At 40.3% G+C, this 144,179-nt stretch overlaps 6 protein-coding genes and 1 long non-coding RNA gene across 7 annotated transcripts in view; 4 read left to right on the top strand and 3 right to left on the bottom strand.

Annotated features, from left to right (window-relative positions):
* LOC143281328 (Fanconi anemia group M protein-like) overlaps nucleotides 1-34,629 on the bottom strand; it is a 39,225-nt gene extending 4,596 nt beyond the window's left edge. The window contains exons 1-23 of the mRNA XM_076586516.1: nucleotides 34,506-34,629; nucleotides 31,287-32,038; nucleotides 30,382-30,554; nucleotides 29,278-29,355; nucleotides 28,739-28,897; nucleotides 27,779-27,910; nucleotides 25,015-25,232; nucleotides 24,013-24,110; nucleotides 22,776-22,942; nucleotides 20,596-20,802; nucleotides 19,277-19,517; nucleotides 17,642-17,778; nucleotides 17,088-17,232; nucleotides 13,036-15,702; nucleotides 11,711-11,800; nucleotides 10,731-10,789; nucleotides 9,884-10,025; nucleotides 7,589-7,771; nucleotides 6,326-7,188; nucleotides 4,927-5,104; nucleotides 3,453-3,585; nucleotides 2,660-2,739; nucleotides 1,333-1,430 (exon numbers count right to left, since the gene is read on the bottom strand). Of these exons, the coding sequence (XP_076442631.1) occupies nucleotides 1,333-1,430; nucleotides 2,660-2,739; nucleotides 3,453-3,585; nucleotides 4,927-5,104; nucleotides 6,326-7,188; nucleotides 7,589-7,771; nucleotides 9,884-10,025; nucleotides 10,731-10,789; nucleotides 11,711-11,800; nucleotides 13,036-15,702; nucleotides 17,088-17,232; nucleotides 17,642-17,778; nucleotides 19,277-19,517; nucleotides 20,596-20,802; nucleotides 22,776-22,942; nucleotides 24,013-24,110; nucleotides 25,015-25,232; nucleotides 27,779-27,910; nucleotides 28,739-28,897; nucleotides 29,278-29,355; nucleotides 30,382-30,554; nucleotides 31,287-31,980 (6,942 nt within the window). The 5' untranslated portion in view covers nucleotides 31,981-32,038; nucleotides 34,506-34,629. The remainder of the gene's footprint in view (nucleotides 1-1,332; nucleotides 1,431-2,659; nucleotides 2,740-3,452; nucleotides 3,586-4,926; nucleotides 5,105-6,325; nucleotides 7,189-7,588; nucleotides 7,772-9,883; nucleotides 10,026-10,730; nucleotides 10,790-11,710; nucleotides 11,801-13,035; nucleotides 15,703-17,087; nucleotides 17,233-17,641; nucleotides 17,779-19,276; nucleotides 19,518-20,595; nucleotides 20,803-22,775; nucleotides 22,943-24,012; nucleotides 24,111-25,014; nucleotides 25,233-27,778; nucleotides 27,911-28,738; nucleotides 28,898-29,277; nucleotides 29,356-30,381; nucleotides 30,555-31,286; nucleotides 32,039-34,505) is intronic.
* Nucleotides 34,630-34,763: 134 nt separating this feature from the next.
* On the top strand, nucleotides 34,764-40,970 carry LOC143281757 (uncharacterized). Its single transcript, XM_076587035.1, has 2 exons — nucleotides 34,764-37,129; nucleotides 39,862-40,970. Exons 1-2 carry the CDS (start codon nucleotides 34,894-34,896, stop codon nucleotides 40,734-40,736), a joined length of 3,111 nt encoding a protein of 1,036 aa, XP_076443150.1. The 5' UTR covers nucleotides 34,764-34,893; the 3' UTR covers nucleotides 40,737-40,970.
* Nucleotides 40,971-44,653: 3,683 nt separating this feature from the next.
* LOC143281327 (glia maturation factor gamma-like) lies at nucleotides 44,654-56,532 on the bottom strand. The gene is made up of 6 exons (XM_076586515.1): nucleotides 56,455-56,532; nucleotides 55,741-55,834; nucleotides 53,933-53,982; nucleotides 51,372-51,504; nucleotides 50,369-50,442; nucleotides 44,654-47,460 (listed from the first exon to the last, which is right to left on the bottom strand). Exons 1-6 carry the CDS (start codon nucleotides 56,455-56,457, stop codon nucleotides 47,395-47,397), a joined length of 420 nt encoding a protein of 139 aa, XP_076442630.1. The 5' UTR covers nucleotides 56,458-56,532; the 3' UTR covers nucleotides 44,654-47,394.
* A 3,982-nt stretch (nucleotides 56,533-60,514) lies between these two features.
* On the top strand, nucleotides 60,515-63,354 carry LOC143281755 (uncharacterized). The gene is made up of 2 exons (XR_013055163.1): nucleotides 60,515-60,873; nucleotides 62,471-63,354. It is a non-coding gene; the product is annotated as an uncharacterized LOC143281755 (long non-coding RNA).
* A 4,963-nt stretch (nucleotides 63,355-68,317) lies between these two features.
* On the bottom strand, nucleotides 68,318-83,409 carry LOC143281754 (cartilage acidic protein 1-like). Its single transcript, XM_076587034.1, has 11 exons — nucleotides 83,354-83,409; nucleotides 81,445-81,699; nucleotides 80,203-80,309; nucleotides 79,732-79,850; nucleotides 78,856-79,012; nucleotides 77,292-77,405; nucleotides 76,754-76,909; nucleotides 75,970-76,103; nucleotides 73,807-74,050; nucleotides 72,747-73,241; nucleotides 68,318-69,857 (listed from the first exon to the last, which is right to left on the bottom strand). Exons 2-11 carry the CDS (start codon nucleotides 81,666-81,668, stop codon nucleotides 69,283-69,285), a joined length of 2,325 nt encoding a protein of 774 aa, XP_076443149.1. The 5' UTR covers nucleotides 81,669-81,699; nucleotides 83,354-83,409; the 3' UTR covers nucleotides 68,318-69,282.
* Nucleotides 83,410-88,031: 4,622 nt separating this feature from the next.
* Nucleotides 88,032-96,589, top strand: LOC143281325 (protein kintoun-like). The gene is made up of 3 exons (XM_076586514.1): nucleotides 88,032-89,749; nucleotides 91,197-91,376; nucleotides 92,206-96,589. The coding sequence occupies exons 1-3, from the start codon at nucleotides 88,055-88,057 to the stop codon at nucleotides 93,232-93,234; spliced, it is 2,904 nt and encodes a 967-aa protein (XP_076442629.1). The 5' UTR covers nucleotides 88,032-88,054; the 3' UTR covers nucleotides 93,235-96,589.
* Nucleotides 96,590-101,910: 5,321 nt separating this feature from the next.
* On the top strand, nucleotides 101,911-141,360 carry LOC143281324 (bromodomain adjacent to zinc finger domain protein 1A-like). Its single transcript, XM_076586513.1, is given in 25 exon segments — nucleotides 101,911-102,230; nucleotides 102,451-102,726; nucleotides 105,975-106,085; nucleotides 107,000-107,089; nucleotides 107,959-108,046; nucleotides 108,629-108,854; nucleotides 109,761-109,921; nucleotides 111,304-111,399; nucleotides 111,900-112,038; nucleotides 113,218-113,379; nucleotides 116,572-116,667; nucleotides 119,859-120,083; nucleotides 120,615-120,780; nucleotides 122,154-122,231; nucleotides 124,170-125,307; nucleotides 126,363-126,466; nucleotides 128,325-128,437; nucleotides 129,370-129,428; nucleotides 129,430-129,615; nucleotides 131,146-131,306; nucleotides 131,775-132,108; nucleotides 133,491-133,623; nucleotides 133,626-133,781; nucleotides 135,425-135,570; nucleotides 137,219-141,360. Coding segments are annotated over 25 exon segments (4,827 nt in total). The 5' UTR covers nucleotides 101,911-102,117; the 3' UTR covers nucleotides 137,489-141,360.
* The last annotated feature ends 2,819 nt before the right edge of the window (nucleotides 141,361-144,179 follow it).

The following is a 144,179-nucleotide window of genomic DNA, read 5'->3' as shown; positions in this document are numbered from 1 at the left end:
AACTTCCATGAAAATACATAAAATATACAGTGAGAACAATAGAGTGCCCATATAACCAATGAATATGAAGGTATCTATTGAAGTAATGCAGCCACACTAGGAAAATTGAAAAAAAAAAAAAAAAAAAAAGTATGAATGTATGAAAACAAATAAAATCTTAACCCTTACATAGGCCATGTGATTTACAGTAAATGTAGACTTGAGAACTACACCAGATTCTCTAAAACCAAAATATAAATGGGTGTCTTCATTGTGAAACATGATCAGAATCAACTTGCTGATGTTTCTTGTTATGGTTGGTGTATGCCGAGTGTTTCTTTATTTCAACACACCATCAAACTCTGCATGCTGGGTATTTCTTTATTTCCACGCCCTATCAATTTCTGACATGGGTTATAAAAGACATTTAACCTAGCATATCTATATATACATAGAAAGGGGGTTCAGGCACCAGCATAATTATATCAACACACTTGTTGTGCCTGGGGGGAAAAACTCCACCTTTAAACCCATCAGACAAAGCTGGAATCAAACCCAGACTCTCAGGCTGAAAGTTCAACATTGCAACTACTTGGCTGTCATGCAAGCTGGGATAACCTATGCTGATTATTCGTTCATTTACTCTTTTTACAGAGAGCGAGACTGCAGATACAAACACTAAACGCAATCAAGAATGAATCGGGAGGGACAGTGCAGGGATTCCATGTTTTGACATTCTTGTCTGGGGACAAAGCCACAAATTCACAGGATCTTGGTGACCAGATCAATGATCAACCCCTGTCAAATGGTGACAACAAAGTTTTGAGCATCTATCAACTCAGTGTTAAGCAATGGTATTCATGATGATGGCCTGTCACAAAGTCAACAAAATAACTTCCAACAGACATCCTTCAAGGGAAAGGACAAAAAATGACTATATTTATTCAAGGAACAATGATTGTATTTATTCTAGGAACAATGACTATATTCATCCAAGCAATAATGACTACATCTATTAAAAAAACAAAAAAACAACAAAAACTAAATAATTCAAGCAGCAAAGACCATGTTCACACAACCTAGTTACTTTTTATCTGGGTGAATGCTACAAATATGCTCATTAGAAAAACATAACAAAATAAGGTTCAAAATAAGCAAGACACTTTCTGCATTAATTTCTACTAAAGACAAAAAGAAACATTTCTGATCTCAAACCTGCAATCACTTCGCTATCAAGCTCCTAATGCAACTTGAAAAGAGTATGCTTTTCCCTAAAATCATATCTAATCTTATATAATCAGCTTCAGTAAACAAAAATTCAAAACAAATCTGTCGGAAAGCTTTTTCACTGACCTGCTCTTGCCCCGGAGACAAGCTGACAGGCACTCTAATGGCCATACCCTTGCGACATTCTATGGTGGTTAACTGAGCCAACAGGTTGGCCGTTTCATCTGCAAATGAAACCTACATGTAAACCTTGATCTTGTGCAGTCTTCACATGTACAAATGCCAGTGGCATGTGCATACACTGAATGAATACACACACACACACACACACACACGCACACACACACACACACACACACACACGCACACACACACACACACACACACACACACACACACACACACACACCATTTATAGACATCACTACAAAATCACATGGTCAGGTTGTGAAATTTCTTGGCAAGAAAGAAATGTGATGTCTGTTCAAGACAATGCCTGCATGATAAGGTCAGTGCGAGTTACAGAAATGTACCTGACTGGCTTCTTCACAGTGGGTTGCGACTAGTTCTAATGACAGTGAGAAATAAATAGCTGCCTTAAGTTTGTTCTTTTTATTTGACAACAGAATCCCTACAAGTTTTGTGACAATATATACAATTTGTACACTTCTATTTCTTGCTGTTTTTTATTTCTTTATCTTTCTTTGTTCATTCAAATTTGTAACAACACTCAGGAGGACAAGCACTCTAGAAATCACTACTTTCATCATTATCATATCTGGCTGTCCATGAACATTTTACATCTAGCAAAATATTCAAACACAAAACAAACGAGTCTTAAATAAATAAATAATACATCTACTTGTACATGAGCTTAAAATAAATAAATGATGTTACATCCAGCTGTAGAGGAACATTCCACATACTGCAACAAATAAGTACATGAATAGAAAAATAGATGACGGGCGCAATAGCCGAGTGCTTAAAGCGTTGGACTGTCAATCTGAGGGTCCCGGGTTCGAATCACGGTGACGGCACCTGGTGGGTAAAGGGTGGAGATTTTTACAATCTCCCAGGTCAACATATGTGCAGACCTGCCAGTGCCTGAACTCCCTTCATGTGTATACGCAAGCATAAGATCAAATACACACGTTAAAGATCCTGTAATCCATGTCCGCATTCGGTGGGTTATGGAAAAAAGAACATACCCAGCATGCACACCCCCGAAAGCGGAGTATGGCTGCCTACATGGCGGGGTAAAAACGGTCATACACGTAAAAAGCCCACTCGCGTACATACGAGTGAATGTGGGAATTGAAGCCCACGAACGCAGAAGAAGAAGAAGAAAAATAGATTTTAAATAAACAAGTAAACAAACAAAAAGAACCATACAGCTGCTGTTAACCTATGATGGCATGAGACAAGGACAATGATTCTGTAAAATGCTACTTACTCTGGTTATCTGTGAAAAACAGGCGAACAGTGGTCTGACACAGCTGCGTTGTTAAAGTGTCCACATATTTGGTATGATGCCTGCAACAAAACATTCCGCAATAGCGAGTCAGCTCATCTAAAACAGTGTCATTCACAAGCACTATAACTCAATATCTACATCATCATTATCTCTCAGTCTTATCATGTTTTATTTATCTTTCTTTTTTTTTTCTTTTTTTTTAGACTGTCCATGAGGAAGTTAATTAACTCAGTACGGCCAGTCCTCTCTTCTCCTCTACACAGACCCCTCGGATGTCCAGTGGGTGTCTGAATGACCCAACCTTTAGCTTCCGTCGTCAGAATTGTGGTATTCTTTGTCAACATTCACGTCTTCAGTATAAGAGCCTTCTGCTTGCAATATTTTGATGATGGTAATTGGGGTGAAACGCTGTTAACGTCGTCTCTTTCGCCGTTTGTATGGAAAGAGTTAAGCTAAATCCTTTTTGACAGGAAATGAATGGATGTTAACATCAGATTGAAAGGAGGAGTTTGTATTATACTCCATGTTTGGTGTTACATATACTTACCATGTCAAACTGATGCAAACTAGGCCTATCGGTTTGCTCTGCTTGGCCAAATTTCACGCGGCTAACAGTGAAAAGACGAGCAGTCTTGCCCCGGTCCGCTCTCAGCCAATCAAACGCCTCTAAAAGCTATAAGCGCTGAATCATTCCTTTGGCCAGATTGAATATACTGTTGACTGAGGTCCTACACATTTCAAAAGGAGAAAAGGAAGCAAGCAGGAGCCTTACTGAAGTCTCTTGTTCTTCTCTTCCCCTGGCTTGACCCGATCTTTCTCCACAATGACGACACACCGGTCATACAGCGACTGCATCTGCTGCAGCCTTTCGGACAGCTTGCTGCGATTGCTGCCATTGCAGAAATCTGCAGAATCAAAAACAACACAGTGAACAAAATATGTGGGCATGTAACAACAAACAATAACAAGCTCCATGGCGATGGCTGTCATGACCCAAGTCTATAAAAAGGAACTTTTTTCACTAAATTCACATATAGTCAGGCACTGCCGAGCCATGCAGAAGGGAGGTAATATACTGCATAAGGCCACTATCCACACTTACTTTCAATTTGTCCACATGAGCGTAGTATAGTATGGTCAGACCCCTGCCAAATTTTGCACCAGTGGGTTATGGTAAGTATTGTAATTAAAGCAAATGTTATTTAACTATGGTGATGCTTATCACTTCTGGGCATAAAATAAACTGGACTGTTTGTGTTTCCCTGAAGCAACACATTCAGCATAATTTCCTGCCTATATGGCACTTCTTTTTTTTTCTTTTTTTTTTAGCTCAAATTTGACCCAAGTGTTTTATTAGCTCTGTGTGCCATATCTGTGTCTGAAAACTAATAATGACTTCCAATTGGTGGCACCTCTCACAATAAACTCAACATTTGACAACATACTTGATCACAATAAATGTACATGATCACATTGAAACAGCAACACTTACATGCTTCAGTCTTCTCACTGTTCAGTTCAAACTGTTGATGTTCACTATAACACCAAATTGTGAAACCAAGTCGCATGATAATAACATGCCAAATCCAAAGTGAAAATGACTGATTTGCATTCAGGGCAAGAAAAAAGAGCAGCATCTGAGTTGGAGACACATTTGTGTGCACAATTAGATCAATCAGAAAAGAGATTTGATCGCCTTAAAATCTTTTCAAACATGCAAAGCAAGATGGCAGCTGGGACTGGAAGCAGGGCTAGCAGACCGTTCTCTGATTTTACAAGTTAGTGCACAAGGGGCTGGACAACAGTGCAAATTCAACTGAAGGCTTCAAAATGGCAGGTATCGTGTCAACTGACAAACCAGATTCCAGAGTAACAGAGCTGAGTTAATAAGCAAACGAAAACAACTCAGATTCCCATCCAGTTTCCAAAGTTGACGTCCCTTTCTCTCTAAACAACATCTGGGCTCGACTGAGCCATTCTGCACCAGTCAGTAGAGAGGACTACAGTTTTTTCAGAATTGTCAGCAGATGCGTGCAACTTCAAAATATTTTGTTCCTTGAAATCCAGGGCGTTGCCTCAAAAGCCAGAAATTATGGTAAAAATATTCATTGTGTTGGAAAGTTTCTTCTTCTCTATGTATGTGTATGTGTATGTGTGTGTGTGAGTGTGAGCATGTGCATGTGTGTGTGTGTGTGTGTGTGTGTGTGTGTGTGAGTATGTATGTGAGAAAGCAGACCAATACTAACTGGACCAGCTGACTCGTTCCACAGCCAGTCGGTTGCTGAGGATGTAGTCGCAGGCAGCCAACTGACGTGTGCAGACACAGGACTGGTGTTTCAGCCGTAGTGCGGACACGATGTCTTGAGCGCCACTGATTTCTCTGGAGTCGACTAGAACCACTGTTTCCCCACGTTCCCTGACAGCCTGTTACAGGTGTAAAAGCTGCTTGATAAATACTTCAGATGCTATAAAAGACTACTTTTTGAAGCTGACAGACACACTAAATAGTAATAAGAATATTAAATATGATAATGTATTTACATAGCACTAAATCTTGTGCAGATATAAATCAAAACATTTCCACAACCACAAGTATTCATAACTCTAAAACAAAATGACAGAAGACAAAACTTATAAATACATGTAGTCAGAAGGCTACAGAAGCTACGGATGGAAAATGGGAGGGTAGGGAGGAGCTATTTTTGGAAACAGATATGGCCAGACTTGAAACAGCTGAGAGCACAGATCTGATGAAGCGACGGAGGGAGATTGTTCCAAACAGAGGGTCAAAAGACAGAGGAGTGGCAGCCATTTGTGGAGTGCTGTGAAAGATGACAGTTAAAAGTGACTCACTATAGCAGAATGTTGTGAAAGATGATATTTAAAAGTGTTGTGAAAGATAGCAGTGATGACAGTTACAAGTGTTGTGAAGGATGACAGTTTAATGTGACTCATGATTGTGGAGCGTTGTGAAAGAAGATAGTTAAATGTGACTCACGACTGTGGAGTGTTGTGAAAGATGGCAGTTAAATGTGACTCACGACTGGAGTGTTGTGAAAGATGACAGTTGAAAATGTGACTCACGGCTGTGGAGTGTTATGAAAGATGGCAGTTAAATGTGACTCACGACTGTGGAGTGTTGTGAAAGATGGCAGTTGAAAATGTGACTCACGACTGTGGAGTGTTATGAAAGATGACAGTTAAATGTGACTCACGGCTGTGGAGTGTTATGAAAGATGACAGTTAAATGTGACTCACGACTGTGGAGTGTTGTGAAAGATGGCAGTTAAATGTGACTCACGACTGTGGAGTGTTATGAAAGATGGCAGTTAAATGTGACTCATGACTGTGGAGTGTTGTGAAAGATGGCAGTTAAATGTGACTCACGACTGTGGAGTGTTGTGAAAGATGGCAGTTAAATGTGACTCACGACTGTGGAGTGTTGTGAAAGATGGCAGTTAAATGTGACTCACGACTGTGGAGTGTTATGAAAGATGGCAGTTGAATGTGGCTCACGACTGTGGAGTGTTATGAAAGATGGCAGTTAAATGTGACTCATGACTGTGGAGTGTTGTGAAAGATGGCAGTTAAATGTGACTCACGACTGTGGAGTGTTATGAAAGATGACAGTTAAATATGACTCACAATACTGGTGTACGTGCTGGCGCTGCTACCGTCTTCTGAACAAGGAGGCTGAGGGACTGCAACATCTTTCTGTCTGTCAGCGTCTCCTCCAGCCCCACTCCCACTCCCGGGTGTTCCAATCCTGAGGCTGTGTGCCAGAGTGTCCTCGGAAACACACCCCGACCTTCCACTCCTGCCAGTGGATTTGCTGGAGACGTCACAGCTGACTGATGCTGATGACATGCTCGGTTTTGATACACTTGCGCTGGTTAGGTTTTCAGCCGCTACTGTCTTCACTAAATCAGAATGAGAGGGCTTTTTAAATGACTGAGCACCTGCTTTTTGATCAGCACAAGCATTTGAACTCGATGACATGTTTGATTTTGACAGGCTTTTTCTTTGCCACTGTCTTGATTTCGAACTATCACTGACTTCATCGTCTTTTATTTTTGAACCTGTTGAAAAATCATATATGTTGGCACCCTCAGATGTTCCTGCTCTGTCTGATGCACTCACACTGAATCCCTGACTGGATTTTTCAGTTTCTTGCACACACTTTGATGGGCACGCACGATCAATATCACCATCTTGCTTGTGTTTATCAATGTTCAATGAACTGGATGAGTCATCAGCCACAGAAACTTCCTGCACTTCATCACTGCTGGAGAGGAAAGCTTTCGCACTTCTCGCCTTCGTGCGAGGTGGCACGATCTGACTTGGAGGTAGTCTGTCAAAGTCCTCATCTTCGTTCGACGAAGAATCCACCAACTGATGGACTCTCTTTCTGCCTTCCAGTTGTTTTACCGCTGGTCTCCTCTTCCTCTTGGATCCAGCGACCCGCTCCTCAAGACTTACTTCCTCCTCACTGTTGTAGTAGCTGCTCTCTGAAACAATTGTAATGAAACAATCATAACGAGTATTTATACTGCTCTGAATCGTGTGCAGAGACAAGTCAAAGCACTAATACACCAGCTATTCACAAGCATGCAGAGCTATAAAATTGAAGACTCTCTTTCTCTTTGCTCTCTATCAATGTGTGAACAAGGAAAAGAGCTCGGAAGTATTTGTGTACATTAGTGCATGCATGTGTGCCAGTGTGCATGTGTGAATGTGCGTGTGTGCGTGGAAGCATGTGTGTCTGTCAGCGTCTCCTTGTTTTTTTGTGAGGGTATGGTGCAAAGAAACTTTCAGCTTATCCATTCTACCCTCAATAAAACATCTGTCATTGTCCTTGTCATTTGTCATAGTCTCTCTCTCTCTCTCTCTCTCTCTCTCTCTCTCTACCTTCATCACTGCCAACACAGAAGCTGTCTTCCTGATACTGTGACTCCTCTTCCAGGTGTGAGGGAAGCTGGGAGTACACGTCACTGACAGGTGCTGGGTTGAACTGCAGGCGATACCTCCCCTTCTGGTGGGCACCATGGTGCACAGGGCTCCGCACAGACTTCATGTACACAGCTTGCATGTCTGCCTCACACACAAACACACAGCCGGCAATCCATGAGTTATGACTGACTCCCATTACATACATGTCTAGCCCATCACATACATGATGCCTAGCCCAGAATCTTACCATCAGGGACAGAGGACCTAAAAATCTGGAACAATTGAAATTTTCGAGAATAATCACCAAAGCACTGTTTTCTTCTTTTCTGATTCTGATTCTCAAGGCCTGACTAAGTGTGTGTTGGGTTTCGCTGCTGGTCAGGCATCTGCTTAGCAGATGTGGTGTAACGTATATGGATTTGTCCAAAAGCAGTAATGCCTTCATGAGTAACTGAACTGACCTGAACTGAACTGTGACAGTGTGTGCAGTCCAGTTGTGCATAATTTGATTAAACATGGTGATGACAATCACCACGGCCACCATTACTGAAGGAGAATTTCCATAGCAAAGTGTGCAAATACTTAAGTTTCCAAATTTGTTTATCCTTGCTCAAAACATGGCCACCGTTCTTTGCATTCCTTCCTGAAGGTCTGGAGGTATCAACTTTGTTGTTGGGTGGTTTTTTTTGTGTGGAAAGGATCACTCACCATCTCCTTCATATGACAACTGGACATTTTTTCAGCTGAGTGTGCTGTCTCTTAATTTCGGCTCTTAAACAGCCGGTAACAGACTTATGCCCATGCACTTTTTGAGTTACAGTTTCCCATCCATCATCAGGTTTGTCAACCTTTAAAAAAAAAAAAAAAAAAGATACCCAGTTTTTTTCTCTTAACATGCAATCCTCAGCCACAACATCCAGAACGATAATTAAGTTTAATGTCTTGACATAACAAATATGGCTATTCCAGAACAGTAGGCATGAATATGTGACTGACCCTCAATCTAAAACAAAAATAAAGACACATGTTTTTTCACTGAAGATGTCTTACTGTACAAAATGTCATTACCTGTAACATATTTTTTTTAGTGCATAAATCTAAAATTCAGTACGGTATAACTCACTATCTGGTTATCAACTCTTGATTTAATATCAGCCAATGTCAAAGAAGTGTAGCAGCAACTGTACACTACTTTTTTTCTGTACTGTACAGGACCATGTGTTTTTTTCCACTTGACCTGAACCCCTCTGCACCATACATGAAGGCTCAGACTGAAAATTTCAGAATAAATACAGAGCCATCTGATTAGAATGAAATTCAGGTGAGAACAAATTTATTCATTGTACAGAATCAGTCTGTTTTCCTGCAAATGAAAACAACCAAATATCAAACCTTGCATATTCCATTAAAAAAGCTTTGATATCAAATTCTGTCTGTTTCACCACTCTGTCAGCCCTGAGATAATGTATGACTACACCTGTATAAGCTACATGATATATGATTCAATGGGTACCACAGTTTCGCCTATGGTTTGTTCTCCAATCCTGGTCCCCTCCTTTGCTGCCAATTGTGTCAGCAGGCTTGTTTCACCAACACACTCAATTCAATCAGCCCATGCACCCACATATGTTTCACCTACACACTCACATTCAATCAGCCTATGCACCCACATATGTTTCACCTACACACTCACATTCAATCAGCCTATGCACCCACATTGGTTTCACCAAAAGCTGAAGCCATTTCCTGATTGAAACTTTTTTTTTTCCAACTTCAACTCCTAAAACAGAATCAGGCCATGCATTCTGCACATATACAACACATCTTTATTCACCTGACTGGAATCTAATCATTGTTTGTACAACTGAATACACTACCAATATATACGCATTGGTGAGAACACAAATAAAACTGAAGCTGAATCTGCATTCAGTCTTGCAGCTGGTAAACACAAATAGCACCAAAAACAGTCATCCACAGACAAAATGAATGCCTGAAAAGGATTATAGATGCCTTTGTAAACAGGCAAAAGAATGATGGAAATGCTGGATGCACGACCATATGCAATGCACATCTAGAATGTACATTTCAGTAGGTGTTAATGCCATCAATAAATCCAATCAAAATGTATTAATGTTTACAGTACTGTAATCTGGAACACAAGGCTGTAGACAAAACAAGCGTAGGTGAAAGGAGTGAATGCGGAACGTGCGTGGCGATGTGTGGGGTACCACATTAAACACCGTGTCTCACCAATCTGTGAAGCCTGTGTCATCTGTGTGCAGTTGTCGATGAAACTGCCTTCCAACATCTCCGTGTTCTCTTCCTCTTCATCTGAAGAAACAGCCACATCATCCGACAGCTCTGCTTCCATGTCAAGAAACCCATGGCGACCCTGCAAAAAAACCATGCATCACAAATGGTAGGATCATGAACACTTTCTCTCACCTTTACGCTTCACTCTGTCAGAATAACACACGGCAAGGCACCTAACACAAAACAAATATCACCTTGCATTAGTTTTAAAAATTTACCATTCAATTCTGCATTACTCAAACAGTTAAGATATTCAAAAAGGGCTGTCTGTTGGCATCATGACCTTTGCACTATGTTTAACCCCTTGACTGCTGCTAACGAATATGCTAATCAATCAAGGGCTGTCACCTCACTGAGACAGGACTGAGCTTACAGCTCTTGATGTCAGTTATCTTTATTTACTTCGAGTTCTTCCCCTTGGAATGGCATTCTTTTGAAAAAAAACAAAAAACAAAAAAAACCACAAAAAGTTATAACCGTTCTTCAACCATGCACCAAACTGATCTCATTTCACCATGGATCAGCAGTCAAGGGATCAATGTCAGGGCCAAACAATGGCAAAACCTTACTTAAATCTTTTTATCAACTTAAGTTTTGAGAAACCTTATTCACAATATGCTCAATATGAACTGACGCATAAAAAAAAACACATTAAAAAAAAAACACAACAAAACTGATATCGCTTAAAATAAAATCAACATTCTGATCTTGGATGAACTCTTAAGCAGAAAACAATTTCAAAAGAAAACAGGATTTTGTATAACAATGATTTTGAAATACTTACCTTCCTTTCTTTGCACTTCTGTTTTTTCTTTGGGGGAAGTTTGCACTCTGTCTGAACATCTGAAAAACAGAAAATATAAATGCTGAAATTTGAAACTCATATAAAAAAATTTTTTTTTAAACCCTGCCTGTCAGCGTATACATACTACTTCTGTTTTGGGCCCTCAATCAATCTGTTGATCATGCTGTCACCTTACTGAAGGGTGTGCCGTCCAGGTTTGGGAGGATGTGAAGAGGCCTGTTGCTCTCATTCAGCTTGGGGAAGGCACTTTATCCCTGATTTTTCTCACTCCATCAAGGTGTGTATGGGAACCCGACTTTGACTGAAGGAAAGGATTCGCCCCCGCCTTCCATTGCTAAGCTTTAGACACAGCAGATATGAATTCATTGCCCTCAGCGGCTGATGGCCCAAAAAAGGCCTTGGGACCTGTTATCTACAGGGCAAATACCAACTCGGTAAACATGTATGACTCTGTCAATACCTGGTTACTTTGCAATGTCCATCAAGCAAACAGAAACAATGTTGCACCCCTGTCTGTTTATCTACAGATCTATCTAATCTGTGTGTGTGTGTGTGTGTGTGTGTGTGTGTGTGTGTGTGTGTGTGTATGTCTCTCTTTATATATATATATATAGATATATCTCATATCTCTTTGTCCTTGAGAGCTGATGTCAGTACAGAAGCAAAACACACTTGTGTGCCTGCCAACCACCTCTTTTTTTGTCATTTCTATAAACAGACTTTTAATAACATACAAGAAGCAGACATGCATACTTCATTTTAATTCCTAATAAAGGGACAAAAGAGGATGAATGTATAAATGACCATTGTGAGGGCTGCCATCAGCAAGAAATGTGAGACACCAGTATGGCTCCACAATATAAACTTATAATGATAGGATTGGGCAAAAGATACCCAAGACAAGCTACCCCAATATTGTTTCATTTCACACAATGAAAAACCAAACTTCTGGAGCGTACCACTTTCATCCTTGCCATCCGTGCTGTCTGGGGACTGGAACCTGGTGACTTTGGGCTTCTTTCGGACGATGAGACTCTCCTCAAAATCATCTGGATAGAAAAAAGGACAAGCAGACATATAAAACAAAATATCAGAGATATTAGTTTAAAAGTGAAATTTATACAAGCCACTGAGGCAATCTTGTTTGTGTTACAAACTGACAACTGAGAGAACACAGGTTAAAGCCCCATCAGGTGGGTTTTTTTTCTGTTTTCTGGGTTGTTGTTTTTTTAACCCGTGACTGGCTCCTACCCAGACTTATAAAAGATACAAGAATACTAAACTTATTCTAAAAGAGAAATTCTTCACATTTTTCCTGATAATCATCTTGTCACTTTTTGCCATAAAGCTGAGTGTGCTATGGGCTCAAATGGGGAGGCTGGGACCACAGTCGAGGGTCATCCACTTCACAGATGTGTCTTTAGGAGTGTTGCTCTTGTTTCCTGACAGCAGGATCCCGAAGATGCTCTTGTATGGCCAGCTGAAGGAAGGCCACTGCAAACTTGAAAGACCCTGCAAGCGCTTCAAGGACACCTTGAAGACAAACCTTAAAGCCTGTGACATAGACATCGCTTCCTGGGAAACTGATGTCCTTGACCGCTCTCGCTGGAGGATGCTGTGCTCTAGTGGCATAAAGACGTTTGAAAACAAGAGACCACTGGCCATTAAGGAGAAGCGTGAGCGAAGGAAGCAGGGCTCAACTTCTGGAGATGTTTTCCCTTTCAACACCTGTGGGAAGTGCTGCGCATCCAGAATCAGTCTCTTCTCCCATATAAGGACACACACCGACAGATAAGCATGCCTGCCTACTCATCTGTCGGTCCAACGATTTGTCCAAATACTAAGTGGACCCAGTCAGCTACAGCATCATCATCCCCGTCATTCATCACCATCAAAATGCATAAAAAACAAAATATAAAAATTTAAAAAGAAAGTGAAATTTTGAAGAAAAATATGCAAAGTAAAACTGTTGTGAAATGCATATCAAAGTTTTTAAAAAAGTGGTTTTTTTTAATATATACCATCAAAACTACCACATACTATCAAAAATAAGAGTAGCTTTTTTTTTTCTTACCTTGGGGGTATGGGAGGCGGTGGTAGGAAAGCATCATTTTTATGTTGTAAATTCTAAGATACAGCTCTAATTAAAAAGATCACACACACACACACACACACACACACACACACACACACACACACACACACACATACACACCACACCCTAAACAGTAACAAGCAAATCAAGAGTTACAATATCCTAAGATCCTTTCCTTCTCCATCTTACCATCTTCAAGTTCCAAAGGAAATGCTGGCGGTAACATTGTAGAAGCTGAGGCAATCCTGCTACGCTCTGAGTTCCAGTTCTGTGGCTGTTTAACATTCACTGGTGTGCTGCAGAAAACTGCAGCCCCCCTCTTGTCTGCGGACACAGGGCTCCTCTCTAAATGCGACACTTCTGTGAACGGGGTTTTCGGATCTGGTTCAATGTCAAAGTCGTTGTCGTCGCTGAAGAAACCCAATTCAGGGGGGATATCTTGAAGGGCAAGAAAGCTGATGTCATTCTTCGGATGGGAGGTTCCTATGGATGACAGTTTCAACTCAGTGTGGGCCTTTGGCAAACTGTCGGTAGAACCACACGGAGGGTGATCTTTTCCATCAAAAACAGGTGACCTGTCCACGGTCTTTTGTAATGTTTTGTTGTTGGCACCACCATCTGACGAATCTGAGTCATCGTAGCTCTTGGATGATTTGATAGATGGTTCAACTTCAGTTTTTGCTCTCTTTGGAGCTGCCTGATATTTGGAACCCAGTGAAAGCTTTCTTTTTGTTAATTTTGGTAACTGCACTTCAGGAAAATCATCTGAGACTTCAAACTGCTCGTCTTTAAACTGCTCGTTGACAATGTGAGCAGTGGACGATGTTGCTGACAGCACTTTGCCTATTTCTGATTGTGACAGCACTTTTCTTGTTCCTAAATCCTTCGGGATTTGTTTGGGTTGAAAACTTGAACTGAAACTAGGTGAACCTTGTTCAGTATCTTGTTCAGCCATGTCAAGTAGAATGCCGTCATCGTCATCATCAAAGTCATCAACATTTGGACTGTTTCCTCTCCGTAGAGCACTGGGATCCTCGTCCCCCTTCGTTGCTGTGATTGCTGCTACGCTGCTGGTGCCCATCACAGACTTCATGGCAGCCTGAGACACTGATGGTCCTTCTGCCTCTGGTGAGGGCGGGATGATGTCCTCATCAAAGTCAAACCCCAAATCAAAATTGGCAGAGTCCTCATCTTCTAAACTGTACGAAAATTCTTGTTCATCTTTGCCAGATACTTCCTTTTCTTTTCCTTTCATCACACCTGCTGATGCTTTTTCAGCCTCTTCATGAGGAACGTTTCCAACAGTGTGTAAGTTTGTTTTGTGAGAGTCAGTAAGCTGGGAATCAACAGAGTGGTTGTGTACAAACGAAAGTGCCTGGCTGAAAGTAAACATGCTGGTATTTTTGCTGACATTTGCTGTTCCTGATATGGGGGTGACTGCAGCTGGCGTTGACACACTGGATGTCACAGCCACAGGGGGCTGCAGACTGTGTGCCATCACTCTGGAACCATGTTCCTGACAAACTTCTGGGCTGACATTTCTCTCTTTTGAAGTATTTGTTAATTTCTGTGGTTGCTTGGGAGTTTCTTCAAAGTCTTCATCATCGTCATCAAAAAAGTTCTTGTGAAAGAATGAATCCGAGACAGATGCATCATAGAAGGATTTGTGTCCAGCTGCTGGCGTTTTCTTCACATCAGTACAGGACTGGTTGTGTTGCTTGCCTGGAGTATCACAGTCTGGAGAAGTGTGGGGTGAACTGTTAGGGCAATCTGTTGACAGACCTGGCCTGGCTGGTTGATCATCTCTGGTAATTGATGCCCTCCCATCAGGTCTAGACAGTTTTTTAATTGTGTTCTGCTCACTCTCAGAAATGTGCTTTTCACATTGTGGCACAGCGTTGCTGAAATCAGTTTGTACCTGAACTGGTTTCTCCAGTGCCTGAATATTTTCAGAACCTAATGTACCTGTTTCAACTCTGCTGTTCTCCATTTCACGCTGAAGGTCTTCCAGATCAAACACAACTGATGTCTCTGCTTCTGTTTCATTTTTTCTGTCATGTTCTATCATGTCTTCATTATCAGAGTTTCTGTTAGGTCCTATGCCTTCATTGTCAGAATCACACAGACTTTCACCACCAAACAGCGTGTCGGGTATGACCGGTGGCCCTGCCCAGAAACACAGTGCCTGGTCATCAACCCCTTCCTCATCCTTCATGATGGTCTGCACGTCCACCAATGCCCAGTCTTCAGGTCTGATGTCACTCAGCAGTCTGCCAATCTCCTCCACAGGGGGTGGCGTTGGAAGTCGCCTTTTACTGGGTTTATGAACGAACTTTGGCACTTCAGAGTCTAAACCTTTGTCTCCTGCATCAATGTGTGCATTATCCTCCTCAAGATCTGAAGGCAAAACTTCATTCACTACTTCACTGGCTTCGGTTTCCATTCTCAGTCCCAAGTCCTCCTGGGGAAGAGAGACAGAACCACTCTCCATCTCTTCTTTGTCCTTGTCACCTGGTCTTGTTTCACCTTTTTCACTGACCACTGAAGCAGTATTCAAGTCAATGTCAGGCAAGAAATCTGAATCATCAGACTGTTCCAACAAGTCCATGTCTTGAATGACACGTTTCCGTTTCCTCTTGGAGGAAACTTCAGTCTTTTTCAGCAGGCCACCTTTCTTCAACTGCACCTCCGGCTTTTCTCCCTGCTCCAGGCGTGAATGTTGGTTTCTGGTGGAAGATAGCAAGAACTGGGTGATGTCGCTGGATGCTGGATTCTTTGAGTCGGGCAGGACGTCCTCCATGTGAAGGTAGAGGTTCATTTCCTGTCCATAGTTGTCCTCATCTCGTGGAAGTGCCTCTAACAACAACAACAAAGACAAAACTGCGTACAGTGAGGATATCTTTTTATGCACAAATAATCATTCTGTTCTTATAACAAAACGATTATTCTATGCTTAAAACAGGTTTTATTTAAGTTTATTCGTTCTAAACAAATCAGCATAACAAACAACGTCTTTAATGCAGCTTAACAGAAGCAAAATGACAGACTGAATAAGTTCAACATTTTCTTTTTGAAAACATTATAGCATGTGTGGCTTGAACATGTTTTATCTTTCTCCCACATTATTTTATGATTGAGATTTTTGGCTTTCTTAAACTTTTGCGATCAAACTACAAGCTGCTCCTGTAAATTAGTCTTTCAATACAATTACAGCATCAAGCGTCTCAAAACACACATGTACGTGTATACACGCGTGTACACACATGCACACACAAGTACACACAAAAACTTATATGGAACAAAACAGATGTGGATCTGTAGAATACAGATAAGCATGGAGTGCCTTAATTATGTCGAGAGTGCTTTCAAAGGAATGTTTTTTTATTTGTTTTAAAGGTTGTGAGTTAGAGATTTTGACAGACTGAAAAAGGCAGTGAATTCCAGTTTGTACAGCTGATGAACTAAAAGCTCTGCTGTCTGTCCGGGGTTGTGAGTGACCCTTTGGTCAACACTTAAAGTTAAAGGACATAGAAAGCTCTAAATCAATCATTTTGCATCTAAACACATCCACAACAATGAAGTAAAAACACTATGAGAAATGATTTAAGTAAATAGTACACAGATGAAACCATTTCTTTATCATTATTTAAATGGGAAAGATGTGTGAAACGTACAAACTTAAAAAATCTTGTCACAAAAGTGATCTATAAGAATAAAGTCAGAGGCATAAAACAGTCTAAAGCCATGGAAACACTTCTTAACAATACCCAACACACACACACACACACACACACACACACACACAAACACAATACACACCACATATGAACACAGCACACACAAATACTAATACACAAAGACAACACACACACACACATGCCCAACACACACACACACAAATAATACCACACCACACTAATCCAAAACACACACACACCCAACACACACACACACACACACAACACACACACAAACTCACATACACACACGCACACACACACACATATCATACCACATCATCACACCACACCCCAACCATATCACACCACACAACACACACATACAAAATACACCCCACCCAAAACTTACAAACACCCAAAACACACACACACAGATCACACCACACCACACCCCACTCCACCCCAATCATACTACACCACACACACACACACCACAACCATACCACTCCGCACCAAACCCCATCCCAACATATATATATAAACATATGCACAAAAACTTACGCTGTAGATCAGTGAACTCCAGCAATGATACGAGATGATGACTGCGCTTGCTGTGACCAAAAAGCGATGTCTCCTGAAGGCCGTTTTGCCATGGCAACCAGTCGGCAAGGCTGAGTTTGTCATGATCCTCTTCATCAGCATCACCCTGAAAATTATTGTACAGGATTCATACTTTATGTGTGAACTGATTTTATTTCTCTGCCTACCACATGTGCGCGCACACACACACACACAACACACATTACTTTCTCTGCCTACACACACACACACACACACACACACACACACATACACAAACACCCTACTCCCCCCACCCCCACCCCTCTCCACACACACTCACAAATATTTTCTTTCTCTAAGAAAACACACATATGCACACACAATTTGTTTCCTTTGCTTAAGAACACACACACAGACACACACACACAGACACACACACACACACAAACACACACACGCACCCTTCCACCCACACACAAACATTTTCTTCCTCTGTCTGAGAACAACACACACACACATACATATACATACAAAAGCGAGTGTAAGCATCAAACCTGTTCTGCATCATTTAAGGCCAGCATTGTTGGTCGAGGCAGACGGCGGGCAGTCACAGCACATCCTGCAGACTTCAGCTCCACAAATTCCTCCAGTGAAATTCCTCCATCTTTTGTGCCGCCCTTCTTCGTTTGGGCTGAAAACAAATCTGAATTGTGTTCACATGTTAATACCTCTGTCGCTGAAAGGCACAACACAACAGTGTAGTTAAAGTATCAAACTTGCAATCAGTCTGAGGGATCATGGGTTTGAATCTTGGTCAAGGTGCCTGATCGGTTAAAGGTGGAGATTCTTCCTATCTCCCAGATCAACAGACTTGCAGACCAACTAGTGTGTGTACTTGAATGCAGAAGACCAAATGCGCACATTAAAGATCCCATAATCCATGTCAGCATATGGTGGTTTATGGAAACAAGAACATACTTTTTAAGGGGGGGGTGATAAAGAAAGCCTTGTGGTGACCACTTACAAAAAAAAAAAAGAAAAAAAAGAGAGAGAAAGCCAACAACAACAAAATATAAACCCCCAAAAGCAACCAAAACAAGTGGAAATATTTGGGCAACCGTAACATACATGAATAAAAAAAAAAATGATGCCCCAAAACTTAACACTGTAAAATAATTGCTTCATATAAAGCCAAAGACAATAAAATGAATAAATAAATGACATAAAATAAACATTGTGATCATCCGTGCCCAACAAGTACAAAGTACACATTCAAGATTTTTTTTAAAGAAATCGATTTTAACTCACTCAGTACGGCCTGTCCTCTCTTCTCCTCTACACAGACCCCTCGGATGTCCCGTGGGTGTCTGAATGACCCAACCTTAAGCTTCCGTCGTCAGAATTGTGGTATTCTTTGTCAACATTCACGTCTTCAGTATAAGAGCCTTCCGCTTGCAATATTTTGATGATGGTAATTGGGGTGAAACGCTGTTAACGTCGTCTCTTTCGCCGTTCGTATGGACAGAGTTAAGATGTTGGGATTGAATCTTGGTCAAGGCACCTGATGGGTTAAGGGTGGACATTTTTCCTATCACCTTGGTCAACAAATGTGCAGACCTGCCATGACAGATATGAACAAAAAAAAGAGATGCCCCCAAAACCTAACACTGTGAAAGAACCCCTTCATATAAAGCCAACAACATAAAATGAAGGGAAAAAATCAAATTTTGTGATTGTCTGTGCCCTGCAAGTACAAAGAAGATCCTAAAAAAAATGTATGATAGTTGTGTCGGACTGTAACCATCAGAACAGCAGAGGAGCCAACTGCTGTCCCAACTATCTGGACTAGAATTTGATTGTAGTGGAGAGTGTCTTCCCAAGTTACTCTCAGCCAAGAGGGTTTTAGGACAGTCAGCAATAGGATGGTTCCCAAAGGCCAACCAGCCCCTAAGGCTGCAGAGCCAGTGCAATCTTGCATCCCAGATTCAGAGTCATAGTCCTTCACAAAAGACTAAGCTGTAAATGAATTCCCATTGCAGCAGAGAAACCACTGATCATACAGCTCTCACTTTGCTGTTGGCCTAACTTTAAGCTTATGTCAGTCTGTGATTTTAGCTGAGCATCCTAAAAAATAATGATAATGATTTTTTTTTTTTTTTTAACACCACCAGTCCACTATTCAAACTCACCAGCCTTTCCCTTGGCGGCAGGACCAAGGGATCTGCCTCGACCTCTACCTTTAGGACGACCTCCCCCCTCAGGCTGGCCAGCTGGCTGCGGTGCCTGCACGGTGATGTGCATCCGGTGACATGCAGGGGTCACCTCTGCAGGAATCATGCGAGGGTTGTTGGCGTAGAACACGAGGGTTCTGGCTCCGTTCAGGATGGCTCGATGGATGCTGCGTTTGGTGTACTGGCTGTGGTTGTAGATCTGTCGACAGAGTGGTATCCTTGGGTTGTAGCAGGTATATTGATTTGTCATCATCATAAAAAAAAAGAAAGAAAAGAGAACAAGATCAATAAATTTATAAATAAATTCTCACAGAAGTCAAAATACAAAAACTGGCCGTAGTTTCGTTTTTTCCGCATAGGCGGATAGTAGTTTGCACAGGCAGGAATGTCAGACCCCTGCCGGAGTCTGCACTAGTTGGGTCACGGTTAAGTATGTGTAATTAAACTATCTTTTTTTTCTAATCCTTTGAGTGCAGAACCTCAATTAAATGAGATCAGTGTGGTATGAGTTTGAACTGCAGTTACTGTTTTCTAAACATATCAATGGTGTCAAAGATTTTGCTGAACAAAAGTAATACATTTGGAGGAAGAAGTCCAAATAAAGAATTGTGATAGGCATCCTGATCTGTAAGCTCTGTCTTACCCCACTGAGTTGACAGCACTTCACTGACGAGCATCATCAGCAGTCAAAGGGTTATAAAGTTGAAATACAAACTGCATGGTAGTACACAGCAGTTTAAAATTCAGCCATTAAAAAAAGCCAACATTAAAGTATTGTCATCTTCTGAAAAAGTAAAAACAATAGATATGTTTCAAACCTTTCATCTTGAAATGTTGAAACAGATAAAATTCAATATCAACATACTGAAAATCTAGATCCAAATAAAGAAAACTAATAAAAGTAAAATCTGAGTAACCACTGATAGCCACCACAACCCCTCTCATCCATAGCTGCTCTTCCTTCCCCTCCCATCAAGAGAATGACAATGTGCCCTTGGCATTTGTGAATCTGTGCCTGTGTCCGTTTTGAATTTGACCTTGGGGAGAAATTTGGCTGAGGGGAGACAGAGCCATACCTGCCCCTCGTTGCCCTCCATCATGAGCAAGACCGTGTGCACCTGGCGTTTATGAATCTGTGCCTATGTGTCCATTCTAAATTTCACCTTGGGGAGAAATTTGTTGAGGGGCGACATACCCAACCAGCAAAATATGTGCCTGTATGTCCATTTTCAATCTGACTGAGGGGAGAAATGTGATGAGGGTAGAGAGACCCATACCTGCTCTTCCTTGCCCTCCGTCATGAGCATGACGATGCGCCCTTGGCGTTTGCGCCCTGTTCTGCCCATCCTCTGCACCAGGCGGACTGGACTCTTGTGGGCGTCGTAGCAGACAATCAGGTCCACGTCCCCAATGTCTAGACCCTCCTCCCCCACACAGGTGGACACCAAGGTGTTGTAGCCCCCTGTGCGAAAGGCTTGCATCACCTGGACATAGTATGATAATCAGTTGTGACCAGCTGTGACCATCGGAACAGCAGACAAGGCAGCTGCTGTCCTGACTATCTGGGCTAGAAGTTGATTTTAGTGGAGCATGTCTTTCTCAGATTACATCCCCACTCTCTCAGCCAAGAGGGATTAGGACAGTCAGCGTTGGGTTGGTACCAAAAAGCCAACTAGCCCCAAAGGCTGCAGCACTAAAGGCCAATGCAATCTCACCTCCTAGTTTGAGAGTCACAGTCCTTCACAAAAGACTAAGCTGTAAATGATATAAGCCAAACGTTGATCCCAGTGAACTGAACATGGTCACTCGTTCAATGCATGCTTTCTAGCATTATCATTTAAAGTGAATGTGTCAACTGGCTTTATTTCATCATTTCCATAATCCATGATATTGGTGTAAAGTCCTTTGAGCTCTGTTTGAGAAAAAAGCACTGAATAAGTTTTCATCATTATACAAGCATACAAGAACACACAAACACAAACAGAAAAGAATTATCACACAGAGTGAGAGGCTGTCATTTAACAGACACTTCTTCTTCTTCCTTTATACAACCAGCATCATTATATTGATGATTCTGTTATAGTTTGGGGAGGTTGCTGAGGATTGCGCTGTTGTGAGGATTGAAAAAAAAAAAAAAAATTGGGGGGGAGGCGACCTGGCCAGCCAGTGCAAGTTCAGCATGCACTGACATGATGCCAAGCCTCTGCATCAGCTGTTGAGCTGGGGGGGGGGGGGGAGGTGGGGGAGATGGTGATTTTGGGGTGTATGGGTGGTTAGGAGGGTGACAGGGGGCAGTGTTGGGCGAGAGGAGGGGGGGAATGGGGGGGGGTGGGGGGATTCACTTTCAGAGATGAGAGGCCAGTCCGGACTTGAAGCAGTCCAGTGACTCGGCTGTCACAACTTGCTGAGGCAGCTTGTTCCATTCTGGTATGGTCCTCGGGAAGAATGCCATCTGCCTGTACAGTGTTGTGCAGGAGGGAATGTCATAGCTCAGACTGTTGTTCGTCCTACAGCTCAGCCTGCTCTTAGGTGGCTTGGGCAGGTACTTGGAGCTGATGGAGATGATACCATGGTGGAATTTGTAGAACATCTCCAAGCGGGCTTTCTTGCGGCGCTGTTGTAGGGGAGGCCAATTGAGTGAATTGAGGATGGAGTCCACGCATGATGTTTGGCGGTGGCAATTTGAGACCCATCTTGCTGCTCTTCGTTGGATCTTCTCGAGGGCCTCAACCTCGTTTGCAGTGTAGGGATCCCAGATGGTGGCTGCGTACTCAAGAAGTGGGTGAACGAGGGCTTTGTACGCAGTTTCCTTTGTCTTCTTGTCGCCAATCTTGAGGTTGCACCGGACGAAGCCTAGGGTCTTGCTGGCTTTCTTGGTGATGGAGTCAATGTGGGATTCCCACTGCATATTGTCCTGAATGTTGACACCCAGGTACTTAGTGGTGCTGACATTTTCAATCTTCTGTCCATGCAGCTCATACGCAGGGGCGGTCTTGTCCCTTTTCCAGGAAACTCTCAGCGTTGAGCACTTCTGTGGATGGAACTCCATGGACCACTTCTCCTCCCAGGTGGTAAGGGAGTGTAGATCTTCTTCATTTATTCATTTATCTATTTACACTGAGTTTCTTCTCTTTTTTTCCTTGCTATTGTTATTAATTGCTTTCTAATGTCTGTTAAATGTGCTTCTGTTCTTTATACAGTGTAATACTAAAACAGAAATATCATTCAATACAATTTCATTGTTTTTCTACACCTTTGCAAACAAAACAAAATCATATCCGTTGGGGATGTGCCAAAAATCACTAATGGACAAAGTCATGAAAAGTTCAGTAAAATAGTACCAAAACTGACTGGGTTATGAACATTTTAATGAGAGGGGTAAGTAATTTTTCAACCCATAGGGTACACCGAAAGTTTTTAAAAAAAAAAAAGATCAAAAAAAGAAGTGCCTCCCCACCTTCAGCTGTTCTTTCTGGGTGAAGCCCTTGGTGCTCTTGCCCACAGAGGACTGGCCGATGAAGGACATGACCTTGACCAGGGGGTCGTGCTGCTGCAGCATGGCAGTGATCTCCTGCACGCTGTCCCGGTACTGGGAGAAGATCATCACCCGGGTCGCCTGACCCGCTGCAACATTCAGTTACACACCCCGCGGTACTACTGTGTTGTCAGATATCTGTGTGTGTGTGTGTGTGTGTGTGTCTGTGTGTGTGTGTGTGTGTGTGTGTCTGTGTCTGTGTGTGTGTGTGTGTGTGTGTGTGTGTGTGTGTGTCTGTGTGTGTTTGTTCTGTTGTTTACTCGGAGAAGATCATCACCCAGGTCGCCTGACCCACTGCAACATTCAGTTTCACACACCATCGTACTACTGTGTTGTTAGATCTGTGTGTGTGTGTGTGTGTGTGTGTGTGTGTGTGTGTGTGTGTTTGTGTGACTGCGTGTGAGTATGTGTGTGTGTGACCATGTGTGTGTGTGTGTGTGTATGTGTGTGTGACTGCACGTGTATGCGTGTGACTGTGTGTGTGTGTGTGTGACTCTGTGTGTGTGTGTGTGTGTGTGTGTGTGTGTGTGTGTGTGTGTGTGTGCCCATCCCAGTGTTTACACTATCACTACCAGATCGAAAACAGCACAGATATGTGCATCACAGACTGGGGAAAAGAGAGAATGTTTACAATACCACTACCTAATCACCAGACTAAAAACAGAACAGATTAGAATGGGGCATCTTTTCACTGTCAGCCGTGAGAAATTTGGCCAAGCAGGGCAAACAGATAGGCCTCGTTTGCATCAGTTTGACAAGGTTCAGTATATGACACCAAAATGAACACCACAGACTACTATTATAATGTCACTACCTAATCAGCAGAGCATGAGTAAGTTCCTCACAGACTGCAAAAAAGAGAGGAAAAAAAGTGTCAAGGCTTGCTAGAAAAAACGAGAACAGGAATGGACTGGGAAGGCAGGAAAAGCTAGACAATAGTGAAGGAAGAAAAAACAAGAACAAAAAAGAAATAAAAAAAAGCAAGAGAAGAGAGGAAATCTAAGCACAGAAACTTGAGATAATGTCATGGACTGTTTTGTTTTTCTTTTCTTTTCTTTTTTCCGACTTTTTTTTTCCACATAGGACAGAGTATTGTGTTTAACACTGTTGAAGGCTTGGATTCTGTTGATACTGAAAGACCCCCCAGAGGGATACTGACCGGCTTGGAATCTGTGGAAATGCTCCAGCACCACTTCCTCCAGTTTGACCAGTTTGGGGTGACCCACCAGGAAGGCCGGCCTGTCCTGTGGCTGACCACTGTGGGAATAAAACACAACAAATTAACACCCGATGGTCCAACACACAACATACACATGACATCCATCATTACTGTTCTTTTACAGGCTCTTCTTGAACTGCTTTCAACCATCAGATATATGGATGATAAAGAAACAACTATTCAATAACAAAAATTCAATCAACAAAGAAACAAAAACAAACCTTGGCTGAAATTCCACATTCAGAAAGGAACAACCATACTAAAAGAAAAATAACAAGAGAGGCAAGGCCTTCAAGACTCACTTGTGATACACTTAAAAAAAATAATCCAAGCTTTTTATGTATTGAGTATAATTTCAAAATGTAATGTTTAAGATGAGAAAGATCAGTTTAAAGCAAATTAAGTCCCCTAGCATTAATTACAGAGTAATTTCCCTTTTTTACTATCTGCACCAAAACGTTTGCAAAATAAATAAAACTTCCATGCTTAGCAAAAGAAGTTCCTGTTTGAACAAAAAATGATGATAATGACTGCTCTTGTTGTTGGGTCAGAATATCAGATCAAAGTGCCAAGTTTAGAGAATACAAAAAATATAAATATAACAGTAAATGCAGTTTGCATATAATTAGGCTTCATTTTTTTTTTTTTGTGCCCATCCCAGAGGTGCAATATTGTTTTAAACAAGATGACTGAAAAGAACTGAATTTTTCCTATTTTTATGCCTAATTTGGTGTCAACTGACAAAGTATTTGCAGAGAAAATGTCAATGTTAAAGTTTACCATGGACACACAGACACACACACACACAGACACACACACACAGACAACCGAACACCGGGTTAAAACATAGACTCACTTTGTTTACACAAGTGAGTCAAAAATCATGAACAGCCATACTGCACTGACAATAAAAGTTCAATCATCACATAAGCGAAAACAAACCTTGGCTGAAATTTTGCATTCAGAATCTCCTTGACCTCGTTGAAGTCCGCGTTCTTCATCAGCTCGGTGCGCGTGCGTCCGTATGACTTGGTTCCGTTGACGATGCCTTCAAGAAAGTTGTGAAGCGAACGCAGGCCATGCAGCTGCAGCAACTCAAAGCCATGGTAGAGGCTCATCGCCAGTGCAAAGTCACCTTCCACGATCCCATACTGGCTTCTCTGTTTGGGGCAACGGAATGGTCAGAAAAACCACAAATTCAAAATTACCCCAAAAATTATGGCCAGGTATATAAACTGATGAAAAAAAAATTATATACTACAGTTACAGATCATATCTGTTTATGGGACTGTACTTATGAAAGTAGCATGAAAACAACACTATTACTAATAATAGTAATAATAATTATTATTTTAAAAAAAAGGGGGGGGAAGTGGGTGGATAAAGGTCCCAAAGCTTCAGAACAGTGAATTCATATCCGCTGTGTCTAGGGCTTGGCATAGGAAGGCAGGGCCCATTCCTCTCCTTCTGCCATTTTAACCATCCCCAAATGAAGTCAGGTACCCGTTCACACCGGGGTGGAGTGACGAAAATCAAAGTCAAAGTGCCTTTCCCAAGGACACAGCAACATGCCAAATCAGAGTCTCCAACCCTGATCACTATCGAACACTGGATCAGAAGTCCAGCATCTGACCAGTTCTGCCATGGTGCCTCTGTATTCTAATAATAATAATAATAATAATAATGATAATAATATAATTGAGATATTGACATAAAAACCTCCCAGAAAGGGAGCTAGTGGCATTTTTGATGAAATGTATGCACACACACACAGACACACACACACACACACACACATATACCCTAAGATGAGCATAAAAGGAAGAGCAAAGAAAATATATGCATGTACAAATAATGAATATCTAAGTACAACCTCTTCAAAATGCCACTGAGAATAAAATTTTGCCAAAGCATATGATATACCCAAAACACTCATCAGTAGTAAAGTTAAATTTTTGTCAAGACAGATTTTATACTGAAAGTCGAACTCCAATAGCAAAACTACGATAGACTGCCTAATACTCCAAAGAGAAACAAGAGAGGCAAGGCCTTCAAGACTCACTTGTGATACACTTTTTTTTTTTAAATCCAAGCTTTTTATGTATTGAGTATAATTTCAAAATGCAATGTTTAAGATGAGAAAGATCAGTTTTAAGCAAATTAAGTCCCCTAGCATTAATTACAGAGTAATTTCCCTTTTTCACTATCTGCACCAAAACGTTTGCAAAATAAATAAAACTTCCATGTTTAGCAAAAGAAGTTCCTGTTTGAACAAGAAATGATAATAATGACTGCTCTTGTTGTTGTGTCAGAATATCAGATCAAAGTGTCAAGTTTAGAGAATACAAAAAATATAAATATAACAGTAAATGCAGTTTGCATATAATTAGGCTTCATTTTTTATTTTTTTGTGCCCATCCCAGAGGTGCAATATTGTTTTAAACAAGATGACAGGAAAGAACTGAATTTTTCCTATTTTTATGCCTCATTTGGTGTCAACTGACAAAGTATTTGCAGAGAAAATGTCAATGTTAAAGTTTACCACGGACACACAGACACACACACAGACAACCGAACACCGGGTTAAAACATAGACTCACTTTGTTTACACAAGTGAGTCAAAAAGCTACATTTGCAGATTTTTTTAGTTGTTTGACATACAGTGCTAACCAAACAACAACAAAGACTGCAACTGGGAATCACATGTCCAGATTTTTTCAAATAACAGTCACATCCACAAAGACAGAAAATGAGAAAACTTTTTTCTGTAATTTATCAACCGCTGATACTATCATAAAGCTCATAATGAATCACTAAAAAAAAAAATGGATAAAAGACCAGTTTTGTATTCTGGATTTCTCATGTAATGCCATTTTGCCCTTCAGTTTCAGTTTCAGTAGCTCAAGGAGGCGTCACTGCGTTCAGACAAATCCATATACACTACACCACATCTGCCAAGCAGATGCCTGACCAGCAGCGTAACCCAACGCACTTTGTCAGGCCTTGAGAAAAAAAAAAAAAAATTTGCCCTTCAGTTTTCTAATACACACAATATACCTCAAGGCTAAAAATTCACAATTTTTAGTCTTCATGAGGACAAGTAGATAACCCCGCTCCCCCCCCAATATGTTCTGCTTACCCTCTCTAAGTAAAGAAACAGTTAAAGAAAGTAACTACAGGTAGCACAATTGGATAAGAAAAATCAGGGAGGGAAAAAGGGTAGGAATGAAGTGTGAATGGGGTGCACTGAAGCTGGCTGCTCAGTCAGCCTGGATGGTTGCCCAAAGAAGAACAAGTGGAGAAAGCAATTACACTTGTCCGCAAAAAAAAGGTTTGCTTGTGCCCAACAATCAGACACGTGCATATTTTGAGCCCTGTACACACACAAAGTACTAATGACATTATATATATATATATATATATATATATATATTCTTTTTTAATGTATTCATACAGGCAGGGATTCAAATGACTGCATTTCACATCTAACAACAGTAAATATCTTTAAAAAAAATTAAATGCTGATGTATTTGTAAAGACAGGGATTCAGGTGACTTCTGCATTTTGTATCTAACGACAGTATATAAAAAAATATAAAAAATTAATGCTGATGTATTCATACAGGCGGGGATTCAAGTGATTTCTGCATTTTAACCCCCCCCACCCCTCCCCCGCCCCCCTCCAAAATATAATGTTGTATTCATACAGGCAGGGTCTCAGGTGGGTTCTGTCTGAAGGCATCCCTGGCCTTGAGGATGAGGAACTTGGACAGACTGGTGGTGTCCCGGTTGTACAGCACACGCTGCTGGGTCAGTCGTTTCACCACCACCTGCAGCACCTGAAACAGTTGTCACAGTGCAATTAGTACATTTAAAAGAACTCACAGCAAGTAACAATGCAGACAGACAGACAGACAGACAAAAGGAATGACAGACAGACTGACTGTAGTCTAACACTGATCAACAGAATGACAGTCTTGGTTATTTTGATTGATAAATCAATAAACAGAATCATATCGATCTGTACACAGGTAGATAGACAGATAAACACTAAAACAAACAGTTCTATACATAAATACCTACAAACGCAGATACCCGTACACATAAACACATACAGATAAACAGACAGATAGAGATCATGGATTAACAGAAGATCAGAAATCAACTTAACATTTGTCTGACAACACATTTCAGTTAGGTTAAAGTTATAAGGTGAAAGCTCCCAGTCCCTTTTACCGCCCTCAGGGCAGTGAATACATACCCCCATGTCTAGGGCTCAGCTGTGTCGAGGAAAGCTGGGCCCAACTCTCTCCTTCTGCTGTTTTAACCTTCCCCATCTGAAGTCTGGTACCCATTCATATCTGGGCTGATGGAGGAAAATCAGAGTAAAGCACCTTTCCCCAAGGATACAACACCATGCTGAAACTGGGCCTTGAACCCTGATCACTGGTGAACACTGGATCAGTTTCAGTTTCAGTAGCTCAAGGAGGCATCACTGCGTTCGGACAAATCCATATACGCTACACCACATCTGCCAAGCAGATGCCTGACCAGCAGCGTAACCCAACGCACTTAGTCAGGCCTTGAGATCAGAAATCTTACACCTACCCAACTCTCCCATGATGCCTCACTATGTTTCACTTAACTACCATATGTAACATGCCAACCTGTGTGTATTTAAGCTTGATGCGGTTCAGCTCCTCTCCCAGGGGAACGACAATCTTCTCCACGGTGCGTTCGTGAGTGTATGGCTTAATGTCTGGTGAGTCCTCTGACCTCAGTTCTATGTGAGATATCAGGAGGTTGCTGACCACTTTCTGGATTGCCTGGCAGCAGAGATATATCAATCAGAAACACAGATCAAGACAACTAATCTTGCAGGACAAAAGCAAATGTGTTTTTATTTCTTCATCAACAATCCTTTTGCATAATTTACAAACATGAACCTGCACGCACAGTAACACGCACACAATTACACACACATACACACAACGTACAGACCTTCATCTTCCCCTCCTACACACACACACACACACAGACACACACACACACACACACACACACATGTATATATAAGAGTGCCAAATTGCTGCTCTACTTTCACCCACTTCTCAAAACAAAGCGTCCACTGTTAAAAACAATAAACCCATGCAGTCTGTGTACATGCACACACACACAAAAAAGAAATTACTCAGGAGAACTGCACCTTGATATCACTGCCAGGTGTGGCACTCAGGGCAAGGACTCTGAACTGCTGGGTGTATTTCACCAGCTCACGCACCACCTGTCCACATATGCCTGATTATCACTACATATTTCAGGATCATCACCTGGATTTTATCAGATGGACATTAGCTTACAGGAGCCATCAGCAAAGTGTAAGTTGTATGATCAATGCTTTTTCCACTGCAATGGGAATTCATTTATAGCTTAGCCTTTTGTGAAGGACTATGACAGACTCAAACTAGGAGGCAAGGTTGCGCTGGCTCTTAGTGCTGCAGCCTCTGGGGCTAGTTGACTTTTAGGAACCAGCCCATTGTTTACTGACCTATAGCCCTCTTGGCCAAGAGAGTGGGGATGTAACTTGGACAAGAAACTATCCACTGAATAATCAAATTCTAGTACAGATAGTCAGGACAGCAGCTGCCTTCTCTGCTTTTCTCATGATCACAGTCAGACATGACTGACTATCACATGATATCAGGACTCTTAGTTTACATATGTTGAATATTATCATGTCACACTTACCTTTATAAAAATTTTACACTTTTTCTTAAATTTACAATACTAAAGACTTGGAGACTCTTTTCATGTGCTGAATATTACTGATATTATGATGTGTGTTTTTCTTTTTACATTGTCTTCATTTACGGAACTGGTAAAGCATAAAATCATGACTACCAAAACATCACTATATGCAGAATTGCTTTGCAAATTCAAAAATTTGCATATGACAGCACCTACACACACACACACACACACACACACACACGCACGCACGCACGCACACAGACACACACATACACACATATGTGCTAGCACACACACAAAATAAAGTATGCAGACACAGTCACGGACAGTGTGACATGCTTAAAGCTCTAAAAGTAAAGCACATTATCTTATAATTGCACTGAAACATTCTCGAACCACTTTAAACAAAGCACAGTTGAAAAAAAAAATTGAAAAAAAAACAAAAAAACCTAAAGAAACATACAATCATTCAACTGGAGAAAGTACCAAATGTTTTGATTCTATGTGATGTATATATATTCATATGACGATAAATATTCATGCATTATCACTATCTCACCTGGCAGTAGGCATGGTTACCCAGAGCTTTATGTGCCTCATCCACAACAACACACTTGATGGCCTCAGCAATGCATGTCCCACGACTCAGATCATTTGTCATCACTTGAGGCGTGAGGAAAAACACTCGCCGATCTCGCCACGCCTTCTGACGCTCGGTTGGGTTCATACTGCCTGTTAGAACAAACAATTCATGCAATCAACATCATTCATTTACCTTATTTTCATCTCTGAAGCATAAAAGAGAGGAGATGGAGACAAAATAGACAAAACACACTAGATTCAGGGTAAAAATCTGTTATTTACTCAGCCAGTGAGATTGAGCAATTTGTACACACTGAGCATACACACAAAGAAAAACACTGACTGCATTTGCAGTCAGCTAACTGTCCTGAAAGTCTCCTTAATAACTTCAAAATCCTTCAGAAATCAATTTTCTTAAAATAAGAAATCAAAGAATAGATGTTCTCGGTTTCCACAGGACTGTAACATCTAAAACAAAATTAAATGCATCACATAAGAGGATGAAATTCATAAGATTAATCATATATTGTCCTATATAGTGCGTGCATAACTTTGTTAAAGTTTTCTCTTCTCTAACACATATGTGGCTACACATACATGCACCCATGCATGTTCATACATAAATACACACACTTTCAACTAAAAATACAAACAAATGCAATGTATATAATTTTAGTCATATGAAATTTTATCAGACTAATCAAAGATAACTATTCTGTGATCACAAACTAAAGACAAATAGATATTTACTTTTCAAATTAAAATATATTAATATTATCTATCTATCTATCTATCTGTGTGTGTGTGTGTGTGTGTGTGTGTGTGTGTGTGTGTGTGTGTCTGTCTGTCTGCCTGTGTGTGTGTCTGTGTGCCACAGTTTACCTGTCATTTCTGCAGTATCCTGGCGAGGGATGCCCATGATGTTGTAGCAGGCTTCAATCTGCTGTGCGACAAGAGGCTTAGTGGGAGCCATGAACACCACCTTGGCTTCTGGGTACCACCGATAAAAATTGTACATGAGGACGGACGCAATGAAAGTTTTTCCCAGACCAGTGGGCAGTGTCACTAGGGTGTTTTTTACCAAAGCCTGGCGCACAATATTGAACTGATATTCTCGCACTGGGTAGTTTGTGGGATAAATCCACAGCTGTCCAGCAGACGGATCATAACCCACCAGCTCTCCCACAGGTGTGTCAGTAGCATTCCATTGTGACAAGCAATGGTGTCTGTCAATGCCATGCTCTGCATCTTGGTCTTCAATGCCAAAAGAAACATTACCATCATTAGGCTCAAACTCCTGATGGGCTTGCGGGCAGGCTTGTGGGTCTGTCTCTGAACCACCAGCCTTACTGCTCTGGTTGTACTGAGCAAGGCTCTCCTCTAATGCAAGAGCCAGTTCCTGGTCATCTTCATCACTGTCTAAAAGAGTGATGGCATCGTGGGGGTCTTCCCAACTGCAAGATTCTTTGGGTGTTTTCTTTTGCTGTTTTGCTTCAGTACTGCTGCTCTCAGCTTGCTGGCTCTGGGATTTACTGCCCCAGCTCTGGAATAAAGTGGCTTGTCTGGGCTTGTTCATTGTCTGTCACTTGGTCATACTTGTAGTTGTAAGGGTCTCATTATGGTATCCTTTTCAACTGAAAAGAAGAAAAAAAATCATATATCATCCAGTGCTGGGTTTGACGATGTATGTGTGTTTGTGAAAGTGTCTGTATCAATATACACAGTACACTTACACACACACACACACACACACACACACACACACACATATATATATATATATATATATATATATATACATGAAGCCCATATTTCAGCCCTGTTACTGCAAGTATTTTGTACACTGTCTACTGAATGTGCTGAGCCAGTTGTAGATCACCTAATTCAAATATAAAACACAAACACATGCATGCCCCATAGCAAAATGTCTTTATATGAATACACAAACATCTCCAAAGTTGCTGTAGAGCAAAAGTTCCTTCTTTCTCTTCACTTTTAGTGGGCAATATCAATCACTTAATTAAAAAATAATAACAATAAAGTGCTGTGGGTGTTGTTCCCAAAGGAAAAGAAACAAAGAAAACTAAGTTTACTGAATACCTTGGAGTGACAGTCAGCAAAGATCTTAGCTGGAAGAAACATATCAAGAACACCTGCTCCAAGGTGAACAAAACCTTAGGCTTCCTGAGCAGGAATATAAAAGTCAGCTCCCAGACCATTAGCAAACTGGCATACAAGTCCTTTGTCCGCCAAGTACTTGAATTTTCAGCATTAAATCTGGGATCCATATCAGCAACAGGACACTGACCATCTGGAATCAGTACAATGGCATGCAGCAAGATTCTCACTGAGGCGCTTCAGAAACCGTCAAGCGTCTCCAACATGATTTACCACATCAAGTGGCCCACTCTCCAACAGGAACATCAAATGGCAAGACTGGCCATGCTGTGCAAACTGCAGCATGACAAGGTAAACATGCCCCCCCTGAAGCAGAAGCTTATCCCACCACCGCTGCAACAACGATGAGCCCACCCAGAACAGCTGCCCCAGATCTTCTGTAGGACACAGTGCAGACAGGCAGGATTCCTCCCAAGAACAATTCGGGACTGGAACACCCTGCACCCGACAGCTGTGGAGGCCAGTACCACTGGCACTTTTGTATGGAAGGTGTTGCAGTGGTTACTAAATGATAACAACTTTCTCTCTTTTTTTTTCCTGTGAACCACCACCAAAGAAAGAATGAGGTAATTAAATGAGGATTCGGGTAATATTTTAAATTCTTAATGTTGGGAGCAGTAAATAACGGTATGTCCCCGGGGAGGGTTTCGCTTGCTGGAGTGGTCCAGCCTAGGTTTTTAGTTCTTCTTCTTCAGTGTTCTTCTTCAGTGTTGAGGGCCCGCAATCAAACTTGATTATTCTGGCACCAATAACTGGGGGGTTCGTAGCAGATAAATCTGGGTAGTGGACTAATTCATTTCAGTTCCACTTCAAGTCCGTGAAGTCATGATGATGATGATGAGGATGGTATGGGATATGGGGGTGGGGTTGGGGGGGTAGGGGGGGGGGGGGGCAGGAGGAGGGATAGTGGATGAAACAGTGAGGGGGTGGGATTGGGGGGGGGGGGGGGAGGGGGATTGGTCTAATCTGATGTTTTGGAGACCCTTGACACGAATGTGTCAAGTGTTGTGGCCTCCACTGTTCCTTGTTGGAGATTGTTCCAGTCTTTGATGGTTCTAGGTAGAAAAGCTGCGGCTCTGTACTGGGTCCTTGATGTGATCAACTGGAATTGTCTGTCATGGCCACGACGACTACGGCCAGGTAGGGGGACAAGTTTTTCTTTCAGGCTGGGACAGTGGGCAAGGCCTTGGTGCACTTTGAACAGCATGCAGAGTCTTGCAACTTGCCGCCTTTTCTCCAATGAGGGCCATCCCAGTGTGTCCAGCATGCTGTTTACACTTGGTGTTCCTGTAACTGTTTAGGACGAAGCGTGCAGCTCGCCTTTGGACAGCTTCTATTTTTGTTACATTCTTATCTGTATGAGGGTCCCAGACGGATGATGCGTACTCCAGATGGAGACGGACTAGCGCTTTGTAGGCTCGTTCCTTGATTTCTGTGGAGTTGATTTTCAGGTTCCGTCACAAGAATTTGAGGGTTCTGTTTGCTTTGAAGCACAGGTTGTTGATGTGTTCGTCCCAGTTTATGTCCTTGGTTATAGTGACTCCCAGGTATTTTGCTGACACAACGGTCTCAAGAGTGTGTCCATGCAGGATATAGTCCTGGTGAAGTGGGGACCTACTCCTTGTGACCCGCAGGGTCTGACACTTTGCAGGATGAAACTCCATGTCCCAGCTCCTCTCCCAGTTGGCTAGGTGCTGGAGATCTTGGAGCTGTTCTTGGTCTTCGTTGGTGGCAATCATCCTGGACACTGCTGTGTCATCAGCGAACATCCGTGCCCTTGCAAGAAGCTTCTTCTGGTGCCTTTTCCTGTAGATCACCCATTCAGTGATAGAATGATCAAAATGTGATTGTGGTCACGGAAGGAAGGAAGGGAGGAAGAAGGGGGGAAAAGACGAAAGTGAAGAATTAAATCAGGCAACCTACTGGTGTTTTCAGGTCTCCGGCTTGGCCAGTTCTCAAATCATAGATATTACCACCAGAAATTAAAAATTAGCTGTTCCCTTAGAGTACAGTGATAATCATTTTGCACCTTGTGTTTCAAACAGCCGTTCTTGTTTTCGAACTCGTCCTTTCGTACTAGTTTTGATTTTGGTCATTGAGGACTTAAGTGAACTCCCATGCGAAAGAACGGTCAGTGGAGATAAATCCCAGCCTCGCAATCAAGTCGGTGTTTGGGGTTGTTAGACATGGACGACAAGTTCGATCAAGAACTCGGTCTCACCAATCATCACAATATTTAAAGATCAAAATGGATTTTTGCTTCTGTAAGGTATTTGGACAGTGACATTAGCGAATAGCATTTCGTATCAACATGCCTGACATGGAAGAATCATTGTTTTCTTTAGAATTAGTGGTGGAAAAACTGTATATTCCTCATGTTGTTTGTCGGTTTCCCGCTGTTACCTTCCGTTTGCTGGACTTCCCGACCATTGTGATTAATCATGTTGAAGACGATTTAGGCAAAGCCATTCGCCGACAGATTTCTTTTGATCCAGACTACCAGTTGCCGGAACAGTTTTGTGAAATAAAAGACAAACATGGGAACTTCATGATAAAGAAAGGAAAGTCGTGCCTTTTCAAGATGGTGGCACAAACATTGAAAAACCATCTGTCGAATACACCCCTGTACGTGATGGTTATTGATATGTTCCCAGAAGTGCCAAAACTTGTAGGCAACAGCACAGTTCCTCTCAATGTCCTGATAGATGCAATATGTGCAGATCTGGTGCGAATAGGACCAACCGTACCTTCAGTACATGGTGACAAAGGGCTGTTCAAAATCTACAATCTGATGGGGAAGGAAATTGGTTATTTTGTGTTAGGTTTTCGCCTTCTGTGCTTGGGTCCAAGCCTTATACCGCACCTTCCTGAAGCAGCTTTGGTCAAGAGACAGAGCAAAAAGCAGCGTGTACAACAGCAAAAGCAGAACAAACAACTGGTAGAAATGGTACAGCTGAGCCAAGGTGAGGGTGGTGAAGATGAGGAAGAAGATCTAATTGAAACAAGGACCTGGGGTTCCATGACAGATGCTATTAAACATGATGTCATGATGCAGACTGTGGAGATGGACCACAAAGGAGTCCATGTTGACATACAGACTCCTTCTGCACCGACCATGCCTTCTGCTGCTGTCCAGCCCACAGTTCAACATCAGGTGCTGCATGAGGTGCAAAGGCATACTCAGCACTCCGGAACTCAAACAGACAAAAAGGGGATAAAGATGGCTTTCAATGCAAAGCAAAAGGTGTTTGAAGATTTGGTAGCCTTGGAAGACCAAGAACATGATGATGAAATTATTGTTACAAACATGGTGTGCCCACCACCACTTTTCTTTAACAGTGAAGCCAAACCACACATTGAAGTTGAAGATGATTCTTACTCTTTGGACACAGACATGTCTGTGTCTGATGACATTACCATTGATAGCATCTCTGATGAGGAAGATGATAAAGACAGATCTTTCAGCAAGACAAAAACCATGAGTAAAGAGCCAGTCTTGATTGATAAAGGACAAATCATTGCACCCCCAGCTCCAAATAGTTACCAAAATGTTCCACTTAATGTAAAATTTGCAAACCAAAACCAGCAGAAGTCTCATCATTCAAGATCAGCAGCACCCCAGCCTTCAGTTCCTCAGTCCAGAGGAGGTGGATTTCCTCTCTTGGCGGCACTAATGAATGAACTGTTGTGCATTCAGAATCCCAGCCTTTTCCAGGGTGTGCAGATGCACCCTGCAACAGTACAGCAAGCATTTCAAAGTCATGGGCAGTCTTCTGAACAAAGAGCAACTGAAAAAGAAAGGGTTGCCAGTCGAAGTAACGATGCTGAAGGGTCACCAGATCAGAAGAGACTGGAGGAAGTCAATGTGAATGTTGAATCAAGTGAAAAAGAATATGCTGAAGAGAAGGATATATTTTCCTGTGGCCGCAAAAGCCATCGCAAGTGCGCTCATCCACACACAGGTGTACCAAAAGACAAAAGCTGGCTACGGGTCATCCCAGAATACGGAACAGGTCAGAAGAAGAGCAAGCTCATGTTTGGTCTGACCAACACCCAACGTCTCAGGTTGCAGAAAAGCAATCCAGCATGGCTGAAGAGTATGGAAAGAGCGCAGGCAGTGAACAAAAATGGCAGACAAACCCAGATGAGCAAGAACGATTCAGGAGATGAAATGAATGTCTCACATTACTCAGACACTCTCACAGAAGTTAGGCGACAAGCTCAGAAAGAACTGGAAAAGACAGCTGCCAATGACTCTATTGCTAGTGCAACCATTTCTCAAAAATCATCAGCTTCATCCCCACCCCGAAAGATGAAATCCAGGACAAGGAGTAAATCTCCAAAGAAAACCCCTCCAAGAGGTGGGAGGAAGCCCATACAAGCCATGTCTCCCAAATCTCAGGTTCGAAAGACTCCTACCAGTGGGAGAATCCGACGACGGAGTGACGATTCAAGTGAGCCCACTAGTGCCAGGCCTTGTTCTGTGGATCCCAGTGTCAAGAATATCATATCCCCAGATCCTGGCTTGGTTCCTCCTCTGGCTACAGGTAAATTTCATATCACTGCAGCCTAGTGTGTCAGGCAGAGAACGTGAAACGTAAGATGTTAGTATCAGAAATTAATATTGAACCAGGTTGCTTTATTGTGCTTGCTTTGAAATCAGAATGTTACATTAATATGCTACATGCTCTTATACATCAGTATTATTATTATTTGCTGAAAAAAATTATATTTTGGGTATTCTGATATAATTTGCAGGCTCGGTTGCAAAAAAAGTCAAGCAAATGTAAACTTAAACAGTTATATGTGCACGGTATTAGCAGTCTCTAAATCAAGCAGTTGATAAAATTATTGGTTTACAATAATTACAAGATGTAAAAAGTCTTAAAGTTAAATCAAATACTTTTATCATTTTAGGCATGTGCTAATGTATCAAAATCTTTGGTATTTGTTTTTTCACTTGTAATTAGTATATTTCACTATAGGTATGTATATAAAATAGATAGAATTTTATATATAACTTTGTGTTACTGTCTTTTGAACATCTTAAATTGTGCTTTAAAGTTAAATGGTAAGGGTGTGTGAGACATGTCAGGAGAGTGCACATACTGTGTGTTTATGATTAATGTATACCACATTATGTTTGTAAAATTTGTGCCACGTAATGATAATGTTTATAAAGTTTGTGCGTTTGAATGAGCATGTCTATTGCATTTCGTCATATTTCAATTGTACTGTACTGTATTTTATATTATTTTTTTGTCACAACTGACTGTGAAATTTGGGATACTGTCCCTGGTTTCAGCACCACCTGTTTTATTGTATTTTATTTTTTCTATCTGCAAGTGTATAGTATAATAGATCTATTTAACATATAATAATAATGTGCAAACTGTGTACATGGGTGAGAATGAGTTCATTGAATTTGATTTTAAAATTCAAGCACTTTCTTGTAAAACAATGAATGCTGCACACAGTATTTTATGTCATTGATACTCTGCGCAGTGGGGTGCCAAAGTCATGTATTTTTTTTACAAGTACAGTATCATGGAATTTACTAAAAAAAATTGCAAGAGCAACACAAAGCAGCAATAGAAAGATTGCTTTTAACTGAAAGTAAAAGTAAACAAATTGATTGTTGGAATCCAAGGTCCACAAGCCTGGTGATCTCCAAAGGTTGTCCCTAAGTGGAGTGATGGCCTTGAGGTAAAGCGTCCGCCTAGGAAGCGAGAGAATCTGAGCGCGCTGGTTCGAATCACGGCTCAGCCGCCGATATTTTCTCCCCCTCCACTAGACCTTGAGTGGTGGTCTGGACACTAGTCATTGAGATGAGACAATAAACCGAGGTCCTGTGTGCAGTATGCACTTAGTGCACGTAAAAGAACCCACAGCAACAAAAGAGTTATTCTTGGCAAAATTCTGTAGAAAAATCCACTTCATTAGGAAAAACAAATAAAACTGCGCGCAGGAAAAAATGCCAAAAAAAGAGGGTGGCACTGTAGTGTAGCGACATGCTCTCCTTGGTAAAAGAAATACAAATACAAAATATAAATAAAGTATGGAATAGTAATTGTTTGCTTTGGTCGGAATCAAATACTTTATGTCCTTTTGGTGGAACCTTGAAATATGATAGATATAGTTGCACCATTTTATGTTAATGTTTTTTTCCTTTCAGACCTTGGTTTAGTTCCCAATCAAACTGTTTATTTTCAGTTTCACTTTCACATCTAGTGAAGTGAGAATTTGTTGAACATATGGCGCTATTATTTTTGGCAGAATTTGGGGGAGCATTATTATTATTCTGACAAATCAGCATATAAAAACATTTTGTTTTGATGTTGAATAAAGGTGTCGATCAAAGTAGCTTCTTTTCACGTATGTAATGGATCATTTTTTAGAAGAACATTCAAATGTAATTCAAATTACACCTGTGAACGTTGTTATGTTATCGAAGATGAAAACCATTGATGATTTTATAAACAATTGCGTCCTTTACAATAACCTGCGGCAAAAACATCTGAACTCTGAAGGTCAATCGTATGTTCATTTGATGAAGAATGGTTCTGTTTACAGTATTCGTAAACTATGCATTTATATATTTAATGCCCTGAAGATACGACAGGAATTCTGTGACAACAATGATGAAAGTTAGAATTAATTTACTATGCACGAGAAGCACTTTTGTTCTACAGGTTAAGTTAGTACTATTTTACATTTTGTTGTGGATGAGTGATCACCATATTGTGTACTTTTGACCTCTTTCTAGGGGCCGGAGGCCTGGAGATTAAAGTTTTGTTCTTGTTCTTGTTATATGGTTTTGAAATCATGAATCTGTTCATCTGGATATGAAATGATGAATGGTGATGATCTTTGTGAGATAGCTGTCCACACATCATTAGCATGCACACACACACACACACACACACACAGACACAGACACACACAGACACACACACACACACACACACACAGACACACACACACACACACACACACACAACACACAACACACACACACACACACACACACACACACACACACACACTTGTCTTTCTATTTGTGTGTGTGTATGCATGTGTGTGTGTGTGTCTTTCTCTCTCATACACCTTAGATACTCTTTCTCTCTCCCCCCGCACCCCCCCCCACACACACACACATATCTTGCAATAGTGCATAAAAATATTCTGGAAGCTCTATGATCATGCACCTTTTTAGGATTTTAAGAGCGTGTTAGAAATGACAATGACGGGTGACTTACAAAGTTTCTATTTTTTATAGGTGGCACTGACGATGCTCCAATGAGTGCCAGAAGCATGGACCAGCCCAGTTCTGCTCGCAGTCGATCCATTGAAGTGCGCATGCCAAGTGTCCAGACCAGCCAGGACGAGGGAAGTGAAGCCACCATCACTGACTCTGAAGAAGAGGATCTGCCCCTGCCAGACGAGAGCTTCAGTCAGAAGGGACACCAGAAACGTCCTTCAAACTTCCCCAGCTACCTCAAGCAAAGTGAATCCTTGCCACTGGATTCCATCGAAGGGCGCCCAAACCAGTCTCTGAACACAACCACAGGACTCGATGAAAACTCTCCCTTAGAATCGACACGCAACTACCACCCGGATGTGGGAAGCTCCAAAAACATGCAGTCAACAGACGACTTCGACACCAAGCAGACATTCCATTCCACCAGTGAACCAGAACTGCAGGGCCTGGTCAGTGACGAAGAACAGGAGCCACTGGACACCGGGGAGAAGAAAGGCCCGGCGATGAAGTTCCCCATCCTCAATCCCATGTTGTCCCAGAACTCTCCGGTACCGTCCACGCGGCGGTCCGTGGCCAAGCTGGACATGAGCATCAGTCAGGTGCCAGTCACGCCTCGAGGGGAATCCTCCACACCACGCTCATCCAGGTCTGGCAGCCCCAAACGCCCCACCCCTCGTCCCCGCCGCCCACTTCGTGACCTCAGGGAATCCGTCCACACAGAGTCCATCAGCTCCTACGTTCCTTCGGATCCTGAAAACATGGGAGCATCATTAAGCAGTGGTGATGGCAACTACTCTGATGACTTTATGGATAACTCCTCCAGGGCCAGCCCTAATAAACCAGAGAGACCTCGCCTCATTCCGTCCACCAAGCTGGGCTACACCATCCATTGATTGATCTCCCTCCATCTCCAACAAACAAAGAACCATTCATTAAAAGTACATGTCCTGTAACAGTGTACAGTGCAGTCTCTACTAATGCACAGGGCATGATTAGTAGATTGAACTTGTATGAAGCTGGAAATGTCTCAATTTCCAACATTAATTCTCATTTGTGTTCAGTCTGTGTTCTGTTTTTACACTTGATTCATAGAAATGGGTGATATATATATATATATATATATATATATATATATATATATATATATATGTATGTATGTATGTATGTATGTATGTATATATAATTATAACATATATATGTGTTATATATGATATAAATATATGTATATATATATATATCTATATCAAAAGAAGAGTTAAAAAGAATTATTCAAGAAATGAGTCTTTTTTTTAAAAATAAAAAACAGCAACAAAAAAAACAACAACAAAAACAAATGGCTGATGTCTGCTGTTTCAAGTTATGGGTATTAGAGAGATACAGATCTTTTAAAGTCCTTTTACTTTTTTTTGAGATGCCCCTTGAACATGACTTCTGTTCAGTGGAAGGTTTAAAAAATTAAAAAAAAAAAAAAAAAAAGTCCACTATCTCTGGTTGACTGAGGTTTTTTTGTTTGTTTTTTTTTTATTTTTTTTAAAAACTGCATGCAGGAAAAATACAAAATAATGGGTGGCGCTGTAGCATAGCGATGCGCTCTCCCTGGGGAGAGCAGCCCGAATTTCACATAGAGAAATCTGTTGTGATAAAAAGAAATACAAATAACAAATATATATTGGTGGGGGGTGCTTTTCACATTTTCTTTTTCTTCTTAGATGAATTAAGTTTCAAGAAGGCATCAAAGCATGTGAACTGATCTATATATGCTACACCACATCTTAAAAAACAACATGGAATGGTGTCAGAACCATGTTTCTGACCTATAATGTATGCATCAGGTCTGTTAAACAGAGCTGTCAGGTCAGTTAACTGAGAACTGGAAACAAAAATTGTGATCTAAAATGTTCTCTTTTTTCCCTTTCTTTTCTGATTTTTTTCATATTTCTTCATGAATATTAAAGTTAGTACCATTAGTAATTTCCCCCAGCTTAGTAGATGCTGTGCTATGATTGTGTGTCTGAATGCACATCCACTATTCTTAAACTAACAAGGAAATAAGGAAATCAGTTGTTGTTGAATCATCACTAACCTATTAATAAAATCGCCATAATTTTGGAGAACAGCACAAGTTGGATTCATTCTCCATACTTTTTTTTTTTTTTTTTAATTACATGTTTCTTTCATGTGTGTGCACGTGTGTGAGTGCAAATATTGTGTCAGGGATGAGGGGAGGTGGTGGTGTTCTTGTGTAGTTTGTGTTGGACTGACATGTTATTCTGAAGTAGTTTGGAATGTTTAAAAGTGTTCTACAAGTATTCTCTTAAAAATAAAATATTCTACTGCCATTGTGGGTCATATATTGCATTGCCTCCTTCCTGTGTTGTTTTGTACTGCAAATCATTGATAGTTTCAGTTTGTTCCAGTAAATCACTTAATAATACTGTCAGTTTAAAATATTCTTTACTTTTCAGTGGATGAGAAAGGTTGTGCATTGCGTACAATTGTACAGTTTTACTGCTTGGCAAGATGACATGGGCAAAAAGAGAGGTTAAAGTTGAGACCTGTTTCTGTACATGTGTTTGCATGTGGGAATCATTTATTGTTGAGGGAAATCTTATGTTGTCATGATAAAATCATTAATTTGGAAAAGTGTGTGAACAGCATACTTACAGAAACCAAAGGCTAAATGGGACACACACACACACACACACACACACACACATATACATATATATGTATTATTATATATATGTTATTATATATATTGTGTAAAGAGCAGCTAAGAGAAAATGTTCAAGAATGCTAAATGAAATATATAATATGTAATATATAATTATAGATGCAAACTGACTTGCAAAGTGATTTGCCATTGAATTATTTATTGATAATTAATATTTTTGAGTGGGTGCAGTTTCATCAAGTGCTCACTGCGTTTGGACAAATCCATATACACTACACCACAACTGTTTTGCAGATGTCCGACCAGCAGCCTAACCCAATTCGCTCTGTCAGGCCTTGAGTGCATGCCTGTATGTACTTATCAGAGCGGATTTCTTCTGCAGAATTTTGCTGGAGGACACTTGATATGTTGTCATGAGTTCTTTTTCAGTGTGCCAAGTGCATGCTGCACATGGGACCTCTGTTGATAATCTGATCAGTATGACTAGACACTCAGTTCCATTTTCCAGTAAAACTTGAGGGAAAAGGCGAGAGCGGGCATCATCAACCCAGACCCTAACAGATGCTGTATTTGTAGATTAAGTGTCTTTACCAATCTGTCACCTTCCTCCTTGCTATAGAGGTAGAAGAAGTACTTTGTTTATTGTTATTTATAAGTGGACAGTGGATAGTACCATTATAATGTTTTGAAAGTATTCAGCAAGTATTTTTTTGTTGTTTTTTTTTCTTTCTTTTTTTTTAAGTCAAGCATTTCCCAGGTTAATAGTGATGTTGTTTTGGGGTTTTTGTTGTTGTTTTTTGTTTTTGTTTTTTTTAAATGAGTGACTTTTACATAATGTGACACTAATACTTTTATCTCCAGTTGAACATAAAGGCTAATGTTAGAATAATATACATATCCCTTCAGCTCTTGAGGCTACTTACAAGCGTATTTTTTTAATGCAATAAATGATTACGTGTGTCTCATATCATTGATCTTATTTACTAAAAACAGAACTGAGTTTGTGTCATCAGAAATCACTTGTCTCTTGGATTAGGAAAAAAAAGAAGAAGAAAGATCTGATTCCAAATTCATGTGTATTATTGTTGTTGTTGTTGTATTTTTCACAATCCACTGGCTTCCTATTGCTTAGAGAACTGATTACAAAATTTCTAGCATTTGTTTCTATTCTTATTTTCTGGCATGCTCCTTCTGCACTTGTGGCTTCCTATTGCTCAGAGAACTGATTACGGAACTGCTTGCATTTGTTTCTGTTCTTTTTTCTCTGACATGTTCCCTCTGTACTCGTCTTACTCTTGTTCAGTTATATATTCCACCCTGTTCATTGTGATAATCGGTTTACCCACATGTACTCAGTATCTTACATTGTAAAAGGAAATTACCAGGGCAGCGTGCCTTTTCATGTCTTGTTCCCGTCACCTGAAATAAACATCCCTACAAATTTCACCATGCTTTAAAGAAAGTGTTAGTTCAAATGTGGCCTCAAAACACATCTGTACAAATCAGCCTTCATGAATAGATGGGGGGGGGTGTTGTGTGTATGTGATTACTTTTACTTCATCATTTCATTGACATTTCTTTAATTTTTTGTCTTCCTTTTTAAGTCTTTGATTTCACTGCCCTTTCTTAATTTTTGTAACCGTTTTTTTCTCCATTGTTAGTGCTCTGGCCCCTGAGCTAAGGAGGTAGAGTGCATAAAAAATAACCATTACTTTTATTATTAATATTATTATTTCATTATTATGAATAAACACAGTCCAGTCTGATCTAAAGAAATCCATTGTATACTGTTGGCACAACTTGTTTCACGTCAAGGATTGCTGAGAAGAGATAATTACACCTCTCACAATTTGGCGTTATCTAAACCATTTGGACTTTCAAACGTCCAGCAGTAAATGAAAGGATTTCTTCTTCTCATTGGTGTATTGTCTGTACACTACAATGACATTAAGAGGGTTTGTCACAAAGGGCCTTCTCAATGATCCTCGGATCTGAGAAACCTGACATCATCATCTTCATCAGACATATATACATTCATTCATTTGGCAGACACGTACACACTTATACAGTGGGTGGGTAGGTGAGAAGTCAGATCTGGGGAAGGGGAGGAAGGGAATGTAGAAGGAAGACGACATGCTCTTGTGTACCAATTTATTGAAGGTTTTTTTTGACAGGTTGTACAAGCCAGTGCCAAGAACAGCATAAGAAAAAAAAATCGATACGCTCCCCTACCCACACCAATAATGCAAATTAAAATCCTACACATTTTAAAATTTTTATCTTCACTCTGTACGTCTGGATATTTGCACTGAACATGACTGTCTTCCCAAACATGCACTGGGACTGAGTACTACTCAATGTTTCAGAAACTCAGTGAGCAAGTAAAATTTAATGGTTGAGCACCATCTCTAAAAAAAAGATCTCATCAACATAAAAATGTTTCATAGAATGAAAATTCCTGTTGAGATTAATGGATGGTGGTATGACACAAGATAAGTTTACTTTAGATTTCTACAAGATTATCAGGCAACAATTTTACTTGGTATTGAGCAAGATCTTTTTTTTAAGAAAAAAGAAAGGAGAAATGACTGAACAAGAATATGACATGTATAATTGTCACAAGCTGTAAAAAAAAATTTTTTTAAAAAGGTCATAATCATATACTTTTCGTTTTTCTTTTTTTTTTTTTTTTTTTTTTAAAGTGGTGCAGACTGAGTGACCGTGCATCAAATACCTTTCAATAATGCACTGAGGACTCATGAGGAAAAAATGGAAATGTTGGCAAAGTAATATTCAATACGATGGAAAGGACTAAAATAATGCAAAAATTAAGTCATGTACAAAAGTTATACTGGAACATATAACATGACCAAATACAAATAAATAGAATCAGAATTCAGATACACGAATAACACACACACACACTCTCTCTCTCTCTCTCTCGCACACTCCCACTTCAAGAATGAACCATTTTCAAAATCAAACTACTTGATTGACTCAACAACAACAAAAATCTAATTCTGTCTACAAATGGTTCTAAGTAGTCTAACACCAAAGCATGACAACTAGGTCATGGAACTCTCTCTCTTACACACACACACACACACACACACAGATTTGAGACATGAAAGATACTTTTTTCTTCCTTGGTGAATGGCTAGCTCATCAATCAGATGTGTGAACTTTTCACAATCACTGCTGATAATAACTGGGTCTGTATTTTCTTGGTTGTAATAATAAATACTTCACTTCAACCAGAACAGTTCTTCAATTTAACTTGAAACAATTTTAAAGGAAATTTTCTTCCTAAAATTACGTGTAAGTAACATACTTCCTGTGACCCACTAGTACAGACTCCGGCAGGGGTCTGATTCCTGTCCTGTGCAAACTACTACCTGCCTATGCGGAGAAAACGAAAGTAGCTACGCCCGATAACTTTCCGAAGTAGGTTAACTGATATTATATTTGTGGACCTTTTCAAATGAGAACTGAAAAGACCAAAGCAGAATTAGGAAGGTGTACATGTAGCACACACACACACACACACATATATTTATGCATGTCAAAATACATCTATTATGTATGTGTAAGAAAATAAACATCAAAGTAGTAGGATTATATGCAGTTTTCTTTTTCTTTTTTTAAAGATGCGTTACATCTTGAGCCAACTCACTTGTAGCTGAGCTGACTGAACAATCCTCTTCAACTCTGAACTTTTATACTTTTAAACTGAATCGCATGCTAAGAACCTGTGAAACCAAAAATGTGACCCCCACCCACACCAAAAAAGTTATAGCGATAAAATAATCCTCTGTAATACTTGACATCATTCAGGAAAACAAGAAGCCCTCCAATGCCACTGAAGTTTTGGGTCCACAATATTTCTTTATCATTGGAAAAAAAAAATCCATATGCATTTCAGGGAGACACAAACATGAGCCACTTTTTTGTTTTTTTATCAGGCGACAACATGTGTTCACTTTAAAACAATTCTCGTCAGATGTTCCACAAACATCAACATTAAACGAAGATATCTCCAACTGAACGACTGAAAAAGAAAAAAAATGTTAAGATATCACTGAAAACACAGAGTATTGCTGCATTTCATTCACTGAAACTTTGATGTACTCTCCACTTGCATCTCTCTCCTGCACCTGTAGCCTGTAACTCCCATGTTTAAATATGTCTGACCATTTTTTGCTCGCTATTCAGGCAGCCATGCTGTGTTTTCTGGGGACTGATGCATCCTGCATGATATCTGCGTTTCCATAATCTAGAGCATGTTGATGAAAACGCTGATGCAGATTACAGTATTTTTAACGTGTGTGTGTTTGACCTTCTGCAAATATGTATATACATGAAAGGGATTAAGGCACCAGCAAGTTTGCACACTTACTGAGCTTTGAAACTGGAGAAACCCCCATCTGAACTAAACGGATGCGGCTAAGACATTAGCTACAAGTTGTATTAGTAGCATCAGTCACCTGATGAATACAAGCAGCCATTTATGTCCTCCATTCTTATCACTTACTCGACACTAGAATCATCCATCCTCATTTCAAAAGCTCATCAGTGGTTTCAGCAATTGCTGTTATTTCCTTATGCTCTGCATTACATACAAAGTTTTAAGATATCTCCAGTACCCACCTGAGTAAAGACTTTCAAGAGGATATGGTCAATAATTGAGTAAGGTTTCCTTCACACTAACAGTACAGTGACAGAAAGCTGAATGCAAGATAAACAAAGAACTTTACTACTTAGATCCTCAGGCCAAACATAACAGCTGACACATCAGTACAATTTGATTGAAACAAAAGAAAAAAAGAGTAATACAGTGTCACTGCCATCTGTTATCATCATCAGCACCATGGGCAGAACTATGACACCAGCTTTTCTTTTATAAAGTCCTCTGTGAGCTCGTCCACACTGCGAACCTCATACACCTGTTAACAAAAAGCAATCAACATATTAATAAACAGTACAGAAGGCAGGCAGATGCACACACACACACATGCATCCTCCCCCTCCACACACACAGAGGTAAAATGGACTGACAAAACTGATCCCAAAAGATTATTCAGAGTTAACGTGTGCAAGTGAATGACTGGCATGAAAGTGGTTTGATTTTTGTATTTGTATTTGTATTTCTTTTTATCACATCAGATTTCTCTGTGTGAAATTCGGGCTGCTTTCCCCAGGGAGAGCGCGTCGCTACACTACAGCGCCACCCATTTTTTTGTATTTTTCCTGCGTGTAGTTTTATTTGTTTTTCCTATCGAAGTGGATTTTTCTACAGAATTTTGCCAGGAACAACCCTTTTGTTGCCGTGGGTTCTTTTACGTGCGCTAAATGCATGCTGCACACGGGACCTCAGTTTATCGTCTCATCCAAATGACTAGCATCCAGACCACCACTCGAGGTCTAGTGGAGGGGGAGAAAATATCGGCGGCTGAACCGTGATTCGAACCAGCGCACTCAGATTCTCTCGCTTCCAAGGCGGACGCGTTACCTCTAGGCCATCACTCCACTATTTGTCTCCGCACAATGATTCAAAGCTTTTTTTTTTTTCTATCCCTTCAGAAAGGAATGACAGTCAACCTGAATTAACCCCTAGGCTACCTATATGACACGGTTACTTGTCAGCACAAGCATGTATGCTTCCCTGCCACACTGACGAGATAACTCATCATCAAAATATTCTTATTCTCCCTGGTTTGCACTGAGTTCGTTGACAAAAATACTGGTAGCTTTAGCTTGGGGAATCTTTCTAGATTCTATTCATAGCTGGAAACCTCATCTACATCATGAGGCAGTCCTTTATTTAAACGTTTTGGTTAGGTTACTGCCACAGTGTTTGCCTGGCTCCTCTCCTTGCTCACTCAAGATGTCGGACACCGTGCTCAAGACATGCGATCATGGTACACTAAATCAACCAAGATTGCTTTCTTTAGCTGATGCTCAGAACAAATTGAAAGCATAAATTTGAAGGAGAAGACACTGATGAACATTTATCGGACGATTTGATAGAAAATGAAGGGAGCAATAAAGAAACTGGCCAAGATACGACTATCAGTGAGTGATGCTGGCTGTACATCTGTATTAGACGACAAAAAGTGACCGAATTTTTAGCAAGACAAAGTGTGAGCAATTTTCTTGGCACTCAGCCAATGCAGTGATGATAACTGGATAAAGTGACCGTGTGAGAGGGGTGAAGAGGAAGGGGGTGGAGACCAAGGAAGCGTGGCCCCACATCCATGTTATCACTTGGAGAAGTCACAATACATTGTGTATCTGTCTCTTTTTTTTTATTGTGGTTGTTCTAGTATAATTTGTGTGTACAGGTATTATCCATTTTGTCCAGAAAATATTATATTTTAGTGCAAATTACCTGAATGATGTTTGTTATGAACAAGTTGAAAATATGACAAAAAACAAAACACTAATTTCAAAACAACAGCATGTCATTGATGATATACAAAATTGGAAAACATCATGTGTTTTGTATTCTTTGTTCATTTACCTTTCAGAAAATATATACTTTTATGAGTCTTTCTCCAATAGCAAAGAGCACAGAATTTTTTTTTTTAAATATATACCCGTTTTTTGTGGAAAAAACCCTGGCAAATATATTTCACTTAAATCTTATTTCCTTGGCAGCGAAAGGGTTAACAACTAACATTACTGGCATAACTCTCACAAGAAATGGAAGACTCCTATGGAAACGTTAACAGTGCACATGTACTTCCATGTATGTGTATATCTACAGCATTCACAAATTACTGACAACTGGCATGTATTTCAATGTTACGATTCTGATCCTCACAACATGCTTTGGAACTCTTCTCTGATTATTGTTTGTTTGTTGTTGTTGTTTTGGGGGCTTGTTTTGTTTGTTCTTTTCCAGTTCTGAAGTTACATTCAATATCATCACCAGCATTTTTAATGAAAAACTCCATCACCCCAGCTGTCAAACTTTCTTTCGTAAGTTTTTACTGTTTCCCCCCCCTCTTTTAACCCTTTCAATGCTGAAACTTTGAGAAATGAGATCACTGTGGCATGAGTTTGATGTGTTGTACTACTTTCTCTGTACTTATCAATGACGTAACTGGTCTTGCTGAACCAAAGTTTGTGCCATCCCAGAGGAAAATGTCCATATAAAGAAAGGTAACTGATATCCTTTCTTCTTCTTCTTCTGTGTTCGTGGGCTTCAACTCCCACGTTCACTCGTATATACGTGAATGGGCTTTTACGTTTATGACCGTTTTTACCCCGCCATGTAGGCAGCCATACTCCGCTTTCGGGGGTGTGCATGCTGGATATGTTCTTGTTTCCATAACCCACCGAACGCTGACATGGATTACAGGATCTTTAACGTGCGTATTTGATCTTATGCTTGCGTATACACACGAAGGGAGTTCAGGCACTGGCAGGTCTGCACATATGTTGACCTGGGAGATCGTATAAATCTCTACCCTTTACCCACCAGGTGCCGTCACCGTGATTCGAACCCGGGACCCTCAGATCGAAAGTCCAACGCTTTAACCATTCGGCTATGGCACCCGTCACTGATATCCTGACCTGTGAGCTTTGCCTTAGCTCAGTGAGGTCTTAGCTCTTTACTGACAACATATTTGTCAGTAGCAGTCAATGGATTAATGACAGACACTATCATCTTAGCTGTCATACAGTCTTTGATCATTTTTTTAGTGCTTTTTTTTCTTTTTCTTTTTTTGTATTGTGTTCTATTTACATGACATCACCATTACTTTGTATCAACATCACCATGAATAGGTAACAGAAACCATGAAATGTTCTAAGCATCAAACAAAGCAAGATACAGACAGACCAGACCTTAGTGATTTTTGCTGCCTCTGCCACGGCCAGTTTGGTTCCTGCATACATCATGGTCAGATCAGGCTGGCAACCTATTGGGGAAAACAAGAACAACAATCAAAAAGACAATTATTTTGCTGTTTTCATTGTTGAGTAACAATGCACATGTTTAATTTTAAGCCCTTCCACTGTAAGTGATATCAACAGTGTGTGTGTGCGTGTATGTGTGTGTGTGTAGGTGTATGGAGAGAGAGTTTTACTTTGCAATTTTAACAGTACAGAACATGGCAATATTTTTTTTGTTTCTGATGGAATCACAATTTCCTAAACACTGCAGGAATGTCCATGTTCCTGATAACTGCGCCATCTTTATAAAATGCAGTTACAATTCACATACAATACATGCAAAATCAGGCTATGTCAAAATTTGTGGATATTGTTTTCTTCACCATGACAAAAATCAGATTACTAGGTAACAAAAAAAATTTCTCCCTAAAATGTTTCTGACCATCGTTCTGTTGTAACAGTGGCTTTTAGACACAAGAGCTGTTTGAAATTAAACACATGAACGCAGCTTTTTTCCAGTGACTTTGGTGCTCATCATACCTATCAGTTATAGAGCCTTCAAACTCTGTGTGTGTGTGTGTAATTAAATAATGAATTATGGGTAGCCTTTGAATCTGTTTTGTGCTTTTGTGCATTAAATCTTTTATTCTTCTTCCTTTCGTAAGTTACTGCATGTGTTTGTGTGTGTGTGTGTGTGTGTGTGTGTGTGTGTGTGTGTGTGTGTGTGTTTAATATTTCATTGTAAAGTGCTCTGAGCTCCCTTTAAGGAAAGAAAGCACTCAAAAAGTATCCATTATTATCATTATATGTGTATGTAAATGTGTATTCCTGTAAAAGGCAATGTCAGAACCGCATCTGACAAGAAAAGAACATTGTTCGCAAGGAGTTAAGATTAAGATTTTTTTGTTCCGACTTCATATTACTGCAATCAAAAAAATGCTTTACAAAAACTAACCTTGCGGGCTAACAAAAATGAAGAAAAGTGGGTACATTGTACGCCCATCCTTTGTCTTGTGCACGTAACTCAGCAGCACATAGCGTGGTTGGTGTTCTGGGAGTTCATTCTGCAGCTCGTCTACGTCCAAATCCTGAAGCAGGCTTTAGAAAATTATGAAATGCACAACACACACACACAGAGCTGATCTGTCCTGATGTCTTTTTTAAAATATTTGCCTAATTTTCTTTTTCCCCTTTCTTTTTCACGAATGATTATTTATTAAAGGACATATAAACTGATCTGTCTTGATGTCTTTTTCTTATATTTGCCTAATGTTCTTCTCCCTCTCTTCCATCTATTCATTCATTTATCTGTTAATTTATAATTCATCTATTTATTCTTTTTTTCCCGTTTATTTCTTTTCTTATTTCCCGGCCCTCAGAGCACTTGATTTTTCTTGTCAAGAAATAACTGAGAATAATGTGCTCTGTGACTTGCTTGCAACTGAGTCTCCCCCCCCCTCCCCCCCAAAAAAAAAGAACAAAAAAAAAACTGCATGGTTCATCATATCATAATTCATGAAAACCCCTGAGACATGACACAAAACATAGAAAATACAGTAAATTAAGCTGCACTACATGCTTCAAGTTCAACCCCCACCCCCCGCAAAAAAAAAAAAAAAAAAAAATCATTTGCACCCCTCACTGCGACATTTTCCAGTTGAAAAGCTCACAAATGGAAAAGCATCACTGGGTCTGCTGCTAAGGAAACAATTACTACACTTGAAACCAGAAGGTTGTTTAACTTATATCCTGATTACCATTAAAAGTATGCACTGACACACAAACGACACACGCGAGCGCGCGCACACACGCACACACACAAACACACTCACACACACACACACTCACACACACACACATTGTTATGAACACAGATGAAAAAACACAAACAGCACATACACAAACACAAAGAGAAGGAAAACCAGAGAAACAGAAGCAAACCAAGAGACTACATGTAACTGTCATTAAACATTTGCATTTTAAACCAATAGAAGCATACAACTTGAAGTTTTGTCTGAAAAACAAAATCCTGATTAAGATAGATTAGTCTTTAAAGCTCACACCTGGTATCATCATGCCAAACATTATGATCCTTATCTGGGGTTAGTTCGCATCACCTATTATGAACGCACAGGCTAAGCTTTACAAGAAAAAACTTCATGCAGGTAACATGACATGCCTGACAATGGATGATAGCACCAAACAGACTACAAATAAAGCAGTCCAAAAATAAAAAGATGAATAAAAATAAAGTCCAATTATCTTTATGTGCCACAACCAGCACATGATGATTTGGTAAAACACACACACACACAATTTGACAACAATAACAATAATAATATCATCATCATTATTATTCTTAAATAATAATACATACATAACTCCCACATAATTTCCAAGAGCTCAAAGTGTCTATATAAAAATGTATCCCAAAACTGAAGAGTGGAAGAAAACAAAAGCAAGAGCTAGAATCAGTTCTGCCCTATAAAGTGGTGGTCAATGGTAAAACGCCCAAATGTCTGCGAGTGCCTGTGAGTTCCAAGACCAGGATTTTCACTCCCCTGTCCACAAGACCTTGAGAGGTGGTTTGGGTGTTAGCCTTTCAGATGAGATGATATACTGTGCTCCTGTGTGCAGCAACGCTCTGACACACGTAGAATAACCCACAGCAACTTGAGGTCTGTCACTGGCCAATTTCTGCTGAAAAATCCACCTTGACAGTAAAACGCAGTACACTTACAGACAGACAGAGAGAGAAAATGGTGTTGAATAATGGCAATGAACTGTCCCCAGTGACAGCAGCCCAAATTCCACACAGACTAATCTGCAGTGGTTGAAATATAATAAAATGCAATACATATGGTATAAAAGAAAAGGCTTTAAACAGAGAGCAGGAAGTAAGATGGTACACTCGAACTCTCCAAATTTCCCTTTGATCTGAATGCACCTTTCGCAACCATCCCAATTCCCAAGACAGGTTTAAGACTTTAAGTATGAACTGTTCCCATCCAGAAGCAAACCATTCAGGATTTTGTGTGATGTTTTTGTCTTTAAAATTATGTTCTATTTTACTTTTAGCCAAGGCCTGGACACTTGGTTTAGAGCCTGAGTCCATGTACATGTGATTTCAATAATATTGCCCACTTGCGCCTGAAAAGTGGCCCCCACCCCCATTCCCCCCAGTCTATCTGATCTAAATCCAAAGAGCTGTGCATACTTAGGTGCAAAAGAAGATAATTTAGACGTGAGTATATATAGTTATTTTGTGCAAGGCCGAGTTAACTGTTAGTTCAAAGTATAATCCTAGTGGAATGAAAACATGACAGAATTCTGTATTCATTTCTGTGAATTTACCAAAAAGTATGTCCACCACTAACAGCATGTAGATATACAAAAAATCAATACGTGAAAAGAGACTTTGATTCTGAATATTATACATCCCACCCTACTTGCCCTTTTTTCATTTGAAATTTTCTACTTCAACAAAGTATCTTACGGCTACTGCCCTGATCTTACCTCATAATCCTCCTCCTCCTCAACAGATTGAGTCTCTTTATTGATTTTCACTGAAACAAACATACTGGTACATGACAAGAATGAGATACATAAAAACTTAATTTTCACACTGGCAAGCACACAAATGATGTGAACACTGAACTGTTTGCTGATATTTGGGTTTCCGCACACATGCGGGCGGGCAGGCGTGTTTACACACACACACACACACACACACACAAAGACACACACACACACACACTTGAAGTAAATACTTTATAGGTATTAGAACAATGTCATTTATGATTTAACAACAAACAAACAAGGTAGGGTGACCAGTATCTCTATCAGGGTAAACCAGTCAGAATCATCCGTATCAGATTTTTTTTATGAAATCACTGTCTACATCATCTTGTTCTACAACAAAACAGGGCTATTTCACACACAGCCTATGCTAAAACTCTGTATCTCCATCGTGTTAGGTGTCAAGCTGTCAAAAGCCACAACATTCACAATTTAGTTAGCTGTTGCCTCATATTATTCTGTTCCTGCTACCTGGACTACAGGGATTCATGAACTCAACTGCAGCACTGCAAGCCAGGATCATCTTCAAGATGTTAATTGCACCAAAGCCTTGTTCAGTCACTACTGCCATCGAAAGACAGACATGCAATTTTTTACAGGATTTCCCACATTGTTTTTAAATGTTTAAAAAAAACAACAAACTTTCCTTTCGTTCTTATTTCTTCAATTATTTGTTTTTCAGTAAAGATGCACACACACACACACACACACAGAGACTCACACACAAAAGCCAAAAAACATAACAATAATGATAGAAGAGTTTTTAAAATGAATGCGGCACTGACTCACTTTTGCACCACAAAACCAATGAAGTAATACAGCTACATGCTGCAGCTATGCCAAGTTTATTTCCTGTGGCGCTTTCAGTTGCTGAGAAAATGTAAGTGTTAGATTTATCACTATGAAAAATGGATATCACATATAGACTGATTAGCAGAAAGGGAAAAAAATCAGTGTTGTTAACAATGTCATAAAGTCATTTTGCAACTTTTTATTCTAAACAGTTGTCTTCTGTAAGGGATCGGCTTTCTCAGAAAAGTTTGAATTTCTGTCATTTGTAGATACCTGAATGGTCACAGCTAAATTAGTAAATAAAATAACCATAAAATAAAGGACTGTGTTTTGACATATCAAAGCCCACTCGCCTTTCTGTGCCTGTCATTCTGTGACCTGAAACATGTCTTCAAAATTGGCATGCTTCTAAAGTTCAACTGCACTAGAAAACTCACAATAACATCATATCATATCATATCATATCATATCAAGGCGTGCAGGCCTGAAAAGGCCTTTTGCCCGCTTGAAGTGGGGAAGAAAAAGAGAGTCCCCACATATCTCTGATGCATTTTTCAACATTGAGTGCGCAATGCTTGAAAAATCAATAAATATGTAAATGAGTTTTGTATTTAAAATTTTTTAAATGAATATCAAGATAATTTTTAAATGTATTCACTGTTCCTGCGGAAACAACGTCTTGTGACAAATTGTTCCAAACATTTGCTACTCTGTTAGTAAAGAAATGTGCAGAAGAAATCAGCAAGCTTCAAACCGATTCAGCACTGCTGCTTTATTTGATAAGCAATAACCTATCAAATTCTTTATATCATCTTTTTCATTCTCATGATCAGGTTAGTTTTATATGGCATCAAATATAACTAAATGAGTATGAAGGGTACACATATTACACTAACAGGATATCCTAAACTTAACTAGTATTTCAAAACAAGGAACAATTACACTGTACTTACAAATAATAGCTGCATTGTTCTGCTCCTTTCTGAACTTGAATTTTTTCATCTTTTCTTTTAACTCTTCAGAAATACTACAGATCTGAAGAGATGCCTGGAACAAAATAATATCAGCAGATTGACAGTAGGAAAGAAACAAGTTATTCAAATCATTCAGTGAAATCTAAACTATTATTATCATAGAATTGATCCACATATATAACTCCAGTTCCTCCTACCCTAATATCTTGTTGCTGCCCCCCCTCTTCTTTCCACACATATATATGACCTTTCACCCTCCACCACATCTGCTGTTTAATAAATAAAATTAATATATAAAAAAGGAGGGGGGAAGCAGATGACTGACATTCGCATAAAACCAACGCGCTGATCATGCCTGTTTACCTAACTGCACTGGAAGAGTAGGATAACATAAGCACTTTCTTATTCTAATACGTTTACTTCTGTGAAACAAAGGTTGATTCATGTTAGTTCTAAAGGATGGTGATGACGATCAAACTTCAAAGGGACCAGAGGAGCTGCGGTTGGCCCAATTTACTTGGAAAATAATTATCGTCTGCTCTATCAAAGTTAAATTCCTTTCACATATACACTAAATCGATGCCCGTTTTTGTTTGTTTTGTTTTTTGCAAACGTAGTATGCAATATACAAAGTATCCGCACACTGTCTTCTGTGTAGACAGCCAAAGGGCTGATATGTCACATTATGTTTACCATGTTTCCAGCAGTCTTGATCCTCCCCCTTAGATGCGGAAATGAAACACATCCGAATCCGACACTTCCTACTTTTGTCACAACTGCGCAGTGATCCATTCGTTTCATCATTTCCGGTAAACCGATATCGAAACTATACATTGAATGCGAGTGTATCTGTGAACAACATATTTAGTGAACTTGAATAATGTGCACGCACGCGCCTGTCTGTTTCTCTGTGTGTGTATGTTTCTTGTTCATTTTTTTCTCGGTAGTACACTGTTGTTTTTCATTTCTTTTTTTAATTGCAAAACACAACCATAATTTATAGGTATAACTGTAAATCATGTGCACGCACCACACAGGACAACATGTTATCAAAACAAAACAAGATTTTTCAAATAGGAAACAGGAAGACAAAGGAAACTGTCGTGCATACAAAGCCCTTGTTCGACCTATCCATGAGTACACATACAGTCTCTGTGTGGAACCCCTATATAATATATATATCTTTCACTTTCACTGCGTTGACGGCCACAATCATCAATTTGATTTTTACGCCGTTTTTGTTGGGTTGCGATGGAAGAAAAACAAGCTACAGAAAGCGACAGACCTATTAGTGAGGAAGAAACCCTAGTCCTACTCTAAGTGGGTTCTCCGGCAGGCTACTGTCACTTCACTTTTCGCCCTTCCGAGCTAGCCGGTCCCTTGCTGAGGTGTCCAAGGCGTCTGCTGCTATAGCTGTTTCAGGCAGGTTGTTCCAGTCACGTATCGTTCTGGGGAAGAAGGAATATTGCCTGTATTGGGTTTTACACCGGATCTGGTTGAGCTGGCGAGAATGTTTCCTTCTTTGTCTGAGTGGGACTAGCACGATGCAGGTTTTGTCGACGATCGCCTCTTCGTCCATTACTTTCCGTAGCATGGCAAGCCTAGCTACCTTCCGTCTGTGCTGCAGAGTCGGCCATTGTAGTCTGTCGATCATCGCGGTGACACTAGATGTGTTGTGGTACCGGTTGACCACAAACCGTACTGCTCGTCTCTGGACAGCTTCGATCTTCTTGATGTTGTCTTGGGTATGCGGGTCCCATACGGTGCACGCGTACTCCAAGATTGGTCTGACGAAAGTCTTATATGCTGTTTCTTTGAGGCGCACTGCTGGGATCTTCAGGTTTCTTCTGAGGAAGCCGAGGGTTTTATTGGCTTTTGCACAAATGGTGTTGATGTGCAGGTCCCAGCTGAGATCACTTGTGATGGTAATGCCTAGGTATTTTGAGGTAGAAACAGTTTCTAGGATATGGTTGTGGAGGGTATTGTCGGATTTTGCAGGACAGGATGATTTTGTAACTGGGAGAATAGTACATTTTCCAGGATGGAAAGCCATGTCCCAGCTGTGCTCCCATGCTTCTGGCTTCTTGAGGTCTTCCTGAAGTAAGTTTTGGTCAGTTTTGGAGGCCTTTAAGCGGTAGACAGCTGTGTCATCAGCAAACATACGTGTCAGTGAGGAGAGTTCTTCTGGCAAGTCATTGATGTACGCCCAAAATAGTGCTGGCCCTAAAACAGAGCCTTGTGGGACCCCAGACTTCACACTGACCCGGCTGGAAGCTGTGCCCTCCACTACCACCGATTGTTGCCGGTCTTTCAAGAAAGCTCCTATCCATTTGTTGATCTTTCCTTGGACGCCGTAATGTTTCAGTTTGTGGATGAGGAGGCTGTGGTTTACTTTATCGAAGGCCTTCGCAAAGTCCATAATGATGACGTCCGCCTGATTTCCTTTCTCTACAGTACCAAACAGTTCTTCTGTAAAAAAGAGTAATTGTGTCTCGCAGGACCGAAACTTGCTTCTGGTACCATGTAACCCAGTACTACCTGCCGCATGTGAAGTCTCCCAACGACAAACCAGGTGGAGGAGGAAACCTTTCCCAACGGTTGTGAAGGCGGAAGAGGATGACCAAAGGGCAGGGGGAGCTCTTATCCTTGGCTGGAAGTCCTCCTAGGAGACAGAGCTCCAAAGAAGAAAACTGCAGCTGCCGTGGCCATCCTACACATGGCAGTATCTGCACCTGTGGGACGGTGAGCATCGGTAGGCGAGAGAGTGGGGAAGGGACCGCACAACTCCTCCTCACTAAAAAAAAAGTTACTTGTGCTGGTCAGGCACTTTTTCCCTTGCAGCACCTGTGGGAAGTGCTGCACATCCAGAATCGGCCTCTTCTCCCATATGAGAACACACAACGACAGATAAGCCTGCTGCCTACTCATCCGTCGGTCCAACAGGAGACTCCATTATTCATCATTCACACACTGTCTCCCTTGCTACCTTAAACCCACCCACCCATGCACCTATGGCTGTCTCCTCTTTAGTTTCCCAGTCTTAGTCCAATTGTACCATGTGTTTTAATTCTTTCTCCATCTCCCTTTCTCTGTATTAGTCGCCATCTCTTTCCCAGCCCATCTCCCTAAAGTCCTTGTTTCCCAAATGTCTCTTTTTGTCAGTTTCCTTCCCATCTCTTCGAGCCTCATAAGAGTGTGTCTCTCTTCCCTGTCTTGTCAGTATCTACTGTTTCTATCTCCCATTCTTTTTTTTTCCATCTCCCTTTCTCTGTCCCCCTTCTCTCTGTTTACTCTTGTCTCTCCCATGTGTCTGAGTCCATCTCGCTTTCTCAGTATTTCCCTGTCTCTCGCCCCATCTGTGTCCCTTTCTTTCTCTTCCATATCAGTCTCCAGTCTGTATGTTCCTTTCCAAATCAGTCTCCATGTTCTGTGTCTCTCATTCTCTTTCTACTCGTATGTCAGTGAAAGGGAACAAACCAAGGTAGGGTGATCATGGTATTCTTTTTTGGTAGATTCCCCAATGTGCACTTCAGATGGACCATCTATGCATTGATTCTCCCTCACGCACACTGCATACATGCACGCACACACACACAACACATATGCATTTTAAGTTTCTTCTTGCAAGTTTTGATTATCCTTTCACACCTGAAGTATGGAGAACAACAACAACAACAACAAAAACCAGCAAAAAACAGTTACATACCCAGAATAAACATTTCCAAATAAAAACAGCGTCACATATCAGTAGGGAAAATACAATCGTCTTTTAAATACAGCATCTTGTAAATATCCACAAATTCAATAAGCTCGGTTACAGCAAAAATGGCCTTTTATCCTCCTTTGAGCAAATTACAACAATTACAACAACAACAGTTTCAGTATCAGTTTCAGTAGCTCAAGGAGGCGTCACTGCGTTCGGACAAATCCATATACGCTACACCACATCTGCCAAGCAGATGCCTGACCAGCAGCATAACCCAACGCGCTTAGTCAGGCCTTGAGAGAAAAAAACCCCAAAAAAACAACAACAACCAAAAAACAAAACAATAAAACCCGTTGATATGTAGCATTTAATGTGTAGGATTGTTATGTTTTATTACCTCGCCATGTTGGCAGTCTTAACCCATTTCAGGGGTGTGCATGCTGGGTGTGTTCTTGTTTCCATAACCCACCAAAAACTGACATGGATAAAAGTTAACGTGTAGGATCATTATGTTTTATTACCTCACCATGTTGGCAGTCATAATCTGTTTCAGGGGTGTGCATGCTGGATGTGTTCTTGTTTCCATAACCCACCAAACACTGACATGGATTACAGGGTCTCAAACGTGTGTATTAGATCTCCTGCATGGGTATACACTTGAGGGGATTCAGGCACCAGCAGGTCTGCACATATATTGTCCTGGGAAGTCGGAAAAATCTACACCCTTCACCCACCAGGTGTAATTGGGGACTGAACTCATTAAACTTGAGAGAAAGAGATGGAGAGACAACAGACCTTGAGAAATGACCCAAAGTGTTTTTTGAATTCACACACACACACACACACACACACACACACACACAAAACAGATACATATTGCCTTTCTTGTGATTTTAATCTTTTACACAAACAGACAATAAAGTAATAAATTCAACCACTTCCTTTCGTACAAAACAATTAATATTTTCCAGGACACACTCAATCCGTCTTAATACCCCAACAATGCCATCAAAGCACCTTTAGGGTGAAAATATACTGGTCCGCGCGTCAGTCTGTGCGCCGCGAAAAAGTCGTGCCCTCCTCTTTATTTCCTATCGTTGATTTCACCAAAACGACTAGTCGCTCGGACGAAACAAGAAGTGCGTGCAAGCTACAATTCTTTCGCACGTGCGGACGACTTTTTCGAGGCCAGCCTTGCTATCGCAGTGTTCCGTCCAGGGGTGAAGGCCGACCCACAGCTCGTCAGCATCCAGTCTGTTCATTTCCTGCCGAGATGGAAGACGAAAGACTGATTGTTGCAGTTCGCTCCAGAGAGTTTTTGTACAACAAAGCCGACAAAAACCACAGCAATCGAGAGCTCATTCAGCAAGCATGGGAAAGTATCGCTATGGAAATGGGAAACGAAGGTAAGTTTCATAATCTCTCTCCCTCTCTCTCTTGTCTGTCTGTCTCTCTTTGTGTATGCACGCACACACACACACACTACACAACACACACACACTACACAACACACACGCACCCACGCGCGCATACAAAATATGCACAGAGTGTTTTGCCGATCAGCTATTTTATTTGTTATTTTGCACGAAAGTGAAATCTGGCCTCTTGTGCTTGTATGTGACTGCCTGAGCGTATGTCGAGTGTGTGTAGGCATGAGTGAGCAAGCATATGCATGGTGTGTGTGTGTGTGTGTGTAATCAGTGTCTGTGTGTGTATGTGTGTAGACTTATACGTGTGTAAATTTGCAGGTGCGTGTGTTTGTGTGTGCATTGGTATGAGTGAATATGTGTTTATTTGTGAGGGATGTGAGCGCATGCCTGATTGTTGTCATTGTTTTAATGTTGCACTGCCACAGAGCAATTTTTCGTTTTGATTCAGCATCAACTATTAAAAACAAATGTCGGTAAACAACACATTCTCTCCCTGCTTTCTGACTAGCATTACAGTTACAGTCATGGTTGTCTCTGCTTGATCTGATTCCGACTCGTGTCTCTTACATCATCAGTTGAGCAAGTCATTTTGCCAGGAGAGACTTCCTGCTGGAGACACGAAGTACGACTTGAACGCATCGCGCACTGAGATAGCATCTTTGGCTGGCCTGGCATTGGCTGCTGGGAAATCTTCCCACTCTCCCTCGTTGTCAGTCAGCGGTAGGCCTTGGCACTGCGAACCCTTTTCTTGAATGTAATTGTGTAGAACGCAGACTGCTTTGACAATGTCTGTTGCAAATTCTGGGTCCACTTCCATGGGCTTTCTTAAGACACGCCACATGCTGGAAGCAATACCAAATGCACATTCAACTTGTCTCCTTGCTCTTGAGAGTCTGTAATTGAAGATGCGTCGATCATTGTTTAGTTGCCGTCTTGGAAATGGTCGCATCACATTTGGCATCAGTGCAAAAGCTTCATCACCAACAAACACATGCGGGAGTTCAATGTCAGTGTTTGTAAAAAGAGGTGTCTGTGAAAATGCCACTGTCACTACAACTTCCGTGACTGCCCACGTCTACCACCAGAAATTTTCCATCTGCGTCTACAACTGCCATAAGGACAATGGAGAAGTGGTGTTTGTAGTTGTAGTACAGGGAGCCGGAGTGCGCTGGAGCTTTGACCTGCACATGCTTTCCATCTATGGCTCCAACGCACAGAGGAAAATTCCATTTTTGAAAGAAATCCTCTGCTGATTTCCTCCATGTTCTCTCATCTGGAACTGGCATGTGCAGGGGCTGTAGTTTGTTCCACAGAACTTGCACTGCTTCCCTGATGATATTGCGGACTGTAGTAAAGCCAAGGCGGAATTGAAAAGCCAAGGATCTGAATGAATCTCCAGTTGCCAGGAATCTGAAATCATAAATAAAGAAATGGTGACAATGTAGAAATGAACAGATAACGAAAGATTTACACAGAAGTTAAGAGTGACATGATTTACAAGTAACAATTCTGCTGATATAATTTTAATGACATTCGTGCTTTTACTGAATCCCCCCCTTGTTCTTGTTTTCAGCAACAGCTGTGGCCTGCAAAACAAGATGGACAAGTCTCCGTGACTACTTCTTGAGGAAACACAAAGAGATGAAGCAAACCACATCTGGACAGGCTGCCACCAAAAAGACAAAAATGGCATTTGTATGACTTCATGCAATTTCTGATACCTACATGTTCTACTGGAGCTAGCAGCAGTAACTTGCCAGATGAAGAGAGCAACGCTTCTCAATCTGACGATGAGGCCGAACATTCACAAGAAACTCGTGCCAGTCCTATTTCTCTTCAGTCTGAGGAGAGTGCATTGTCAGCTGTCAGCAACACCCAGCGACGTCGGAAAAGAAAAGCTACGACCCCTAAAGCCTCTGACATTGATTTGGAATTCCTGACACCACAGGAGCCGCAGGAAGTTGATGAGAACGACCATTTTTTTCAAGAGCCTGCTTCCTTCTTTGAAGACTCTTGATAGACTGCAAACAATGCATTTCCGTGCGGATGTCCAGCGGCTGCTGCTAAGTTACCTGGAAGAAGGTTCTAGCAGGACAACAACTAACAGGCCATCTCCAGCAAACCTTCCACATGCAAGCTCGTCTGGCCGTTCCAGCTTGCAGCTTGGACAAGTCTCATCCGATCCATACCGGTCTCATGGAACTCCACAGAGAGGCGCTTCTAATATCCAGCATCTCTTTCCCAATCATATCTTGGAGATGACACATATTTCACTCATGGATCTCAATATTGATCATTTGTGTGTGACAGACAGACGGACACACACACACACACACACACACACATACACACACCAACACACACACACACACACATGCACACACACACACACACACACACAGAATGAGAGACAGACACACACGCACGCACACAACAAAATACACACACACACACACACACACACAATCTTACTTCTGTATTTCTCAATTGAGGTTTTGTTCCATACGTCTCATTTATTTTGGTTCTATACGGATTTTTTTCCAATACAACTTTCTTGTTTACATTTAGCATCTTGTTTATCTGTATTGATGTGAGTGTGTGTGTGTGTGCGTGTCTATCTGTGTGTGAGAGAGAGAGAGAGAGAGAGATATTGCTCTCAATCAATTAAACAAAGAAACAAAAAAAAAAAAAACAAACAAAAAAAAAAATTGCATAACTCACCTCAATACCAACAGCAAGCGTTATCAGCTGAAATTGGTTGCCTGAAATTTGTGTACTTCTTCTCCAAATCTGCAGCACACAAGTCTAGCAAAGCTTTGTACTTATCAGGCGTCATTCGCACATAATTCACAAATTTCTCTTCATGTTCGAGCAAGTCAGGTTTCAAGTGGTAGTATGCTCCATGTTCTTTTCTTAATCTGTTTATAGGATGCACTCCAATCTCCGACAACGCGGTCTATTCTGTCTTCTTCTCCTCCACCACCACAAAATAAGTTTCTGCCGCCTGCTCAGCGCCATTTTGCAAAGTCGTGCGGAGTCGCGCGGGCTGATGTGATCACCCTTCCGACCTAGCGGCACTTTTTTTTTGCGGCGCACAGCTAGACGCACGGACCAGTATATTTCTAGCCTTATGAACACTAGAACATGTGGATATATACATGTATTTGTTGCTTTTCAATAGGAAAAAAATAGTCTCTTTATGGAAAAATCATTGCATACTGCTCTGTCATGGAGTGGTATACCTAAACTGTGATCAAGGAAATCTCCATCCTTTCCTTACTAGCCCCACAAAAGAAATGAATTGTGAGGCTTTAAAGGGTGGGTATTGAGATGGGCATAATGCCTTTTGCAGCACTGAAGATGCTCTGCTTGAGAACAGGCATCTTGAATGCCATTCACACTTCATGCCAAATCTCTCATTTCCACATTCAATTTACATTGAAGACTTCAGTGCTGGTAGACTTGATGAGTCTCTCATTGTGGAGATTGTATTGTGTCTCATTGTCTCTTCAATCTATGCCAGTTACACTTCAACCAAGTTAACTACTGAAAAAATGTTGATTACTGGACATGCTAGCTTTAAGTATTCACAGAAGACACTGTTGATAACTGTGTTGTATGGTATTGTGTTGTATTGTATTGTGTTAAATTGTATTGTACTGTATTGTATTATATTGTATTATTACTTACAACATATTTCTATGCGTGAAATTCAGGCATTCTTTTTAAACCTCCAAGCATATTCATATTATTTGTATTTCTATTTGTATTTTGTTCTTTTTTTATCACAAAAAAAAAAAAAAAAAAAAAATGGGGCTGCTCTCCCCAGGGAGAGTGTGTCGCTACACTGAGAGTGCCACCCATTTTTTTTGTATTTTTTCCAACATGCAGTTTTATTAGTTTTATCATATCGAAGTAGATTTCTCTACAGAATTTTGCCAGGGACAACCCTTTTCTTTCTTTTATGTGCACCAAGTGCATGCTGCACACGGGGCCTCAGTTTATCGTCTCATCCGAATGACTAGCATCCAGACCACCACTCAAGGTCTAGTGGAGGGGGAGAAAATATCAGTGGCTGAGCCGTGATTCGAACCAGTGCACTCAGATTCTCTCGCTTCCTAGACAGACGCATTACATCTAGGCCATCACTCCACTTGGATTCCTTTCAAAATGGATTTGTGTCCAGAAATTATCCAGGGATCCTCCTGTTGCTATGGGAGGTTTTCTCCATGCACTGAGAGCATGTTGTATTCGGGACACCTCAGTTCACCTTCTCATCTACATGGTGAGTGCCATGACCACCACTGAAGATCAAGTGTAGGAGCCAGTAAAAATCCTCAGTTCATATCTTGGACTTGTCTCGTTCGTCATTTATCAGATGGAGTATCTTGGACTTAAACCCATGGATGCGTGAAGTCACATCATCTTGTGGGCACTTCTCTTTTCTGCAAGCAACCATCGTGAGATCTTCTCCACTGGGCGGCATTATGGTAACTGACTTCCTTACCATCCTCTGGATGACTTCAGGGTGAAAGCTGGTGTGCAACGGAGGAACCTAGCGTGGCTGAAGATCGTGAATCGGTATTACATTCCCCCTGAACACCCTGTCCCTACATCCTCTCTTTGACCTCCTGCTTCCTTTATTTCACCAAGAAAGGTCTTTCCTTCCATCCACACAAGCTGGATGGTGTTTTTTTCAGGATATCAACATGTCACAGGTAACTCCCAAGTGTACTTCCACAGCAACATTCTCCAAACCCCCACTGCTCTATCTTAAAATAGGGTATTTGCTGTGTCAGACCTGTGCCAGTGTGTGCAGGGAAGGTAAAGTTGTCTTTCCTGAGGGTAACTGATATAAACTTCCTTTTTTTTTAATTACTGAAAGCTACCCCCCAAAAGGGTAAGGTAATTTTCCAATGTACCAAAATATACTACCCTAGGAGAACATAGTACAGTTTTTTAACCCTTTCGCTGCCAGGAAAATAAAATTTAATTGAAATCTATTTGTCAGGGTTTTTTCACAAAAAACGGGTATAAATTTTCAAAAAATTATGTGCTCTTTGTTATTGGAGAAAGACCCATAAAAGTATATATTTTCTGAAAGGTAAATGAATAAAGAATACAAAACACATGCTGTTTTCCCATTTTATATATTTTTAGTGACATGTTGTTTTGAAATCAGTGTTTTGTTTTTTGTCACATTTTCAACTTGTTCATTACAAACATTAGTCAGGTAATTTGCACAAAAACATCATATTTTCTGGACAAATGGATATCTGCAAACACAAAATCATACTAGAACAACCACAATATATATATATATATATTTTTTAAGAGATAGATACACAATACATTGTGACTTCTCCAAGTGATAAGATGGATGTGAGGCCACGCCCCCTCAGTCTGCACCCCCTTCCTCCTTACACCTCTCACACGGTCACTTGATTCAGTTCTCATCAGACCGCGTTGGCTGCGTGCCAAGAATATCGCTCTGCTGCTAATTCTGTCGACTGCTAACATCTGTACAGCCGGCATCACTCACTGACAGTCGCACCTTGGCCACTCTCTTGATTGCTCCCTTTATTTTCTATCAGATCGTCCTATAAATGTTCATCACTATCTTCTCCTTCGAATTTATGCTTCAATTCTTTCTGAGCATCAGCTAAAGAAAGAAATCTTGGTTGATTTAGTTCGTCACAATCGCATGTCTTGAGCACAGCGTCAGTCCGACATTTTGTTGAGCGAGCGAGGAGAGAAGTCAGGCAAACACTTGGACAGTGACCCAACCAAAACGTTCAAATAAAGGACTGCTTCATGACGTAGATGGGTTTTCTAGCTATGAATAGAATCTAGAGAGATTCCCCAGGCTAAAGCTACCACTATTTTTGTCAACGAAGTGAATGCAAACCAGGGAAAAGTCAGAATATTTCGATGACGAGTTATCTCGTCATTGTGGCAGCGAAGCATACATGCTTGCCATGACGAGTTATCTCGTCATGCAGGCAGCCTAGGGGTTAAGTCCCTCTGCCCCCAACACACATCCTCAGCCAGAGCTGGATTCCACCCAAACCAGTAGTGGTAAATAATATAATTATTCTCCAGATCTGTCACCTGCACATTAACACACACAAACATATCTGTGCACCCCATATACAAATCATGAAGACATCAACATACCACTTACATAATGACGCAGCCAGTAAGACAAGTTCCCATCTTGTAAGCTTTGACTACCAGATAAACAATACTGAAAAGGAATGCGAAGTCTAATGTTGTGGTCATAATCACAGCACATTCAGGTCATGCAGTCTGATTTGAATTGATGAGAGTGTTTGTTCTTGTCCCACAATGATCCTGTCATGGTTGTACACATAGCTAAACGATGCAATGCTGATTTTGATTTAAACTTAGGAGGCTGACAGGGAGACAAAAATATCTATTCAGTATATCAAAAAGAAATCTTGTAGTACTAGTATGTTCATTAACAAAATTTCACAACTCCAAGATCCTTTCTTGACACAAGCCTCTCAGGTGATACTGATACAACATGAGAGCCTTAGATCTTCTCATTGAAACCAAGAAGATATCATTGAAACAGAAACAGAGAAATTCATCATTTTGTGTTTTCATTTATGTGACATAGGGAACCTGTAGAAGACAATATGGTCTAGACACATGAAACTGTGCATTGTCCTGTGTTGAAACCTATATGTTCCTGTTTGTCCATCATGGTGAGAAGGCCAAGAGTATTCACGTATTAAAAAGGAAATTACAGGACAGGAATCAGACCCCTGCCGGAGTCTGCACTAGTGGGTTACGGTTAAGTATGTGTAGTTAAAAGATACTTTCTACTGAAAGCTGAAGATAACAAAATTCAAGGTCTCGAAGAGCTGCCATTTCTTCATTTGTAATAATGCCACAGACCAGGAATAAAATTCTGGATCACTCTTGAGGTGTCAGGTATTAATACCTGAGTAAATATGGATCTTTCTTCCATTGAAAATATCCCAAGCACGTGTAGGAGCTTGGAGTTAAAACTGAGATTCCAACCGACCTCAAAAAGAATGCATGTCCAAGGTTACAAATGATTAACCCCTCCCTGGTCTTTTAGAATCCATCTGTGGGATATGTCATATGCTCTAAATGGTGAATACATCAATTTGATGCACGTCATGTTTGCAGCAGATGAGTTGTCATCTCAGCAGTAGTCCCAGGAAAGATGTCACAGCAACAGCCAAGGTAGCCATCATGCCTACACACGTAAAACAAAGTAAGGTTGAGAAGAAATAGACAATCACAAATATGTAAGTAATTCAAACGTACTAGAAACAATGGGAGAGGAAGAAACACACACTGTGATTCCACAAGCACATACAATTTATATCTGCATGCATAAACACCCAACACCTGTGAATGGATTAGAATACATTTCTTTATTTGATCAAAAGAAAAAGAAAACAATTATATGTAAGTAATGAAGCAAAGAAAGACATGATCCAGTCTGACTGGTTTCCGATCATTTCATTTTCCACTTGATGTATATCAAAATTGTGTTAGTGTCCAGTGAATCTCCAACGGTGAAGTGAGGCTTAAGAATCAAATAGATGCATCTTGTCACCATGTTGTAACGTGTGTGCATCCATGCGCGTGTGTGCCCAGGCAAGTCAAAGTCAGAATTCTATTTTGATAGTGTGTGTGTGTGTGTGTGTGTGTGTGTGTGCGTGCGTGTGTGCGTGTGTGTGTGTGCGTGTGTGTGAAAGTCAACGTCAGTCAAAGTTGAAATCGTAGTGTGTGTGTGTGTGTGTGTGTGTATGTGTGTGTGTGTGTATGTGCGTGCGCGGGGGGCGGGGGGGGGGGGTTAAGGTTAAGATGTGCGTGTGTGTGTGTGTGCGTTCACCGATTTCTAACCAAATGAGAAAGAACACCACAATAATTCATTTACAAATCAACACACCTGACAAGGACCATTTTGTACACAATACAAAAAAGGTAGCGGTGTCAGCAGTAATAACAATAATGATGGTAATGATGATTAACACGATGGCAATGAAGAGGACTGCATGGTGACACCAATCAGTGGAGTGTAGATTCAAACGGAGTAAAAAGCTTCAACAAAGCAGGTTACATGAACTTGCATGTTATTCCCCTCTCTTGTATGACACCCTGATGATCACACCAATGGAGGGAAAAACCCTTTTCTTATTTTGTTTCAACTTTGTATCTATCCTTCTTTTACATTGTTTCCACTTAATCTCCAACCTTCTTTTACTTTGTCTCCACTTTGTCTAGACCCTTCTCTGATTTGTATCCACTTTGTCTCTACCCTTTTCATAATTTGTCTCCACTTTGTCTCTACTTTCTCTTAAGTGGTCTTTACCACAGAAATCAAGCAGGACAGCGAACACATCGACACCGGCGTACGCCAGCCTTGACAACTTTCCGATAGCGAGCGCCATCACGGCAAGCGAACAAGACACTCCGATAACGATCCTGTCTTGGTTGACAGCAGTTGCCTCCCCTTGAGCAGGTGCCCTGGCATTGGCCCATTCTGATTGGCCGAGCACTGTAACACCCTCTGCTCTCATCACGGATGAAGTTCCGAACACTTGCAGTTATGCATGCAAGTTCACTGCTGCTGTTTGTGGCAGATGTCGAACTTCTGATAGATGGTCTGCCTTGGCTGTGGCCTGAAGCATCCTGTCTGCCTGTAGGGTCCCGGCTGGGTTGTCTGCTGCCTGAGGTGGGGCTGGTTCGCCTGTTGTGCAAGCCTCCATTGGCTCTTCTGTTGTTCAAGTCTGAGCTGAGTTGTCTGTGAGGCGCACTTGCACTGCCTCCTCTGTAGGGTCTTCTGACATTGGTTCTCCTACGGGTTGTTCTTCTTGCACTGGTTCTTCTATATGGAATTCCTGCACTTGCTCCTCTGTTTGATGTGCGTAGGCCAGTTCTTCTGTTGCCTGAGTCTGTAAACGATTGTAACCCATGTTTAAGGGTACAATTGACATGACTGTCGTGGAGGATCTACAATGTGAGAGAAGCATGCTGATCTATGCAGAAGCCATTCAACAGGTAAGATGAAGCGCAGAAGTGTAAGCAGGGCAACTCAGTGGAGTACACAGTTGAAAGCAGTGGGACACAGCATAAAAGTATTATAAATACATATCAGTGGTTTCCTTTTCCTTGAAAACTTAATCCAGGCTTCAGTTTATAGCTTCTTTGAAGCACACATGTCCAAGAAATATCATCTCAGTGTGTGAGACAAATGAATGGTTTTATACACATGTTGTCAGTATTAGCTGATGCAGTCTTCCATAGTTCAGTTAATCATTCCGGAGCATTGTGTTCGCACAACTGAATTAGCAGAATATCATTTCCTTTCCTTTCCTTGACTTCATATTTTTAATCCAGCTAGTGCAAACCTTACATCAAGTGTTTTACTTCCTCACTGATCAGAAGTTTAAAGATGAAGTGAAACACATGCGCGTGCGCACACACACACACACTCTCTCTCTCTCTCTCCCTCACACACACACATACACACACTCACCAGCAAACTAAGCTTTACAAGTATTTTGTCAAGTTCTATGAATATAGTTTATTCAGTCATCGAAAAACAAAAAGTTAAAAAATGAACTAAAATTTTCAAAAGAGAAAAAATGAACATGGAAACTGTGGGGACTATTAGAAGTGCTGCTTTCCTATCATTTAAACAGGAAAAAGAACAGTCACAGTTCAAAGCATAAAACAGGAGTCTAATTCGACTTGCACAATACAATTCCACAATGCACATAAGAATGTATTCAGATAAACAAAAAGCCAGGGAAGCTTGTACCATTCACATGCACTTGGACTCAAACGTGTACACACACACCCCCTCTGTATCCTTCATTTGCCAATGACAGTCTCCTCATAACTCCCTCTGTGAGTCTCTCTCTCTCTCTCTCTGTCTCTCTGTCTGTCTTTCTCTCTCTCTCTTCCAAAAACCAACATCACAGTAGACCACAAAGATTTTAGACAAGTATACACAGCTGTTAAAACATAAGTCACCTAACACAATATAATTCAATTCATACAAGATACACAAAGATGTGCATGCATGCACACATGCACACACACTACATAAACACACTCACACACATACAAACGCCACAAGAGATTAACAAAAGTCATGCACAGGCGAGTTCCCTACTATGTATCTGTATTCACGGAAAAATGTCAGTCCTTACTGCAATAAAGTTTGTCTGGATAGAAGTAGCCAAAAACACAAAACAAAATAAAGAAGAAAGAAGAAGACTCAAGTTGCTTTGTAATCAGACATCACTATTAGTTACCATTCTGGTATTTAAAATGGTTTTGGTTCTGAAACAAAAGTAAAAAATGTTTCAATCTGTGGTTATCTGATATAGTCATTGTGGCACCAGATATCAAGAAAATAGGTTACGAAAATAAAACAAAAGATGACATACAATTTTTTGTCAAAAATGAAAAAACAAACAACAGAAGGTAACATACAATTTTTTTCAACAGATAAGAGAAAACCAACCCACAAAAAACAACTGACAATTATACTTGTGAGTATCGAAGTTCAAACCCACAGTCTTCAGGGTGATACCTTCCTCATGTTATTTATCATGGATTCTGTCTGTGTTAAGTAATCTGATCAAAATGCTCCCCATTTGAATTTAAATTAGTGTATTACAGAGCAATGATGCTACAAGAAATCTACTGTGTGAAGGAAATGGGAATGAAGCATACATAAATACAACTGAAATAGACAGCTGAAAAGCCACTACAGCAGATAATAATATAGATGATGATAATAATATAATATGCAATTATATAGCTCACTCTGCAGCACTAAGTGCATTTAAAACTACATGTAGCATAAATAGTGCAAGAATATATATAAAAACAATATGAAAGATACAAACTCACTAAAAATACAAGTAGTTAGACAAATTTTTGTTATATGACGAAACATATTGCATTCATAAAAGTTGTTAGAAAAAGATCAGAGTGATTATTAAAATACTGTTAATCACAAAAATGAAATAATTATAAACACACAGAGAGAACGTGATAAAAAAAAATCCAGCGATCAGAAGATCCATAAAATAACAAATGACAAGAAATGCATATATAAACTTCATCCAGATCAGAATGTATGAGAAAAATTGGTATCTATCCACTGTTGAATTTTTGTACATTTTCATTTCAAAATACAGTCAATCCTTGCACAACTTAAAATGTTGGAGTTCAATGAAAATCAAAAGCAACAACAACAAAACAACAACAACAACCTTAGACTTAGGACTCTAAGACAACCTAAAGTCCTTTCACAAAAATGCACAGAAATTAGGCCTGAATGTGAATGTGTCCATATCACATAAGAAGCATCTCAGGTAAGATATACTATCACAACTGGCTTGTCAGCTGACATTTGACCAGCAAAACTGTGGTCAGTGGGAGTGGGAGGGGCATGGATGGCCATAGCTATTCTGTAGAAAGAGGTGTTATCTTTGTTCGAACTGATAGTAATGTATGCATTATTTACTGCCATTTCAACATGAGTGTACTTTGTATGCTGTCCATAGTGTTGAACAATAATTCTGAACACAGCTGCCTTATATGAACACAAAAAGACACAACTTTGGTCTATTACATTAACTTACTTTCGTTCATACACACACACACACACACACAGAGCAAAAAGTAGCAGGGAAAAAACCCACAAGTACCCGACTGTAGTTTAAAGCAACTGCCTCAGTATCACAATACAACAACTCAAACTAGACACTGCTCATATCATAACTCATTATGAGATAAAACTGAGCCAGTAAGATTGTTTGTACCTTGCCGAGAAGAGCTGGCCCCCCCGGTTCTGGAGACACCTTGGTACGACTCTCCCACCTGGTACCCTCGTCTCTCCAGGGTTCCATCTCCGCCGCCTCCTCTGGAGGGTGCTGGGCTTGGGGGAGGAATCCTGTGCAGTTTGTTCAGGTCCTGTGAGGACAGCTGTCCATCATAAACAGAACCATCCGGCCACTGGATCCTGAGCTGCACAGCACTCTGGGATCCCAGACCAAAGTGTGCCACGGGCTCCATCTGGCAGAGGTAGCCTGATCCCCCGTCCACCACACGTGTCAGGCGAGTGTTGTCACCGAGGGTGACTGTGACCTTGGCGCCCCGAGCTGGAGCGTTGAAACGGGTGAGGGGCATGATTCGGAGCCAGTTATTGTTGTGGCCGGATGTCACGTGGTAGAGACTGAGGTCCTGGGCGCTGGATTCTCCGTGAGACAGCAGGAGTTCCAGTTGTCCATCTCCGTCCATGTCTGCCACAGCTCCTCCTGTGATATAACAGTTCTGTTTAGCACTCCCAACTCAGAAATGAGCCAAAAAAAACTGTTTACATAACATCATAAGCCTTGTCTGCTTTGATGATTACAATGATCCAAAAGCAGATTACACACATTCCCTTGAGTGGCCACACACATACACACATATTAACACATGCATGGCTTAACATGCATCTGTTCCTCAACCAACCAACCCAACCCCCTCCCCAAACTCCCTTGTCCCAACCACCCTTTTTATTTGGAAACCAACACTTTCTGAGAAATACTCTAAATGTTAATCAATTGTTTGTTTTTTTTGTTTTGTTTTTTGACATTTTCTTGCAAAATTAAGTTTATTATGTGAAGGAACACATGTTCCCATGTCATTTTCTGCCCAAACCTAAAAACATGAACAATCTGTTTCTGTTTGATTTTTCATTTTCACTCCCATGTAATGACTTACCAAAACTAAAGATCAAACCAGACCCTGCAAGAACTTCCAAACAGGAGAGAGGGTGATGGATATGATTTGGAAAAGAATCTCAATTCATACCTCCTGACATAAACATGCTCTCACCTGTGCCATAGCCATTAGGCTCCAAGGCATCACCGATGTCAAGCTTTGTGATGCTGACACCACCAGAACTGCTGGGAGCCACCCGGAACACGCGGTTCTCCCAAGTTTCTGGAGGGCTGCTGCCCCAACCACGGCTGTACACAATGTTGTTGTAGAACACTTCCAGAACCCCATCGTTGTCAAAGTCAGCGGCTATCACTGTCCGGATAGGAGATCTTGCTGCCATCTCAGGACTGGATGCATTCTGATGACAGTGTAAAGACAAGTCTTTTTTAGTCAATTGATCAGAAAGACACTTGCTGACAGAAAAAAAAGGGTGGCGCTGCACTGTGGAAACTTGCTATCTCCAGGAAAACCTTTCACACAAAGAAATCTGCTTAAACAAAAAAATGCAATACAATTATCTCCTGAAGATAAACTGACCTCCTGCACGGTCTGTTCCAGATATTCTCATCAGCTGTTGACACCGACCAGTCTTAGACTTTTAATCAAACCAAGGAGGAATGGTGCAAGGTGCAATTAAAACAAAAATTTTGAAATGGAATCAAACTTGAATCTAACAGAAGAGGGTGAAACACATCATATAAATCATATCATGTTGTGCTGAATTGTATCGTAAAAAAAAAAAATCTGTCAAAACAGCTTTCTCTGTGTGAAATTCAGGCTGCTCTCCATCTGCAAATGTACTTGTTTTACTATCAAAGTGGATTTTTCTACAGGATTTTGCCAGGAACGTTCCTTTGTTGCTATAGGTTCTTTAATATGCACAAAATGCATACTGCACATGGAATTACATGGTTTATTACTTCATCTGGAAGACTAGCACCCAGACCACAATTAGTCTGGTGGATACGGAAGCAAAGTCATGGTTCATGTAGGAATCGTACCACTATACACTTTTTTCCAAGTTGGGAGCATTACCACTAACCCTTCCCTAGTTAGGAGCATTACCACTAAGCCTTTGTTCCCAAAGATCCTCAGCTTCTGTCTAGGTCCCCTACAAAGGAGGTACAATTTTGTTCTCCACAAAAATCTTGCTTCTTCATGTTTGTTTTAAAATAATTTTTATCTTAATTGATTTTCATCTTGATTTTTTTCATTGCCCCCACACGTAAGACCCCTATGGCTTTGATGTCTAAGGAAAACTTCCTTGCAAACAGTGTCTCATTTCTGTCTTAATTTCTGTGATAACAAGGCTAAAAAGCAACAAAAACATTCTTTTTCTTTGTTCACATTTGTGTTTTTGACTTCTCAAAATCAGAATTCAGTTTCCAAAAATCCAATTACTTTCTTACTTTTCCAATTTAGCAAACATTTTGTTCATAAAAATATGATTCCGTACTTGTCCTGAAAGAAAAGGAATACAGTGCCCACTTTTTCAATTTAATATTCATTTTATTTCTAAAATTAAGTTTAGGTACTTGTCCTGAAAGTAAAAAATAAGTGCCCTCTTATCAATTTAATAACAGCTTTGTTTTGAAAATAATATTTGTGTACTTGTCCTGAAAGTAGAAAATAAATAAATAATAGAGCCCACTTTTCCTCTTTAAATAACTACTTTTTCTTTCCAAAATTATGTTTATGTACTTGTCCTGAAATTAAAAATAATTAAGTGCCAAACCAGTATAACAACAGGCAAGGGAGAGATGTACTGAGCATCTCAAAGCTTACATAGAAGGTATTCACTCTAAAAGGGAGGTGTGTTTGTCATTTAAAAACTTACCTGGAAGGTGATATACAAAGGAAAAGGTGTATTGAGTATCTCAAAGCTTACCTGGAAGGTGCTAAACAAACAAAAAGGTGCATTGAGCAGCTCAAAGCTTACTCGAAAAGTGAAGTACAAAGGAAATGGTGTATCAAGCATCTCAAAGCTTACCTGGAAGGTGCAAAACAAAGGAAAAGGTGTATTTGGCATCTCAAACCCCCGAAAGCGGAGCATGACTGCCTACAAGGCAGGGTAAAAACAGTCATACACGTAAAAGCCCACTCGTGTACATATGAGTGAATGTGGGAGTTGCAGCCCACGAACAAAGAAGAAGAAGAGAGCATCTCAAAGCTTACCAGGAAGGTGATAAACGAAGGAAAAGGTGTATCGAGCATCTCAAAGCTTACCTGGAAGGTGATATATGAAGGAAAAGGTGTATCGAATACCCCAAAGCTTACCTGGAAGGTACCATCCTCCTGTTGCAGCATCAGCCGATGAGGGTCCATCCAGTTGCCGTACACAATGTCAATACGACCGTCGTTGTTGAAGTCCCCTAGCGCCACCCCACGACCAGGGGATGGGTCACTCAAGCCTATAAACAAAATGAACAAAGAAATAGATAATAAAAAAAAGAAACAAAAACAAGAAAGAATAAAGAAAAGAAGAAAAGGAGGAAGAAAATGAGTGAACAAAGAAATACGCGTAAAAATGAAAAAAAGAAAAGTGAAAAAAAAAAGGAAAAGAGAAGTAGAAAGGAAGGAAGAAATCACAAAAAAGGGAAGAAAGGAAAGAAGGAAGAAAATCAGAAAGGATGGGAGGAAAGAAGGAAGGTAGGAGCCAATCCCAAAAGATTCAGATGGAAAAGTGAAAAGAAAGAAAGGCAGAAAACGTAAAGAAAGAAAAAAGAGAATGGATAACCTCCCAAGAATATTTTTTCATGGCACATGTATTTTTTGTAACATGTTCAAGTGTAAATTATGGCATTCTTTGTGAATGAAATCATCATTTAAGAATTGTGACTATCACTGTTGTTCAAGTCCTCTCCTGCTTATTACACACCCAGTGGTTGTCATGTATATGCACATGCATATCACCACACACACATATCAACATACACAGACAACCATCCATACACTTACAAAATCATCACACACACACACACACCCATCAACATACACAAACACTCAGACACAGACACACACACATATCATCATCATCATCATCACACACGAATACACATACCTAATTCTTGAGCCATGTTGGTGAAACGCCCATTGCCATCATTAACAAAGAGTGCATTCCTGGGGTCATTGCCTCGGTAGCCACCTTCATTGTCAAAGAAGATGTCAGAGTGTCCATCATTGCCCATGATAGGCCCCACAGTAATGCCACGCCCACCTGAACACAACCAATCAATCACAATTCGATCAGCCACACCCACCTCACAAAGCCGCATAATTACAGATCAGTAAGTGCAGCACATGTATAACTGTGTTAGAGCTTGACCAAGAAAATGTCCTTCTCTCTCATCTAAAATACATATATATATCTCTAAAATACATATATATATATCTATATATCTATCTATCTACAGATATATAGGCATACAGATATATTTCTATATCTATATATCTAAATTCATATCCAGACAGATAGATCTAGATAGACAGACAGACAGATAGACATAGATAAGACAGTGACAGAATTCAAAATGCATTTTTTATCAAATATAAACAAAAAAAGCACAAATTAACTAAACACCTATGTAGGAAGCACCCACCTGTGGACATGGCAATACCAGCTTCCTGTGCCACATTGCGAAGAACGATTCGGCCACTGGCCACATCGGATGCTGCCTCGTCCATCTCGATCAGGCCAAAACTGCCCTGACCATCTGATTAACACACAGACATCTTCAGTTTCAGTTTCAAGGTGTCACAGTGTGTACTGATTGGTCCATTTAAGCTACATCACATCTGCTTTGGGCAAGATTTTTTTTTTTTTTTTAAAGAGAAAAGGAGCATGTCTGACATTCACATGAACCAAACACATTGGTCAAGCTTACCTTAGGTTTTTGTAAAACATTAACATGAAATGAAATAAACATAATCAAAAAACATTAACAAATAAGTAAATATATTGAAACACAATACAGTGATTGATGTGTAGAAGGCAAATGATTGAAGTAAAACTAGAACAAAAATGAGCCACTCGGTGAACCTGCATGCAAGTCATCTCCTTATACCGCTACCATGGACTCTAAACTTCAAAGTTCATTTCAGGTAGGTGTGTTTAATGGCAATAATGTGCTTCCCAAACCACTGTGACAGGAGCACAGCTTGATCAAGGTAAGGAAGTTAACCATATATTTTAACACTCTATATGTGTGTAATGAAGTTAAGTGTATATTTCAATACTCTGTCAGAAAAAGACCATTATTGAAACCATACTCTTCAGAAACCCAAATGCTGTTAAGTTCTGTAGTCTATCCATGTCCAAAATTTGGGCAAAATAGTACAAGTTAGCAAAAATTTCTAAAAAATTATTGTCCAAAATCATTCAATTATTACTTCTCTTTTTGGTTGGATTCTTCTATAAATGTTTTCTTCTTCTTCTTCATTCATGGGCTGCAACTCTCACGTTCACTTGTATGTACATGAGTGGGCTTTTACATGTATGACCGTTTTTAACCCACCATGTAGGCAGCCATACTCCATTTTCTGGCGCGTGCATGCTGGGTATGTTCTTGTTTCCATAACCCACCGAACGCTGACATGGATTTCAGGATCTTTAACGTGCATAATTGGTCTTATGCTTGCATATACACATGAAGGGGGTTTAGGCACTGGCAGGTCTGCACATATGTTGACCTGGGAGATCGGAAAAATCTCCACCCTTTACCCACCAGGTGCCATGACCAAGATTTGAACCCAAGACCCTCAGTTTAATGCTAAACCCACTCGGCTATTGCGCCTGATTATGTTGATTTAAATTAAGCTGCTTCAAGCAGCCACTTCCCTGTTCTGATTTGAGTTTAACTGTGCATTAAAAAAAAAAAAAAAATTCATTGTGTACAGCAAAATCTTGCCACTTGTATTGTCACCATGTTTTACTTGTCACTGCCATTTTCTTCCATTCATTTCATTTTTTCCATGTACCCCGATATGGGGTCTTTCTGGATTAATACCTGAATATTTTAAATGTCCCAAACTTTCTCTACATATATCAGCACATGCATCCGTGCATGCGTATTAGCATATGCAAGTGTGAGTCCATGTATGCATGCAGTAGACAAACATATGACTAGCGATAACAGCTAACAGCTACAACAGACTGTTACTCACACTCGGCGTAAGTGGCCAGGATGATGCTATATTTGCCAGTCCCTTTCCGATCCACAGCAGCAACTGAGCGTCCAGCGAACATGGACAGGGCCCCATTGTTGCCAGCATCATCGAACAAGTTCTCATACCTCTCCCTGCCATCTGCACCTCGCCGCCACTGGCAACATGAATAATGATAATAATGACAACAATAATGATCATTATAAAGCGATTTCAAACCTTACAATGACACATAAGTCAGACACAAAGCACACAAGAACACACGCATGCATTCGCATGCACACAAACAGGTGAGGATTTAGTTGTTGTGTTTTTCCTTTTAAGATCAGTTTCTTTTTGTTTTTCTTTTTCCAACTTGTCTTGTGGTATTTATAAAAGTTATTTTAGATAGATCAGGTATAGGCCTTGACAACCCAATAGAGAAACCATACACAGTGTATATATTCATAAATTTAGTGTTGTGCACAATCAACTTCATCACATTTCGCACAATTGTAACAATAACCCTGAAGCACATCAAAATTCAATGTACATACTTCTTTGTATAAATCACAAGTGGTTTCCTTTTTTTTGTATGATTCATGTAACTGATATAAGCATTAGGTCACTTGTGGGCTTTTCCAGTGCAAGATGAACAGTCTATTTTAAGGTTTTCCCCTGATATTTCTTGTATCTAAAATAAGGTGGATTCATCTACCATACCTTTTATATATATACTTTTTTAAACAACAATCAAGATAAAATTGACCAAAATAAAGAACACTACATGGGAATAATACTTTAAAAAAATATTCATAATATTCATTTTATATACTTGATTTATCTATAAGGGCCTAAAATACTCATATACTGACACCTGTAAGTCAAGTGTCTTACCTTGAACAACTTGTCCTTGTACCTCTTTGGTCCACTGTACCTGTCGTTAGTGTTCAGAAAGTAGATCTCCTCTCGGCCATCCCCATCTATATCACAGGCACACACTCCAATGGCTTGGCCTGCCCACACACATACACTACTTGAATCTAATAAATATAAACATGCAGAAAAGCCCACACACATACACATACACTACCTGAATCTGATTATATATGAACAGGCAGACAACCATATCTGCATGTATGCATACATGCTTTTATGTTCTTTCCAACAGGTACTTTCAACAAACACATATGCATATAAAGATATAAGTATCTCACAAGTTATAACATCATATATTGAATGTTTAATGATATTATAGGGTGCTTTGCTAATATTAAAAAAAAATAAAATAAAGCAACTAAATAAGAAACAGATTAATATTTCAAATCTCAAATGAGGACTGACTGCACATCTTTAATCTGAGCATACCTTGAGAATCTCTGAGGGCTTGGAACCTGTCATCCTCTTCTGTTGCCAGGTTGTAGTAATAACCTGTTGTTTTGTCCAACTTCAACACCAGGTTCGGGCCTGAGAACCTGTGAGTCAGAAAAAAAATGTAAAAGATGAAATTATATCACTTAGGTGAAGTGAGGAAAATCAGGCTTCAATTTCCTTTCATAGAAAAACAACACCATGTGGAAACAGGACCCGGAACCCTGGTCACTGGAGAGTACAGGATTGCAAGTCCAATTACTAGCTGATCCTGTAACAATGCCTCCATCAATTAGGAATATAGATCACAAAATATGCCCTTCACACATTGCAGAATTAAGGCTGAGGTCAAGCAGAAGCAATAATGCAAACTTATAGAAAGAAAAATGCATGAGTGTACGCTGGACATGTTGACAAAGATCTCCCAAAAACATAAATGCAATCATAGGTCATAATATAGGCAGGGGTAAAGCAGCGTACATATGAACCAAACAGTTTACAGCAAAATGAGAATGATTTCAAGGAAATGGGAGAAAAATGAAGAAAAAGAATAAAAACAAGGAGAGAAACAATCCCATGAAAGAGTTGACAAAGAAAAACAAAACAAAACAATAGCAGTAGTGCAACATTGGATACAGTAGCAGTATAAAGGCAAAACAGCAGTAGCTTCTTTGCTTGTTTGTTGTGAAAAAGCAATTCTCCAAAACCTGTAACCTCCACTCACATACACAACTCCAGTCTCCTCCCCTCACATACATGATAACCCAAGAGCAGAGCTATCATTAAAGCAGAGGCCAAGACAGATGAAATTAAGGGAAGAAATAGCCAAAGGTAACATACATGACTCTAGCAAGGATAACATCAATGGCTGCTACCATTACAATGACTAATTCAAGACTTGAGATTTAAATAATCACAAAAGTAATTATATAATCGAAAAATGAGACTAAAGAATGTACTATTCATTTTTCTGCCTATTCATTCCATAATGGAACACATATGAGTGAATATTCTTTGCTCATGTTATTACAATACAGCAACATATGCTCCTTAAAAAAAACCCATAAAAATTAACAAATAAAGTACACATGTCTATCATGTACAAAGGGTACTTGTAAAAATATATCTAACAGTATTCTTGGCAAGATACATCAAATAACATAAGACCTGACCATACTACTCCAGTTCATCAGAGCGACAAAGATTAACATGACAGTCCAACACATCACTCCCTCTCACCCAGCCACAATCCACTCCAGTTCACCATCCCCATCAACATCAGCCACAGCCACCCCGTAGTTGAGCTGGCGGGTGGAAAATGGGATCAGGCGGGATCTGTCGGTGAACATGCCGTGAACAGGTCTGCTGGAAAGGTGACAGGCCAACATCCCGCAAGCCACCAGGGATCCCAGCATGCCAAGTGGAAGTCGGCGTGTCATGAAAAGAGTCACTAAAGACCGCATGTCCAGTCTTCTATGTTCAGACTTCCCCCCCCTGTAGTTATGTATAAAAAGGCAGATTTAAGAAGAAATGTACACAGACACACACATGCACACATAGTTTCTCATGCATATCTAGTCATTGATATATGCACTGTTATGAACATGTGTATTTGTGTCAGCATGTGTGTGTGTGTGTGTGTGTGTGTGTGTGTGTGTGTGTGTGTGCGCGCATGTGTGTGTGTGTATGTATGTATGTATGTGTGTGTGTGTGTGTGTGTGTGTGTGTGTGCTTGTGTGTGTGTGTGTGATCATTTATTTACGTCTATCCACAGTTGTGATTTTGTATCAAAAGCCACACCTCTCCCATTCCGTCATCTTGCCTTATCTGATCACTCCCTTACCACCACCACCACCCCCTCCACCTCTCTCTCCTTGATTTGAGAGAGGTGTGTGTGTGTATGTGAGTGTGTGTATATATATATATGTGTGTGTGTGTGTGTGTGTGTGTGTGTGTGTGTGTGTGTAATTTTGTATCAAAATCCACACCTCTCCCATTCCGTCATCTTGCCTTATCTGATCACTCCCTTACCACCACCACCCCCTCCACCTCTCTCTCCTCGATTTGAGAGGTGTGTGTATGTGAGTGTGTGTGTGTATATATATATATATATATATATATTAGTGTGTGTGTGTGTGTGTGTGTGTGTGTGTGTGTGTGTGTGTGTGTGTGTGTGCACTCCTTCATGCGTTTCATGCCCTGCTAACATCAGATCAAGTAGTGTCCTTTCCACATCAATCAATGCCTGTGATAAGTTCAACATTAAGTTTGTGAAAAATTGCTGTATATATGTATCTGACTTCTGAACAATGGAACAATTTCAAACAAATAAAACTAACTGTTTTTTAAGTCTGCCCATGACAAGGAAGAAAAAAATTACCGTCTTTAGATATAAACGTCAACTAAACTGCATGTGTTTTCCCACCATAGTTATCCTAATCCTTTTTTTGTTTTGTTTGTTTTTGCAAACATCTATATCCAAAACAAGTATATGTAATAGAAGCAAACATTGAAGATCCAAATAAAAAAAATAATGCAATGCCCAAGATCAACAAGCAAGCAATCCTAAATGTCTTGTTAACTGTATTTATCACTCAACAAAATTTGTATCCATACGAAACAAAGATGTGTCAGGTCATTACAAGTTATCCTTACTTCTGTTAACTGCATTGACTCAACTGTGTAGTTTAGCTGAAAAAGACATACAGAGTGAGAGAAACTGAAGAAGAGAGACAGATCGTGAGAGAGAGAGAGAGAGATCAACTGTTTTGTAACAGTAACACGCACACGTGTCCTTCGGAAACTTATACAAACACGTACATCGGTTGAAAAACAAACACGATTGCCCAAGAAAACCGTAACTTCTAACAACATATCTTTTAAAATAGTGGTCAGTGTGATGCAAACTGAAAAATATTACTCAGACTGGAAAAGTTTGAGGTGTAAATATTGTGTCAGCATCTTATACAACTTCATATTAAGTGATTTGCAGAGTCGCTCTGGCACTAAGGTAATGCGGTTCGTCTCATTCTCTTTTTAAAAACTGTTTGTATTTTACATTTTGGTAACTCAGAAGAGCCTTAGTCTCAGAAAGTTTGTTGGAAAATCAAAGGGAAAAAAAGATAAATAAAGAAGAAGAGGCACTTACAGCTGCAAAAAGAACTCCTTTGCGAGGGCTCTGCAAAGTACCGACACACTGTCGTCTGCTGGCGCACGAGAAATTCATCACGTGACCAAACTCACCGTTTCATAACCATGCTGTGAACTATTTTTAGCAACGTTTACACAACATCCTCCACCCTGTGCCCCTCTCATCAGCCCCCCCTTGCCCCCATCCCACCCCCCCTCCCAAATCTGAATGCCCCCTCTCTGAGCGTGCTCTTTTGAGTACTTCTCTTATGTAAAGTATAGTTTGTTACGAAACCTTATTTTTTGTCAGAAGCATGTGTTTTCGAATACACGCATGTTTTCACTATCACTATGTGTGCATTCATGGTTCCAGGCTGTTGGTGATATGGCTATTTTTAAGAAAATCCAAAATGAACCGTATTCGAATTAGGGACGAGAACAAGAAGATTTGCAGATGCAACACAAACGATAGAAAATAACTATGCGTTTCGAAACCAAGTACTACAGCCAGGCTACCGACCATACAGAAAAACAACCCCTACGAACTGGTGGAGAAACTAACTTGACCGACTTATCATCATCATATCATATCATATCAAGGCGTGCAGGCCTGACGAGGCCTTTTGCCCGCTTGATGTGGGGACTTGCTGCGTGATTTATTCTACTAATTGTGTTAGTTCGTCTTTGTCAATGTGTGGCCGGTTTTTGTGTTTGTTTGTTTTTTGTTGTTTTTTTGTTGTGTGTGTGTGTGTGTGTGTGTGTGTGTGTGTGTTTAAATAGCCTGAGAAACACATCTTGACATCAGTACAAGCCGCGTCGGTGAGAGGTGTCAGAAACTGCCAGAAACGATTCAAGGGAAGCGATGCACGCTTTATCAATCAATTAATTTATCCGTTTTAATACTCTCTCTCTCTCTCTCGTGCATATGAAGTGGGAGGGGCATGATACCTCTTGTTCAGTCTGACTGAAGAACTTTGCTCAGAACCAGTTTTCAGTTTCAGTCAGTCTCAACGGACTCAGGCGTCACTGCGTCATTGGACAAATCCATATACGCTACACCTGATGATCTGCCAAGTAAGCTCAGTTCAATATTCCTGAGTCCCCAGAACGATACGTGACTGGAACAACCTGCCTGAAACAGCTATAACAGCAGACACCTTGGACACCTTTAAGTCTACGGGGTGCCCCCAGTCTACTGTAGTTAATTAGATAATAGGTCCCCTACCCCCACCCCCCTCCTCCTCCCCACCCTCTCTCTTACCCCAATACTTTTGGGTTTTTTTAATTTATTTTTGGGGCCCTGTTGTCTTAGATCAGCAAGGGACCGGCTAGCTCGGAAGGGCGAAAAGTGAAGTGATAGTAGCCTGCCGGAGAACCCACCGGCTTAGAGTAGGACTAGGTTTTCATCAGTCCTCACTAATACATAGGTCTGTCGATTTCTGTAGCTTGTTTTTCTTTCATCGCAACCCAACAAAAACGGCGTAAAAATCAAATTGATGATTGTGGCCGTCAACGCAGTGAAAGTATAGTACAGTAGACCCGTACATATACATTTTAAAAATCATGTTCACATCTCTACTAAACACGCACGCCGGGCGCACGACACCGTGGTCAGTTCAGTTCCTGCGCCCGACAACAACAACAACAACAACAAAAGTAATTCAGTCAGTATCAGTCGATAAAAAAAAACCCACTTCGGCCAGTGACATGTTAATGAACTTAGAGCCGATCTCGATACGAAACACTGATAACTTTAGACGCCGGTACAGACTAGTGTATTTTTACACTGAAAATAATAAACAGTTACTCGGTGAATATAGGGGACTGACTGAGATCCATGTTGGCGTCGTTCCGGCTACTGAGCTCAGTTCAAGTTGTTCCAGCGGATCCTCCGGCCTCCGAGTCACCGGGTGAGTCAACCCAACTCAACATTTCCCAATGAATTCTCCGTCTGTCACCATCTGGTACTACTGATATAGTTGTAAATCACATAATTTGGAAGCACGGCCGGCTATATTTCAGGGACACTCAATTACACACACACACACACACACACACACACACACACACGGCACTGGCACACACACACACACACACACACACACACACACACACACACACACAGATTACTGAGAGAGCCTGTGTTCAGTTCAACTGCCATTCTGGTAATTTGCAATGACACAGATTTGCTGGACACAACTTCGGAACAGTGGTCATGATACGTGAAAGAATGAAGTTCCTCATCAAGTTATGCTGAGAAAGTAGGTGGTAGGGTAGGGTTTTTTCTTCCGGCTTTGTCACTGAGAAAACACAATGATGACATTTTGCTCAGTGGCACTGGATGACATTTGCCAGGTCTTCAGTCTCCCACTGACGTTCAAGCTGGTTCGTTCAGATCTTCTTCCGTCATAATAGTTTAGCTATTCCCTTAAAGATTCTGTTTGTTAAGACTGTATCACATGGTAAGATCCCACAGGCATGGAAAGTAGCACAAGTAAAACCAATATTTAAGAAAGGTAACAAACAAGACCCTGGAAACTATCGCCCAGTAAGTTTGACATCGGTTGTATGTAAAGTTTTTGAAGGTTTCATACGTGATACTTTGAATAAACATTTGATTGATAACGACTTACTGTCTGATTATCAGTTTGGCTTTGCCAGTGGTAGATCCTGTGTGACTCAGTTGTTGAATACTGTACATGACTGGATGCAGTCACTTGAAAACAATAAACCAATGGATGCAATTTATCTGGACTCACAGAAGGCGTTCGATAAAGTTCCACAAAACAGGTTAATTGCTAAATTGCAAGGGTACGGTATTTGTGGTAAATTGTTGGAATGGATAAAAGACTTCTTATATGAGAGAACACAGTACGTATCAGTAGGGACTGAGTCATCGTGTCCTGTTAAGGTGAGTAGTGGTGTTCCCCAAGGCAGTGTCTTGGGGCCCACACTCTTTGTATATTATATAAATGACATGTCTGACATACGAGACTGTTTTGTGAAAATCTTTGCAGATGATACAAAGATCTATGAGGAAGTAGATTCTGATGTTGGTAGATTGAAATTACAAGTTAGTATTGATAATTTAGTACACTGGACTGATAGATGGCAAATTAAATTTAATAGCAATAAATGTAAAGTTTTACACGTAGGCAGAAATAATCCACATTATAAGTATTATATGAATGGTACGGACTTGCAGGAGACTTCATCGGAGAGAGATCTTGGAGTCATTGTTGACTCTGGTCTCTCTTTTGATGTTCATGTTAATGAAACCATTAAAAAAACCCAATAGATTGACTGGAATGTTAGTTGGAAATATACAGTGTAAAGTAAAGACATAATGGTGCCATTATTTAAGTCATTAGTCAGGCCAGTCTTAGAATATGGGAATGTTGTTTGGAATACGGGTTTAGTGAAACATATAGATAGTATTGAAAATGTTCAACGAAGATTTACTAAAAGAATCATTGGCTTTGCTGATATGGACTATGAAAGTAGGTTGCAAGCACTTAAGTTACCTAGTTTAGAATATAGAAGACTGCGTGGTGATTTAATAGAGATGTATAAAATGACACATGGATTATATGACAGCAGAACTATAAACTCTTTGTTTACATTGAATGAGAACAGTGCCACTAGAGGCCATTCCTACAAACTATTAAAAGTTTCAGTTAAAACTTCCAGATTTGCACATTTCTTTATTAACAGAGTAACAAATGTTTGGAACAATTTGTCACAAGATGTTGTTTCCGCAGGAACAGTGAATACATTTAAAAATTATCTTGATATTCATTTAAAAAAATTTAAATACAAAACTCATTTACATATTTATTGATTTTTCAAGCATTGCGCACTCAATGTTGAAAAATGCATCAGACATATGTGGGGATTCTCTTTTTCTTCCCCACTTCAAGCGGGCAAAAGGCCTTGTCAGGCCTGCACGCCTTGATATTGATATTGAAATTGATATTCAGTGGAGGGCCGGCGACGGTTGGTACTGTAGTGCTTGGGACCTGAACTGCCGGTATAGGCCGGGATGGTGTCATCGGCAAACAAACGGATCGTGGAACTGATGTTTTTGTTGATGTCATTGATGTAGATGACAACTGAAACGGAGTCGCCGGGGCCACTGAAGGGCAGATCCCTGACCGGTGAGGAAACCCACCCATGACTAAGGTGACTGACTTAGTTGGCCGATGGTGGAGATCCGGCTGTCCTTCAACGTTCACTTGCTCCCAGGGTTCTGTTGGTGAGGAACTCTTCAATCCAGCGAAGTGTTTGTCCATGGATTCCGCAGTGACAGAGTTTGAGAAGGACTGAGGCGGCGGTGACGGAGGCACCTTGTCAAAGGACTTCGACTGAGAAATCAGTCCAGCAAGATCAGTGGTATCCGTTTGTCCTCCCTCGTCAAGCGCTGCTGCCAGGTCAGGGGAGATAATGGATTTTCGTCTAAAATCCCAAATGTGGACAGACGTTAAGCAAAAGAACGAACGAACACACACACACACACACGCACACACGTAATAAACCGACCACACACGACACGCTCCCCTTTGCGTTTCCACGTTTGCAGCTTGAAACTGAAAACGTGCACATGATGCAAATTCTTGACAGCTCTTGTGATTTTTGAAGAAGTGAACAGACACAGAATTGTCTCCCTTCCTGGGCAACGTGACATTGCTTGTCTGCTGCTGGCGTGTGTTTTGAAAACAACATGGCGACTAAGTCGAAACTTGAAGAACTCAATATAACTCAAGACGAACTGAAGCGTATTGGAGATGCGCTCAAAGATGAAAAGTTCAGAGAAATGTTTTGTGAGTATGCGCAAGAGATATCGGATCCGGAAAATCGGCGTCGATACGAGGAGGAGATCGCTCAGATGGAAAGAGAGCGTGGCATGGATGTCACGTTTATTCGCCCTGAGCCAGGTTACGTTCTGAAGACAAGCGTCAACGGAGAGAAGAAAGCGTTTATTAACATCAGCAAAAGCGACAAGATTGACAAGCCATCCGCAGAAAGGAAGCAGAATGATCAGGGTAAAAGTGGTCTGATGTGGCACATCCCACATTCGTTTGCACCGCCGAGAGAAGATCATGACAAACAGAAGAACCGATGCCAAGTGTATGATTTTGTCGTTCACCCAGACACGTACCGCATGGCAGAAAGTAATGCTAGGTTTAAGAAGCTTGTAGAGGACACAGCCATGGATGGGATTGAGAAGCAGTTTCAAGTAAAGATTGACAGAAAAAATGTCAAACAACCCAAAATGCAGTTTAAGGGTGTGCCTTCAGCTACTGTGATCAGGAATCGGAATTCAGCAGGGCCCCAAACGGGTGTTGATACCAGTGGACTGCTCAAAGACATGCCATATCCGTACGATGACAAGTCAACGCAAGAGAAGATGAAGGAACGAGAGCAGAGGGTTGCCAGAGAACAAGAAAAGAACAAAAATGGAGATGGATCAGGTCAAACTGACATCAAGAAAGATGGTGCAGCAGTTCCCAACTACACCATCATTCACCGTTCAGACCTGGACATGCAGGAGTACCGTAATGCTCCTGATTCAAAACCCAGCACAAGACCACGAGAACTGGTGATCAAGATAGAACTGCCACTTTTGAAATCTGCAGCCCAAGCCAATCTTGATATCTTTGAACAACGTTTGTCCCTGGAGTCCAGCCCCCCAGCAGCTTACAAACTTGACCTGACTCTTCCCTATCCAGTGGATGACAGTAAAGGCAATGCAAAGTTTGATAAACAAAAGAGAACATTGGTGGTGACATTGCCTGTCGTACCAGTTGACTTACCATCAATACCTTCCTTCACCAGTGATGATACAGCTGGGACTGCCCCAGACACCAATGGTATTTCCAGTGGTTCAGTTAATCAGAAGAACATTCTGCCTGAAAAACCATTGATAGAAGTTTTGTCAGACAGGACAGATCCTAGTGTTGAGGATGATGAACCAATGCTGCAGAAGGATACACAACCACAAGAACAAAAAAATGATGGTGGAGAACACTTGACATGTCCTGGCAGTGTCAGCAATGGGGACAGTGGAAAGCTCTTTTCCCCTTCTGTTTCATACAGCTTACCCGACTTTTCTTTCACCCAAGATACAGAAACCATTTCCTTTGTCCTGAAGGTAAAAAATGTTGCTGAAAACTTCACCAAGGAAATATCACCATCAAGCAATGAAGTAGATTTTGTTTGCACATCTCAAGGAGAGGGAGGCTTTCCTATGCACTTCAGGATCTTCCTCCGCTTTGCTGAGAGTTGTAAAGTGGTTCCAGAGCATTGCACAGTTGATGTCACCACAGAAAATGTTGTTCTGCTTTTGCTGAAAGACCGCAGTTCTCGAGGACTCTGGGATCAGTTTTGGGCTGGTTTACACTCTGATAATTTAGAGGTAAAATTTCTATTACTTAAGTTAGAATAGATGCATGTACATAGCAGAAATCATCAAAATATGGAAAGTAAAAGAATACTGTGAGTTGATTGTGCAAGGAAGTGAGCCAGTCTATATTTCCAGCACAATGTCTAACTTAGTTATATGAGAGTGCTTTTAATACGGACTCCAGTGGAACAGCTGTTTTCTATAATAGTGGTTTGTAAGCGATTGAAATTAAAGACTACAAATATATTTTCAAAATAGGAGGGATCCTCTGAAATTAAAGACTACAAATATATTTTCAAAATAGGAGGGATCCTCTGAACTCTGTCATAGGGGAAACCATTTCTTTTGCCACACTTGACTCAGGTTATGACTCATGGGGAAGTTTCATCAAAAGCTGAGGCAGCAGGTGCCATACATGTTCACCCATGACACTCAACTTGGAGACATAGGTTACATCAATACATGTTTAAGGGGAGACATAGGTTACATGTTTATGAATCTGCATAATGCGTAACTGTTGGATAATTTATCACATTCAAAAAATTTGAATGAATTATATATATATATATATATATATATATATATATATATGTATATATAGTGATTTCTTGTGGTGGAAGAGTACACTGCACTCTCATTCTCATAATTGCTCTCCAAATGTTTTGCAATTTGGGGCTTATTAACTGAATAATGTGAATTTACATGCTTTCAAAACATACCAAAAATGTTCTGAAAAATACTTATTAAAAAAAAGAAGAAAAAAAGAAACATCCCCTGTGTGACTTTGTGTGAAGTTATGAACTGTTTGCTGGTTTGTAGTGGATTTAAAAGTTTACATGTCTTTCTACTATGTTTGGTGTATTCTTTTAAAAGATTGGCAACTTACTTTCTTTTTTCTCTGTTAAAGTTCAGTAGTAAGTAATGCAATATTGATAAATGAATGTATCTACAATGTTAATTCATCACTTTCAAGTATAAGAAATTATCCTCCTCTTCCTGGTCTCTTATCTCAGACTTCTGTCACCTGTGTTAGTCATATGAGCACACAAATCTCTGCCTCTCCATTTTCTGTTTCTCTGCTCATCATGCTCCACTTGCTGCACAACCTTTCCTTATATCTCTGAATTAGTGTTGTTCACAACAACAACAAAAAAGAAAAGAAACAAATGTATGAGTATGGTGTGTATGATATACACTCTCATCTACTTACCAGCAAGGATAGAAATGTCATGACAATACATCTATACTGTAATCCCAGAAATTATATGTTTTTATAAACAATCAAGTCCTGCTGTGATGATAACATGAAATATGACATGAATTATAGCTGAGTGATTCTCTTGTTTATTAAAAAAAAAAAAAAATGAAGAGTTTAATGGACTTGCTGGGGAATGACTGAACGATGAATCAGAAAAACTAAAAGTGTTTTTTTTTTTTGTTTTGTTTTTTTCCTTTTCAGAAGCACCTGTTCTTGACCACCAGTAATCTCCAGCAGCAACTGAAGGAGCTGGATGAGAGTTCCACTGACATGGGCCAGACACCGACACCAACTGGTCCTGCTGAGACTGGGGAAGGTCCTTCTTGCAGTTTGGAGGTTACAGCTATGAGTGAGAAAAAGCTCACGGTCAAGATCTCCCCTGTAAGTTTATATCCAGGACAAATATTTGATTGAAAAAAATCTAATTTCAGATTAGGTATTATTATTATTATTATTATTAATATTATTAAAAAAGAAAATTGTAAAAGAAAATTGTACGTTTGATTTCAGTTTCGTAATATTACTACAAACGAAACTTAATCAGTTAATGTCTGTTAATAAGAGAACATACAGAACATATAATTGTATGTCTTGCAAAGGTTGGAACAGCAGTGTCAGTCACATATGGCTAATATAGTGGTGAACATACATGTACAATATCTAGAAATAAAATTGCTTGCTTTCGATTTGTTTGGTACACACTTTCAGCATTATAGTGCAGTTAAAAAAAAAAAAATCTGTATATCTATATATCTCTATTTTCTCTCTCTCTCTCTCTCCCTCCCCCCTCTCTCTCTATATATATAATGTATATATATCTATATCTAAGCTGTTGATAATGATATTTCTTTCAAATATATAGGTTCATTATTTTTGAATCTGCATAATGTATAATCAGGTGAGCCATTTTACTGAACAGAATACTCTATTTATTCTACCTGATTTGCTTACTATCGCATCAAAATACTTTTGTGAGCAAGCTGGTTGAAGTTGATAATACATAAAATATAAGACAATAGACTGTTGTTGTTTTTTGTTTGTTTTTTTTTCTTAAAAATTTTTTTTTTCACCACCTGTCTGTAGTTATATTTTGATACCATAGTTGCAGAGAAAACAGGTGCAGGTAAGTGACCCTTCCATTATTTTGAAGATGACAAAGAAAGTGACAGTAGCTAAATTACTCACTGCTTTTCTGTTTCCTTTTTTTCAGTCTGGAAAGAGCAGTAACAAGAAAAGGGGTGAAGAAGAGGATGATGAGTATGACCCGCCCTCCTCTGCGGAGATTGAAGTGGTCCACTCCCACCCCAAGCCCAGCCTGCATGGCATTCTGAAGCAGCAGACTGTGTCTGAGTCCAGTGAGGAGGTCAGCCATGATGCCGACAGCCCCCACACCTCCAATGAAGAAGAAGAGGACCTGTCCCCAACTCCTGGCTCCCCGGGGAAACGCCGCACTGTGTCGTTCAACAAGCACATTGACAGAGCCACTTTCAAGACTTCTGCCTCCGTGAACAGCATGAAGACGTCCCTGAAAAGCAAGAGGAAAAGACAACGCAAGCTGGAGGAGAAGAAAGACAAGAACAGCTCCCGCAGACGTCACAACAGTGCAGGGTCAGAGGGCAGCTGTGATGACAACACACACAGCATGTCTGAAGAAGAAGCGCTGGCTGGAGAAGAGAAGAGACGTCCTCAGAACCAAAGTGAGGTGGATGTTCCAGCAGCCCAGAATGGGCTTGATTTCAGGACTAAGCCTTCCACGAGTGAGCCAACAAGCGATGATGGCTGTGAAGAAGATGTGAACCCAAACGGTGAAGCACGAAACCACAAGAAAGCAGATAAGATCAGTGGTGACGGTGAAAGTCTCAGGGAAACGAGGGAGATGGTGGCGTCTGGCCATAATGGTAGTACTGTTGACACAGGCAGCATCTCCAATGCCCAATCCATGCCTGACATAGGGGAGGGCAACAGTGGGGAGGGGAACAGCACCGGCAGCAGGAAGGGAGGCAGCGTTGCGGACAGGATCAGAACCAAATTGGCAGAAAGTTCTGCCGGAGGAGACCACTGTGCAGACAGTGATGATGAAGAGGAGGGGGGAAAGGATGGTCATAATGAAGGTAGTCCAGACACAAGCTTGTCAGGTCAGAGATCTTGCAAACCAGCTGACACCCCACACAATGAACACAGGACTGAGTGTGCTTTTCAGTTTTCCAATCAAGTCATGTTTGATCTGGATGTGGAGTGATTGGGCTGGCAATCATACAGTTCCTTGCCTAGTTGCTTAAAATAGAAGTTTCTGCATGTTTTAAATGTTCATGTATTTCACTTGTTGAGTCTTGGGAAAAGCCTCTGTAGTATTGTGAAGCAGTTCAGTAAACCTTGAAAATCAGATGTGTCAGTACACTATTTCATTTAAAGATGAAGTTATGTGCTATTTCACTTACTAAGACACTGGGAATTGATCCTTGATTGGATAATTTGTTCTTCTTCAGTGGGCACTGAGTAGATAGTTTCTAATCCTTTGGAAAGACAGAAAGACCCAGGCCTGTTGTGCAATGTTTGTTTGGAAAACATATGTACAGTATAGACACACACACATACACATACACACACAGACACACACACACACACACACACACACACACACACACACACACAAAACCACAAAGATTTCATGTTGAATTTATAGAGGAAAAACCCTTTGAGAAACAATTGACACATCAAAGCAAGAAAGAAAGGGAATAAAATACAGTTTTCATTTTGAAAACATTTTACTGTTGCAGGGCTTCCCCCCCCCACCCCCCCCAACATCGCTGTCTAAAATTTAGCCAGCTATAGCTCCATAGCAGTTTCAGAGCAGTCACCCCTTGACCAACATAGTGAAAAGTAGATCTGTCCTGTCCAGCTTTCGCACTAGTCCAGAACATTAGGACAGTGGCCTTCACCCTTACACAGGTAATAGCTAACTTTGGCTCAAACACACCTATGATTTTTGTCAGAAAGTTGTGAAAAAGAAGAGGCCTTAATAACTCTGATCAGCTAAGCAGACGACAGTTTGCCTCCAGCAAAATGTGCTCTGTTGACAACCAGAACAGCAAATCAATAACAGACGACAATTTCCAGTTATCACTCTTATGAGAGTGACAGTGTGATTTCACTGCCCTGATGGACGTAAAAGGCTATGGGAACCCTAACCTTTTTTAACATTAACCTTTAAATCTCGGTTTCTCTCTTCTTTTCCCTATATGTGTTTATGTATCATCAAATAGTATTTCACAGTTTGTATTGCTCCTTCATGTTATTGACTTATTTTGTATTCCTACGGAACCTTGAACCCTAATACAACTATCTTGTCCAATAGAAACATGGTAAAAATTTTTACTTCCTATTCACGATAGGCATTTGTTAAGGCAGCTCCACAACTCTCATAATTGCAGTAGACATTTTGCTTATAAAATCGACTGTCAAAACTTTATGTGAGAAATTATGACATAAATGTATTTCTGATGTCTTTTCTCACTTCAGTTATTATACAACTTTTAACAAAATATTGCTTTCGTCATTATTTTCTTGACAAAAATCAAAAAGAAAAACAATGAGTTAGAAAAGTAGATCTATTGGTATGTGTAGGTATGTAACCATATATGTGGAGTGATGGCCTAGAGGTAACGCCCAGGAAGCGAGAGATTCTGAGCACGCTGGTTCGAATCACGGCTTAGCCGCCGATATTTTCTCCCCCTCCACTAGACCTTGAGTGGTGGTCTGGACGCTAGTCATTCGGATGAGACGATAAACCGAGGTCCCGTGTGCAGCATGCACTTAGCACATGTAAAAGAACCCATGGCAACAAAAGGGTTGTTCCTGGCAAAATTCTGTAGAAAAATCCACTTCAGTAGGAAACCCCCCCCCAAAAAAAAAACTGCATGCAGGAAAAAATACAAAAAAACCGGGTGGTGCTGTTATATAGTGACGCGCTCTCCCTGGGGAGAGCAGCCTGAATTTCACACAGAGAAATCTGTTGTGATAAAAAGAAATACAAATACAAATGTATATATCATTTACTTGTATTTGTGTGGGTGCGTTTCTGCTTGAGTGTACCTTTCATTTGTCAATTACTCAATTTTTTATAGTTTTTGTATGTGTTTTTTCCTTTAGTTTTTATATGGATGGGATTTGGATACATAAGTTGTGATTATGACATTGTGATATATTTTTTCAATATATTATTAAAAGATAGAGATATATATATTATGTTTGTGTTTGATTTTAATTTTCTTTTTACATTTTACATTTACATTTTTATATTTATTGTATATCATTATATGTATATATATATATGGATGAATGTATTTTGGACTCACATTGACTTTAAGACCTACATTTTTTCTTTTTTATATTCTTTTTTGTGATAACATTCTAAGATTCTAGGTAAAGCATAATAAAAGAGAAAAGAAAACTGTGGATGCAGTATGTTTAAATTTAAATGAGCATTGTTTCCACATCAGTCTATGGTCCTGCCAGCTGTATCAACCACTCAGAGAAGATCAGAAAGATTTATGTAGTTTACTGTTTAGTCATCTTATAAGTGTCATTCAGGTTACCAAACATCATTCATCACAGGATGCCCACAAAAAATCAGGGCAACAACTTAAAGTGATGCCATAAACCCCCATCTCAAAACTCTGAAATAATTAATTGCAAGGCTACCAGCTTGTTTGCAAAGGTGACAGTACATTTAAGACTGAAAAAAACACTTGTATATAAAAGGTAGGCAAACAAATTAATATTTTTTTTTAGTTTTGTTGTATTCCCAAAATACTTTTTCTTGCATGTTAATTTATATATATTGAAGTTTGAAAGTTTATCATGTAGTTTCCTAATCTCTCCTTTTCAGGGTATGGTAAACAAACATTGAAACCATAGTGTGTGAATATTATTCATCTGCCTTCCACTGGCATAGCACATACATTACAAGTTGCATTGCATGCAGATAAGAGCATAAAGTGTGTGGCATGAGGTGGTTTAGTTTTAATAAAATTGCTTGCCAGTATTTTCTCACCCTCCACTAGACCTCAGGGTGGTGGGTCTTGTTGTGTCATTCGGACTAGATGATAAATCGAGGTCCCGTGTGCAGCATGCACTTACTGCATGTAAAAGGACCCACTGCAACAAAAGGGTTTTCTGTGGCAACATTCTGTAGAAATGCAGTTTGATACCCTTACAGGAAGAAAAAAAAAAGGGTGGCACTGTTGCGACAAGCTCTTCCTGGCGAGAGCAGCCTGAATTTTATACAGAGAAATGTGTTGTGACAAAAGAGTAATATATGTAATACAATACAACACAGTACCAAATCAGGGTTGTGAGGTTAGTCATGGGATCAAGCGAGTGCGAACTAAACTTTGGTCAGTATTGTTCATATTGAATAAACAGTTCAGCTGCATGCACTTGTGTGTCTGTGTGTTTATGTATAGATCTGTAAATGTGCATGTGTTTGAGAGAGAGAGAGAGACTTTGATTTTTTTCTTTGAGACGAAGACAAGTTCAGTTAGTAAGATGGACATATGCTGATTTAGTTGGATGCTATTGTTTTTTGTGTTTTTTGTGGTTTTTTTTAGAACAGTTTGTTTGGAGTTTATTTTACCATTTTTGGTGGTACTGTTTTGATGATTTTGTGTGCATGAAGAACAGGTACTTTAATGGAAGAAAGGACAACAGTTTATTGTTGGTATTGTCACTTTAGGATGGTTGTAACTGCTTTGATTTGACATGCCTTTGAGCCAGTTGAAACTGGCAAGCCATCTGGATTTGTATCAAGTCTCTCAACAAATTATGTGCATGCTAAGCCTTGATATAAAGTTTAATTGCATAGTGAATATCTGGATCAAGTATTAGTTCAAGTAGCACAAATTTATTGTCTGTAGACTCTAAGGTCACTAAATATGCTGACCATGAATTGAGGAAAAAACAACAACAATAAAACTTAAAGCCAATGAGAGTGTCATATTTAGTAATTAAATTTCACAGCAGGAAACTCAGTAGGAATTTTGTACTGTTGCTTATGAAAAAAAAAAAATCCAACATAGAAATGAGTTAAGTGGAAATCAGGGTTGTTTTCTGCCATCAGTGATCAGATCTTTGATTTGTGAGCAAATGGACTGTACATGTAGTTGGTCATCTTCATGAATTAATTTGCATTGGTGTTAAACTGGAAGTTCATGGTTTCAAATCTCTTGAGAACCAAAATATTATTGAATGGAATCAATGTGGAATTTTTTTTGTCCTTTGCAAAATTCTTGTCAAAGAGAATTGTGTTGTTGGCTGAAAAGGGAGGACTGGCAGTGGTACCAAATTCTCAAGTATCGAGGGGGGATATTTGAGAGTCATTCTCAGATTCCCTGACCAGCATTGCAGGTCTCCCTGGCCTGGATGAAGCTGAAATGTGGTGTGAAACGAAATGTATTCTGTGGATTACAGCTCTTGTCATATGGTCTGGAAACGATGTTAGGTTTCCATAGCATCCTTGTAATTGATCCGTATTGATCACCATGGAATGATGGAAAATTCTCAGATTCTGTGCTTTTTAATTTTTTTTTATATTTTATTCATTTCACTCTTGGTGACAGCTGTTTGTTTCTAAAACTCTACCACTTGTGTGTTTGCGTCAACATTTCAAATGTCTGCATACAGATTTCTACATATTGTCTGTGGTTTGAGATGTAACAAAGGTCTCCACTGTGGAAGAAGGATTCATTCAGTCTGGTTCTGCAATAATTGAGGGTGTCTTGGTTGTTGTTGTTTTTTTAAGTGGTGAAAAACATCAACAAAACACACCATTCAGTATGAATATGTTAAAAAGAAAACAAAATATATGCACATGCATGTCAAATGGTTTTATGTCAAGAGATAGAAACACAAAAGCAGATATAATGTGTCTACATTTGTCTCTGTATTAGATTTGATAGAGGATTGTTATTTCAATTTCAGTAATAGTGTTTTTGTAAAGTCTGGTCAAAAACTTATTAGTTGGTTATTACTGTCATTTATATATATATATTCAAAAAATTATCTTGTATGGACTGGTCCTTGATTTTCTTTTTGTTGCTGTTGTTTGTATACGTTTATGCACATTGATGCATTCAGGATTTTTTTAAGATTGTGCTTAAAACACTACTATTTATTAAAAAAAAAAACAAACTTTTAGAATGTTATGTTTCTTGACATACTTCCACATTTATTAATGAATGTGACTTGAAATGCAAAGATTGAGTGAATGCTAAACTTGAATGATGTGCATGACCCAAACAAACAACCAAACAAAAAAAAAACACACACAAAAAAAGAGAAGAAGTGGCTTTTCAAGTGCTTGAATTTTACTAAGCAGTGTTAAGGTTGTTTTAAGTGTGGATTTGTTTGTGATAATAAACTTTAAATGAAGGCAGGTGTTTGTCTACCAAAAGTTTATTTATCTTTCTGTTTTTCTGTGTCTCCCTCAGCAGTATGGTTAACCCCTTGACTGGTGATCCTTGGTGAAGAAAAAAAAAATGAACGTGAAGTGCATTACAACTTCTTGGTGTACACTAAAAGGTGTAATGGATCTTTCTGAACAAAAGTGATGTATTCTCAAGAGGGAAAAATCCAAATAAAGAACTGTGAGTTACATCCTGACCTGTAAGTACATTCTCACCTCTAGAGCTGAGAGCCTTTCACTTACAAGCATACTCATCAGCAGCAGTAAAGGGGTTAATGCACTGTGCAGAAAAGATCAGCAGGCACTGTAGGAAGCATATGAAGGGCATTGAGGAATAAGCACAAAATGTTGACCAATATGGAGATTGGAAAAATTGCCACTCATAGGCCACAGGACACTGGTGAGATACATATCACAGACCTCACTTTCAGACCCTCAGGATGAAAGTCAAGCACTCTCGTCATTGCCATTGGACCCTTCTGTTAAACGTTTTTGTTTTCATCATTGATTGAAACATCAGGTGCAAAGCCGTTCTCTAACTGGCAAAAAGTGCTCAGTGCTACAACTCTAACTGAATTGTTATGCAACTCTGTGTCAAATTTTAAAGCATTTTACTTCATTATATTTTGAAAAAAAAGAAAAGATAAAAAAGGGACTTGGTATTAAATGTATTTAACACAGCCTTTGTGATGTCTATGAAGCCTCTGGGATTAATCTTCAACATTCGGAGGGTTAAAGATTTATCCCAAAGGAAATCATCACTGTTCATTCAAATCATATGATAATCCAAAAGCTAGCCACATGTAGACTGCTGTATCATATTATATTTGCCTGGAATCTGTTCTGTCAGTAGCCATGCTACCTGCAAGTAGTCAGTAAACTGACACTTCAATATGCTTGCTTTAGCATAATAAAGAAAGGTAAAAGTGGTTCAGCTTTATTAAATTGTTCATTCTTGGTATATATACCGGGGCTGATCTACCTTCTCTGGAAGACATATATTAAAAGCAGCTACTCCAAAAAGCAAAATCAATCAGCCAGGACGAATCACATCCAGCTTTTGGGATTTTCGAAATGCTCCCCTCTGGTCGACAGTACAGAAGTATAAGGACAAAAACCAATCGCTTCGCCGATAGCTTTTCCCCCAAAGCAGTCAATGCCCTGTCTCTCGAACAAATCCAGTATGATAAATAGAATTGTGCAATCAACAACCATCTACCTGAAGATCTAGTCATCAGCCCCATCCATATGTAATATACAGCTTCTGTTCAAACGTGTGTGTGTGTTTGTGTGAGAGAGAGAGAGAGAGAGAGAGTGTGTGTGTGTGTGCGTGTGTGCATGTGTGTGTGTGTGTGTGTGTGTGTGTGTGCAGTGTGTCCATGTGTTTTTATATTGATATGCACTTGTACATATCCTAATTTCTACTGTATCTGTGTTTGTGTATGATTTTCGATTTATGTTGGTATCTTGTTATGTACTGTCCCCCCCAATATTCCTTGTGACCCCAGTACACTTGGCAATAAAGACATACTCTATTATATTCTGTTCTATTCTATTGTAAGTTTATACACATAAAGAACAGTTTTAGTCATTAGATAAAATTAAAATAATAGTTTGATGCGATTTTGGTGTCAGTATTTTGACTTGTACAGGATGTGTTCAGGCATAACGTTCATCCCCACTCCAGAATTTTCCTCACATCATATTGCTTTTACAATTTTAATACTCATTTTTATATTGAAAAATAAGGATATTGTGCTGACTCAGGACTGACACTTGAATTTTAAAATATTTTATACAAAGTGAGAGTATTTACAATACACAATCAATGTTGATCTCTCAGGTTTTTAAGGGCTTGTTATAGCACATTGGCAATCAAAATGACTTCAGAAACATGAAATCTGTTCAGTTCAGATTTTGATATAATATATATTTAGTGAATCTTTACATTTTGGTAAGATTTTTTAAATTTTTCAGGAAAGGAGAGAACTGACTAAAAAAAATGTATTACTCTTCAGTAACAACACATTTCTTTCTGTTCGGGTTGCTCTCCATGATGAGACCCTGCCTTCCAAATCAAGTCTTCAAAATGATGATGGGACATAAAATTTCCCTTTATTTCTTCTTCTTCTTCTTTTTTTTCTTCTTCTATTTTGGGGGGCTTCGGTGGGTTGGGGTGGGGATGGTGGGTTGAAGGGAGGGGAGCAGTCCTTTTTTTCGTTCCACTTTCCTTGGGACTTGTAACTCCCAAAAGCAGTAACGATATCCAGGTAGATTACTCTGAATGTCTAGCGAAGATAAAAGAAACAACAACATACAAACCAAAATACCACAACCCCCCCCCCCCCAATCCCCCTCCCCCCCCAACTCCCCCCCCACAAAAAAACCAACTTGAGAACAATCATGAGCAAAGTTGGTGTTGGTCAGTTTCAGTTTGTTTCTCAAGCAGGTGTCAGTGTTGGTTGTATAATGGAAAGGAAGAAATGAACATATCCATTCTCATTCATTCACACCAACTCCCACACACTTTCTTCTGCCTTTACACTTGCAAGCACTGCACCCAAATATGTGTGTGTGTGTGTGTAATACCACTTAAAGTGGAAAGATGTAAAATTGAAGACTGAATGAAAGGAGTATGTTGAATTTATCAACATGAGTATATATGTTGATCTTATAACAGCTGGTATTAACACTCACAAATAATGAGACTGGGATTATGGCAGTTTAGTGAAGACATTCACCAAATCAAATCTTTTTTCACACTTTTTTTTAACAGGGTTGTTAACTTCTGGAATAATCTGCCCAGTAACATTGTCACTGCAGGAACACTTAACAGTTCTAAGAATTTATTAGACAAACACTTGAAGAACTATGGATTCCAAGTTAATTTCTCCATAGGAAGCTAGCCATAACATTAGCAATTGCGCACTCTGATATGAAGTTTAAAAAAAGGAATAAATAATAAGTCCTATTTGATCAGGCAAAAGGCTGATAAAGCCTAAAAGCCGTGACACTTGATATGATATGATTTTAGGCAACTGCACCAGTATACAAGAGAGGTAAGCAGATTTACGATAATTGATTGTTATTTCCCCTGCCTAAGCTCTTTTCTTTGTAAAAATAATATAGACCCATAGTCACCCCACAAATTTGCATATTTGGCCTGAACGGTCACAAGTGACCAATGAAAAGACGAAAAGACTCTTCTTCGAGCACGTCTTTCCGCTTTCAGATTATCAGCTAGAGTGTCAAAATTAAAGCAATTTTACGAAACTGGAACGGAATCGAATATAGGTCATTGAACAAAAAATAAACTTTGATAATCACTGAATAACCTGGCATACATTAGGTTAAATGAAACCGTAGCGTTTGCGTACATATATATATTTATTTACCCCTACTCCCTCACGTCGATTGTAGTTTGTCTTGTTCGTTGTGCACGCTCACAACCATTTGACCTCTTTGTACATGATGATCGCCATGCGGAAAATCGTTGAGAAGTTTTCATGAAAATACAGCATTTGTCTGAGTGATATTATTTCATACATGTCGCAGACTTTTAGATAAGTTCCTTAACTTATTGTTTAGGGCCAATTTGGCCGTTTTTTACGTTTGTTTCATGTGGAAATTGTTATTCATTTTTCCCTCCAAAAATTCAACATGCCGCTCCTTCGTAAGCAACCATTTCATAAAGTCAGACCACCGACTGATCTCAGACCTGACGAAGAAGTCTTCTACTGCAAAATAACGAGCGAAATTTTCAGGGATTACGAGTAAGTAACCATGTTGTTTATTGCATCATCGTGTCACAAAGACCGAAATAACGTCTGCTTTCAGTTTCTGTCGCTGCATTTGTCGTGTTGATGTCGTTCGGTCGTCGGTTGTTCGATCGAGATTATGCTTGTAATTCCGCCCGCACAAGCGCCATTTTCCGTATTCTCGACACGTCGAGTAGCTTTGGTGATATTCAGTTTGTTTCTTTTCTGACTGCAGGGCTTTCTTCGAGCGAATCATCCTGTGCAACAGTTTAGTATGGTCATGTGCGATCACGGGGAGGTCTGGAATGACATACCAGGAAGCGGAGGAATGCGAGGAGAAAGCCAGGCGACATCTGGCCACATTTCAAGACAATCTTCAGAGACCATTGCTGTTTATGGCCACTATGACACACAGAAGCCGTCTTGCAGACCTAAACGATGATGTCTTTCTCTTTGCCAAAGACAGATACTTCATTGGAGAAACAGTTGATGTTCTCATTGCAGGGGAAAGGTGGGATTTTGTACGCTTGTGTTTGTAAGTTCAGTATGTGAAGCACTGAGCAGTGTGTGTGTGAAGTAGAGATAATTAGTCTGTGTTTAATGTGTTGATTACTTGGTGTGAGTGTGTATGTTTGGAAGGTGCACATGTGTGTGTAACAGTGTCCATGTGTGTGACTGACACTTACACCTTTACTTTTTGAGAATGTGGTGTGTTAGTACTGTACTCTCTCTCTCTCTCTCTGTTGTTCACTTGCTCAGAAATTATACAAGATAACAGTTGTTCATTGAGACAAGGCAATTTGCCAGACAGCTTCAGAGTTGAGGCATGTGCTGGCCTATGGCCATGTTACTGACACTACACATTCCAACTTGCCTGTCACATCCTTTTTATCTTGCCATTGCAGATCTAGATAACAAACTCCTCCTTTTGGTGTCATATACTGTACCATGTCAAACTCGAATGCATCAGTTTGACATGGTAAGTATATGTAACACCAAACATGGAGTATAATACAAACTCCTCCTTTCTGTTTTGTTATGCATACTCTCTGCATATAATATCGTGATATGCACACATATAAAATTTATCATGAAGATGCATAATTACAGTTGTTCTTACAAGTTTTAATGAATCACAGATGCGGTATTTACAACTGTTACTTCTTTACTGTTGGTCTTATTACTTGGGAAAGGTGAGGTCTGTGTTTTTGTGACTCTGTGAAGCAGAAAGAATTTCATGGGTATTGATTATTATTATGGTGTGAACGTGTGGATGAATGTGCCCTTTTGTGTGCCACATTATGTATGTGACACTGACACTTGTGACAGCATTATATTTGACATTGATGTGTGTTTATCACTTGGGTGTGTATGTTCGGGAAATTAGATGACATTTGGTTCTTTAGATAAGACCTTTGGCCAACCTCAACAGAAGGCATACGGTACTGGCCTCTTACCATGTTCCTGGGTGATTCACATACTACAGTTAACCAGCCCCTGTGCCAGTCTCATGCTTTTCATATTGCCAGTTGATGTGGATGATTTGTGTTTCATCATGAATGCACTATTTTCTTGTATACATTGGTATGGTTTATCATAAAGATTAACTGCAAAATATATATATATATATATATACATGTTTCCACATTTTTGCAGGCATTATTTTGCACCCATGCTTATAACACAAGTTGTATATGGAGTGATGGCCTAGAGGTAACACGTCTGCCTAGGAAGCGAGAGAATCTGAGCATGCTGGTTCGAATCATGGCTCAGTCGCCGATATTTTCTCCTCCTCCACTAGACCTTGAGTAGTGGTCTGGACGTTAGTCATTTGGATGAGACGATAAACCGCGGTCCCGTGTGCAGCATGCACTTTGCGCATGTAAAAGAACCCATGGCAACAAAAGGGTTGTACCTGGCAAAATTCTGTAGAAAATCCACTTCGATAGGAAAACCAAATAAAACTGCACGCAGAAAAAAATACCAAAAAATGGGTGGCGCTGTAGTGTAGCGACGCGCTCTCCCTGGGGAGAGCAGCCCGAATTTCACACAGAGAAATCTGTTATGATAAAAAGAAATACAAATACAAAACCTATACAAATACAAATATTTGCAAATTTAGATAATACAAAAGCTGTAAACAACTCCAAACAAGTAAATTGCAAGTACATTGTAATAGCTATGATAAAATGTGGTGGTTTTGATGTTTTTATAGCTGAATACTGTATGCAGCTATGCGTTATGATTGTACTGTGGGTTTTATTATTAGCAGTACTTTCCTGATTTTCTGTTAGGAAATATTTGCACTGTGATTGGTCTTTTTTTTTTTTTATTATCAGAACTTTCCCGAATATATAGTATATATGCCTTTGCATGGTGTTGCCATTGCATAATCTTATGAAACTGGACTAATTTTAATGTAGCTTAGGCTGATCAGTATTCATTTGTAGTCTAATTCAAAATGTCATTTTGACTCAGAGTTTGGTTCAATAATAAAACATGTTAGCCTCTGCACAATCACTGATTCTGAGGCAGGGGCATGGGTTTGAAAAAGCCTGGTATGTACTGATACTCAGTTCAGACTCAGAGCTTCTTGAGTGACCTTGATAAAGGTCACTCTTGATTATTAAAAAAAAAATCACAGGGGATAATCTATGTCGCACAGATTTTAGAGTTCTGACAGTTTTGTTTAGGGGTTTGGATGTTGAGTAGGTGGTGCGTTAGACAATGGGTGTGGTTTCTGAGTGGGTTCTGGGTTAGTGTGTATGATTGCTTTGTGGGCAGTGCATTACATAGTGGGTGTAGGTGCTGAATAGTTACTGCATTTAACAGTGGGTATGATTGCTGAGTGGGTACAACATTAGACAGTGTGAGTACTGGTAGCACATTTTTAGGCATTGGGTATGATTGCTAAATGCATACTGGTAGTGGTTGTGATTGCTGATTAGGTACTGCGTTAGTGGGTATGACTGCTTGGTGCATCAGATTTCAGTCTCCATGGTCTGTGAGGTTCATAGTGGACTCCCTGTCAGCAGAGTGAAGGGTGGAGAGTTTCCTGTTCTGTTAGGTCAGTTAATGTGCAGTCCTGCTAGTGCCTAGGTCCCCTTCCTGTCACTTTGTGTGGGCACACCATGTTAGCTTTCAAGGGGTTATAGAGACTCAGTCACGCCCAGCGTGCACACCATTTAAAACAGTGTGATTGCTTGTAACGTTTTGTTGGGATAGCATGTGCACCATTGAAAACATAATATGATTGTATATAGATATATAGTGGGATGCAACATGTGTGACACTGGGGCATTGGGACATCTTGGGAATGCAGAATTAAAATAAAGAAATGTTGAAGTGAATTGATTTTGATTCTCAAATTTTTTTGGAAGTGTTGATCCTTCTGATCTTGATTCAGGTAACAAAAATGTTGAATTTTAAACTCACACATAAATTGAAACAATCATCTTGTCAGGGGTCATGGTATTGTTTTCAAACCTTATTTGTATTTCTTTAGACCATTGCAGTTTTAGTTAATAAGACTTAACAGTATCAGTGTTATCTGCTAATATCTAAATGTCATCTTTATGATGTCTCAGAATTTAGGGTCATAGTGCTATCTGTTCTGAATGAATATACATTATATTACATCACACACAAACTGCATATTTGTTTTATATTTATGGCTTGGTTGTCCTATTTTATGTTGACCGCTTTTCAACTGAATCATTCTGAATCTTCTTTTTTGTGTGTGTGTGTTTGTGTCTTCAGGAGACCATCAAAGATTGTTAAAGTGGTGGCCCCAGCTGATTCATCATCCAAGACCAACGGAGATGTCATTGTTATTGATGAAGATTCTGAGTCAGAAGGAGATGAAAAAAGGTTGCGTGCTGTCGGTATAGAGTGTTTAATGTTTAGATGGTTGTTGTCAGTGGCTAGAATGTTGACTGTAGAGAAACCTAACTGAAATACATGCGTATGTAATTAAGTCATAGTGAAACACTGGCAACCAAAAATCGAATTCAACTTTATGATCCTTTGACAGTGATTAGGAGTGATGTTATTTCCAGTTGGACGAATAAAGTTGTGTTGGGTTGTTGAAGAGGGAGGTGGTGGATGTCAAAACATATTAGTTATTTCATGGATACATATTCTTACAGTTTGATGGTTGATGTATGGATGCTGCTTGAATACTTCCACACTTTTGTATTTTATTCATTTGTTTTATTTTTGATTCATCTTTAATGTATCCCTTTCATATTACATTATTAGTTTTCTTTTTTCTGATTAAGATTATTTTGGTATAGCTATTTCATATATTTCCTAGTTAGTAGTATGATGTTCTAAAAGTGCTTTTTGAATAATGACTTTGGAACTTGTTCTGGAGCGAATCCATAAAATCTATTAATTATTATTGATGAAATGTGCATATGAATCAGCATACACACATGTATGTGTGCACACATGCACCTTACACACATAGTGTATGCACGGTAACTCTTGCAACATATACACACACACACTCGGGCACATGCATGCACACATGGACAGTCAAGCATAGTACAGAACATACAGATTCATATAAAATGCCCATGACGTATATATTACAGATCTCTCTATATATATATTTGTATTATTTTGAAAGGCCCAATTTATTCTGTTATGCCCTGTCAGAATTAAAATGTATAGTACAGCTGTGCATACACAGGGCAAAGATATAGTTTTTGAAAAGACTGCCATTGGCATACAGTCTAGCACTGGCCCACATGTTGACATTTTAGTGAAATGTTTTGCAGAGAGCTTCCCCCGGCAGAGAAAATGATGTACATTGTTCACCCTTCCACGGGGAAGAACAACCGTGTGATGGTGAAGGCGTCACAAGTGAGGTAAGTGCTGGTGCAAATTGGCAGTGGCAGTGCTGTACAGGGTTCATACAGAGCCATGGAAGTCTGGAAAGGCCTTGGGGCGCAAAATGAGAGAATCATTTCAAGGGCTGGAGAAGTCTTGAAAAAAAATGTTGTTTTGTCCTTCAGGGTCTGGAAAGGTCTTGGAATTTTGATAAAATCCTTGGCCAGCATCATTCAGCAAAGAGCTTAGTGCATTTCAAAAACCAATCAAAAGAACAAAATGTGAAGAAACTTTTGAATGTTGATACCTGGGATATCCACCAGTCTCTTATCAATGGTGAAACAAAAGAATTTCAGAATTATTTATTTAGTTTAATTACACATACTGTAATTTGTGGAAAATTTTCAACCTGGTTTGAAAAAGGTTTGGAAAAAGTACGGAATTGTGTTAGTTGACATCTTTGGGAAACCTGGCTGTGGTATAAACTGATTTGGGTCAGGATGTACAACAGCTGAAAATGGAGTGAAATGTTCAATAACATTGTAGAGCAATGTCTTAGACATTGTCAGTTGTTTTTTGTTGTTGTTTGTGACCTTTTCCATTTTTTCAAATTAAAATTGAATTGATTCTTTATGATTTTTATCCATTTTGTATGGATTCTAATGTCCAAATCTGGCTGAATTATTTAAAAAAAAAAACACCCCAAAAAACCTGATAAAGTGAAAGACTCACATTAGAAGGAAGAAGGACAGGTGTCAAACTGGTACTCAAGTGACTATGGTCTGTGAAAATGGAAATTATGGATGAGGTAAAATGAACTCATATTCAGTCTGGCTCTTTTAGCTGCCTGATGCCAAAGCTCTTGTATGTTCGCAAAGTCATTGAAGAAAATGACTTTGCGTTTCAGCCGCAAGAAAGGTCTGTACACACGAGACAAAAGCAAGTTGTTTCTGAAGCAGCACTGCGAGGCGGTCAAGGGTGTGTGGTCTGTGAAGGTAAGAGATTAGCTAAACAAGCGTTAACATTAAATACCATGGCATTGTATTGGACATTCCTTCTAGATAAGACAAGTGTACACAACTGCAAGCAGTTTTCACAGAGCTAAAAAGTAAAGAGAAATCTATCCAAAACTTTCTTAAAAACATTGTGCTGAAGTCATGACTAATATAAATATTAGGATTGAGGACCTACAAGTATGTATCAATATACTATTATGAGAGTGTAGTGCCTATAAATCAAAGGTATTTAGAGGTTGTATGTTTGAGTGTTGTGAGATTTTATGTTTGAGACTGAGAATGTATTTCAAGTGTTCAGTTTACTGATTTTGATTGAGTGCTCATGCATATTCATGTGTATGAATGTCAATATCAGTATGCACACACTAGCATTCTCAGACACATGCCCAGTTGCGTGGAGGTACAGAGTTACAGTATGTTCAGAATGATATGTGAATAGGAGAGCATTCAGTCCAACATGTCAGATTTCAAGCGAGTATCATGAATGGAAGAGTTCAACATGTCAGATTTCAAGCGAGTATCATGAATGGAAGAGTATTCACTATTAATGTCCAATTTCAGGCAAGTGTCATGCAAAAGATGCATCTGACAGAAGCCAAATATGAAGACTTCTATGGTGGTCCTCGTCCAAAGTTTCAAGCTTCCATAATCAAGAAGAAGAACCTTGGGAAGAAACCATTGGAAGCTGTGCCTACACCGACAGCCTCCACCAGCACCCCCAAGACCACCAGTGGAAAGTCAGCCAATTCCACCCCAACAGTCAGCTCCAAGAACAGTAGTCCTTCAGGTGGGACTCTCTTCCATGATTCATGATAATTAGTCAGGGGGGCAAAAGGGGAGGTTACCTACTTCCAGGAGGTTATCGGCTGTAGCTACTTTCGTTTTCTCAGCATAGACGGATAGTAGTTTGCACAGGACAGGAGTGTCAGACCCCTGCTGGAGTCTGCAGTAGTGGGTCATGGTTAAGTATGTGTAATTAAAATGTTTATAATGATGATAATATGTAGATTGACACTAACACTTTCCTTGTGGCATTAACAATAAAACAGTTATACATACTTAAACATATTCATGAAGTACACCATCCACGAACGAGCTTGTGCACATGCAAACCAAAAAAAACTCCCATGACCAGGATTTAAAGGATTTCACTCGCCCTGTTTGTGTCAAGCAGATTTTTATTGTGATACTCTTCAGTATTTGTGGACTCCATGTTCTCTTGTGGGCTTTCATTTGTGTGACCATTGTTTTATTGCCATTTTGGCAGCATTTTTATTTTATTTTTATTTTTTTGGTGAGGGGAGGTGGGAGATGTGTGGCTTTCATGCTGGATGGATGTTTCCATAACCCACTAATTGCAAACATTGACAACAAGACCATAATATATATTGTTTTGATCTTAGTTTGCTAGCGTACACAAAATGGGTTAGCACACTAGCAATTCTGGCGAAAACCATATATCTGTCACACCCGTCTAAAATGATCCACAGAGTCTGATTGGAAGAGGCGTGGTTGCTGAGGAGAGGATTTATATGCATTTATTGGTTGAATCAGTTAAAGTGTTGTAGATCTGTGAGTTGCACACTTGGTCAAATCAGAATGTTGTGTTTTTCAGTTGTACGTTAGGTGAACAGTTTGCGAAATGTTTGACAGTTTATTTAGATATACACATTAAAATCTGTGATTGTTCCAGAATCTGTACCCAGTCCACAATCCCAGCTGACCCCAGCAGAACGAGCGGCGCGCAAGGAGCAAGAGAGATTGGAGAAAGTGGCGGAAAGGATTGCCAAACAGCAGGAGATCAAGCAGAAACTGGAGGAAGAAAAACAGAGAAGAAAAGAGGAGAGAGAAAAGGTATAAAAGAACGACTTGTGAATGATTGAGGTCTGGTCTCTTTCGTTTTTTTTTCATGGTAGGTTTTAGTGCTTTCATTTGTTTCCTCTGTTTGACTCCTGAATTGGAACAGGTCAGTCATTCCTCGGATATGCTGTACACACTGCTATTTAGTCATTTAGATGAGATGATAAATCCAGGTCCCATATGCAGCATGTACTTGGCACATGCAGAAGAATCTGCTGTAACAAAAGGGTGGGCACTGGCAAAATACTGCAGAAGAATGTTATAGCGTGCAGATCCAAAGCCTTTTTTTTTTTTTTTTTTTTTTGGGGGTGTTGTTTCCCCAAAGGGATTATGGCATATTCCATTGGTGCAACTGTGGGTATGGGTAAAGAGATAGAGGAGGTCGACTCGTGCACTGCCGACTGGCAGGGCCGAGAAAACGTGGATCACGTTGAGTGTGTTTGTGGATCGATAAAAATGACATTAAAGGCAACACTGACCTGAGTGTGGGGCAACAAACCTCTAGAAGTCATCAGAGGAGGTGATGGAGGTCTGGAGTCGACCGGAGGAAGTGGAGGAGGTGGTGGGTTGGCGTTGTTGAGAGGGCCAGGAGTAGAGGGCCCAGAGTGTCAGCGAATCGAGTGTGATTGCGCCTTAATTTTAGCGCGATCGTCCAATCGAGCTACATAATTATGTGACCTGGTTGAAGACATAATTTGACAAAAAACAAGAACGCCAGAGAATCGACAGACAGACAGAATATACGAAAAAACTTAGCCGTATAAAGAGCACAGGAAGAGGAGTCATGATGGCTGCCGGAAAAAGACGGCGCTAGCCAGTGGGACAAAGGGGAGGTTACCTACTTTCGGGAGGTTATCAGCCGTAGTACTTTCATTTTCTCCGCATAGGCGGATAGTAGTTTGCACAGGACAGGAATGTCAGACCCCTGCCGGAGTCTGCACTAGTTGGGTCACGGTAAGTATGTTATTTAAACACAATTTTAGATAGAAAATTTCCTTTTGGAAATAAAGCAAATACAATTGCGAAAAAAAAAAGAAGTGTGGCACTGCACTGTGGTGACATGATCTCCCCAGGGAGAAAACTTCAAATTCCACAGCAAGGAATTTGTTGTGACAACAAGTTATGCCATACAAGACAATACAATATGATAAAAAGCAAGTGGGGAGTACAGCCAGTTAGCTGTCAGCCTTTTCTTAAGGGTCAGCTTGTTTTCAGACAACATCTGATCTTTTCCAAGTAGAATTATTTGGTAAATTGGAGACTGGTTTGGGGTGGCTGTTGGTATCACAAACAAATTTGGAACATGTTGAATGATTTGCTGTTTTGTTTTCTTGAAAATAGAGGCAGATTTATGTTGTCTGCTTTGCTTATTGCAGGAACGTGAGAAGAAACGTGAGGAGAAGAAAAAGCAGATGGAAAAGTTGAAGGAATGGAGTCGTCCTCGAGATGATTTGGAATGTGATGACCTGAAGGTATTTTGGTTTGTGTTTGGGCTGATTTTTGTGTGTGCACTAATAGGGGTATGCACACCCATGCACATGGTAACACACGTGTGTACATAGAAACAACATGCAAACACACATACGCTCTCATAAACTCTCACATACTGTCTCTCTTTGTTTCTTACTTTTTCTCATTCTCACAAATACATCCTTCCTTGCAGTGCTAACAATGCCCAAAGCATTGCCTCTTGCACTACTTTACCCAGTTGCTTTTTAGCTCTCAGAGAGAAGAATTGTATATAATCTCTAACAATCTCTTTGTCTGTGAACTTCGATGAAAGTTTCTTTAAAACATGACACAAAGTGTTGTGATATTGAATGTGCTTGACAAAATATCAAATGAGAGAAATGTTTGGGAGGAAAATCTGTATGCAGAAAATAACATTAATTGTTTATTGTTTGATAGTTATCTTTCTCTATGGCTCATTTATTTCTTTTATAGCGTGTGTGTTTGATTTGAACTGTTTCAGCCTTTCCCAGAACTGAAGGAGGTACAGACCCGTGTGCCCACCCACCTGTTTGGAGATGCTGTGATGGTTTTAGAATACCTGAATGCCTTCAAGAGCGTCTTTGACTTCAAGCAGTTCTTCCCCAAGGGATTCACATGGAGTGAGTAGTCTCTCACTTTGATTATGTCTGACTTTGTTTGAAGAGACCGCCTCGGTGCAGAAGATCCAAAAACAGTACCAGAAGTTGATAATGATAATATAGAAATAGTTTTACAGCATGGATTGTGTAATGATGGAATGCATTTTAGCAGTCTATTTCATGCTGTTAGGTGGTGCAGGGTAAACTAGAGAGGCTGAGGAAGTGAACTGAGGTTAGAAACTGTTACCTGCTCCATGGTAAACTACAGAGGTTGATGAAGTGAACTGGGGTTAGAAACTGTTACCAGCTCCATGGTAATCTACAGAGGCCGAGGAAGTGAACTGAGGTTAAGAAACTGTTACCTGCTCCATGGTAAACTAGAGAGGTTGATGAAGTGAACTGAGGTTAGAAACTGTTACCTGCTCCATGGTAAACTAGAGAGGTTGAGGAAGTGAACTGAGGTTAGAAACTGTTACCTGCTCCATGGTAAACTAGAGAGGTCGAGGAGGTGAACTGAGGTTAGAAACTGTTACCTGCTCCATGGTAAACTACAGAGGTTGTTGAAGTGAAGTGAGGTTAGAAACTGTTACCTGCTCCATGGTAGACTAGAGAGGTCGAGGAAGTGAATTGAGGTTAAGAAACTGTTACCTGCTCCATGGTAAACTAGAGAGGTTGATGAAGTGAACTGAGGTTAGAAACTGTTACCTGCTCCATGGTAAACTAGAGAGGTTGAGGAAGTGAACTGAGGTTAGAAACTGTTACCTGCTCCATGGTAAACTAGAGAGGTCGAGGAGGTGAACTGAGGTTAGAAACTGTTACCTGCTCCATGGTAAACTAGAGAGGTTGATGAAGTGAACTGAGGTTAGAAACTGTTACCTGCTCCATGGTTACCTGCTCCATGGTAAACTAGAGAGGTTGAGGAAGTGAACTGAGGTTAGAAACTGTTACCTGCTCCATGGTAAACTAGAGAGGTCGAGGAGGTGAACTGAGGTTAGAAACTGTTACCTGCTCCATGGTAAACTAGAGAGGCTGATGAAGTGAACTGAGGTTAGAAACTGTTGCTGCTCCGTGCAGAGGAAAGCAGCCAGAATATCGCACAGAGAAACTGTTGTGACAAAGAATAATATATTACAGTACAAGATGGTATCATTGGCAAGATCCCTTTGGTTGATTGAATGACCCTGTTGTACCGTGTTGCAGGGGAGATGGAGATGGGTCTGATGGAGACAGACCCCCAGGGCCCGCTGTGTGACCTGCTGCAGATGTTGCTGTGTGCCCTTTTCAACCTGCAGGAGGAAGAGGCTGAGGAGTACCAGGCCCTGGAGAAAGAACAGACGGAGGAGTTGGAGAAGAAGCCCTCAGGTCTGTGCTGGAGTTAGGCTTGTCACTGCACATAACATCGCATGCTTTTTTGTTCATTGTCATCCATCAGGAGATGGTTTGGCTCTGGGGGGGAAAGAAAAAAGGGGGGTATGGGGGTGGTTACATTTTCCCAACAAAGGCATTTTATTGCAGTCAGCTCACCATTTTTGCTTTTTACCAAGTCACCACATGCACATACTCCCAATGTCTGTACAAATTTTGACTCACTTGTGTAAACAAGGTGAGTCTATGTTTTAACCCGGTGTTCGGTTGTCTCTGTGTGTGTGTGTGTGTGTGTGTCTTGCATGTCTGTGGTAAACTTTAACATTGACATTTTCTCTGCAAATACTTTGTCAGTTGACACCAAATTAGGCATAAAAATAGGAAAAATTCAGTTCTTTCCAGTTACCTTGTTTAAAACAATATTGCACCTCTGGGATGGGCACAAAAAAAATATAAAAAAAAGAAGCCAAATTATATGCAAACTGCATTTACTGTTATATTTATATTTTTTGTATTCTCTAAACTTGGCACTTTGATCTAATATTCTGACACAGCAACAAGAGCAGTAATTTATTATCATTTTTTTGTTCAAACAGGAACTTCTTTTGCTAAGCATGGAAGTTTTATTTATTTTGGAAACGTTTTTGGTGCAGATAGTAAAAAAGGGAAATTAATCTGTAGGGGACTTAATTTGCTTTAAACTGATCTTTCTCATCTTAAACATTACATTTTGAAATTATACTCAATACATAAAAAGCTTGTGTGTTTTACTCTCAGTGTACAGGGCTTATACTCAATACATAAAAAAGCTTGTGTGTTTTACTCTCATTGTACAGGGCTTTCACTATGTTTATTCACCTAAGTGGTCTTTTTCGGAAAATACTAAACTCAATACGAGTGGACTTTATAGATCTGTTGGCTGAGCCCTGAAGGTCATGGGCAAAAATCAGTTGCGTACATATATTTATACACATTCAAAGCAGGTGCTCATATTCTTCGCGAAGGTGAACGACGCCATTTTGTTTCAAGTTGTTGACCTGCCCGTTCAATCCTATATTCAATGGACAATACACGATGGTGGAAAGTTGGAGAAGGAGACCGTTAAATATTTAAAGATTTGTGAACGCCTCATCACTTACTGGATTATGCCCCAAACTGCCATAAAAATATCCACAGAATCAGTCGGAATTCACAGTTAAAAATTGTAAACCATGCGAGTTAATACCCTTGAATTGAAATGAAAAAATTTCTAGACTTTTCTCAAAACGAAGTCCTTTTCACTTCATGTAACATTTAGAAGTACTTGTACTTGGCTCTACATGTTATTAGTTTAACAAAATATTAAATTTTCATATCAACTTTAAAACTAAAAAACTAGAATGAACATAAAAGAGAAATTAAATCGACCGTGTCGTACTACATTCCCGGCGGGTGTAACTAAACTTGTACATCTATCTAGATCTAGAGAAAATGGCTAAATGTTGCAGTGTGATTAAAAAGAATTTTTTTTTTTATTACCCTTAAAGATTTTTTGAATGCCCAAGATACACCAGAATAATATGATTTAAACAGCGTTCTCACTGCGAATACCGCAATTGATTTATCGACCTTTAAAAAGGTATGTTCAAATATTAAATTTTTGAACGTCAGTTAAGGAGCCACGATAGTGAAATGGGTAAGACAGTTTCTTCTGACCCGAACACGTGGGGTTCGAATCTGGTTAGGACTTTTTTTTTTAACCCGAAGCTTTATAGTAACAAATACAGAACACATTTTAACGATTAGATTTTTTAAAAATTTTTAAGTGTATCACAAGTGAGTCTTGAAGGCCTTGCCTCTCTTGTATTTATTTATTTTTATTTATTGAAACATCTTGCTACAGGGCATATTCTTGAAGCTCTGTGCGCTTTCAGTTGCTCATTCATCTGTCATATCTTCAGTTATATCTGTTATAAGTAGTGTGCTTGTTTCACTTTTTTTGGCAGTGTGTGTTTTGTGGGTGATTTGGAAGAATGGTTTGGTGGTGATATGTGGTTCAAAACATGTAACAGCTGCTGATTTTATCCCTTGTTTATAATATACTGTACATCTATCATCATTTTAATAATTCCATTTGTGCAAATAAAATTGTGCTTCTTTTATATATATTATTATATATATATAAATTTTAAGTACTGTGATTGCTCTTGATTAACGTAGCTGTTTACTAAGGACTTTGTGCTTGTTTGAAAGATATGTTGTATTGAGAATGTATTGTTTTGTGGAGTTTGTAAATTGTGTTTTTATATCATTAATGATTGTGCTTTTATTGTGACTTTTTTATATTTTCTACTTTAAACTCACTTGATTGTTGACTCACTTGTGTAAACAAAGTGAGTCTATGTTTTAACCCGGTGTTTGGTTGTCTGTGTGTGTGTGTGTGTGTGTGTGTGTTTGTGTGTCTGTGGTAAACTTTAACATTGACATTTTCTCTGCAAATACTTTGTCAGTTGACACCAAATTAGGCATAAAAATAGGAAAAATTCAGTTCTTTCCAGTCATCTTGTTTAAAACAATATTGCACCTCTGGGATGGGCACAAAAAAAAAAAATGAAGCCTAATTATATGCAAACTGCATTTACTGTTATATTTATATTTTTTGTATTCTCTAAACTTGGCACTTTGATCTGATATTCTGACCCAACAACAAGAGCAGTTATTATTATCATTTTCTGTTCAAACAGGAACTTCTTTTGCTCAGCATGTAAGTTTTATTTATTTTGCAAACGTTTTTGGTGCAGATAGTAAAAAAGGGAAATTACTCTGTAATTAATGCTAAGGGATTTAATTTGCTTTAAACTGATCTTTCTCATCTTAAACATTACATTTTGAAATTATACTCAATATATAAAAAGCTTGGATTTAAAAAAAAAAGTGTATCACAAGTGAGTCTTGAAGGCCTTGCCTCTCTTGTTTTAAGTATTGGATTTGTCAAGTGCCTAGTGCTTGCTTTTGTTTGTATTATAGTACAGTATGAAAATGGATCTGTTTTATTATTGACAATATAATTCAGTGTGTGCAGTTACTGGTTGTCATTGTGTTATAGTTTTGGCAAAGCTAGATCATGACCAAAAGGGATGTTATGTGGATGTGTGTGTGTGTGTGTGTGTGTGTGTGTGTGTGTGTGTGTGTGTGTGTGTGTGTGTGCAGGAGATGAAGAACAGAATGAAGAAGACGATCATGTATCCAACAACGAACTGATTCGCTCAGCCTCTTTGTTTGCCCAGGTTTCTCAGCTGACTTTTGGTAAGCAGTCTTCTTCTAGAAGAAATTTCACAACTCAGAAGTGGAATTTGCTTTTATATTTTGATGGTTTCACACCATCGTCCTCAGCACAAATGGTACAGGAAGGATTAGGGTTAGTTCGGCTGTGATACTGAGAACCGTATTTGCTGCTGCATCAGTGTTGCTGGGACACGGGTGCCTAAGTATGGTAATGCAACAGACTGTAATCAGAGAACCTTCACCAACAGTCTTCTTCTCATGCATGTTTTCCGTCTTTTTTGACTGACACCCTGCCACAGTTGTTGGGTCTGCTGTGTCACTGTAATGGCCCTTGTTACTTGATTGAGAAGTTATGTCAGCTGTAAGCATGAACTACAATTTGCAGCTTTTTGGCAAAAAAAAAAAAAAAAGAAGGTGGGTTTGGGGGATTGTAGTGCAGTGTTCTTGTTAAATGGATAAGTCCATACAATAAGTATAGCCCTTTACTGTGAACAGGTCTTTTTGCAAAGATGTAGAAATGTTTCACAATGACAACTGCTTGATTGTGATATGTAGATAATATGAAGTTGCCACTTTTTGAGTAACATCTTGTAGACCAGTACACTACAGCTTGCTAGAATATCATTCATGAAAAAAAAGGCTTTGTGTTAGGTGGAATGATATTCCATCAGTTCTCCTCCTAATCAACATGTCTACTGGTGCAGGAATGTCACTGAAAGACACATGTCTACTGGTGCAGGAATGTCACTGAAAGACACGTTTACTGATGCAGGAATGCCACTGAAAGACACTCATGTTTAATGGTGCAGGAATGCCACTGAAAGACACTCATGTTTACTGATGCAGGAATGCCACTGAAAGACACTCATGTTTACTGATGCAGGAATGCCACTGAAAGACACTCATGTTTAATGGTGCAGGAATGCCACTGAAAGACACTCTTGTTTACTGATGCAAGAATGCCACTGAAAGACACTCATGTTTAATGGTGCAGGAATGTCACTGAAAGACACTCATGTTCAGTGGTGCAGGAATGCCACTGAAAGACACTAATGTTTAATGGTGCAGGAATGTCACTGAAAGACACTCTTGTTTAATGGTGCAGGAATGCCACTGAAAGACACTCATGTTTAATGGTGCAGGAATGTCACTGAAAGACACTCCTGTTTAATGGTGCAGGAATGCCACTGAAAGACACTCATGTTTAATGGTGCAGGAATGTCACTGAAAGACACTCTTGTTTACTGATGCAGGAATGCCACTGAAAGACACTCATGTTTAATGGTGCAGGAATGTCACTGAAAGACACTCATGTTTAATGGTGCAAGAATGCCACTGAAAGACACTCATGTTTAATGGTGCAGGAATACCACTGAAAGACACTCATGTTTAATGGTGCAGGAATGTCACTGAAAGACACTCATGTTTAATGGTGCAGGAATGCCACTGAAAGACACTCATGTTTAATGGTGCAGGAATGTTACTGAAAGACACTCTTGTTTACTGATGCAGGAATGCCACTGAAAGACACTCATGTTTAATGGTGCAGGAATGCCACTGAAAGACACTCATGTTTAATGGTGCAGCAATGTCACTGAAAGACACTCATGTTTAATGGTGAGGAATGCCACTGAGACTTGTGTTTACTTATTCAGGAATGTCACTGAAAGACACTAGTGTTTACCAATGCAGGAATACCACTGAAAGACTTGTTTACTGATGCAGGAATGCCACTGAAAGACACTCATGTTTAATGGTGCAGGAATGCCACTGAAAGACACTCATGTTTAATGGTGCAGGAATGTCACTGAAAGACACTTGTTTATTGATGCAGAATGCCACTGAAAGACACTCCTGTTTAATGGTGCAGGAATGCCTCTAAAAGACACTCTTGTTTACTGATGCAAGAATGCCACTGAAAGACACTCATGTTTAATGGTGCAGGAATGTCACTGAAAGACACTCATGTTCAGTGGTGCAGGAATGCCACTGAAAGACACTAATGTTTAATGGTGCAGGAATGTCACTGAAAGACACTCTTGTTTAATGGTGCAGGAATGTCACTGAAAGACACTCATGTTTAATGGTGCAGGAATGTCACTGAAAGACACTCATGTTTAATGGTGCAGGAATGCCACTGAAAGACACTCATGTTTAATGGTGCAGGAATGTCACTGAAAGACACTCTTGTTTACTGATGCAGGAATGCCACTGAAAGACACTCATGTTTAATGGTGCAGGAATGTCACTGAAAGACACTCATGTTTAATGGTGCAAGAATGCCACTGAAAGACACTCATGTTTAATGGTGCAGGAATGCCACTGAAAGACACTCATGTTTAATGGTGCAGGAATGTCACTGAAAGACACTCATGTTTAATGGTGCAGGAATGCCACTGAAAGACACTCATGTTTAATGGTGCAGGAATGTTACTGAAAGACACTCTTGTTTACTGATGCAGGAATGCCACTGAAAGACACTCATGTTTAATGGTGCAGGAATGCCACTGAAAGACACTCATGTTTAATGGTGCAGCAATGTCACTGAAAGACACTCATGTTTAATGGTGAGGAATGCCACTGAGACTTGTGTTTACTTATTCAGGAATGTCACTGAAAGACACTAGTGTTTACCAATGCAGGAATACCACTGAAAGACTTGTTTACTGATGCAGGAATGCTACTGAAAGACACTAGTGTTTACCAATGCAGGAATACCACTGAAAGACACTAGTGTTTACCAATGCAGGAATACCACTGAAAGACACTAGTGTTTACCAATGCAGGAATACCACTGAAAGACTCATGTTTACTGATGCAGGAATACCACTGAAAGACACTAGTGTTTACCAATGCAGGAATATCACTGAAAGACACTAGTGTTTACCAATGCAGGAATACCACTGAAAGACTCATGTTTACTGATGCAGGAATACCACTGAAAGACTCATGTTTACTGATGCAGGAATACTACTGAAAGACTTATGTTTACTGATGCAGGAATGCTACTGAAAGACTTATGTTTACTGATGCAGGAATACCACTGAAAGACACTAGTGTTTACCAATGCAGGAATACCACTGAAAGACTAGTTTACTGATGCAGGAATGCCACTGAAAGACTCCTGTTTAATGGTGCAGGAATGTCACTGAAAGACACTCATGTTTAATGGTGCAGGAATGCCACTGAAAGACTCCTGTTTAATGGTGCAGGAATGCCACTGAAAGACACTCTGTTGGACCAGTTCACTCTGACTGAAGTGCTACGGTTGCATCTCCTTTCATCTGGAGCTCGTGCCAACAGCAAAAACGCTCGCTTCCGTTACCAGCAACGTGGCGGTTACTCTTCGCTGGATGACCCAGGTCTGGAGCTTCGAAAGCAGGATCCGCTTCTCCTGAAGAAACTGCAGTCTGGAAACGTCTTTGACTTCAGCCCAGGTCAGAAGACAGTACTGTTACTAAAAATGTAATTATACCCCTACAAATGGTAGCAACTGATGGATAGGCCACTAGTACTAGTTTGTATGATATTAATGTTACTATATTCAAAATTCTGTTGGTATGATTACAGTAACCAAAAACTGACAATATTTTTGTCAGTGACCTTTTTTTCCCATTTATTATTGGTGTACTGTTAATACACAACAAGGTGAATTACATTTGAGTTTTGAGATTGAAATACAAAGTGAAATTTTACATCTTTCAGTCATTTTATAGATGTCTGCTAGATTCTGCTATATTCTGGGTTTTTTCAAGATTGAAATTTGAAATGAAATTTCATGTTTTTCTGTCATTTATAGATGTTGGCTTTTTAGCGCTTTCATATTATCATAATTATGCGATAGCACTTTCATGTAGTCATAATTATGCCTTAGCCAGTTGCTGGACAACATAGAAGAGTGCATTCTCTGTTCTTTCAGACAAGATTTGACTTTAAAAGAACCAGACGCTTTCTGTACCCGTTTACAGATGACAAGCTACGCCTGGTGACAACGCTGGTGCAGCAGGTGATGACTTACGCAGCAGTGCGGGACATTGTTGAAGAGACCTATGATAAACTGCGTGTCAAGAAGTACGACCTCAAACTGCTTCAGTGGGCGGAGGTGCGGCGCATTAAAGAGGATCAGGCCATCCAGTGAGTTTTTCTTGAAACGTTTCTTGTCATTTTGGGGTTTGGTATGAAAGTGCTTCTTGCTGCTGTTTTGTTTGGGGTATTTTTGTGATATTACTGTAAACTACCTTGTAAGCGCCCATACCCCACTTAAAAAAAAAAAAAATTCACCCTTAACTTTTTCCGGATGAAGGAATGCTCACGCATTCCTACACAAAACGTATTCGGATGAAGGAATGGAATAGCATTCTCCGAAAGTAAAATTCCATCATGCGCTGTACACGTGATTTTGTGATTAGCCAAGCAGAGTGCGCTATTCTGGGTCACTCCACAATCGAACAGTATGATTGGTTAATACGGGATGTGTGGCCTGTCTCGCACACACGCTGACAAAGTCACTGACCGGTCGTCTGCTCGCGTGCCAGCCTGTTAGCAAAGCGGCCTCTTCTCGGAATGTTGTGAAGCGAACAAGGCAGTGACGGCAATGTTTTAGGGTTGCCGAAGTACTTGAAATCTACAAATTGAAGGGTCGGACATTGAAGAGGTGGATGATGACGAAGAAGAAAGCGAATTTAATGCAGAAAGCGAGCATGGGTATGGTGATTCGGGGTGAAAAATTGGCAGTATTTTCTACATATGGCAAAACTGTAAAAGTAAGATGAGAAATTTGATTTTTTTACATGTAATAGCTCAACACATAATAAACCAGTTTTGAAAGTTTCATTTTCTTACACAGTATTTTGTATGTTTTGTAATTTTTTTTCCTAACCCTTACAAATGGGCCGTCTGTGGGGAAAAGCAAGGGAGAAAACTTGTCGTCCCGAGTGAGTTAAGTTGGGATTGGGTGTTTGCTGGATTTTTTACCCTGTGTGGGAATCCATTCCATTTACTTAGCTTCACAATGTATGACTGGCAGTGGGAACAAAATGCTAGCTGCTTTAAGAGGACACTGCGTCATGGAGTAACTTCATACTCTCAGTTGGCTTTCCAATCACATATCAACATTTTATGTAGGCATTCTACTCTTAATCTCCAGTTTAATTCTGTTGGGCGCAGTTCAGCTGGGCTACCGAGGGATGTGCTATTAACTGACAGGGGAGATGGGGTGCAGTCCACTGGTGTGATGATGATTTTATTTGTTTGTTTTGTTTTTAGAGTGGGGTTGGTGTTTACAGTGTATTTTACTCTTTGCATAGTTTTTAACGTGTGGGTGTGGGTGGGTGGGATTTTACCAGATACTGGGTGTTTACAAGCTAGTTCACAGTGTGTGTTTTGTGTTCAGGTTGTTGTATTGAGGTGAGAAAGTGGATCACATTGTCTGGAGATGTGAACTGGTTGCGTGTGAAACACAAGCAGTTAAGGTGTCACGCATTGTATGCTGTTGTGTACCATTTCAGATACAAGCGACAGGTGGAAGAGAAGATGAAGGAAAGAGAGTATCGGTTGAAAGAGCTGGCCAGAGCAGAACAAATCAAGTGAGCTCCCTTCTTGTTTGATATCTGCATTGTTTGCATTGGAAGGATACTTGTAATATGCAAGGAGAAAGGGAGAAATTCCCCCCCCCCCACCCCCCACCTCCCCGTTCGGATGAAATAATGATATTTTAGTATTTCTTTTTTATGACAATAAATTGTCCACATGAAGTTTGAGCATCCCTTCCTGGTGATACTGTGATGTCATTTCCCTTCCTGGTGATACTGTGATGTCATTTCCCTTCCTGGTGACACTGTGATGTCATTTCCCTTCCTGGTGACACTGTGATGTCATTTCCCTTCCTGGTGACACTCCTGGTGACACTGTGGTGTCATTTCCCTTCCTGGTGATACTGTGATGTCATTTCCCTTCCTGGTGACACTGTGATGTCATTTCCCTTCCTGGTGACAGTGATGTCATTTCCCTTCCTGGTGACACTGTGGTGTCATTTCCCTTCCTGGTGACACTGTGATGTCACTTCCCTTCCTGGTGACACTGTGGTGTCATTTCCCTTCCTGGTGACACTGTGGTGTCATTTCCCTTCCTGGTGATACTGTGGTGTCATTTCCCTTCCTGGTGACACTGTGGTGTCATTTCCCTTCCTGGTGACACTGTGGTGTCATTTCACTTCCTGGTGACACTGTGGTGTCATTTCCCTTCCTGGTGACACTGTGGTGTCATAGTGCAGTGTCAGTTTTTTCTTCTCTGTGTGTATTGTAGAATCCCTTGAAAGCTACACACGGAACCATAGTTTTTTTTCAACATTTGTATTGTACCAGTGGAAGTAGCTTTCATTTTTTTTTTTTTTTTTAATCTTTTTTTTATTTTATGGAACAACAGATAGATGCTGTAACTTTCTTTTAGTTCCTTGCCACTTGTAACTGTTGTAATGCACCATGGAAGTTGGTGTTAGGTGTACATGTTGTGTTAGTCATATTAAATAACTATTCCGTAGAGGCTGGTGAGTGAATTTGGCTTGTTTCCCTATTATTGCTGCAAAATGTGTATTCTCTGTCATGAGGGTAGCGAAGGAGACTGAAGAGCGGAAGCAAAGCCAGCCTTATTTCCCTGTTCAGCATGTTTTGAAGTCAGAAGTGTTAATAATTCAAACACTTCAGAATGGTTGAATACTCTGCATCATTGTAGAATTTGCCCTCTTGCACAGTCACATACACACATACCATACATTTCTAATGTGTATATGCACAGTCGCATACAAACACCATACATTTCGTTTGTGCATATGCATAGTCACATACAAGCACCATAGGTATCTAACATGCGTGTGCACACACAGTCACATACCCCATACTTTTCTTACGTGCATGTGGAGAATCACACACGCACCACAAATTCATGGAGTGATAGCTTTGTGGTCTACATAGGAAGTGTAGGAAGTGAGAGACTGAGTGCACAGGATCGAATCCCACACTCTGATGAGATGATAAACCGAGGTCTTGTGTGTAGCATGCACTTAACGCATGTAAAATAACCCACAGCAACATAAGGGTTGTCCGTGCCAAAATTCTGTAGAAAAATCCACTAAGATAGGAAAACAAATGCATTAGCAAGCAGAAAAAAAAGAAGAAAATGGGTGGTGCTACACAGTATCAAAGTTCCTCCCTATGGAGAGCAGCCTGAATTTCATACAGAGAAATTTGTGAGAGAGTGTAATAAATGCAATACAGGACATATGATTTCTTGCATGCACATGCAGTCACATACAAACAGCATACATTTCTTCCATGCATGTGCACATTCACATACACACACAGTTCTTCTGTAATTATTTACCTTTTTTCTTGTAAATATGATATTTATTCTTATACACGTCACATTATAACATTGAAGACACCAAAGTATGATCACCATCATTTTACATTTACATCAATACCAGGATTTTTGTTGTTATTCATTCACCAACGTTTTATCATTGCCAGGCAAGCCAAAGAGCAAGGACTAGAGCCTCCAGAGCTGCCTCCCCTGGAAGACCCCTTGGAGAGCCCCGAGCAGCGGCAGCAGCGTGAGGAGAAGGAGAAGCAAGAGGAGGCCAAGAAGAGGGCGGACTACGCCAGGCGGGAGCTGGAGGCCCTGCAGGTTATAGTGGAGCTGCAGCGGACCAACGCACTGTACCCCATGGGGCGTGACCGGCACTACCGCCGCTACTGGCTCTTCTCCTCCCTGCCCGCTGTGATGGTGGAGGACAATGAGCTGTTTCTGTGTGCCGCTGCCGGCCCGGCGGTGTGCGGGGACGACCAGGAGATGCCGGAGCTGACCCGGCAAGAAGACCACAACACCAGCAGCGACAAGGAAAACGAGCTGAACAGAACTCCTGGGCCGGATGTGCAGGTCAACGGGGCCAAGGGTGGGGACCCTGTCAGTGATGAAGGCGAGGATGCAGAATCCAGACAGAAGGAAACGCTTGTTCCTTGTGGTGCAGGGTCTGATGACAAAGCGGTGTCTGAAACACAGGAGAAAGACACCAGTGTATGCAAAGACACCGTGAAAGAAATCCTGTCCTCTGAAAAAGACACAGACACAGACCAGTTGTCCTCTGAACAAGACCAGTCATCTTCTGTTAGTAGAAACAAAAAAGTGTCAGAATTAGATGATGAAATCGCCAGTATAGAAGCAACCAAACTAGAGTGCGCAGAGGTGGAGAGACACAGCCCGGACCTGGAGCTGCCCAGACTGGACAGCTCTCCGTTGGAACACTTGCTGCAGCAGCAGCAGCCCAAGTGGTATGTGTTGCACTCCCGGGAGTGTCTGCAGAACCTGATGGCTACCCTCAACATGAGGGGCTTCAGGGAAAGTGCCTTGCACGCTGTGCTACAGGACTTCAGCCCCCTCCTCGGCCAGACCATCGACTCATGCCCCCTGGACACCCTGTGCCCCACACCCAAGGACAAGGCAGCGGAGGCTCCAAGGCCACAGATACAGACCCGTGCCAGCGCCCCTAGCAGAGTGGAGGGCTCCACGCAGAGCGACTCGGCCAGCGAAGCCATCGAGCTGACTCTTCGGGACGCTCTTCTGGAGCTGGAAGAGCGCATCTTTGTGGGCAGTCTGGGTGTGATCAAGGTGAGACAGGACTGTGTGCATTACCGGTTGTCACACCTTGTGGATAAGTTTTGTGAGATGGAAGGACTGTCCGCATTATTGGTTGCCCCTCTGTTACAAATATTCTGCAGTATAGTTAGAAGGCCCATAACCACGTGTCAGTTATAAGGAAACAAGGAATATATTTCAATCTATTTGTATTTGTTTTCATCACAACAGATTTCTCTGTGTGAAATTCAGGCTGCTCTCCCCAGGGACAGCGCGTTATTACACTACAGCGCCTCCCATCTTTTTGTATTTTTTCCTGAGTGCAGTTTTATTTGTTTTTCCTATCGAAGTGGATTTTTTGACAGAATTTGGCCAGGAACAACCCTTTTGTTGTTGTGGCTTCTTTTACGTGCGTTGAGTCCATGCTGCACACGGGACCTCGGTGTATTGTCTCATCCGAAAGACTAGCGTCCAGACCACCACTCAAGGTCTAGTGGAGGGGGAGAAAATATTGGCGGCTGAGCCGTGATTCGAACCAGCGCGCTCTGATTCTCTCGCTTCCTAGGCGGACGCGTTACCTCTAGGCCATCACTCCACTAATCATTCAAAATTCCTATACAGGGCAAGCATTCAACTTCAGATTAATCATTATAATCATTAATGTGAATTGCAGTGTTAGTATTGAATAAGTGTAAAAAAAGAAGAAAAAGTTTATGGAAAACACATTGTATCAGGTTTGTGAATAACTTGTACAATGTATAGATTTGAGGGAAGGGAATTCATGTGATGTGAGCAAGAGTTGGTTGGTAACAAAACGCACCTCTACGAATATGCTTTCATGGATGTCAAGGTGTTGGCATGTAGTGTGATGGTGTGTATGTGTGTGTGCTTTCTTCAGTGCTTGCTTTGTCATGGACACATTCCATTTGTCTTGCTTGTAGTGTTGTAACTGTCTGTAAGTCTTGATTATTTACAGTGCTGTGTATTATTAGTGTTTGGAACCCCTTTTTGATGTTATTGTGCTCCTGTGTAAAGAAGGTAGAGGGCATTATTAAGATTATTATACCCATTATTATTGTTGTTGGCAGGTGAAAGACAGAGCCCAGTGGAGAGCAGCCCTAGAGAACGGAGGCTACAGCCCTCAGACGGAACAGCTTCCCTTTGCACTCCAACAGAGCCCCAAGAAAGAGAAGTAGGTCTTCAGAGTAAAACCCAGGGAAAGTTTTGCTTTTGGCTTTCCGCAGTTGTTTTGAAATATCGTGCATGGATCAGTAGGCTTTCTCCTGTTGAAAGAAGCCAAAGTGTTTAAACTGTTAAGTGAAGGATGAGTCTACTTACTAATACTAGTAATAGCCAGATATATATTTTAAGTCCTCAGTAGTGTTTTTTTGTTGTTGGCGGTGGTGGCGGTGGTTTTGGGTTGTTGTTTTTTTTCCGTTTTTTGGTGTTGTTATTTGTTCTTGTTGTTGTCAGAATTTTTAGATAAACAAGTAAATAGGTGATTATTTTACTAAATACAGTTTATTTAAATAAAAATAAAAAACATGCATAAATGCTTCTTTCTTTCCTCCTTCTTTCTCAAGAGGTAACGATCCTGTTTGCCACTTTGATCTTGAATGCACACGACTGCTGGCATATTTAACAGTTTTCAGGGATGTAAGAGCTATGCGGAAATGAGTACATTTTTTTTTAATGTGCTTTTCCATTTTATTATTTTCTTTCAAAAATCATAAAAAAGAAAGAAAAAAGCGTCTGTCAGTCATTTGGGCGTGACTGCCACAGAAAAGCCTCAGAGGGTATTCCTGAGATCTGTGCAAATCTGAGAGAAAATGGGGGAGGGGGAAGGGGGTGAAACTTAGGTATGATGTCGCTGACAAGGACTGTTGCGATGCCACTGTTGATGTATTTGACGATGAAATCGAAGGGAAAAACAGCCAGACTCTTTTCATCTGACCTGATAATGAAAGACCCGTTTCTAATCTGTTCTGTGTTGATGGAACCAACTCTTGTGCCAAAAATTATGGGTTACTTTGATCCAGTTGAGAGTCAGTTCTTGATGGTTTTGATGAAATCTAGCATGCTTTAAATAAAAAAACAACAAACAAACGCGCTTTGAATTAAAACAACAAGCAAACAAATGTTATTCACTCCTGTCCTTGGGAGAATACCGATGTTCCTATGACCTGGGAACACACACACATACACCCACACCCACCCACACACACACACACACTCTGGTATACGCTCGCACATAGACACCCCATACAGAGATGCATGCACACACAAACGTGCGTGCACACATGCACGCACACACATGCACATATCTCTGTCCCTGTCTAGCCACTTGGGCCATTTGTCACTGTATGCAACAAAAACTGCAACATTTGACAGTGCTTTGTGTGTGTGTGCTGAAGTTACATCAGCTGATGATGCAATCATGCACTTGATGGCTGCAGTTGGTTTGTTATTTAGATCTGGGGTCTGTAGCCGAAGTACGAAAGATTCATCTACATTTTGAGCAGACAATATGTTTTGCTTTATACCAGATTTAAGGCTAATTGGTAACACTGTTATTTCTTTTGTCTGTTTATGTGCCATCAAAAAAAAGGTAATATTGAACCCTGCAGAATAATGAAACATAGGTGATTCCTGCACTGTTATTGGGGTTTGTGGACTTTTTAAATTTCAGCTTCAAGGGGGCATCTCCTCCCCAAACCCCCATTGAAGTGTCACCGTTCCATCACACCAGGAGCCTTCGTAGCCTGCCCCCTCTCCCCCCCTCCCACACACACCCCCTGGCAACAGTCCCTCTCACGTCCCAGACCTTTTCAGTATCTTGGATGTTTTATTATATGTCTGTTTCGTTTTATTTTTCAATTTAATGTGCAGGGTGGATTTTGCTTGTTTGTGTACTTCAGTGGGTGTGAATGAATTATGTTCAAAATCCAATGTAAACTTGTTCATATATGCACATGCGTTTATGAAGGTATGCTTCAAACATATTGTCTTGTCTAAAACACTTTTTTTTGTTGTTTCTTAATTTTTGATAGGAAAGAGAAAGGAGTTGTCCACGTCCCTGAAGAGCAGGTTGCGAGAGACTTGGCCCACGCCTTGGTGCAGATCGCAAGGGGGGTAGAACCACGCTTCATGAGACAGCCTTTAGGTGGGTGAGACCGGCTTGATCCAGTGCCTTGGAAATCCATTCATTGTGCAAGCTAAATCATGTCCCTTTTCTGGGAAACACGTCTTCAGAGTCTGCCTACTACATAAAAGCCTATAAAAGTGATGCCTATTTTCTTGTTGAAAATGAACAGTAAATCGCAGTTTCACTCACATTATGGCAGACTGAAATATGTGACAGGATTCCTGTTTGTTCACAGTTTTTGTCAGCTGAGTGTTGGTCTCTGATTTTGATTCTTTGTGCTGCCTTTGTTTCTTTGTAATTGATAATGTTAACAGTGTTTCCACTTCTTCAAAATATATCAAGATGGTGAAATGAAAGGTTTGTCTTGAGTTAAATTGTATCAGAATCATGTCATCTCTGTTTCCATTCTCCTTTTTTCTTTTCAGTCTGTTGTCTGCCTTGTTTCAACAGCCGTTGCTTCAATTATTGCAGGGGAAAGTGCAGAAGAGGGCAAAAAAAAGAGCAGCTCAAAAGAAGATAAAAGTGGTAGGTGAAAGTCTGTGTGTGTGGATGCTGGCATGAAAAGACTTTAAACCATGAATGTATGTAATTATATTAGTATTCTTTTTCTTTTCCTGAGAGCTACAGCAGTCAGGTGCATTTCTGGAGAGGGAAAAAAGAAACCCAAATCGGGCAAAGATGTGTGAAATGATAAGAGGGCCTGTGGAAGGAATTAAAATAGCATGGCTAACACTGATCTAATAGCAATAAAAGAAAATTAAAAGTAGTCTAAAAGGTTCTGAGGGTACTCTTTTTAAAAAAATGATAAAGAATTAATTGAAGGAAAATAAACCAACTTTTGACCAACATTTCATGAACACATTGCTTAAAAAAGAAAAGAAAGAAAAGAAAAGGTGGGGTCAGTCCTTGCGTGTGACATGCATTCACCCGGTGTGTGTGTGGTCTTGCAGACGCCTCGGACAAGGAACCCCGGCGGCGGGTGTATGACCGCTGGGACGAGTCGCTCCTAGGGGAGCAGCAGCCTGTCGCAGGTGTACCTGCACCTGGCCTCCCTGGACAAGAGCATCAGCTGGGACCGCTCGGCCCTCATGGCGCGCTGCCGCATCTGTCGCCGCAAGGCTGACCCGGAGAAGATGCTGCTGTGTGACAAGTGTGACAGGGGCCACCACATGTACTGCCTCACTCCTCCCATGACGGTCAGTGGGTGGGGTGTTAGACTGGGTAGTGTTGTTTGTGTGTGTGTGTAATGGTCATTTGCAGTGGGTGTGATGTTAGACTTTGCAGTGTGTTGTTTGTGTGTGTGTGTAATGGTCATTTGCAGTGGGTGTCATGTTAGACTTTGCAGTGTGTTGTTTGTGTGTGTGTGTAATGGTCATTTGCAGTGGGTGTCATGTTAGACTGTGCAGTGTGTTGTTTGTGTGTGCGTGTAATGGTCATTTGCAGTGGGTGTGATGTTAGACTGTGCGGTGTGTTGTTTGTGTGTGCGTGTAATGGTCATTTGCAGTGGGTGTGATGTTAGACTGTGCAGTGTGTTGTTTGTGTGTGCGTGTAATGGTCATTTGCAGTGGGTGGGATGTTAGACTGTGCAGTGTGTTGTTTGTGTGTGCATGTAATGGTCATTTGCAGTGGGTGGGATGTTTCTGTGCAGTGTGTTGTTTGTGTATGCGTGTAATGGTCATTTGCAGTGGGTGTGATGTTAGACTGTGCAGTGTGTTGTTTGTGTGTGCGTGTAATGGTCATTTGCAGTGGGTGTGATGTTAGACTGTGCAGTGTGTTGTTTGTGTATGCGTGTAATGGTCATTTGCAGTGGGTGTGATGTTAGACTGTGCAGTGTGTTGTTTGTGTGTGCGTGTAATGGTCATTTGCAGTGGATGGGATGTTAGACTGTGCGGTGTGTTGTTTGTGTTTGCGTGTAATGGTCATTTGCAGTGGGTGTGATGTTAGACTGTGCGGTGTGTTGTTTGTGTTTGCTTGTTCTGGTCTTTCGCTGCAGATGGAATATTAGACTGTGCAGTGTTTGTGTGTGTGCATGATATGGTCTTTTGTAGTGGATGGGATGTCAGACTGAGCAAAGCGTTGTCAGATTGTGTATATGTGTGTGTGGCTTGGTCTTTTGCAGTGGATGGGAGGTTAGACTGTGCAAAGTGTTGTCAGTATGACTGTATATGCATGGTTTAGTCTTTTGCAATGGATTGGATGTTAGACTGTGCACTGTTGTGTGAGTGCTATGGTCTTTTGCAGTACATGGGATGTTAGACTGTGCAGGGTTGTTTGTGTGTGTGTGTGTGTGGTATGGTCTTTTTGAACTGGTGTCTGAATGTAGAAATTGCGTCATTTGTTTAAGCCTACCAGAACTTTTATAATAAACTCTTAGAAAGTCTTTTGGGTCTAATTGTCATTACTCTTTATTATTCAGGAATCCATGAAATTGACTATTTCAGTGTATTTCTGCTTTTTTTTTTCCTTCTAATGACAGTGGATTTTCAATTTGGAATTTTGGTCTGTTCATTTGTATATAGAGGAATCTCATTGTTACAATGCAGCTCATCCGCAGACTTTGAGAAGGCAACGAAACGTTTGATTTACTGCCATTCTTTCTTTGATGACATGTTTGTTATGTGGACTAGTGCCAAAATGTCACAAGCTTACTTGAATTGAGTGTCTGCCAACCAAATTGTGATGCATATCTTTACTAATCTTTATGTTGTTTGTGACTTTTCAAACAGAAAGTTCCATCCGGTGACTGGTTCTGTCCCAATTGCCGTCCCAAGGTGCCTCCCCCCAGCCCTCGTAAGAGCCGCAGACGCACGTTCAGTGAAGTGGAGGAGGAGGAAGATGAGGAAGAGGAAAGGCTTGAGCTTCAGGACACCATTGAGGAAGAAGCTAGGTACATGTACAGTAAACACACACAGTACACAGTAATCATTCAAATCATTGGCTTATCTATATATCTCCTTCAGATCTTCTTTGTTTTACAGAGGAGCTTCCTGTAACACCCCTCTTCTCAATGTCTCCGTCCTCATGAAACAGATTTTCTTTGATGCCATACACTACCAGTTGAATCTGAATACCCCTTCAAAAGACAGTTTTTGTTCAGCCGTGTGCCAATTAATTAATTAGACTCAAAGAATATTGCACTGATTAGGACATTGATTGATATTTCCATGCTTCTTTCAAATAAGTTAGCACACCTTGCTCAGTTGTGACAGGCTTTGGTGTGATCATACATTTTAACAGTTCCTCCCCATAACGGTTTTTTTTTTCATGGCATGTTTGAAGTTGTAAAGTACATCATTGCTTTGTGTGTGTGTGTGTTAGTGTTTCAATCTCACCACTACATTTTAACTGCTTCCAGTGAGGAGGAGGAAGACATGGAGCAGCAGAGTGACGATGAGGTGGAGGCCAGGGAGGAAGAGGAGGAGGAGGAAGAAGAGGACGAGAGCGACGAGGAGGAAGAGGAGGAAAACGAGGACGTGTGTGCGGCGTGTCGGGAGGACGGCAAGCTGATCCTGTGCGACGTGTGTCCCCGCTCCTACCACCTGCACTGTGCCCGGCCTGTGCTGAAGAAGGTGCCCAAGGGCAAGTGGATGTGCCAGGTGTGTGTGGACGGGGGCCGCGCCGGAAAGATCCAGTTTGGCCGGCCCAGGGCTGGCAGCAGCAAGGCGCAAAAGACGTCCCAGCCAAGAAAGGTGGGTGCTTGGGGAAGTGGGCATGTGTGGCGGAGCAAGAGTGGAGAGGGGATGAAGCTTTAAAAGAACAAGGCTTTTTTGGTTTAGTTTTTTTTTTAAGTCTGACCCATGAACAGTTATGAAAAGCTTTTATTTTAATCATTCTTGCCTCATGAAAAAAAAAAAAAGGCTTTTAATATATGCACACAGTGAATTACCTTGATTTATATCTTTCCAGAAAATCATCACCAAGAAATTGTTTGAGATGTACTTACATACAACTTCATGTCTTACTTGAAAATAATCCTGCCATAGAAATAGAAACTGTGTTGCTGTTGATTATCTTTACTCATTTATGGTTTGATTGTTCTTTAGAGACTGAAGTCCATCTGATCAGAGGTGGATCTGTGAACAAGTGAAATTTGAATGAATGTACTGATAATGACATTAACCCCTTTACTGCTACAGCCAAGTATGCGTGTCAGTGAAGGGCTGTTGCTTCACCGAGATAAAACAGAGCTCACAAGTCAGGATCTTGGTCATCATTGTTTATTCAGACTTTTTCTTCTTCATAGCACATTATTTTTATTCAGAAACAAAACAGTTACGGCACTTAAAAGTACAGGAAAAGAGAGTAATTGTCCATCAGAATCATGCTACACTGATCTCATTTCACCAAAGTTCAGCAGTCGAGGGGTTAAAAAAAGGAGAAGTGTTAAAGACGAGACATCCTGTAAACATGGGAGAAGTGTTAATGATGAGACGTCAATGATAAGACATCCTGTAAACATGGGAGAAGTGTTAATGATGAGACGTCAATGATAAGACATCCTGTAAACATGGGAGAAGTGTAAATGACGAGACATCCTGTAAACATGGGAGAAGTGTTGATGATGAGACATCCTGTAAACACGGGAGAAGTGTTGATGTTGAGACATCCTGTAAACATGGGAGAAGTGTTAATGACAAGACATCCTGTAAACATGGGAGAAGTGTTAATGATGAAACATCCTGTAAACATGGGAGAAGTGTTAATGATGAGACATCCTGTAAACATGGGAGAAATGTTAATGATGAGACATCCTGTAAACATGGGAGAAGTGTTAATGACAAGACATCCTGTAAACATGGGAGAAGTGTTAATGTTGAGACGTCCTGTAAACACGGGAGAAGTGTTAATGACAAGACATCCTGTAAACATGGGAGAAGTGTAAATGACAAGACATCCTGTAAACATGGGAGAAGTGTAAATGACGAGATGTCCTGTAAACATGGGAGAAGTGTAAATGACAATACATCCTGTAAACATGGGAGAAGTGTAAATGACGAGACATCCAGTAAACATGGGAGATGTCCTGTAAACATGGGAGAAATGTTGATGTTGAGACATCCTGTTTCCCCAGAGGTGCCCAAAGCACCAGGCAGTGCGGGAGGCAGGTCCAGCAAACCCAGCAGTCGCCCAGGGTCCCGGCGAGAGACCCCGCGCAACAGTCCCACCCCCACCACCTCCGGCCGTCTCAGCAAAAAGCACGAAGCCTCGGGCCACGAGATCACCCCCAAGGGCTGGGGTCAGAGAAGCAGGGAGGTGACCCCTAAGCAGCGAGGCCAGGTGGACAAGGACTGGACCCCCAAGTCGGGGGAGAAGGCCACCAAGACCAAGCGGGGCTCCGTGTCGCGGCTGTCCAACGATGGAGGTGGGCAGCATGGTTGGTCGTGCTGGTGTCAGTGTAGAACTCATCTCGAAGGTGTTAGCTGTGCTGCTCATATTGCAGTGGTTACTGTTAGCCTGTGATCATTGTAAGACTTAAAGGGTAGAAGTTCCATTTGTGAGTTGGCTGCCAGATTGTGTTCACCACTATTTATTTTTCTTTATTCTTCATTTATTATTTACTTTGTGTCTCAGAGATGGTGGCTTTATTCCAGGCATGCTTTGCAATAGTCTGGCAGGGTGGAGGAAAAGCCAGGGACAGTTTCAAAAATTCTATATTAAAAAAAACACACAAAAACCCCCCAAACCTTGCATTTTAGAGGGTCCATGTGGTCCTGGGTACATTCTTAACTCCGTACTCCACATTGCAAATATACTGATTTCGAAGCAAGAGATGTTTCAGTTTTGTAAACAGTGTCTGATGGGTACTTGAGCTGAGTGTCGTTTTACTTTTAGTTTTCTACACACTTAAGCTGTTGGCAGTTTCTTTCACTGTTCATTATATCTGTCAATATGATAGTGTAATATAGCTTTTAGTTCACCGGCTGTACAAACCTGGAGTTAACTGCTTTCTTCAGTCTTACAACAGTCCTTCACTCGCATCCTTTAAAACAAATCTGAAAACAGTCCTTTCTTCAGTCTTACAACAGTCCTTCACTCGCATCCTTTAAAACAAATCTGAAAACAGTCCTTTTCAAGCACTGTACATAATTAAGACACTCCGTTCCATATCTCTATTCTCTGGATCCACATGTGTTTCTTCCACACATTGCTTGTTTGTGTTTTGTGTCTGACATGTAATTGTAAAGAACTTTGAGAGGTTTGAAAGTGATACATAAATTTATTATTATTGTTATTGATATTATTCTCTCACTTTTCATTCTGTCAGTCTGTTTGATAGTAGATCAGCATTTAAGGCCAGACACGGTAGTGAAATTTTGACCAAAATCATGATTTTTTGTGATTTTCGTATTTTCGCATAATTTGCTTCTAATATATTCACTTAAATAAAGTTTAAACAGCATCAATATGTGTGATTTCTTGTGAGTACCAAGCACATCTCCTTCTTTTCCTGTTTTCTCAGTTTTGTGTTTTGTCCTCGTAATACCATTTTTCAAAATGCTAATGCTCAAAAACTTAAAAGATAGCATGTTCAAACTTAGTACTTTCTTTCTTTATGTCTTCATCTTTATTATAGTGCAGTGGTTTGTATAGTACTAGTAAAAGAATGAATATACACTCATTTGAAAAAAACGATGTCAAGGAATTTATACTCATTTCAACAAAAAAATAATAATAAATGTATTTATTCAAATTCCAAAATACCACTGCACTATAATAAAGAACAAATACAAATAAATAAAACAAACAGAAATAACATATCTATAAAGGTACTGAAGTTGTAAGCTTTTAATTTTTTGTTTGTCGGCCATTTTGGATTCGTTTCCATGGAAACGGTCACGACAAATTGCACAAAATGACCCTTTTAGACATGTTTAGTCCAATATCTTTGCATACCATGTCACAGAAAGCCATAAACTTCATGTTTATTTCATACGTTTTTGTACTAGCGTGTCTGGCCTTAACTGTGACATGGATTGTGGGGGGGTTACATGGTGTGTGTTGCAGAGTTTGAGATCAGTGCCCGGCAGTACACCAGCAGCAAGCGGGGCAACAGCCAGGTGCAGCAGATGAGAGCCGCAGAAGACTTGCTGCAGGAACTGATCCGTCACAACGATGCCTGGCCTTTCTTATCCCCTGTCGACAAGAAACTGGTGGGTGTCTGGCTGTTCACCTTCCACTCTCTTTGTGTTAGTTTCATTTAATGATGGTGATACTGTAGACTGACACTCACACATCCCAGACAGGGAGCTCATGGCATTTACATTTTTAAATGAGTTACAATGGAAAAAATTATACATAAAGAGAACATTCATGCATCAAGTACACCATACACAAACTTTTAAAACTGGAGTGGGGAATTCACATGATGGACTAAGTAGGGCAGTCAGTGTATTTCATACTGGGCCAAGAAGGGAGAAAGAGCACTGACCTTGTGGTCTGAATTGTCAGCACTCTAGAATCAGCAGCCAGGCATAAAGATCTAGATCGAAAGTAAGTCACAAAGGTATGTGGATGCAGTATGACATCAAAACACATGACATCCAGTTTGTAATTTTATCATTTGGATCAGAAGTTGGTGTTGAGCCTTGTTGACAAGAGAATACTGCTTATTTGATTCAGCCAGGCATCCACTAAAGAAAGCAGCATCTTCCTGTACCTTGTTCAGCTTCATTACATCTCTCTCCCCCTCCATCTCTTTTGTGTGTCCTAATTTTTGTTTTACATTGACATGCATAGGATTTGCTTTACACTTCTTTACCTGTCTGTATCAGACCACTATACGTGCATATATGTTCCTTAAATGATCAAGCTCAAATTTGGCAGTTCAGTCTTCTTAGTTTGGAGACCATTGTGCTTTAAAGAATAATGTTTAGAAAATTAACTGAAATTTCATATTTTAAGTCATCACGAGCTTTAGTGGAAAAAGACAGGCAACGTGGCATACATGACCTGATGGTCCATAAACCATCAGGGAAAGCACAGTCTGGGTTGGGAAGGGAAGGTGACATGATACAACTGTGAGAGGAGTCGTCTTGCAGTCTTGCCTGAAGGGTAAAGGGGCACAATCATCTTCCAACTTTCCAAAGAGCATGGTGTGTGTCACTCTGGGTTGTTTCCCTTAAACTGTCTACTGTTGTTTAAAATGGAAATAGTATCAGATACATTCAGCAAACAGGCACAAACACAAAATGATGGATGTATATCTGGTCTCGGGTCATCTAGGGACAGTCATGAGGTCAACTAAGGTCAGGTTGGGGGGTGAACTGGGGTCAGGCAGGGGGTTAACTAAGGTCAGGCTGGGGATCAACGAGGGACAGTCATGAGGTCAGCTAGGGACAGGCAAGGGTCATCTAGGGGTCAGGGGAAGGCAGGGGGTCAACTAGGGCAGAGTGGTTGGTTGTTCTGATTCATGAACTGATGCCAGTGTAGAACTAATGTAGAAGGTACTGGTTGTGGGGCTTGTAGCTTAGTGCTTAGTAAACTTGTGTTTGTTCTGCCAGATGATGTTCATCACTATTATTATGAAACACTTTTTATCAAGGCCAGTCATCATAGATTACACCACTTTTGTTTAGGTGTTCAGGTTGTGGTGCAGAGTACATGAGAGCAGCAATATATTTGAGCTGACATTTTACATTTTGTCATTGTAATGTGTGTTTCTCGGTCTGCATTGATGTTCAGTGTGAGTGAGTGCACAGGGTACATGTGAGGGTGGGTGTTGGTTCAGTTTGTGATCATTTTAATCATTTTGGGAAGGAAAACCAGTGGTAATTTTTTTAATGAATCAACTGTGTGCAGGTACCAGACTACTATGATGTTATACAAAACCCCATGGACCTGTCCACAATACGAAACCGAGTGCACAGGTTTCACTACACTGACCCTGTCCAACTATTAGACGATGTACGCCTCATCTTCACCAACTGTGTGGAGTACAATGCTCGCAACACCCCTGAGTATCGAGCTGGACAGAACCTCAACAAATTCTTTGATTCGCGTGTGCGTGACCTGGCACTGGGTGCAGATTCTAGCTCTGCCCCTCCACCTGCTAAAAAGCAGCGAAGGTGAAACTTGTGGAGAGGTTCTAGTCCTTTCTGTTGCTTGCAAGTGGTCTTTGTTATGAGCTGGGCTTAATAACCCAAGCCTAACTTTCACTGTTGGTGTTTTCCAGAGATAGATGTGTGGTGAGCTTGTTGCGGATTGCAAGACTGTTCATTGTGATGGTGAGCACTTAGTGTATAGCATTGCAGTGATGTAATGCGCAGTGACAAGGCACATGTTGGTTGGTGATGTGTGTATGTGTGTGTGTGTGTTTGCTTTTTTCCTGGGAGGGAGTGAGGGGCGGCAAGGGTTATGTTCATGCTTTTGTCCAGGTGTGTGTGATTTTGGGGGTGTGGGTTTTTTGTTGTTGTTTATTTTCTATAACAAATATGGAATTTTGCACCAGCAACACGGTTGACAATCGTGGTTGGAGTCCTTTGAAAGGAGCAAATGGTGTTCATTTTGTCAGTACTGTGTACCATATGATTGATGGATGCCTGTTTCATGATCACACTCGTCCAGCCTCTTTACCTGTACCACATGCTCTTCTGAGTCGGATGCCACTTTTTGCATGTTTAGAAGTATGTGAAAAGGGTGAACATGTGTTGGTATGTTGTACAGAGTGTTAAGTGTGTGTGTGAGTATGTTAGAGGGTTAGTTACTGACAGTAAAACTATCACAGACTGACAGTTGAACATGTTTTCATATGGTGCATATAGTTGTCCTGTGTGAAGAAGAAAAGGGATAATGCATATTGTCCGTGTTACCTTCCTTTCTCCCTTTTCTGTTTTTTTTCTCTTCACCTCCACCGTTTCAGTGGCATTACTCCCACACCACTAATTCAGAGTCCTAGTCCACAGCTACACCAGGCTTCATCTGTGGCAGTCCCAGCATCAGCAGTTCACGGCTCTAGAACTAAGTGATCAATGTCCAGTCATTAGGAGGCCACACACCAGAGCAGACCCTGCATTGCTGCAGAGTGATGACAGCAACAGCCGAGTTGTGGAGCCAGAAGCCAGACTGAGTGAGTGCCACCACACACCCCGGAATGGGGCCACCTCCAACAACAGTCCCCCATAAATCTGCTGGCATTCAAGAGTTTGACAGGACTCACCCCCCAAGCATGGGAGTGGAAGTGGGCAGGGGGTTCGAAACTTAGGTCGCTGTAAGAATAGTTGGGACATTTTCTATATTCTGTGGAGGTCCATTTTCATGTTTGGAACTGCCTTCCATTTTGTTTCCATTGTCACTGAGATGACAGACAAATCTGGGTGGTCACCAGGTCGTGTTTACTCTTTCTTTTTGACTTATGATTATTTTGTGTGTTGATTTTGTTTCTTTTGTTTTACAAGACTAATGAGAAGTCTAGTACTTTGTTGATGGATAGTTTGTATTTGCTGAGAAGCACATTCCTAGCGCTTGGACAGAGGAACTGTCGATCAAAACCAGTTTTTGAAGATTTTTTTCTTGAGAACAAAGTAAAAAAAAAAAAAAAAAATTTTTTAAAGGTGAAAAAGAGTCCAAAACACTTGCTTTCTCTGACAGTAACAGTTGCATTTTTCAGCATGCATTCAGTTTGCATGGAAGGGGAGTGGGTTAGGGATGCTTTGCCTGGGTAACCGACTCTTTTTGCAGACAGCACTAGTGACCACCACACTGCGCTGACTGGCCTTGCACAGCTTTGCACAGTGGATGTATGTGTGTAGTTTAATGTCTACCCTAGAATTGACTTTGTCAGTGTGTGCTGTTTGTCGCTTTGATGTTCAAAGTGCCAACCATGACCACAAACCATGTTGGTATGTTGGCTTTATCAAGAACAGTCATCAGTTTATTCAAAGAAGAGTTAAAAAAAAAAAAAAAAAAAAAAATCCTTTAGTTTTTTACCTTTGGGGTGTGGAGGACATAATGACAATACATACACATTGAATTACAACTTCAGTCCAGCAGCGTCAAACAAAATAAGCATAAAGACACCAAAAACAATTTTTAACAATAATGATAATTTACAAACAAAACAAACTCCAGCATATTTGACATGTTTGTGTCAGATATAAGGACAAGTTACAAACCCTTTCCAAGTTTGTTGAGTTAACTCCATTGTATTTTCTTCCCAGCACAAAATAAACCAAACATCGATGAACATGATGAATATTTTCTTGGTATCAGTTTGTTTCGAAATCCATTATTTTTTGGACATTTTAGACCAAGAATGAAATTCATCCCCAACAGTTCCCGTATTCCTGGTAAATTCGTCACACACATGAAATTCAAGGAATGCTACAGCTAATGAAATTAAAGTTTGAATGAGAATAACTGAATGTAAGAGTTTAAGAATGTAGCCCGCAAACATAGAAAAACGAACGTTGAAAAAGTGTTCATGCATGAATTCGTTTTGAATAAATATTTTGAATGAATGTTGACAATAAGATACGGATAGAAAGACTCTGCAGTTTTCCCCATGTTTTAGGATTAAAGAGTGTCTTCACCTCCTTTTCAGGATTTACCCAGTGAAAATGGATTCCAGCATTAGAAGATTTTTGTGTGGTTGAGATTATCATCGCTCAGTGACACTAGAATGAGATAATGTTTTTATCACACAGTGACACTAGAATGAGTTAATATTTTTATCACACAGTGAACCTAGAGTGATTTAATGGTTGTTTTTTTTTAACCCAGTGAAAGTAGAGTGAGATGATGTTTCCAGTAATGGTCAGCAGCATGGTGGCATTGCTTTGAATACTGATGCACTGGTTAATGTTTTGAATATGTTGAGTCACATCCACTTTTGACATGTTTGTTTTTCGGTGTGTGTTTTTTTTTTAGGGGAGCACTGAGGTGAATGTGTGTTATAAACATGAAAAGACGCGCAGCACATTTATTAAAGGAATGAAACAAGCACATATTATTGTATGTCATGGGGTCATCATCATCCTGTGTGTAATCTTCCAATGGATTTACAAGTTCAGTCTTTCAGTGTGATGGAAATGATGGATTTCTTCCCATCTGAGCAGATTGCAGGTGGTTTCAGATTTGCTTCAGTGTGCTGGTTGGGGTTTTTTGTGGGTCTTTTATTGTCTGAAGAGTAAATCACATTTATTATGCTATTTTTTGTGTGGGTTTTTTGGGTTGGTTTTTTTCCTATGGTGTCATTTATTTTGCTGACCTTACAAGCATTCATCAGACTAATCAGTCTCTTTCTCTTTCTTTCAATGGCTGCAAACTTTGATGTTTCAAATTATTTATTTTGAAGACAGTTAGGAATTCTTGAGAACTGTCCATCAGCAATTAGAATACCACAAAACATCTTTTCTCGTTTGGGCTGTCAACAGTGAGAGCATTCTGCATTGTTGTTCAAGACAAAACCTCAAACTGCAAAATAGCACAATGAAAAAAAAAAACCCATCAAAGATAAACTGTCTTGAGTGGGTATCTTGAACAAATTTATTTCAGTTTGCACTATTGTTTCATATTCCATTTGTGTTGGGCATGCTGAATAGCATTTCAGTGTTATGTTCTTTTCCTTGTTTGTTTTATTTGTTGTGTGTCAGGGGTGCATGTTCTTCCATTTCCTTGGTCTTCTTCATGCTGAATGGTTGACCGAATGGATATTGGAGTGTTTTCTGAGTTGCAAAGTGGCTTAAAAATAAAATGATTTAAAAAAAAATTAAACCCACTGCTGCATCACTGGGCATTGACATTGAATGGTTCTGATTGTTTTCAGTTACAGAAGAAAATTCAGGTCGTGTGTCAGTTTATCAGGACTGGTATGCGACGTGGAGGGTCTTTTATAAAATCAGCCTTTAGTTGAGCTTCACGCTCTTGTGTCTGTGTTGAACCTTTATGTTAAACACTGAGAAGATGATAATAAAGGAAAGAAAATCATACATGTTTCCTCTTAGTTATGCTTGGAAGCTTGAGAGAGAATCACCGATGTGATGACTGAGTGAGAGAATGTGTAAGGAGAGAGAATGTTGTTGAAGTGTCATCAGTATCAATAAAACGTGTTTATGTTCCTGGAAAATAAAAAAAAAAGTCAGAGTTTAGGTTCAGTTCAGGACACCATGGTTCATTTGACCAGTTCACTACAAAATCAATTGGTTATTTTCATTTGACCAGCTGACCACAAAATCAATTGGTTATTTTCATTTGACCAGTTCACCACAAAATCAATTGGTTATTTTCATTTGACCAGTTCACCACAAAATCAATTGGTTATTTTCATTTGACCAGTTCACCACAAAATCAATTGGTTATTTTCAGAATTAATGGGTCCAGAAAAACAACCCCTTATTTCTGCCCCCACATGCCCCCAATCATGCCATCCCACACCTACACATTTGTAACTGAATTTGTACTTTGTCCATTGCACTCAGTGTGTATAATAAGTTTATATGAGTGTGTATGTGTGTGTGCATTAGTCCAATAGTAATACCTTTTTCTTTAGGAAATCACTTTCCTCTGCCTTGTTGAAATCTTCATCTCCACAGTTGCATAATATCTTTAAAATTTCCTAAAATACCATGCCAGCATGATGTGTGGACCTTTTAATTCCATTCCTGTGTACACACAGGAACCAGTTTAAATGCACTTTATAGATAATGTTATATACGTCAGTACGTGTAAGTAAATGACTAAATAAAAACGTTAATGCACATAAAAGTGGGCTTGTGCGAATCTTGAAGTTGATCGGATCTTGATTTTACTCTAATGTGCCACACCATTGCCAGAGAAGTAGACACATAAGTTTCCCACAAATGCCGAAGAAATCTGTTGTGCAGAGTTGTGCAGAATGGAACTTGGAAGAGATTGCGACTGTTCTGAACACTCATTCAGTATTTCTCAACATTAGGCAGCTCATTTTGGCATCCATGATGCGGATGATGATTTATTATGGTGAAATGGTCTGTATGTATAGAAGTCATCCTCAATCAAGGAGACTGGCGAAACAGTATAAAGCTAAACTAACTCTGTAGTCTGCCACAGTTCACAATTCACAAGCAAGCAATACACAAGCAAGGATGTCTTCGTGTGAACATACCTCATTTCCTTTCCCGGATAGGTTTTCATTCTTTTTTTTTATATATATATATATTTTTTTTTACAGTGTTCCTGTGCTTGATGTGGAACTGCAGAGCAGCAACAGTAACGATTATATTTTTCTAAATTAGAAACTGCAATGAAAAAGAAACCAAGGCAACAAGTGTTGTCCTGTGGCAAAATTCTGTTGAAGAAAGCAGCTCTAATAGGTACACACATAATGCATGCACTCAAGGCCTGACTAAGCACGTTGGGTTATGCTGCTGGTCAGGCATCTGCTTGCAGATGTGGTGCAGCATACATAGATTTGTCTGAACACGGTGACGCCTCTTTGAGAAACTGGAGAGCAGAAGACATGGATGTAGTCAGTTGAACTTCTTCTTCTGCGTTCACTCGTATGCAAACGAGGGGGCTTTTACGTGTATGACCGTTTTTACCCCGCCATGTAGGCAGCCATACTCCGTTTTTGGGGGTGTGCATGCTGGGTATGTTCTTGTTTCCATAACCCACCGAACGCTGACATCATGATGGATTACAGGATCTTGAATGTGCATATTTGATCTTCTGCTTGCATATACACACGAAGGGGGTTCAGGCACTAGCAGGTCTGCACATATGTTGACCTGGAAGATCATAAAAATCTCCACCCTTTACCCACCAGGCGCCGTCACCGTGATTTGAACCCGGGACCCTCAGATTGACAGTCCAACGCTTTAACCACTCGGCTATTGTGCCTGTCAGTCAGTTGAACGGATGTGGAAGTTTGTTCCAGACACATGAGCAGCAGCAAAGAAGAAAAAGTGTTCACCATCGGTTCTTCTATTGTCATGTAATTGATTCCTTCTGTTTACTGTCTTTTTTTTCATAACTGGCATCCAGTGGGCATGGCTGATATGAAAACAATACAGGTACATTACAAACCATTATAGAAACATGGACCTCATGTCAAAATTTTGAAAAATTCTTTTTATACATGAAATGTTCTATGACAGTGCACTGGCAGGTAACTTTTTCTTCTGATGTCATGAGCATCTACCAAAATCATTGAGTAAAACCTTGTTGAACTGGAACTGCAATCAATGTGGATACAATGAACGGTGTGCAAGTATGCACACACACACACACTCTCTCTCAATTCAAATTCAATTCAAAATACTTTATTATCTGCTTCAACCAGAAACAGAAAATTTTCTTTAGGCTCACTTAAAATAAAATGCCCGTCAGCAAAACAAAAAACAAAAAAACCCAAAAAACAAAACCTGACACACCATTCACTTATCACCATGTACACATCAATTATTATGTAAAAAGAAAAACATGTGGGTAAGATACTATTACATTCAGAGTGTAACAACTGTGTGTGTGTTGCGTGTGTGCCCGTGCGTGTGCATGCATCGTTTTGTGTGTGCGCTCTCTTTCACACACACACAGATGATGACACTCGCAGGAGGCGGCGGAAAAGGAATGTTTTGGTAAGGGGGTGTGGAGGAGAGGCCGATGGATGCATGAAAAATGGTGGTGGTGGGGGGTGGGGGGGGAATTCAAGAACAGAAAATAGGAAAAGATATTCCATGCTTGCACCCCCTTCACACAGTGGGACTATTTTTAAACGACTTTGGAAAGAGATGGGGAGAGGGAGACTGCAGTTTTACTGAGTGTCTGGAGCGGAGAGAGGGCGGTG

The sequence above is a fragment of the Babylonia areolata genome, chromosome 4 (assembly GCF_041734735.1).
Source record: "Babylonia areolata isolate BAREFJ2019XMU chromosome 4, ASM4173473v1, whole genome shotgun sequence".
Classification (NCBI taxonomy): domain Eukaryota; kingdom Metazoa; phylum Mollusca; class Gastropoda; order Neogastropoda; family Buccinidae; genus Babylonia; species Babylonia areolata.
Note: the sequence above shows the minus strand (reverse complement) of the source record. Positions and strands in the feature narration are given on the sequence as shown.

Excerpts from the sequence above, each read along its gene's own strand:
- LOC143281757 (XM_076587035.1), top strand. The coding sequence starts at position 34,894 with ATGCCTGACATGGAAGAATCATTGTTTTCTTTAGAATTAGTGGTGGAA. Across the intron at positions 37,130-39,861 it reads GGTTCCTCCTCTGGCTACAG|GTGGCACTGACGATGCTCCA; the intron begins GTAAATTTCATA and ends TATTTTTTATAG.
- LOC143281327 (XM_076586515.1), bottom strand. Across the intron at positions 53,983-55,740 it reads GAACAATGCAGCTATTATTT|TGAAAATCAATAAAGAGACT; the intron begins GTAAGTACAGTG and ends TGTTTGTTTCAG. Across the intron at positions 50,443-51,371 it reads CATTTTTGTTAGCCCGCAAG|GTTGCCAGCCTGATCTGACC; the intron begins GTTAGTTTTTGT and ends TTTCCCCAATAG.
- LOC143281754 (XM_076587034.1), bottom strand. The coding sequence starts at position 81,668 with ATGCGGTCTTTAGTGACTCTTTTCATGACACGCCGACTTCCACTTGGC. Across the intron at positions 77,406-78,855 it reads CCTGGCCACTTACGCCGAGT|ATGGTCAGGGCAGTTTTGGC; the intron begins GTGAGTAACAGT and ends TGTGTTAATCAG. Across the intron at positions 73,242-73,806 it reads GCCTAATGGCTATGGCACAG|GAGGAGCTGTGGCAGACATG; the intron begins GTGAGAGCATGT and ends GTTATATCACAG.
- LOC143281325 (XM_076586514.1), top strand. The coding sequence starts at position 88,055 with ATGGCGACTAAGTCGAAACTTGAAGAACTCAATATAACTCAAGACGAA. Across the intron at positions 89,750-91,196 it reads TACACTCTGATAATTTAGAG|AAGCACCTGTTCTTGACCAC; the intron begins GTAAAATTTCTA and ends TTTCCTTTTCAG. Across the intron at positions 91,377-92,205 it reads TCACGGTCAAGATCTCCCCT|TCTGGAAAGAGCAGTAACAA; the intron begins GTAAGTTTATAT and ends CCTTTTTTTCAG.